Source organism: Phoenix dactylifera, chromosome 1, assembly GCF_051530095.1.
Source record: "Phoenix dactylifera cultivar Ajwa chromosome 1, Ajwa_hap1_PhDact_Kaust_v1.1, whole genome shotgun sequence".
Classification (NCBI taxonomy): Eukaryota; Viridiplantae; Streptophyta; class Magnoliopsida; order Arecales; family Arecaceae; genus Phoenix; species Phoenix dactylifera.
The window spans coordinates 68,858,439-69,001,204 of record NC_143190.1 but is presented as its reverse complement, the minus strand read 5'-3'; the positions used below and the strand labels follow the sequence as shown (position 1 = coordinate 69,001,204).

The following is a 142,766-nucleotide window of genomic DNA, read 5'->3' as shown; positions in this document are numbered from 1 at the left end:
TTTGCTTCAACTTGATCGTTGATGTACATCACATCACAGAAATACAACCAGATGTAAAATAAAAATAAAAATAATTTACATCTCCTTTTAGGAGGCACGCAGGCCTCTCAAAACATCAAATAAGATGCATGCAAGCATCTGAAAAATTACATGACATCGCAGATCACATCGCAGGTCATTACATTTGATACCAAAAGGGGTTGAATCCTATGATCATCACCGTATGCAACAATTATAATTTTCAGATCTGAAACTTAACTGATTATATCATGACATAGGTCGCTGATCATGCTAATCATGATTCTAAACTTTGTAATCCCATTAACAATGCAATTAGAATCATCTTTTTATCACATAAAAATCAGCATGTAAAAATCAGCACCCCTGAAAAATCTGCATGCAGAATTTTTCAGCATGCATGATCATTTAATTTTCAGATCTAATATGCCTTTAGATATTTAATTCTTACCTTAATCTACGAAGCCTAGGCTCTGATACCACTGTTGGGAACCCGCCCATGCCGCTGATATTTCAAAAAATTTTCAGATGGCAGCGGAATCGGCATGCACGGGTTCGACGTTCATCGCATGAACGTTGTTTCGAGACCTTTCGTAATTAGGTAGGAATTAAAACTTTTAAAATTATTAGGAAGATCAAATCTTCACCTTGCGCGGGTAGATGATCACCGCAGATCTGAATTCGTGGTTTTGGAAGAGGGTTCGCCTGAAGCCGTTCAAACGTCCGGCCTCTACGGGTATCCACACGAAGCAGGATCCGATCCAAGCTCTCTATCTCACCGGGGTGCTAGCTCCCTTGCAGAGATAGCTTTGATGGCTGATGTCCTCTCTTTCAATCAACTCTTGATTGCACTTGAGAGGAGGAAGAAGAAGGATGAAGAAGAGGAAGAAGATCAAATCCCTTCGCAGCTTTCTTCTCTTCACACGCGCTGAAGCCAAGGAAGAAGACCAAGAGGAGGGAGACGCCTCCTCTTCTTTTCCCCTTGCTGATGGCGGCTGAACCAAGGAGAGATGGAGAGGGGGTGGCCACGTGATGAAGAGGAGAAAGGGTCATCTAGGGCGCCGGCCCTAGTCCTCCTTTAATAAGGATGAAGGGCTCCTACAAGTTAGGAGCCTTGACAACTTTCCAAGAGGGGGCGCCGGCCCCCTCTCTCTTCATGTCGCACCTAATCAAGTGGAGAGGGGCTGATGCCCCTCTTACTTGGTTAGCCTAATCCTCTTCCAAAGAGGATTAGGTCCCTCTTTCATGGTTTAATCCTAATCTAATTAGGATTGGCCAAATTGGGTTTAATCTATGCTAGTCCTAATCCAATTAGGACTTGAATGAACCATGACTCAATTGAACTCTTCAATCCTAATCCAATTAGGAGTCATGTTGATTCATTAGATTAATAATTAATTTAGACTTAAGGAATCCTAATCTAATTAGGATGTATTTAATTTTAGTCCTAATCCAATTAGGACTCTATTTGAATCCGAAGTCCTAATCTAATTATGATTTCTAGGAATCCTACTCCAAGTAGGAATCCTATTTTAATTCAAAATTCCTAATCTCATTAGGATTGTAGGAATCCTATTCCAAGTAGGAATTCCAATCCTACTCCAACTAGGATTCCCAGCCCTAATCCAATTAGGACTCTAGGAATCCTACCCGAAGTAGGATTTGTGTTTAAGTCTAATTAATTAATTCCCTTTGTTCCTTCTTCAACTTTTATCAATCAAATTGATTTCTTGTGATTCCTAATCACGATTTCAACCATCGGATCGGTCAATACTTCTAGTGTGTGTGACCCCATAGGTTCTATTCTGACTGGTAGTGAGATATATTGTGATCTCTATCACTATATCATTGAAAACTCCTTTCAATGGGTTGGAACGATTCCAACTCAACTCATTAGGGTTTATCGATCATCAAGATAATCCCTATGAGTCCCACCATCCACCAGTGACACCTAGCAGCATGTAGTGGCTACCCAGCAGAATGGAATGATGAACCTCTAGGTGCAGTTAACATGTGATACAGTCCTACTATCGTGGATCCCTACAGGACGGAGGTCATGGACAACTCGTCAAACCCCATCGTCTGTCATATGTCAAGATTTATTCGACTTGAGTTCGATAGTGAAAAACTCTTTCTCCACTTTACTGCCCTGGCCAAGGTCTTAGAACTCAGTCTAACAAATCACATAGGATCACTCCTCTTCTATCAAGGTCGATAGATTCCTTATAGGTGCATACCCTACTCCTACAGTGAACCTACTGCAGCCAATTTACACTGCATGGACCCATATGGCTAGAGACCATGTATGTGTGTAGTCAAACTACAATAACCTCACTGTGAGTAGCCGAAGCACCGCAGGTCAAAGGACCAGTCACACTACTGCAACATCAAGTAAGTCACTGACGAGTGGATAGACATCCAAGTGACTTCTTGTCTTGGTCACGCTCAGTACCCTTGTTCTCTAACAAGCACCTGCACTATCACTTCAGTGTCCCTACACTGTGGACTCAAGTCTCGTCCATCCAGAAGGAAAGTGATCTGTGCACTGATCGGATCAATCACCGTCCTCGTGATGATCCATTGATCAGGAGCATTTAGAAATTAATCACCAATGATACATGGCTTAAATTCTCAACTCTTGAGAATATGTATCATCATCTTATTAATTTCTTGGACGATTCATAGACACATAAACAATATGAATGAAAAGACGCCTTTTATTTATTCAATAATAAATAGTCAAGTACAAAATTATGTCCTTAGAATCAACAATGTGTCAGCCAAATTGGCTTCTAGGGCATACATCTAACATGCACTTGAGTCAGCCTGCTACATTCTAAATAAGGTTCCAAGTAAGTCTGTAAATAAAACACCACATGAGATGTGGACTGGACGTAAGCCAATGCTGTCTCACCTTAGGGTTTGGGGGTGTCCAGCATATGTCAAACGTTTGAAGACAGACAAACTTGAACCCAAGTCTGACAAATGTTTCTTTGTTGGTTATCCTAAAGAAACTAAAGGATATTACTTCAACTTTGCTGAAGAACAAAAGTTATTCGTAAGCAATAGAGCTGTTTTCTTAGAGAAAGAATTCCTTAGTGAAGGAACTAAAAGCTCTAATGTTGAGCTTAGGGAAGTTCAACATGTAGAAGATCCGACACCATCTACTGAACTAGTTGAGTCAGATTTGATTAGATCAGATCCCGAACCCATCTTAGATGCACCATTAAGGCGATCAGGTAGAGTACCACGTCAGCCGGACAGATACTACGGTTTCTTGGTCCAGGACGGGGATCCTGTCGAACTTGATGAAAACAATGAGGATCCGATCACCTATATGGATGCTATGCAGAGGCATGACTCTGATGCATGGCTTGGAGCCATGCAATCCGAAATGGAATCCATGAAGGTCAATGATGTATGGACATTAGTTGACCCACCCAAAGGGATTAAACCCATAGGGTGTAAGTGGATTTTTAAAAGAAAACGGGGCGCAGACGGAAAAGTAGAGACCTATAAAGCCCGTCTGGTTGCCAAGGGATATCGTCAACGTTATGGTATTGACTATGACGAGACGTTTTCTCCTGTGACAATGCTCAAATCCATTCGGATTATGCTTGCGATAGCAGCACACTTAGATTATGAAATCTGGCAGATGGATGTTAAAACCGCTTTTCTAAATGGAGATTTAGAAGAGGAGGTGTATATGATGCAACCTGAAGGTTTTATATCTGCAGATGAGTCTAAGGTGTGCAAGCTTCAAAAATCCATTTATGGATTAAAGCAAGCTTCACGGAGTTGGAACATACGATTTGATAAGGTGATCAAATCATATGGCTTCATTAAGAATGAAGAGGAACCTTGCATTTATAAATGGGCAAATGGTTCAGTTATTATATTTCTTGTTTTGTATGTGGATGACATTCTTTTAATCGGGAATGACATTCCTGCATTACAAGGAATAAAGGTTTGGCTATCATCTCAATTTGCCATGAAGGATTTGGGAGAAGCATCTTACATCCTAGGGATGAAGATCTATAGAGATAGATCTAGAAGATTGCTTGGATTATCCCAATCCACATACATTGATACTATACTGAAAAGGTTCAGTATGATTAATTCCAAGAAAGGCTATCTTCCAATGGGCCATGGAATTAACCTCTCTAAAAGGGATTGTCCGACAACCTCTCAAGAAAGAGAGACTATGGATAGAATTCCATATGCTTCGGCAGTGGGATCTATAATGTATGCCATGACATGTACTAGACCAGACGTGGCATACTCACTAGGAGTAGTGAGTAGATACCAGTCTGATCCAGGTAGCAACCACTGGAAGGTTGTCAAAACCATCCTTAAGTATTTGAGAAATACTAAAGATCAGTGGCTTGTCTACGGTGATTCTGACTTAAAACTTGAGGGATATACCGATTCAAGTTTTCAGTCAGATCAAGATGATAGCAAGAGCGTGTCGGGATATATCTTCACTCTTAAGGGTGGGGCCATCTGCTGGAAGAGTTCCAAGCAGCATACAGTGGCAGATTCTACATGTGAAGCAGAATACATTGCAGCATCTGATGCAGCCAAGGAAGCTGTATGGTTGCGAAAGTTCATCACCGAGCTTGGAGTGACACCCTCCATTGATGGTCCAGTACCTATATTTTGTGACAATACTGGAGCCATAGCTCAAGCAAGAGAACCCAAAGCACATCAGCGGACCAAGCATATTCTACGACGTTATCACCTGGTTCGAGAGATTATAGAACGAGGTTATATTGATCTTCAGAAGATTGATACAAAAGAAAATCTGGCTGACCCATTTACCAAAGTCCTCGGCATCAAAGAGTTCAACGAACACAAGTCGAAGATGGGTATTAGATACTGTGCCGATTGGCTTTAGGCTAAGTGGGAGTTGTTGGGAATTGTATCCTAAATGTCAATCGTCAGCATATTAATGATTGAATATTATAAATAAATTGACAAATTAATAAAGTATTATTTGGCATTATTCATCATTTCATCTTCAAATGAACTCTTATATGATGAAGTCCTTAGGACTTATGTTATGATAAAGGAGGATTTATCTTTGAGTCCTTAAACTTGTTCGCGACCAAATGATATGTTGTTACTAGGACGACAACATTATCGAGATTAGGTCGTTGTGTGACATATACGTTGGTTGTCCTCTTAACCAAGGAGTGTGGAGACACTGGTATGCCATACAGGTGAAGTGTAGGAGTACATTTCACTGAACGTGACCAATTCCGGAACGCTCTACTGTCGAGAGATGTTCCGAGTGGATATGGGTATAAGTTTGGCCCTCTGACCTGAGACCGCAACCTGTGACTAGCAAGCAACTCACTGTACTTTGGTACCGGACTACCTGAATTTCTAATTCAGTGACGGAAGGTCACTGGGTGCAGTCAAGTACTTGCATAGTCAGTTGTGAGTCAAGATGGAATTGACCCCTCCTGCAAACAGGAGATAATGTCTTGTGACTAATTTAGCAAAACCTTGGCCAGGGTAATCTCAGTGAGGAGTCACGGGATATCTAAAGTTAATCACATAATGGATGTACTAATTATAGGGTTGACAGTGAGCTCTAAGTCATCCTGGCATTAAGAGTCAAAGGGATTGAATTATACAGTAACCATAGTTCAGGGTTCCAGAATATTTGCTTCGCATATATTCGGCCTATTCGGACGTCGGGTACCATTGCTAGATGGTCACATCGATTAGTGTAGGAAGTTGTTCCTATACTACCGGCTTAGGTTCGAACCTATGAGGTCACACGCATAGAAGATTCCTGATTGATCAAGAAGGCTGATGAATGATTAAGAATCATTCGGGGTAATTTGGTCAATTCGATTGGCAAATTATCTTATAAAATAATTAAAGTAATTATCGGAGGATTAATTAGTAATTAGATTGCTAATGAACTCAATTGGATTGAGTAATTAGACTAAGGATGAGCCAAATTGAATTAGATTCAATTCTAGGCTCAATCAGGGTTTTTGACCTGATTGGATTAGGTCTGAATCAAGAGGACTTAGGTTGACCAAATTAAATTAGATTAAATTTGTGCTTAATTAGGGATTGACCTAATTGGATTAGGTTCAGCCCATGGTAATTGAATCATTCTAATTGTTAGGATTTAATTAAATTAAATGGGTTTGATCTGAAACTATTCGGATCTTGAAATCCACTTGTCACATATCCATGCATGGCGCCATAAATTGATTTTTAATATGATTAAAAATTAATTTAATTTATTTAATGGTGCCATGGGACACTTGGCAACATCAGGGACCTCTTTCATCATTAGATGGGTCGAAATGGAGAGATAAATTCATAAAAAGAATTGGATAAGATCAAATTCTCTCTCTTCATGACATATGCCATCCTTATCTTTATCTCACTTCTAATTAAGGTTGAATTTCGAATTTAATCACCACAAAATCACCACGTGACCCTCTAATCTGATTAGGGGCATGGGAATTTCGAAATTGAAAGAGGGAAGTGGCAACATGATGAATGGTTTAGATTAGATCAAGCTTCATCATGTAATGGCACATGAACTTGAATTTTGAATTCAAAATTCAAAACCCCACAAAATCCTCCACAAATATGGGATGGTTGGCATGAAGTTAGGTAGGAGAGCAACATTAAAAGGACCTCCATCATCTGGTGGTCGAATTCAAGGAAAAAAGAGAGAAAAAGAAGAAGAAAAAAGGGAAAAGAAAAGAGAGGAACCCTAGTTCATGCATGGAAAAATTCTGCATTCAATCTAGCTGACTTCTTCCTCCTCTAAGTCCATCGCGCCATTAGTGTTAGGGGTCCCTGATAAGAGTCTTTAGATCAGATCTAAGTCCTCTTCAATCCCTTTAAACCTTTCCTCCAAGTTCTTCCAAGAAGGCGGATCAAAAGTTGATAGTGTTTGGAAGATCAAATTTCAGCCTCAAGAAATTCTGCGCAAGCTAGCACTTCCGCAGGATTGGATCTCTTCAGGAACTTCGCGTGGACTTCTCGTAGAGGCCATTCGTGTGCGTGGCTGTGAAGTCGAGGATCAGATCCACAAGTTTCATCCATCATAAAAGGTATTAATCCTACATTAATCTTTTATTATGGTGTCAAGATCTAGGTCTGATTCCCCGAGGTTTTATCCTCTTTTGGGGCTCCTCACGGAGATATCTCCAGAATCCATTCAATGGATATTCGGAGATTAATCGGAATAGAGTTCTTAAGTTTCAGATCTGATAGTTAATCATGCATGAAAGTTTTAGCATAATTGTTTAAACAATTCCGGCATAATCCTATGTGTTCTTAAGGTGCTGATTTCTAGATTTGATCTTGTAAGCATGCATGAATTAAATTGTTTGATTCGATTTTTTCGCTGCGTTTTAAAACTTAAAAAGAACTACGTATGGCTTGATCCCCCTTATGAAGGGGTACGTAGGTAACCCGATCAGGTTCAGCCATGGTTTTAAAAAAAAAAAAAAATCCGCATGCTTAACACCGAAGAACCTAGGATTCACTTTCATCAGCAACACTCCACCGTTCCACCCCCCATTCAGATGGTCGAAGCCGCTCAGTTCGACCAGTTAGCCCAGCAGGTTCGCACCCTCGCGGAGGCAGTGCAGAACCTGCAGGGTGTGATGTCTCGAGCGCCGCAGCGGGCCCAGGAGCCGCTGCTCCCTGAGCGCTCGCCTGTCCTCCTCAACCCGCGCTCCTTCCTCTCCCATGGGGAGGAGCGCCGGCGCGAGGAAGATTCTCGAGCACGGTCCATTCTGCCGGGACCTTCCCATCGGAGCTGCGCGGGGTACGAGAGGCGGGCCCGGGCGCGTTCCCAGACCCCCCAGTCCTCAAGGAACCCGCGCTCCAGTCGGTCCCCCTCTCGGTGCTCCTTGTCTCCCACCCATCGGTCGCGCTCCCTGGACCGGCGGGTGGACGATCTCCACCGACAACTCCAGGTCCTGAAGGGCCACTCCAAAGATCCCTTCGCCGACTTGGAGATCTCCTCCCAGCCGGCGCTTGCCTCGAGGATCCTGCGGACCCCGAATCCGCCGGGGTTTAAAATGCCGGCGATCGAGCCCTATGACGGGGCGGCGGACCCGCGGGATCACGTCGAGAGTTTCAGGACCCTTATGCTCCTCCACGGAGCATCAGATCCTCTCCTCTGCAAGGCCTTCCCGGCGACCCTCCGTGGCCCGGCAAGGGCGTGGTTCGCCGGCTTGGAGGCTAACTCAATCCAGTCCTTCGACCAGTTTACTCGCCTCTTCATCACCCATTTCGCCGTCAGTAGCCGGCGGCGACTGGTCTCCGACTCCCTCTTTGATGTCCGGCAAAACGAGGGAGAAAGCTTGCGGGATTATCTTACCCGCTTCAACAAGGCTACGCTGGAAGTCCGGAACCTGAGCCAGGAAGTGGCTCTTTCAGCCCTGAAGCGTGGCTTCCGAAAGGGCAGACTCACCTTCTCCCTGGACAAACGCCTGCCGCGGAGCTTCCCGGAGCTGTTGTCCCGGGCGAACCAGTATGCGGACGCCGAGGAGGCGGCCGCCCACCGGAGCAAGGAGGCCGCCGAGATCCCTCCAAAGCTCGGAAAGAAAAGGCGAAAAGAGGCACGCCAGAGGAGGAGCCCGATGCCTCAACATCGGCGCAGAAGCCTGTCGCCGGCGAGGAACCACGGCGCCCTACGCCCTCGTTCTCCGCCCCGACGTTTCAACCGGTACACTCCTCTCCTGACTCCCCGGGCCCAGATCCTCATGAAAATCAAGGGGCGGGAGGACCTCCCGGTCCCGAGACAGATGAAGAAGATTCCTGGGAGGAGGCCCTCTCGGGCGTACTGTGAGTACCACCGGGACCACGGCCACGACACCGAAGACTGCTTCCAGCTTCGGGACGAGATCGAGGCTCTCATCCGTCGAGGGCGTCTCGGTCGATATGTGAACGACCGACGTCCCCCCGCAGACCCGCGTCCGGCCGACCCGGCCCCTCAGGAGCCTCGGGAGCAGAATCGACCCGTCGCGGGCGTGATCCACACTATCACTGGGGGCTGCCCCCGGCCCGAGAGGAACGCAGGGGGCTCGACTGAAGCGTCAGGGACAGCCGTCGCGAATAGGCAGAGGGTCGGTAATGTAATCACTTTTTGTGATGAAGATGTAAAGGGGGTTCAGACCCCCCACGAGGACGCCATGGTGATCTCCCTCACTATGGCAAACTATGATGTAAGGCGTGTTCTTGTGGATAGTGGAAGCTCAGCTGATATTTTGTTTTACGAGGCCTTCCAAAAGATGAGCTTGTCCAGACAATTGTTGCACAAAACATCCACCCCCCTCATAGGATTCACTGGTGACGCTATCTCGGCCGAAGGTGTCGTTGAGCTGCCTGTGACTGCGGGCGTTGCACCCGCAGAAGCCATGGTGCGGCTCGGGTTCTTGGTCGTCCGTGTTCCCTCGGCCTACAACGCTATCCTCGGACGACCCGGACTGAACGCCCTTCGCGCGGTGGTCTCTACGTACCACTTGCTCATGCGGTTCCCCACGGCGGCCGGGATTGGAGAGGTCCGAGATGACCAACCGACCGCAAGGCAATGTTTCCTAGCAACTCTCAAAGGGAAGAAGCCCGTAGAAGCCTTAAGCGTCGAGTCCCTCGACGCCAGAGACGAGGTGGCCTTGCGGCACGGGGAGCCGGCCGAGGGTGTGATCGAAGTTCCCCTCGAGGAAGGTCGCCCGGACAGGACGATCCGGGTCGGCGTCAATCTCGACCTGGGAGCTCGGGCCCGGTTGGTGGAATTCCTCCGAGCCAATGTCGATGTGTTTGCCTGGTCGGCGGCCGATGTACCTGGGATCGACCCGGAGGTCATTTCTCACGCCCTCAACGTCGACCCGACCCACCGACCGGTAAAACAGAAGAAGAGACACTGTGCTCCGGATCGGATCCGAGTGGTCGACCAGGAGGTAGACAAACTCTTGGAGGCAGGATTCATAAGGGAGGTCAGCTACCCCGAATGGCTGGCAAATGTCGTACTTGTCCGGAAGGCGAGCGGAAAGTGGAGGATGTGCGTCGACTACACCGACCTGAACAAGGCATGCCCCAAGGATAGCTTTCCGCTTCCGCGGATAGACCAACTGGTCGACGCGACTTCCGGATATCAGCTGCTGTCTTTCATGGACGCCTTCTCCGGCTACAACCAGATAATGATGGCTCCACAGGACGAGGAGAAAACTGCCTTTATAACAGACCGGGGGCTGTACTGTTACAAGGTAATGCCCTTCGGTCTGAAGAATGCTGGCGCCACTTACCAGCGCCTCGTCAACAAAATCTTCAAAGAGCAAATCGGCCGGAACATGGAGGTGTACGTGGACGATATGCTGGTGAAGAGCCGCCATGCAGACCAGCACATCGCGGATCTGGAGGAGACTTTCGCCACCTTGCGGAAGTTTCACATGAAGCTGAACCCAGCGAAGTGCGCCTTTGGCGCTTCGGCCGGGAGGTTCCTCGGTTTCATTGTCAACCAGCGGGGGATCGAAGCCAACCCGGACAAAATCAAGGTCATCCAAGATATGTCCCCTCCGACCAAAGTGAAGGAGGTTCAGGAGCTCGCTGGGAGGGTCGCCGCGCTCGGACGATTTGTGGCAAAATCGGCCGAACGCTGCCAACCTTTCTTCAAGGTGTTGAAACGCCCGAAAGACTTCCTCTGGACGGCCGAATGTCAAGCAGCATTCGACCAGCTCAAGGAATACTTGGCGTCTCCTCCTCTGCTGTCCAAGCCGCAAGAAGGGGAGATGCTCTACCTCTATCTGGCGGTCTCCCCAACCGCAGTCAGTGCGGTACTGGTTCGGGAAGAGGCAAAGCTCCAGAAGCCTGTGTACTACATCAGCCGGGTCCTACGGGATGCCGAGACGCGGTACACGAAGGCTGAAAAGATCGTCTTCACGCTGCTGACCGCGACCAGGAGGCTTCGCCCCTATTTCCAGGCCCATTCTGTCACCCTCTTGACCGATCAACCGCTGCGGCAGATCCTCAGCAATCCAGAGAATGCGGGACGGCTGGTGAAGTGGACAGTAGAACTTGGTGAGTTCGACATCCGCTACCAGCCCCGACCCGCCATCAAGGCCCAGGCGCTCGCGGATTTCCTCGCCGAGTGCACGGTGCGGGAGGCGGAACCTAGGTCGCCGGAAACACCCAGCCTCGACCTCCCGATTTGGACGCTTCACATCGATGGGTCGTCGAACCCCAAAGGTGGAGGGGCCGGGCTGGTCCTTACCGGTCCAGATGGAGTGATAGCCGAGTATGCCTTGAGGTTCGAATTTCCAGTGACCAACAACGAGGCGGAGTACGAGGCCCTAGTCACGGGACTCAAACTCACCAAGGAGCTCGGCATCCGGCGCCTGAAGGTCTTCACCGACTCCCAGCTGGTGGTCGGGCAGGTCCGTGGGGAGTTCGAAGCCCGGAACCCGGCCATGCAGAATTACGTCCGGAAGGTGCAAGCACTCATTCCCGACCTCGGCAGTGTCAACATCCAGCAGGTCCCAAGAAGTGAAAATGCCAGGGCCGACAGGTTGTCCCGCTTAGTGAGCGCAGACGCGCACAACTTGTCGAGGGCGATCTACCTGGAGACCCTGGATGCCCCGAGCATCGGCGAGGCTGGAGCGGTGATGGCGATTGATCCGGAGCCGTCTTGGATGGACCCGCTTGTCGCCTACCTCGCCGAAGGGATCCTCCCTGAAGACGAAGATCAAGCTCGGCGACTTGTTATGAAGTCCGCCCACTACGTACTCTATGAAGGGAGGCTGTATCGGACCTCGTTCACCGCCCCCCTCTTAAAGTGCCTCCGCCCCTCGGAAGCGACCTACGTCCTCGGCGAAGTCCACGAAGGCGTTTGCGGATCACACTTGGGGGCTAGGTCCTTGGCGCACAAGATCATGAGGCAAGGCTATTATTGGCCTACCTTGTTGGAGGACTCAAAGGATCATGTACGGAAATGCGACGCCTGCCAGCGCCACGCCAACGTCCAGAGAGTCCCTTCTGTCCCCTTGGCGCCAATCACTGCACCCTGGCCCTTCGCCCAGTGGGGAATGGATATCCTCGGACCATTCCCCGTCGCTTCAGCTCAGCGGAAATTTTTGATTGTTGCAATCGACTACTTCACCAAGTGGGTGGAGGCAGAGCCGCTGGCCACTATCACGGAGGCGCAAGTCCGGAAGTTCGTGAAGAAGAACATCATTGTCCGATTTGGGGTACCTCGGGTCCTCATCTCGGATAATGGTCGACAGTTCGACAACAAGCATTTTCGTGACTTCTGCGAGGAGTTTGGGATCGAGCATCGGTTCACATCTGTGTCGCATCCCCAAACCAACGGCGAGGCCGAGGTCACAAATCGGACAGTCCTCCAAGGAATCAAAGCGCGAATCGGTCGGACGGGGCAAGCTTGGGTCGAAGAACTTGAGAACGTCCTTTGGGCGTATCGGACTACACATCGGACCCCTACCGGGGAGATGCCTTTCAACCTAACCTATGGCACGGAAGCCGTTGTCCCCGTGGAGCTCGGACTCCCCTCACCTCGGGTGGCCGCGCACCGACCCGAGGCCAATTCGGAGCAACTCCGAGGGAACCTGGATCTCTTGGAAGAAGCAAGGGAAATGGCGCAGGTTCGGATGGCGATGTATCAGCGGAGGGTGGCCCGATATTACAACTCCAAGGTCCGACCGAAGCTTTTCAGAATCGGAGATCTGGTGCTAAGGCGAGCTAAAGCATCTCAACCTGCGGAAGGTGGGAAGCTAGCGCCAAATTGGGAAGGCCCGTATAGGGTTCGCTGGGTAAACCGACCTGGCTCCTACCAGTTGGAGGCCCTAGATGGTCGAGAAATTTCAAGGAGCTGGAATTCCGCTAACCTGCGGATGTATTACCAGTAGAACGACAATGCCAGAAGGACAGTTCGAAAATGTATAACACTTTTCATTTCAATAATTTCTGTTTACAATGGCGTGCTCGTGTGATTACAAGGAATTCCCAGAGGGAAATTAGGGCGTAAAGAAAGTAAAGAAGAGGTGGAGACTCCGAGGAGCTGAAGATCTGGGATCCCGAAACCTCCATCCGAAGCGGCTGCAATCCCGCCGGAAGTGGGTGCTTCCAACCGGAGGCGCCATCGGCGTCTCACGAAGAAGACGAAGAGCCGGCGCGGATGAAGAAGAACTGGACGAAGGAGAAGTCCACACTGCTCCCGCCCAGAGGCGCCATCCACGCCTCACGAAAAAGATGACGAGCCGCCGCAGACGAAGCTCCCGCTGCCTCCAGGGGAACGCCACCTCCAAGGGATATTCCGGTCCTCCCCAGAGTTAGGAGAGAGAAGGAATACAAGGGAGAAGAGCATATGGAGGCGCGGTCCCGGATCAAGCGCCTGGTGCGGAGCTCAATCGGGAGGCCGAACTTCAAGGAGGGGAGACGTGATCCCGGATGAAACGCCTAGAGCGGAGTTCCGCCGGGGAGAACCTCCTTGTTGATCCCAGATGAAACGGCTAGTTGGCGGAAGTCGCGAAGGGCGCGCCTCCCGTTCCTTCGATAGGGGTCTCTCAACCATGCGCCGGAGAGGAGGCCCACGATCCATGGCAACCTGAACAGCTCCGGCTTGGCAGGCTCCATCTCACCTGCACCTATATTTATAGCCAAACTGCGGCCCCCCGGTCGTTCCGCTGCGGGTGGCTCCAATAAATGCGGGCGCATTGAATCCGAAGCCGATCCGGCTCTCGAGGCATATCTTCCCGCGATTTCCTAAGCGTTATTCTCCTTAATCGCATTCTTTGTGCAGGACACTCCGGATGGCCTGTACCCCTAGGTCCACATATCTCCGCTCGCGCCCAGGCTGCATCCGCCTCGAAGAACGCGCGTATCGCGGCCGCTTAACTGACACTCCTCGCAAGCAGCAACTGGCGATCCGATTTCCCAGGTAACCCCTCAATTAGCATTTAATGCCCATCTGGTGTTCCCCAGGCGACGCTTGGAGAGGAGGAGAAACACGATCGCAGCTGGCCATGGAGAAATCCCGTCGGGCGGCAAGCGACAGGCGCACGACCAGCGAGCGGAATTTTCCGAGGCTCGGCCCTCGGATGCCAGGCTAACCCGATGATCATCCCGGGAGCAGACTAGCTTGAAGCCCCGACCGGTCGCCTCGGCTTGCGCCAGCCTTGGCCGACCAACGAGCGGAATTTTCCGAGGCTCGGCCCTCGGATGCCAGGCTAACCCGATGATCATCCCGGGAGCAGACTAGCCTGAAGCCCCGACCGGTCGCCTCGGCTTGCGCCAGCCTTGGCCGACCAACGAGCGGAATTTCCCGAGGCTCGGCCCTCGGATGCCAGGCTAACCCGATGATCATCCCGGGAGCAGACTAGCCTGAAGCCCCGACCGGTCGCCTCGGCTTGCGCCAGCCTTGGCCGACCAACGAGCGGAATTTCCCGAGGCTCGGCCCTCGGATGCCAGGCTAACCCGATGATCATCCCGGGAGCAGACTAGCCTGAAGCCCCGACCGGTCGCCTCGGCTTGCGCCAGCCTTGGCCGACCAACGAGCGAAATTTCCCGAGGCTCGGCCCTCGGATGCCGGGCTAACCCGATGATCATCCCGGGAGCAGACTAGCCTGAAGCCCCGACCGGTCGCCTCGGCTTGCGCCAGCCTTGGCCGACCAACGAGCGGAATTTTCCGAGGCTCGGCCCTCGGATGCCAGGCTAACCCGATGATCATCCCGGGAGCAGACTAGCCTGAAGCCCCGACCGGTCGCCTCGGCTTGCGCTAGCCTTGGCCGACCAACGAGCGGAAGAAGTTCCTGAGGCCTAACCCTCGGATGCCTGGCTTAGCGCCGGAAGAAGTTCCTGAGGCCTAACCCTCGGATGCCTGGCTTAGCGCCGGAAGAAGTTCCTGAGGCCTAACCCTCGGATGCCTGGCTTAGCGCCGGAAGAAGTTCCTGAGGCCTAACCCTCGGATGCCTGGCTTAGCGCCGGAAGAAGTTCCTGAGGCCTAACCCTCGGATGCCTGGCTTAGCGCCGGAAGAAGTTCCTGAGGCCAAACCCTCGGATGCCTGGCTTAGCGCCGGAAGAAGTTCCTGAGGCCTAACCCTCGGATGCCTGGCTTAGCGCCGGAAGAATTTCAAGAGTCGGGAGTCAGCGAGACGCTACCAAGAGTTAAAAAGAAGAAGGACGAAAGTGAAATGAAGAAACTCTATTTGCATTAACTTTCATTGTTTCAGGGCCGAGACCCATACAACTTGGCAAAACGCCAACACACAAAGAAAAGAACGAAAATACAGAAGGTCAGCTTGGAGGAACCCCCGGGTCGGGAACGCCGGCCACGTCCGCAGGGGGTAGGGAGACGGTTGGAGAAGCAGCAGGCAATGGCGCCGGAGGGGAGTCGAGAAGGGAGATCCCACTCAGGTCAATTTCGGGGTACTTAGCCGACACCCTTGCCAGGCCTTCCTCGAAGCCTAAGACAAAGGAGTCGGACCCCGCGTCCGACATGTCACGGACGAACTCGTCAGACTGACGATAGGCCTGTACCGCCTCCGACATATCACGGGTGAACTCGGCGGACTGACGATAAGCCTGTACCGCCTGACGCCCGACCTCCGCACTCTTCTCGGCCAGCGCCGCCTCTGCCCGCTCCATAATCTGAGCCTTCGCCTCCAAGACCTTCGCCACAATCCGGTCGTCCGCCTCGGAGGAGATCCTCAGCAGATCAGCCTGAGCCTCCTTGTGCTTCGCCTCGGCAGCAATGCGAGCAGCCTCAGCCTCCTCCAGGCGCGACTGAAGCTCCTGGTCGCTCGCGCGGGACTTCTCCAAGGCCGACTCCAATTCGCCCAGCTTGGCTTCAAGAGACCGGGTTCGGTTGCGGGCGTTGTCGGCTGACCGCTGGGCCTTCTCCCACCTCTTCCGGTAGTCGGCAGCCTTCCGGGACTGCTTCTCGGCCCGCTCCTCCGCCTTCTTGATCTCGCCCTCGAGACCCGAGGCAACCTTGTGTTGCTCCTGAGCCTCCAACAGTTGCTTCTCGAGGGTGACGAAGCCGAGTGCCCGCTCTTCGGCCACTTGGAGCCTCATCTCGAGGTCCCTGGTCGTCCTCCCCGCCGCAGCCTGACCTCCCTCCTCTACTGCCTTCAGTTGGCTCTCGGCCCTCGCCAGAAGCCTCGCCTGTTCCTCGTAGCACTCCTCCAGGCGGATCATGTACTGGGCGAGCTAAGAGATAGGAAAAACGAGGGCGTCAGGCGGGGATCAACAGAGCCTATAAATGATGAAAGCAACCAAAAGAACACTCACCGACATGAGACAGACGCAGCTGGCAGCCCCAACGTCAGGGACCCTCATCTCCCGGACCTGCCTGCGGTCCTTCTCCAGCAGTACCGTCTCGATGAGGCTTCGGGCGCCGGCGAAAGTGAAGGCCGACCCCGACTTCTCCCCGGAGTCGGACGGTGGTTCCGCAGCCTTACCCTTACCCATCGCTTGGGGAAGAGTCATACTGACCATGCTCGGGGCGGGGACCGCCCCTGGAATTGACAGGGTCCCGCTCGGCCGGGGCCTCGGCGCGTCCCTCCTCGTATCATCCGGAGCCGACCGAGTCAAAGGCTGGGCTGGGGACCGATCACGTCCGACCCGTCCATCTCGGCCGCGCCCGGGTGATGCCTCCGGAGAAATGGTAGTCTCGGCATCGAAGGGCTGATACAGCGTCAACTCCCGGTCCGCGCCCGCGGCGTCCCCCTGATCGGTGGGTCCGGACCCGTCTGTCGGCGTCGGAGTCGCCTGCCGGCGGGACTTCTTCGCCGGTGGGGCCCCGCTCGGAGGAGCTCGTTTCTTCCTCCGGACTGCTTCCAGTAGGGACGTCCTACCAACAGCCGTTGCCTTGTCCGACCGCATGACGTCGTCGATCTCTGCAAAAAGGACGAGGTGGTCGGAGGTTGAGAAACTGAAGGAAAGAACGAGACGAAAGAGGAGAAAAGAGCTAAAAAAGAAATGGTGGCGGGCTCACGGTCAGTGGGGACCGAGCTCAGACCAACGTTCACCAAGGTATCCTCGAAAATAAGGCAAGCCACCGAGGGGAGCCGGCCCTCGGCAACCAACCCCTTCAAGACGGCGACGCCATCGGATTCCTCCCTCGACAACCTCGATAGGCCAATCGGGGACTTCATCGGCGTCTCCCAGGTTGCCCTGATTCCCCAAGAGGGATCTACGTCAATGAAAAAGAAACGCTCCTTCCAGCCGTGAATGGAGGAAGGAGCCTCCTTGACGAGGCCGCACCCTCGCCGCGCCGCAAAGCACCACCACCCTTTGTCCTGGGGGTGGCCGCTCAGGCCGTAGCATTTCCAAAAGACATTCAGGGTGGCGGGAACCTCGTGCATGCGGCAGAGAACCTGGAAGGCCGTCAGGGCGCGCCATGAGTTCGGCACCAGTTGCGTCGGCGCCACTCTTAAACCCCGAAGCACCTGCACAACTAAGTCCGAGGGGGGAAAGCGAAACCCAGCCTGAAGAATGCCCTCATTGATGGCGACCTTCCCTGGAGGAGGATGGGACATCCTCTCCTCAGGCCCCGGGAGCGTAACATTGCAGGCCTCGGGAAGGTGGTATCGAGCCACGAACCTATCTAGGTCTTCAGCGACCAGCTCCGTCTTAATGCGGTCTGCTCTCACTTCGCCCATCCCTAATGGCCAGTGAATCTACGGTCAGGACGGGGTCAAGAAGGGGGAAAGGACCGGAACGACTGGAGTACCCTAATACAAAAGGAGAAAGTATGGAGAGCCTTAAATTGAAGAATGGGGCAACTCACCGGAAGAAAAGGAAGAACGGCTCCGAGAGCGTCAAAGGAGGAGCAAGCGAACAGTCCGACGGCAATGGCGGCAGCGCAAAGGAGAAACTCGAAGATGTTTGTAAAGAGAAAGGCGGACGGAGGAGGGCCCCCGGTTAAATAGGCGGAAAGGTGGGTGACGCCTCGGTGACGCCAGAGGACGCCTGGCTGCCGAAGGGTCGCTCGCGCCCCAAAGGCGAATCGACGCCATTAAGGAGGGATGTCCGCCGAAATCCTCAGACTGCCAGGTCAGCAACAACCGCCGTACGCCATAAAGAAGGCGGGGAGCTCGAAGCGCGCGCGCCTCTCCGAGGGATGGCGGCAATCTCGAAGCATCACTCCCTTCACCCGTTCCCCTTCTGATTTCAGGCTCGGAAGTGGGGGGCTACTGTTACGGGGGAACTTAGCCACCATGCCCCACGTGACCGGCACGCGCGCCCAGGAAGACTACGGCAGCCCCTTGATCCAGCAATCCGACCCCGAGTCGGACATCTTCAGCTCCGCAGCCCGACCCCGAGTCGGCTGCCCCTTGATCCAGCAATCCGACCCCGAGTCGGACATCTTCGGCTCCGCAGCCCGACCCCGAGTCGGCTGCCCCTTGATCCAGCAATCCGACCCCGAGTCGGACATCTTCGTCTCCGCAGCCCGACCCCGAGTCGGACATCTCTCGACAACGACAGGCTATTTTCCAGAGGCACGCTGCGGCCCTCTGCTCCACTACTCCCTGCAACGGTCGTATCCGGCGCTGCTCCACGATCCCCTGTAACAGCCGTACAAAGCGGAGCTCCACTACGCCCTGTCATGGCCGTACCCAGCGCTGCCCCACGACGCCCTGTAACGGCCATGTCAGTGGCAGCTCCATCGTGCTACACGATGACCAACCCCCCAAAAGGGCCCCCCAGCCTGGTATATATGCGGCTGGGGGGAGAAGGGGGAGGGTAAGCAAGAACTTCCAGAGCATTCTCTTACTTGCTACTATTATCTCTCCTTCTCCTCCAATCTCCTCTGACTTGATCGTCGGAGGGCCCCCACTACCCCAGTGGTGGTGCGAGGCTTGCTTGCAGGTTTCCCGGTGGAAAGTGGAGCGCAATCAACACCAACCAAGGCAACCCAAACGGAACCCCGTTCACACCGCTGTGCCAATCGTTCTCGGTTTGGACCACCAGCAACAGTTACCAAAATAAAGGGGGAGTGATATGAATTACTAAATTCATTAATAGAAATAACTTGGACAGGGAGAGCACAACTTGAATATCCTTGAGTGGTTCATGGAAATAGGCTGAATTTTACTAGGAAGTATGCTTTTAAGCACCTAAGGATAATTTGTCCCCTTCATTGTTGATGACAAAAAGGGGGAGTAGATATAATAGAACTTAACTTAATTATGAAATGCAAAAAGGGGGAGTAGAACCAATATGGATATTGGATACATTGGAATGCAAAATACGAAATTCATACTCCAAAGTTGAATTAGAAAAGATAAAATTGAAGAATATTGGCTTTAAGATAATTGCCCTTCTGGAAAAGAAAGGGGGAGTCAAAAAGAACTTAGCCTTCAATTATCTTTAGCATCAATATTTTATTTTAACTTGATTCAAATTCAGTTGATATGCTAAAATTGCTCAAGAGCTATTAAGATCAATTTTATGCATAAGGATAGAACTGAAAATTGACTATTTTGAATTATGCACATTGTATCTAGCTCCAATCAAAACATTAGACTTGTATATCTGATCAAATACTGTGTATATGTTTAAATTTCGAATTTTGCATATACTCAGTGTTTTGTCATCATCAAAAAGGGGGAGATTGTTGATCCCCTAATGGATTTTGATGAATACAAAACACTAGAGTATAATACCATTTATCTTAACAATTTAATTGAGGATTTCATGTGTTTTATTAAGAATATTGTTAAGAAATGTCTAGGCAAGTTCCCATAATTTTTATGGATTTATTGAAGAATTTTTGAGATGAAGAAAACAGATCAGGGACAGCCGAGACGTCTCCTGATGGTCTCAGAGACGTCTCTGGCACAAACAGGAAGAACTGGCACACTTGGAGACGTCCCCGGCACCTGGTGAGGCGTCTCGCAGGGTCGGAGTCGACTCTCTCAGTAGCGGAGTCGACTCTCTCAGTGGCGGCAGAAAGGCCGATTTCAAGTGATATGCGCGAGCCGTCCCCACAGTACGCGGAGTCGTCCCCGCAAGTAAAAAGCTGAGTTTCCGAGTCGTCCCCGATGTAGCGGAGTCGGCTCTCTCAGGGTTTTCCAGAGGATGTCTTTTTCGGAGTTAAGGCAGCTGAGACGTCCCCTGAAAGAGCGGAGTCGACTCTCTCAGAGAATTCCAGAAGACATGTTTTTCGGAGTTATAACAGCGGAGTCGTCCCCAAGGCAGCGGAGTCGTCCCCATGCAAAAAGTGCAAACAAGCCGAGACGTCCCCGTAAAGTACAGAGACGACCCTCTCAGAAAAACAGAAAAATAAGGATTCAAACGGTACAATTCCAGAGTCGTCCCCATAAAGTGCCGAGTCGACCCCAAACAAAGTGAAAAGTAAATTTATACAGCCGAGACGTCTCGCGTTGAAGCGGAGATGTCTCCGGAGCGCCTGGGACGCGACTGACAACTTTTGCAGGTCTGGTTTGAATTTCAAATCTCTTTTACTTTATCTCTAACGGCTATATTTGCTTTTTGGGCTATAAAAGGGACCTCTTAAGTGCTTGTCAATAACTCTCCACCAACCCAAAGCTAGATCATTTAAGAGAGAAGCAAGAGAGAGAGGTTCAAGGAAGTGAGTGCATTCAAGTGAAGAAATCAAGTGCTTTCAAGTTTCCCAAGTGATTTCAAGCTCAACTACTCTCTTCCGCTCGGGATTCAAAGCTCACACTTAAGACTACGCGATCCACATCGGAAGAATCATCATTTCCCACGCTTCCAACGGCAAAAGGATTCTTCCGGGTTTTATTGCTTATCATTGTCATATTTGCTTATTTAGAGCTTTCCAATCTTTTGTAAAACTCTATCAATATTGTGCTTGTTCCAGTCAAGGGACTTGGAACAAGGGAAAGGCGTCCCAAGCCTAAGTGAAATTGGGGGTTATAGGGTTTGTTGTTAGCCCGGTGTAAAACAACGAGTTGGGTAGTGCACTCGCAAAACTACCGGACTGTAATCTTGGATTATAGTGGAAATTCCCAAATGTGCTTTGGGGAGTGGATGTAGGAGCAGTGGAAGCTCCGAACCACTATAAAACCTTGTGTTTGCGATTGACCTTTCTCATTCCTCTTTCTTTACTTTAGTTCATACATTTGTGTGTTTTATTTTTAATTAGGCGAAAAGTTTTAAAACACCCAATTCACCCCCCTCTTGGGTGACCATCTCTGGGCAACACCCTAAGGCCAACGTCTAATTTGATTTTAATTTAATTTGGCTTAGGATATGGATGCAAGGTGGTGATTTTTGGGCTAAGGACAGGTAATGACTTCCTGACCTTATCTTTTTAATGGGTTTTGACCTTAAATTCTTTTATGCAAATGCTTAATACTAAATGCAGCAAATAATCAATGATTTTTTAAAGTTTATGCAATGTCATCAGGTTGTACTGATTAAATGAGCAAATAAATTTTTTTTTATTTTTTATTTTTAATTTTTTTATTTTTTTTATTTTTTTTAGTTTTTTTTGTATAGCAATAACTTGAATGTAAACACAATCCTTATGCGTCAGTCAATCTCTGAATGCCCGTTGAATAAGCTCTGAAGATTACTCCGTGAGGTGTCCCAATAGAGGTATGATAACCTCGGAGGATTGCACCCTATCAATTACTAGCAAAAATAATAATTTTTTAAATTTTTTTTGATTTAATTTTTTTTTCTTTTAAACTTCAAATTTCGAATCTCAGAATTCAAATTTTGAATTTAAAATTTTTTTGAATTTTTGAATTTTGAAATTTTGTTTAATTTTAATTTTTTTTTGAATTTTAAATTTTGAATTTTAAATTTCAGAATTTAATAACTACGAAATTATTAACTAGAAATTATCAAAATAAAGAAAATTAATAAAAATAAAAATAAAAACTTACTACCGGAGTGCGCTCACTCCGGACATCCAAAATTCGATTTGATCTTCGTGATCGTTCTTGCTTCTCGATTTGCCTTCCCGGCAACGGCGCCAAAATTTTGTTCGTCCGATTCATGTTCACCTAAAAATATGCTAAACAGATCATTGTTAGAACCGACAAATAAATTTTAATTTAATTTTACTCTTACCTTTCCTACTCGAAGAATAGCGGTTGTAAGAGGTCGATCCACAGGGAGGCGATTGGAGTTGCATAAAAATTAAAACGTTCACTCGGATTTGAAATTGATTTTTGAATGATAAAAGAAAAACATTATTTTAAGGATGTTGATGGATTCTCTAGTCTGCCGAAGAATGTTTTCTATTTGAAAATAAACAAAGGAAAGAAAAAAATTTGCAATTGAAATTTGATGCAGAGTAGAAGTCGATTTCTAAAGACAGAACATAAATTAAAATCGTCAATCGAACTGCAAAGATTTATTCCAAGGTTATCTTAAAATTAAGAATTCTAGAATGCATATAATAAATTGTAAAATATTAAATTAACACTTAGACATGTATTGCATAAAAAAAAATTAAAAGATTGCATAAAAAAAATAGAAATTAAACTGAACCTAGACCATGGATTGCATGAAAGAAAATTGATTGATTTCATAAAAAGGAATGATTACAAAAAGTAAAAAAAAATTGAAGATGAAGCCTAAAGCTTATTTCTTCTGCAAATTAAAATAAAATAAAATAAAATAAAATTTCATTTTCTCTCCCTTTCTCTCCATTTCTCTCCCACGGTAGAACTCAACATAAGATATAATTTTTTTATTCCTTTCTTCCCCCCAAGAACAAAGCAATGCTCTGTTTTCCTTCTCTTTTCTTTGGACCCGCCGGCCACCACCTCCGCCTTGGGCCAGCCGACTACCCTCCTCTTATAGCCCTTGGAGATGCGTTGGGGACGAGCTGGCAGCACGGTGATTGTGGAGCGCTGGGATTCCGAGAGAATCACGGGCGGAAGGGATGCTGCAAATGGGATCCGCTGGCTGGAGAAGAAACGGAAGGAGGGAGAGGGCGGACGCTGAGGACGTTGATCCAGAAAGGAGGAAACGCGGGATGTTGTCGCGGAAGGAAGGAGGCGCGCGTGGAGGCAGAGGGCGTCAATCCATGGGATTACGGGCTGCATTTAAATGGGCGGAAGAAATGGCTGGAAAATCGCTCGGGATCCTTGGATGCTTGAGCTCACGGGAGAGGCGGACGCTGGGAGGAGGCCTTGATGAAGCGGAAGGAGGGATCTGCGGGATGAATGCTTCACGGATGGAAGCTGGGAGGAGGCGATCACATGCGGACTCGGTTGGATGCCATTCATGGATGCGTGATGCAGGGGCGGGCGTGGGACTGCTGGGAGGAATCTTGGAGGAGGCGGACTCGGACGAGCGCGTGAGCTTCGTGGGATGCTAGGAGGAGCTGATCTGCCGTGGATCCGGGAAGAGTTGGAGGTGTCGTGGACGGCGGGATGGCAGTGGGAGAAGGAAATGAGATCACGGGTCATCTGTTCTGACTAGAGGTCAATTGCAAGTCTTTCAAGTCATGGGTCACCCAGCACCACATAGTTATGATGTGGCCAAATTAGATTTGCCCAAAATTATTTTCCAAAAGCACAAAAGAAATGGACCCGATTCGGATCCGAACCCGACTCGGACCCGACTCGATCTTCAACCGGGTCGGATCTGGGAAGGGATCCTTCTGAAGTCAAATTTGTATTCAATATGCATTTTATCTCTAATTTATGATAATCTGTGTCAAACCCAAATATAATATTAATCTAGTGAATTTATTATTATTGGTTAGCAATAACACTAATTTTAGTGACATGTAGGTCGCACTTTTGTGCTCTCATCATATACCATGCTTTTCTAAGAGTTCAGCAAATGGGCCAGGGTGTTGTCATGTTTCATCATACCTACCATAATATTCACCACCTCTATCAGACCTGACAATTTTTACTTTTCTATCTAATTGTCTTTCAACCTCAGTAATGTATACCTCTAGAATATCCACTGCCTGAGATTTTTCATGCAACAAATAGACATAACTATAATGTGAAAAATCATCAATAAAGGTGATAAAAGACTTCTCTCCACCAAATGATGGAGAGTCAAAAGGCCCACAAATGTCTGTATGGATAATTTCAACAAGTTCTTCACTTCTTGTGGCAACTTTCTTTGTGTGTTTGGTATGCTTTTCCTTAATGCAGTCTACACACATACCGAGATCAGTAAAGTCTAAGTTTGACAAAATCCCATCCTTTACTAATCTCTCTAATCTTTCTTTGGATATATGACCCAATCTTTTATGCCACAAGTTAGAAGATCTTTCATTTATCGGGTTTCATTTAATTCCAATATTACGATGCAAGGTCATAAGAGTTTCAGCAAAGTGATTATCAAGATTTACTTTATATAAGCCATCACACAAGATACCAGAACCAAGGAAGACATTGTCTTTGAAAAGACGCAAACTACCATTCCCAATTTTAAAGAAATATCCTTCACATCAAGTTTAGAAATAGAAAATAAATTTCTAGAAATAGAAGGAACATAAAGAGTCTGAAGCAAATCTAAATGACAACCAGTATTTAAAAACAAACGATAGGTTCCAACAGCTGTTACAGGAACTCTAACCCCATTCCCCAAAACGATAAAACTCTCATTTGGATCTTGCATCTGGGTTGTAAGGAATCCCTGCATCGTATTTGAAACATGAACATTAGAACCTGAGTCAAACCACCAAGTATTAGAAGGAACTTCAGTAAGATTTGATTCAAAACATACATAAGCCAAAGGCTCACCTTTCTTTTCAAACCATGCTTTGTGTTTATGGCAGTCCTTCTGATAGTATCCCAATTTCTTACAAAAATGGCATCTATCTTTGTTTTGTTTCTTCTTATGAATCTCGGTATCATGATGAGGTTCTTTACCCTTGGATGGTTTACTCTTCATGCCTTTTCTTGGCTTCTTCCATTTCTTCTTGGCTCCATGACTTACAAGATTGACAGAATGATGTCCTTGTTGCTTAAGTCTTGTCTCCTCTTGAACAAGCATACTGGTCAATTCATTCACATTCCATTTATCCTTAATAGTGTTATAGTGAATTTGAAATGATCCAAATTGAGGAGGCAAGGAGTTCAAAATAAATTGAACTAAAAAGGATTCATTCACATCCATCCCAAGAGCCTTCAGCTTAGCAGCTATATTTGTCATTTCAAGGATATGCTCATGCATCCCATGAGTACCATCAAATTTTATGGTGGTAAGCTTAGCCATTAACGTCCCAACTAGAGACTTATCAGCAGATCGAAAACGTTCTTCCACAGTTTTCAATAATACTTGAGCACTATCACATTCAGGAAGCGTTGACTTGATATTGTTCGCTATACTCATCCGCATAAACATAATGCTCAATCTATTCGATCTTTCCCAAGTCTTATAAAAAGATCTTTCTTCCGAGCTGCTCAAATCAGTAATGTCAGCCGGTTTCTCAGATTGGAGTGCTAAATCAAGATCCAGAACACCTAAGTGAAACTGGACTTGTTCATTCCACTCTGTGAAATTAGTTCCATTAAAGATCGTAACAGATGAAGCTTGCGAATGAAGCGAAACAGGAATAGATACTGCAATAAGAAAATTAACAATAAGAAAATGCTTACAACATTAACACTTTGAGTTAGCAATAATTATGAATAACATAAACAGTGTTACCATAATACACCTTTGGGTAGTAATTATGAAACACTAAATTACTATTATGGTGATTCCCAATTCATCTAGGAATAATTAATGATATAGGTCCAAAATTCAAATAGGTCTGTTGCCTTTGAGCATCCAATACCTATTAAATTAAGGATACTCATTAATTATCTTAACTCAGCAAATCAATCATTTGAAAGTGGTGTACCTTTGGGCCAATCCATAATATCTCATGATTGAAAAATGTTACGGGGGAACTTAGCCACCATGCCCCACGTGACCGGCACGCGCGCCCAGGAAGACTACGGCTGCCCCTTGATCCAGCAATCCGACCTCGGGTCGGATATCTTCGGCTCCGCAGCCCGACCCCGAGTCGGCTGCCCCTTGATCCAGCAATCCGACCTCGGGTCGGATATCTTCGGCTCCGCAGCCCGACCCCGAGTCGGCTGCCCCTTGATCCAGCAATCCGACCTCGAGTCGGCAATCTCTCGACAACGACAGACTGTTCCTCTGAGGCACGCCGCGGCCCCCTGCTCCACTACTCCCTGCAACGGCCGTATCCGGCGCTGCCCCACGATCCCCTGTAACAGCCATACAAAGCGGAGCTCCACTATGCCCTGCCATGGCTGTACTCAGCGCTGCCCCACGACGCCCTGTAACGGCCATGTCAGTGGCAGCCCCATCGTGCCACACGATGACGAATCCCCGGAAAAACCCCCCAGCCTGATATATATGAGACTGGGGGGGAAGGAGGAAGGCAAGATATATCTTCCAGAGTATCATCTCACCTGCTACCTTCTCCTTCTCCTTCTCCTTCGATCTCCTCTGACTTGATCGTCGGAGGGCCCCCACTACCCCGGTGGTGGTGCGAGGCTTGCTTGCAGGTTTCACGGCGGAGGGCGGAGCGCAACCAAAGCAACTCAAAGGGAACCCCGTTCACACCGCTGTGCCAATCGTTCTCGGTTTGGACCACCAGCAATAGTTGGCGCTAGAGGAAGGGCCCGGATCTCAGAGCGATCGTAATGGCACGGCGAGGTGGTCGTGGAGCTTCCAATGCTTCTGGTCGCGGGGCCTCTCGCGCCTCCGGCCGGGAGGCCGCTGCATCTCCAACACACTCTCAGCAACACTCCACCACCCCACCGCCCATTCAGACGGTCGAAGCCGCCCAGTTCGACCAGCTAGCCCAGCAGGTTCGCACCCTCGCGGAGGCGGTGCAGAATCTGCAGGGTGCGATGTCCCGGGCGCCGCAGCGGGCTCAGGAGCCACTGCTCCCTGAGCGCTCGCCTGTCCTCCTCAACCCGTGCTCCTTCCTCTCCCATGGGGAGGAGCGCCGGCGCGAGGAGGATTCTCGAGCACGGTCTATTCTGCCGGGACCTTCCCATCGGAGCTGCGCGGGGTACGAGAGGCGGGCCCGGGCGCGTTCCCAGACCCCCCAGTCCTCGAGGAACCCGCGCTCCAGTCGGTCCCCCACTCGCCGCTCCTTGTCTCCCACCCACCGGTCGCGCTCCCTGGACCGGCGGGTGGACGATCTCCACCGACAACTCCAGGTCCTGAAGGGCCATTCCAAAGATCCCTTCGCCGACTTAGAGATCTCCTCCCAGCCGGCACTTGCCTCGAGGATCCTGCAAACCCCGAATCCCCCAGGGTTCAAAATGCCGGCGATCGAGCCCTATGACGGGGCGGCAGACCCGCGGGATCACGTCGAGAGTTTCAGGACCCTTATGCTCCTCCACGGAGCATCAGATCCCCTTCTCTGCAAGGCCTTCCCGGCAACCCTCCGTGGCCCGGCGAGGGCGTGGTTCGTCGGGCTGGAGGCTGACTCAATCCGGTCTTTCGACCAGTTCACTCGCCTCTTCATCACTCATTTCGCCGTCAGTAGCCGGCGGCGACTGGTCTCCGACTCCCTCTTTGACGTCCGGCAAAATGAGGGAGAAAGCCTGCGGGATTATCTTACCCGCTTCAACAGGGCTACGCTGGAGGTCCGGAACCTGAGTCAGGAGGTAGCTCTTTCAGCCCTAAAGCGTGGCTTCCGGAAGGGCAGGCTCACCTTCTCCCTGGACAAACGCCTGCCGCGGAGCTTCCCAGAGCTGTTGTCCCGGGTGAACCAGTATGCGGACACCGAGGAGGCGGCCGCCCACCGGAGCAAGGAGGCTGCCGAGATCCCTCCAAAGCTTGAGAAGAAAAGGCGGAAAGAGGCATGCCAGAGGAGGAGCCCGACGCCCCAGCGTCGGCGCAGAAGCCCGTCGCCGGCGAAGAACCACGGCGCCCCACGCCCTCGTTCTCCGCCCCGACGTTTCAACCGGTACACCCCTCTCCTGACTCCCCGGGCCTAGATCCTTATGGAGATCAAGGGGCGGGAGGACCTCCCGGCCCCGAGACAGATACGAAGGATCCCTGAAAAGAGGCCCTCTCGGGCGTACTGTGAGTACCACCGAGACCACGGCCACGACACAGAGGACTGCTTCCAGCTTCGGGACGAGATCGAGGCCCTTATCCATCGGGGGCGTCTCGGTCGATATGTGAGCGACCGACGTCCCCCCGCAGACCCGCGTCCGGCCGACCCGGCTCCTCCGGAGCCTCGGGAGCAGAATCGACCCGTTGCGGGCGTGATCCACACTATCACTGGGGGCTGCTCTCGGCCCGTGAGGAACGCAGGGGGCTCGACGGAAGCGTCAGGGACGGCCGTCGTAAAGAGGCAGAGGGTCGGCAATGTAATCACCTTTTCTGATGAGGATGTAAAGGGGGTTCAGACTCCCCACGATGACGCCATGGTGATCTCCCTCACTATGGCAAACTATGATGTAAGGCGTGTTCTTGTGGATAGTGGAAGCTCAGCTGATATTTTGTTTTACGAGGCCTTCCAAAAGATGAGCTTGTCCAGACAGTTGTTGCACAAAATGTCCACCCCCCTCGTAGGATTCACCGGTGACGCTGTCCCGGCGGAAGGTGTCGTTGAGCTGCCTGTGACTGCGGGCGTCGCACCCGCAGAAGCCACGGTGCGACTCGGGTTCTTGGTCGTCCGTGTTCCCTCGGCCTATAACGCTATCCTCGGGCGACCCGGGCTGAACGCCCTTCGCGCGGTGGTCTCCACGTACCACTTGCTCATGCGGTTCTCCACGGCGGTCGAGATCGGAGAGGTCCGAGGTGACCAACCGACCGCACGGCAATGTTTTCTAGCAACCCTCAAAGGAAAGAAGCCCGTGGAAGCCCTAAGCGTCGAGTCCCTTGATGCCAGAGACGAGGTGGCCTTGCGGCAGGGGGAGCCGGCCGAGGGTGTGGTCGAAGTCCCCCTCGAGGAAGGCCGCCCCGACCGGGCGGTCCGGGTCGGCGCCAATCTCGATCCGGGAGCTCGGGCCCGGTTGGTGGAATTCCTCCGAGCCAATACCGATGTATTTGCCTGGTCGGCGGCCGATGTACCTGGGATCGACCCGGAGGTCATTTCTCACGCCCTCAACGTCGACCCGACCCACCGACCAATAAAGCAGAAGAAGAGACACTGTGCCCCGGATCGGATCCGGGTGGTCGACCAGGAGGTAGACAAGCTCTTGGAGGCAGGATTCATAAGGGAGGTAAGCTACCCCGAGTGGCTGGCAAATGTTGTACTTGTCAGGAAGGCGAGCGGGAAGTGGAGGATGTGCGTCGACTATACCGACCTGAACAAGGCGTGCCCTAAGGATAGCTTTCCGCTTCCGCGAATAGACCAACTGGTCGACGCGACTTCCGGATATTAGCTGCTGTCTTTCATGGACGCCTTCTCCGGTTACAACCAGATAATGATGGCCCCACAGGACGAGGAGAAAACTGCCTTTATAACAGACCGGGGGCTGTACTGCTACAAGGTAATGCCCTTCGGTCTGAAGAATGCTGGCGCCACTTACCAGCGCCTCGTCAACAAAATCTTCAAAGAGCAAATCGGCCGGAACATGGAGGTGTACGTGGACGATATGCTGGTGAAGAGCCGCCATGCAGACCAGCACATCGCGGATTTGGAGGAGACTTTCACCAACTTGCGGAAGTTTCGCATGAAGCTGAACCCAGCGAAGTGCGCCTTCGGCGCTTCGGCCGGAAGGTTCCTCGGTTTCATTGTCAACCAGCGGGGTATCGAAGCCAACCCGGACAAAATCAAGGCCATCCAAGGTATGTCCCCTCCGACCAAAGTAAAGGAGGTTCAGGAGCTCGCTGGAAGGGTCGCCGCGCTTGGACGATTTGTGGCAAAATCGGCCGAACGCTGCCAACCATTCTTCAAGGTGTTAAAACGCCCGAAAGACTTCCTCTGGACGGCCGAATGTCAAGCAGCATTCGACCAGCTCAAGGAATACCTGGCGTCTTCTCCTCTACTGTCCAAGCCGCAAGAAGGGGAGATGCTCTACCTCTATCTGGCGGTCTCCCCAACCGCGGTCAGTGCGGTGCTGGTTCAGAAAGAGGCAAAGCTCCAGAAGCCCGTGTACTACATCAGCCGGATCCTACGGGATGCCGAGACGCGGTATACGAAGGCTGAGAAGATCGCCTTCGCGCTGCTGATCGCGACCAGGAGACTCCGCCCCTATTTCCAGGCCGCATCCGCCTCGAAGAGCGCGCGTATCGCGGCCGCTTAACTGACATTCCTTGCAAGCAGCAACTGGCGATCCGATTTCCCAGGTAACGCCTCAATTAGCATTTAATACCCTTCTGGTGTTCCCCAGGCGACGCTTGGAGAATAGGAGAAACACGATCGTAGCTGGCCACGGAGAAATTCCGTCGAGCGGCAAGCGACAGGCGCGTGACCAACGAGCGGAATTCCCCGAGGCTCGGCCCTCGGATGCCAGGCTAACCCGATGATCATCCCGGGAGCAGACTAGCCTGAAGCCCCGACCGGTCGCCTCGGCTTGCGCCAGCCTTGGCCGACCAACGAGCGGAATTTTCCGAGACTCGGCCCTCGGATGCCAGGCTAACCCGATGATCATCCCAGGAGCAGACTAGCCTGAAGCCCCGACCGGTCGCCTCGGCTTGCGCCAGCCTTGGCCGACCAACGAGCGGAATTTCTCGAGTCTCGGCCCTCGGATGCCAGGCTAACCCGATGATCATCCTGGGAGCAGACTAGCCTGAAGCCCCGACCGGTCGCCTCGGCTTGCGCCAGCCTTGGCCGACCAACGAGCGGAATTTCCCGAGGCTCGGCCCTCGGATGCCAGGCTAACCCGATGATCATCCCGGGAGCAGACTAGCCTGAAGCCCCGACCGGTCGCCTCGGCTTGCGCCAGCCTTGGCCGACCAACGAGCGGAATTCCCCGAGGCTCGGCCCTCGGATGCCAGGCTAACCCGATGATCATCCCGGGAGCAGACTAGCCTGAAGCCCCGACCGGTCGCCTCGGCTTGCGCCAGCCTTGGCCGACCAACGAGCGAAATTCCCCGAGGCTCGGCCCTCGGATGCCAGGCTAACCCGATGATCATCCCGGGAGCAGACTAGCCTGAAGCCCCGACCGGTCACCTCGGCTTGCGCCAGCCTTGGCCGACCAACGAGCGGAATTCCCCGAGGCTCGGCCCTCGGATGCCAGGCTAACCCGATGATCATCCCGGGAGCAGACTAGCCTGAAGCCCCGACCGGTCGCCTCGGCTTGCGCCAGCCTTGGCCGACCAATGAGCGGAATTTCCTGAGGCCTAACCCTCGGATGCCTGGCCTAGCGCCGGAAGAATTTCCTGAGGCCTAGCCCTCGGATGCCTGGCCTAGCGCCGGAAGAATTTCCTGAGGCCTAGCCCTCGGATGCCTGGCCTAGCGCCGGAAGAATTTCCTGAGGCCTAGCCCTCGGATGCCTGGCCTAGCGCCGGAAGAATTTCCTGAGGCCTAGCCCTCGGATGCCTGGCCTAGCGCCGGAAGAATTTCCTGAGGCCTAGCCCTCGGATGCCTGGCCTAGCGCCGGAAGAATTTCCTGAGGCCTAGCCCTCGGATGCCTGGCCTAGCGCCGGAAGAATTTCCTGAGGCCTAACCCTCGGATGCCTGGCCTAGCGCCGGAAGAATTTCCTGAGGCCTAACCCTCGGATGCCTGGCCTAGCGCCGGAGGAACTTCAAGAGTCAAGAGTCGGCGAGGCGCTACCGAGAGTTAAAAAGAGGAAGGATGTCCGCCGAAATCCGCAGACCGCCAGATCAGCGACAACTGCCATACGCCATAAAGAAGGCGGGAAGCTCGGAGCGCGCGCGCCTTTCCGAGGGATGGCGGCAATCTCGAAGCATCACTCCCTTCGCCCGTTCCCCTTCTGGTTCCAGGCTCGGGAGTGGGGAGCTACTGTTACGGGGGAACTTAGCCACCATGCCCCACGTGACCGGCACGCGCGCCCAGGAAGACTACGGCTGCCCCTTGATCCAGCAATCCGACCTCGGGTCGGATATCTTCGGCTCCGCAGCCCGACCCCGAGTCGACTGCCCCTTGATCCAGCAATCCGACCTCGGGTCGGATATCTTCGGCTCCGCAGCCCGACCCCGAGTCGGCTGCCCCTTGATCCAGCAATCCGACCTCGGGTCGGATATCTTCGGCTCCGCAGCCCGACCCCGAGTCGGCTGCCCCTTGATCCAGCAATCCGACCTCGAGTCGGCAATCTCTCGACAACAACAGACTGTTCCTCTGAGGCACGCCGCGGCCCCCTGCTCCACTACTCCCTGCAACGGCCGTATCCGGCACTGCCCCACGATCCCCTGTAACAGCCGTACAAAGCGGAGCTCCACTATGCCCTGCCATGGCTGTACCGAGCGCTGCCCCACGACGCCTTGTAACGGCCATGTCAGTGGCAGCCCCATCGTGCCACACGATGACGAATCCCCGGAAAAACCCCCCAGCCTGATATATATGAGACTGGGGGGGAAGGGGGAAGGCAAGATATATCTTCCAGAGTATCATCTCACCTGCTACCTTCTCCTTCTCCTTCTCCTTCGATCTCCTCCGACTTGATCGTCGGAGGGCCCCCACTACCCCGGTGGTGGTGCGAGGCTTGCTTGCAGGTTTCACGGCGGAGGGCGGAGCGCAACCAAAGCAACTCAAAGGGAACCCCGTTCACACCGCTGTGCCAATCGTTCTCGGTTTGGACCACCAGCAACAAAAAACTATAAGTCATAATTTGCAAAGTCACTATCTTAATATCCGGGATTAGAGTATTTGATGACTTGATGTCTATTAAACATTCTAGTTGGGTTACTTTGGCAACTACCAAACTATTTTATAATATAGACATCAAATTAAAATAATGACATTGCACATAATTAACAATTCATAATATGAAATTAAAATAAAACTTGTATCTAATATTTTACTAATCTACACAATCAGTACATGTGTCATATTATGCTATCAAGTATACTAAAATGTAAAATAAATGACAGAAAATTTTATCACATCACCCTACAAGGACCTCTGCATAAATAATATGTTTTACAGGGACTAAATTAACATATTTTGAGGACCTCTGCATAAATGATATGCTTTACGGGGACTAAATTAAAATATTTTGATTCTTATAGCCCTGGAAGGATGTCAGCATAAATAAAATGTTTCATAGGGGCTTAACAGAAATAATTTCATCTTTTAACAGCCCTCTAAGGACTTCAGTATAAATAAAATATTTGACAGGGACTTAACAAAAACATTTTCTTCTTTTAACAGCCCTGGAAGGACCTAAACATAAATAAAATGTTTCACAGGGATTTAACAGAAACATTTTCTTTCTTTAACAGCCCTGGAAGGACTGTAGGCATAAGTTTAACATTTAATAGGGACTGCATAAAAACAATTCTTCCTTCTAACAGCCCTGGAAGGACTGTCTACATAAATAAACTATTCAGAGGGGCTTAACCAAAAATTTTCCTTTTATTAGTCAAATGAATTTAGGTTCCGAGTTGAAACCTAAAAACCCGAACCCGTTATGCCCTTTTTTTTAAAATGCAGCGGTTTAACAATTACGAGTTTGGGTTGAAACCCAAAACCCAGACCCATTATGCATAAATTAATTGTTTTTTAAATGAGAAGAGGAGATGGGCTGACCCGTCTTCTTTCTCTTTTAGCGGCGGGCTAGGGTTCAACCGAACCCAGCCCGCCTGCCTCCGATCACCGGGCAGCGAGCGCTGCTGCCTCCTTCCGGTGGACTCGCCGCCTGATGGCGAGCCCACCGGCGGTCACACGCCACCAGGGGCAACGCCGGCGGGCTGGGGTTCTGTCGAACCAAACCTGTCGGCCCTTAGGAGCGGCAAGGAGCGGCGATCGGCATTCATGCCGTCTGCCGCCGGATGCAATGCCGGCCGACGGCGACTACCCGGGCGATCGAGCCACCCGCAGGAATCCTCCGCCCGACAACGATCATCCCGTAAGTTTTTCTTCCCCCTTTTTTTTAAACGTGTGGGAGTGAAGTCGTCGGATCCTTTGTTGGCTCTCGATGCCATATGCCGGCCAGATCCGGCATCAGCAGGGTCAAACCCCAAGGGGGGTTGCTTGGTCGGCCGTCACAGGGTCAGACCATCCCAATGCCTTGTCCCTGCGGCCGTGGAGGACTGTCCTTGGCTTGATGGACTGTCAAAAATAGGCCTTTTACCATGATCTAGTTTTACCCTTTACTGTGATCTGGTTATAGAATGAACCAGGCTCTGATACTACATGTAAACATCTGTAAATAAGATCATAAAACAACCATGAAGGGTAGCGTACCTGGATCCATGGATTTTCTGAATGATCAAGCTTCGTTTCTCCCTTTTGGCCACTGTTCAAACACTCGGTGATGGATTCCGATTTTTGTGTTCATGTTATGGGCAGAAGGTGAGACCCCTTCGAATATCCTACCATCAAGGATATTATGCTTCCACTTCTCTAGAAGTCAATTACGGTAGGTAATCATCCTGTAACTGACCACGTTATGGTCATGTGGGTCAAAACCCAACATGTTTGCCATATTGGATCATCATCTCTACTTTTGTCGTATGACCTGGATTTTATTTGCACATAACCATCATGGAGCTCTTTATTTTCAGAAGGCTGAGGAACATGTTTGAGGTAATATCAGCAACCATTAAGTAAGCCATGCACTTTAGAATGAAATTGAACTTTGGGTGGCACAAGCTACTTGCCACTGTTTTCAATTGCATCGCATGCTTCAAGCTTTTCTCCACGCTGAACCTTTCTATGAAAATGAGAACATCAAATCTTTTACTTTCGGCATTCCAAGTGCTTATCCTTGTTAGCCCCACCTTAAATTAACTGATCTTCAGGGAAGCTACACTCAACTTCTCACATGTGCGCTGCTTATCTAATGTCGCAGCCATCTGTTAAAAACATAGTTAGCTAGGTTCTTTGGAGAGAACAATCATTAATAATCATGACTGATATGGCCCAGATTCGATGCCCACTAAGATTGTGGATGTTATTTTGGGCGACCAATGGCTGAGTCGACACATGGTGTGTGCGATCTATGCTAGGGTGAACCTCCAGGCGAATAGCGTGGGTGTTTACAGCTTGACATGATCCCAACGCAGCACATAATGAAAAATATAACGGCTCAGGTTGGTTGATAAGGAAGGGCGTAACCATTTGTCCAAAGATCCCGCAATCCTCTCTTTATATCTAAATCATACTAAGAATCTCTAGGTAAGAAAACTTTCACCATGCTTTTAACTTATGGCTCGTACTCGCAAATCTCTTCTGTTCTACCGAAACTCTGTTTGATTTAAGCATCGGATAATTTTTCGCCGAACATATTTCGACAACTCCTGATTGCTTTTTTTTATTCGCAGGTCGAATCCCATGCGGTGCAGACGAGCTCCATCCAAGCTGACTGATTTCCATCAATGCCAACCTTATGACAACTCCACTCGGTTAGGTTTCCGGGCGGCAACAATGACGAATCCAATATTAACATTTCTCATCAAGTGGATCACCCTTAACGCACCTGTTGTGGGATGGGGTTCCGAACTTTAGTCCCACATTGACTAATCAGCGGAAAGATCTGTGCCTTAAATGGGGGGCTCAATAACCTCTTCTTATTGAGGCGCCTTTTGGGACAAAACCGTGAGGGGTGGAAAGGGTGATTCCACCCGGGACGCCATCAGAGGGTGGACCCCCGGGAGCGGTCGACGATCCCCGATCCCCAGAGCGGATAATACCTCGATGAGGATGCAGTCGCTTTCTCTGCTCGGCTGGTGTGCGGACTGTTGCCGGGGTGAAAACCCCGCAACAGATAGCGCTAGAGGAAGGGACCCGACCACGCACAGACCTTCCTGCTTGGGGGGGCTGTGTTGTGGGATGGGGTTCCGAATTTTAGTCCCACATCGGCTAATCAGCGGAAAGATCTGTGCTTTAAATGGGGGGCTCAATAATCTCTTCTCATCGAGGCGCCTTTTGGGGGCAAAACCGTGAGGGGTGGACAGGGTGGTTCCACCCGGGGCGCCACTAGAGGATGGACCCCCGAGAGCGGTCGACGATCCTCGATTCCTAAAGCAGACAATACCTCGGTGAGGACGCAGTCGCTTTTCCTGCTCGGCTGGTGTGTGGACTGTTGCCGGGGTGAAAACTCCGCAACAGCACCTATTGCTTTAACTATCGTACTTCTGACATCAGAAAGCGTGCGATACTGTAGTCTTTTATATTAGTCACCAAGCTGTAATAATATTATATTAGAACGGTCCCGATAGATTACTGCTCGAATTAATGGAGTGGCTTAAGGTTTGATATATAAGCGGCTAAAGCCGAATTCGATTCGGGAAATCGCGGGAAGGAACCTGACACTAGAGTCAGCAGAGGAAAAGAAGAAGAGATCAGTTGAAGCAGACGAGAGAATATGAGAAAACAGAGCGTCCGTCGCAAGAAATCCTTGTCTTGGAATCCAGCAAAAGCTTTCTCTAGATAAAGCAAAAGCAAACACCCCCTCTCTCCTCTCGCCCGCACCTTGCTTTCTTAAAAAAAATTCCTCCCTTCCAGCAGCCACAACATCAAAAAGAACCACCGAAAGAGACCAGCTCTCCTCTCCTCGCTCTCCTCTCCTCTCTACCAACCAAACCCTACCTCTCGCCTGAGATCGAGATCGAGATCGAGATCGTGATCGAGATGAGAGCATGATGGCCATACCACCATCGCCGACCGTCCGGAAGCTGGTGGTGGAGGTGGAGGACGCCCGGGGCCTCCTCCCGAAGGACGGGCAGGGCACTTCCAGCCCCTACGTGGTGGTGGACTTCGACGGGCAGCGGAAGCGCACCCGGACAGTTCCCCGCGACCTCAATCCCCAGTGGCACGAGCGCCTCGAGTTCGTCGTCGTCGACCCCGCCACCATGGAGGCCGAGGAGCTCGACGTCGAGGTCTACAACGACAAGCGCCTGGGCAACGCCGCAGCCGGCGGCCGCAAGAACCACTTCCTCGGTCGGGTCCGCATCTACGGTACCCAGTTCTGCCGCCAGGGCGAGGAGGGCCTCATCTACTTCCCCCTGGAGAAGCGGAACCTCCTCAGCTGGATCCGCGGCGAGATCGGCCTCAAGATCTACTACTACGACGAGCACCTCGAGGAGAAACAGCCCGAGGAGCAGCCGTCGGCGGAAACCGAGCAGAAAACCCGGGACCCGCCACCCCCAGGGGAGGAGCCCCGAGACCTTCCGGAGGTCCCCGCGCCGACAGAGACCGCCGTGGAGACGCAGTCGCCCCCGCCGCCGCCGGTCTCCGTCGTGGTGGTGGAGGAAGACCCGCCGCCTCCGCCGGCTGCTACCGTGGCACACGTGCAGGTGGGGGTGGTGTCCCCGCCGGCGACGGAAGAGACGATGGAGGTGTACCCGCCGGAGGTGAGGAAGGTGCAGACCTCGCCGTGCGTCCCGATGGGGGGGATGCCAAGGCGATCCAATTCCAGCGGCGGGGATTGCGCGGCCGCCCCGAGGGTCATCTCCGGCCGGTTCGTCTCATCCTGCGACCCGGTCGACCGGTCCCAGTCGTCGTACGACCTGGTGGAGCCGATGCAGTACCTGTTCGTCCGGGTCGTGAAGGCGCGGGGCCTCCGCGAGTGCGCGTGCGAGAGCCCCTATGTGAAAGTCCGCACCGGGTCGCACGCGATGCGGTCCAAGCCGGCGCGGGACGGGTCCGGGAACCCGGAGTGGAACCAGGTCTTCGCTTTGAGCCAGGCCAAGCCTGATTCGACGCTGGAGATCTCGGTCTGGGACGGGGGGCCCCACGAGGGCTTCCTGGGCGGCGTGTGCTTCGACCTCTCGGACGTGCCGGTCCGGGACCAGCCGGACGGGCCGCTCGCCCCGCAGTGGTACCGGCTTGAGGGCGGCGACGACCGGGGCGGCGTCACCGGGGACATCATGGTCGCGGTGTGGATGGGGACCCAAGCCGATGACGCGTTCCCCGAGTCGTGCAACTCGGACGCGCCCTACGTGAGCTACACCCGGTCGAAGGTGTACCAGTCCCCCAAGCTCTGGTACCTGCGGGTCTCCGTCATCGAGGCCCAGGACCTGCGGATCGCCGCGCCGCCCCCCGGCACGCCCTTCGACATACGCGTCAAAATCCAGCTAGGCTTCCAGTCGGCGAGGAGCAGGAGATCGACGGTCAACAGCAGCTCGTCGGTGTTCTCCTGGCCGGAAGACCTGATGTTCGTGGTGTCGGAGCCGCTCGACGACGAGATGATCATACTCGTGGAGGACCGTTCGATCAAGGAGGTGGCCCTCCTGGGCCATGTGATAGTGCCGGTGGGTTCGGTGGAACAGCGATTGGACGAGCGGCAGCTGGTAGCGTCCAAGTGGTACAATCTGGAGGGCGGGCCCAGCGGCTACTGCGGGCGGGTCCACCTGAGGCTCTGCTTGGAGGGAGGGTATCACGTCCTCGACGAGGCCGCGCACGTGTGCAGCGACTTCCGGCCGACGGCCAAGCAGCTGTGGAAGCCCCCGGTAGGGGTGCTGGAGCTTGGGATCCTCGGGGCACGTGGCTTGCTCCCGATGAAGACCAAGGGCGGGGCCAAGGGGTCCACCGACGCCTACTGCGTCGCCAAGTACGGAAAGAAGTGGGTTCGGACCCGGACCATCACGGACAGCTTCGACCCGCGGTGGAACGAGCAGTACACGTGGCAGGTGTACGACCCCTGCACGGTGCTGACCATAGGGGTGTTCGACAACTGGCGGATGTTCGCCGACCTGGTCGGCGACCGGCCGGACTACCGGATCGGAAAAGTCCGGATCCGGGTGTCGACGCTGGAGAGCAACAGGGTATACACGAATTCGTACCCGCTCCTGGTGCTGCTGAGATCGGGCGTGAAGAGGATGGGGGAGGTGCAGGTGGCCGTCCGATTCGCGTGCCCGGCGCTGCTGCCGGACACGTGCGCGATGTACACGCAGCCGATGCTGCCGCGCATGCATTACCTCCGTCCGATCGGGGTGGTGCAGCAGGAGGTGCTGCGGGTGGCGGCGATCAAGATGGTGGCGGGGTGGATGGCTCGGTCGGAGCCGCCGCTGGGGCCGGAGGTGGTGCGCTACATGCTGGACGCGGATGCCCACACGTGGAGCGTGCGGCGGAGCAAGGCCAACTGGTTCCGGATCATGGGGGTGATCGCGTGGGCGGTGGGGCTGGCGCGGTGGGTCGACGACGTCCGGCGGTGGCGCAACCCGGTGACCACGGTGCTGGTGCACGTGCTGTACCTGGTGCTGGTTTGGTACCCGGAGCTGGTAGTGCCCACGGCGTCGCTCTACGTGTTCCTCGTCGGGGCGTGGTACTACCGGTTCCGGCCGCGGACGCCGGCGGGGATGGACATGAGGTTGTCGCAGGCCGACACCGTCGACGCGGATGAGCTGGACGAGGAGTTCGACACGGTGCCGAGCGCGAAGCCGGCGGAGGTGGTGCGGGTGAGGTACGACAGGCTGAGGACTCTGGCGGCGAGGGTGCAGAGGGTGATGGGGGACTTCGCGGCGCAGGGGGAGCGGGTACAGGCCTTGGTAAGCTGGAGGGACCCGAGGGCTACGAGGCTGTTCATCGGGGTGTGCCTGGTGGTGTCGCTGGTGCTGTACGTGGTGCCGCCCAAGATGGTGGCGGTGGCGCTTGGCTTCTACTTCCTCCGCCACCCAATGTTCAGGGACCCCATGCCGCCGGCCAGCCTCAACTTTTTCCGGCGGCTTCCAAGCTTGTCGGATCGGTTGCTGTAGGTTCCAGTTCGCAGCAGGGGAAGTGGGGGAGGATTGTGATCGAGTTCCGTACTGTGGGATGGTAATAAACTGAAGAGTTGTCAACCTAGGAAGGAACGGTATGGTTCGGTTGGGCAAATTGATTTTTTTTTTTTTAAATAAAAATGAGGAAGAGCATGGTAATTGGAGTGTTTTTTGGGGTGAATTTTCTAAGGCTTCCTTTGTGTATTGAAAAGATGATTTGATGAATGATATCGAAAGTATTTCTCTAAACAAGTGTTTACTTTTGAGCTTGGAGTCATTATATCTTGCAGTCGCAGGATTTCTAAATATTTCTAGATACGTAGGCTTCATAAATATTACGTTAATTTTCTAACGGAAATATAAACAAAAAAAAATTGTCCTAAAAGAGTAACCACCGATCACAATTAATATAAACATTTAGAATTATTGCTAGGAAATCGAAGCTATATTTTAGATGGATAGGAAAGAAATTGTGGAACCATAAGTAAGAAAGTATAGTTTAATTATAGGAGCGTGATGTTATAGATAGGGATGGTAATTTATGGTCACATTTGTCAACCCAACTCAAAAATGAACTGCTTTAAGCAATTTGAGTTTGACATAAATGAATTTAGGTTATAAACGAATCTACCTCTCTAAACATATTTATTAAATGAATTAGGTTGAGGTTTAAATTTTAGATTCATTCGATCTATTTTGACATATTTAATAATTAGATCAGATCATAACTTAATCTGTTTAATCTGTTTAAGGCCTATTTAACCCGTTCAAAAGCTGCTTAATTCATTTATGTCTTATCAAACCCAACCTGTTTAATCTATTTAACTCACTTAATTCACTAAAATTTCAGTAATATATTTTAACCCGTTTAATCTAACTTGATTTGTTTAATAAATAGGCTATGCGGATTGGGATGGATTGCTTGTTTAATAAACAGGTTGGATTCGGATCTAAATTTTTGATATGATTAATAAATAGATCGAAATTTCAGATTGATGAATTTTTGACATAGACTCACATCCAACATATCTTACATCCCGGATAGATTGTCGCCCCAAATAATTATAGAGCTTAACTTTTGTCTGTAACAGTTTAGTTACAGTACTGCTGTCTGTGTGGTTATACTTTTCATTCCAGGCAGCCCCCCTTGTGTGATTAAGTGACGAGTGCCTCTGCAATTGATTGCCTTTTCTCTTCAGTTCGGTCACCATCGAGGTGCCTTTTCAGGATTCGTTTCCTTCGTCTATTTGATTCTTTCCTTTGTTGACCGTTGCCACGAAGACGTTGTGGCGGTCGATGCCTTTAGGCTCGTTCGGATGCGTCTGCTGCGTCAGCTCCACCTCCTCGTTAGCTGCCCCGCTCCTTTTGAGTGAGTGGAGTTTCTAAATTTTTTCGCATCCTCCTCCTTTAGAACTGTGAAAAGCTTATTGTAGGAAGTCTTCACTCTTGTCTCTTCATCTCTTTTACCCAGATAGCAGCTTAGAACTTTCTCATTTTGATTCAACTAAAGTTCATTAACAAAAAGTTCTCATCTGAAAATAACTATGACAAACATGTACGAAATCATTTCAGAAGAAGCTTTGAGCAAACGATGGCAGTCCAAAACACAAGATTGGTGTATTATTCTACATCTGAAAGGTACTCCCTAAGAAATAAGCAAAGGAGGAGCGCAAATTCTTCCTAAAAAACGATACTATCACTTTGGTGACCGTTAGCGAAGCACAGGATATCCTAACGTCAATGGTGCAAGCATTTTCTTAAAGATGAAATAAAATTGCGAGTCCGCAAAGCTTGATCTTGAGGTTGGTAAATGGTAATCCTAAGCATCATGAGGCTTCTGAAATGTCGAAGCTGCTAATTCAATCAACTCGCTTAACCGATTGGACATAGGATAAACTATCCGGATTATGAAACCAAGGTCTAAATGAATACCAGAGTAATTCAGATTGCCAGTTGATTAAGAATTTTTTTATCGTAACATTCGTTAAGGAGAAGATGGTTTAGGACAGCAGTGTCCCGTTAAATAATCAAACCAAATGAGCTAGCAGCCTAGATCTCATAGGGTAAAGAATGCATCATTCATCTCAACTAATATCATTCCAACAAGAACAAAGCCGTTGCCATTTTCAAATAATCATATAAAACCTTAGTCAGGCCTGTCACAACACTTGCTTCAGTTTAGACTAGAACATATAGTGGATAAGAGTAATTTACATCTGAATGTGTAGTCCAACCAAAAGAGATTTCTTTTCTGGGTACAATGGGAGGTATCACAGAAAAGAAAGACAAACAAAGCCATCAGCATCCACCAGGAGAGAGCTCATGGGGAAGTGCACGTACGGGTAAGAAAGTCTTGCTCTGATATTCTGATAGCTAACCAATCTGCCCCCATAAGTTTGTGTAGCAAGTAATAAGTTTGTGTATCATGGAAAGAAAGACAACCAGCCATCTGCATCCACCAGGAGAGAGCTCAGGAGGGAGTGTTTGCACGAGTAAGAAAGTCTTGCTTTGATCTTCTGATAGCTGACCAATCTGCCCCAATAAGTTTGTGCAGCAAGGAAGGGGAGAGAGTGATTTTAAGCTCTGTGATGACCTGAAGCAAGCTGGCTCATTGTAAAGGTAGCAGCATTGTTGATCCATTGAATCGACCGTCACAGAGTCCCTTCCATCCAAATGTGATGAAGATGCAGCTTGTGCACATCAGTGACAAGTCCTTCCCATGCCGCCCACAATTCAACCATTGTACAGACTTAGATTGTAGTGCTCTTGAACCAGCTTAGAGAACCTTCCCCTGTCTGATCCCAGATGATGAAGCCGACTCCCGCATCTCTTCCGCTGAGTGAACCATCAAACTTGACCTTAACCACACCATGGGGAGGGGGTACCCACCACACCACAATAGGTGAATTTGTGGGGTTTGTAGAATGAAGCACCCCAGTGCCATGGAACAACAGTAGAGGTCATGAGTGAAGCAGCATTGATGAACAGTAGAGTTATTAAGTCATTACACTGGAAGATCACTTTATTCCTTGCATACCACACAAACCAGCGAGCATGATAAGTCCAGGACTTGGTTGTCTCTGTTAGCTGGTGCTCCACGAGATCCTCCATCATGGCCCCAAGTGTCTGAAAAGCCCAGGAATAGCTTGTTCTGCAGCAAGACAGCTCCGCACTCCTGGAGCCATCTGAGAGTTGACCAGAATATGAGGAATATCCGGCATTCAATCAGTGCAAACATCAGAGCATGAGCTTTGCTTGGTTAGGAGATGCCTCTGAGATAACAAAGTTTTACAAGGAAGGCATCCCCAAGGGACCTTCCGCCAGAGCATTTAACCCTTGGAGCAACAGTTTGCTTCCAGAACCAATTAAATTTAATATTGTTTTGCAGCAGAGGTTGTGGAGATAAAGATCGTAAGCATCCCAAGTACTAATCTTACTTGAGTTACTATCACCCCACGCCAATCTATCAGCCAAGTTGTTCTTAGCAATAGAGATACTCAAAATTCTTTCAACCAACTCACCTGGAAACATGTAGTTAAGCATATGAACATCCCAATCCTGATCAGAACTAATGAATTAAGAAACTAATAAACATCCTGGCAATAGTCAACAATGAGTGGAATTGGTATTTGATTCAGTGGCACCTTAACATGCCACACATCCTCTAATAATTTAATCTGATGGCCGTTACCCAACTACCAATGAAAGGAATCCTGGAGAACCTGAAGCACTGGCACAAATAACCTCCCAGATTGCTGAAGAGTTCCACGACTTTGTATAATCCATCCAGGTCCCAGGGAATCTATATTTAGATGAAACTACCTATCTCCACAGGGATTACGGTACTAGGAACCCACCTTCTGCTTTGAATGCACATACATTATCCCAAGAAGTCAAATGTAGTTTCCTCTGGCTTGTGTCATGTTCCCACAAATTACCTTCGAGAGTTCTTTCAAGAGCCGGAATAACAGCTTGAGGAACAGGGCAGTTTGCACTCGAGTATAAAGGAATGGAGGTAAGTGCCAATTAAGTCGATTATTAACCCTGTCAAGAAGAGAGGAAAAAGCACTAAATTTCAGTCGGAAGTCAAACATAGGAACACATAAATAATGCCATGTACCTATTTCACAGGAATAAGGAGCACATTTTGAATGCTCAATTGAGCAGCTGTTTCAGTTTTATGGCTGAAATGCATATGTGACTTGGAAAGATTCACGTACTGCAAGATCGATTACAATACTGAAGCATAATCCTCTTGAGGGTATGTGCATTACGAACTGTCACTTTGGCTATAAGTAATAGATCACCTGCAAACATTGAGTGAGACACTCAAGGAGCAAGGGATCTAGGTTGGAAAGCAATTAATTGACCATTATCAACTGCTGCCTCTAAAGAACAAGATAACATATCAGAGCATAATATGAACAGGAAAGCGAACATTTGAGTAGATATGAATTCAATAACAATGAGCACAACCATGTAGTCAATCAGCATAAATATGTTGGCAGCAATGAAACCTAGAATGGTATTTTTGTTGTTCTGCTGATTGTTGCATCACTTTCACACTCTATACCAAAAATTTATTCCCAAATAAAGAAGTTATTGTGTGAAATGAATGAGCACCCTGTCAGTTTATCCAGACTAAATCTAAGTTGGAAGAATACAATAAACTATTGAATATTTGACCAGTAGCATGAGCAATAACCATAAAATAACAAGAAGAACAATGAGAAGCATGATATAAAGAAAACATAAATGGACTTAAATTCAGCCCTCTGGAATTTGCTCTGATACATAAAACAGTTCTGTGTCTAGTTCAGAATATTTAGGTATTGGATATTCCGTTTCTATAGTTCTTCAATAGCTCCATAAAGTATTCCATAAATTCATCTAATTATATCTCTTTTATAATTCCTCTACCATGGTGGTGAGGCTTAATTCCCTGAGCTAATGAACCTTCCCAAATTATGTCTTGCTTATTATTTTAGACAATAGTCATATGCAAGGCCTGCTTAGTTTTGCGTAGTTATTTTAACAATTACTTCACCATAGGAGACAGTTGAACTCTTTATATTGTTGCACTTGTGATGATGTGCCACATACACTAATAACAATAGTAATTCATATTCTTGCAATTAAGCAAATGATTTTATGGAACTAATTGAAATTTTTTGTTCAGATTGATCAGGCACTTGGCCGATAGAGTAGTTAGATAACACTATTGAATAGCTCGATTGATTTTAACAAGGCTATAACTAAATAGAATGCTTATCAAAAAACATTAATATTATTTAATTGACTATAAATTTATTATCTTTTAGTAAGTGGTAACTATTCATACAATTGTTTGTCCAAAGGGAATTCTGATGTCTAATCCAAGCTGAAAACTTAGCTTTCACATAGTTTCAATTTCAAGGTCCTAGGTCATATTATTGAAGCAGGTCTCGTGAACTAAACTCAAAGTTGTGTAGGATTAATCGCGGTGAATCACAAACAATTTAATCTGCCACTATCAGGCATTCAGCGCATACCCTGTTAACAAATCTCCAAAATGAATTAAACAATCACCACCTTCTTTCCACATATACATGCTATATCTAGAATTTAACAAGCATATATGCTATAGATTCCACCAAATCAAATGGATGCATGCTATATCTAGAATTTAACAAGCATATAATATAAGATATGCAAGAGATTCCACCGAATCAAATCGATATCTGTCTGGTTTAATTATTACCACCACCAAAATGTTCGAGAATAACTCAATTTCTAACAGCTGCAGCATGGCAGGAACCCCTCGCCGTTAAAAAAATGCACAAACGCGTGACCATCTCGGGCCTTCCAAATTAAATGCATCATCCAAGAAAATGCCTATTGATGGGGGGCAGAATGGATCGTCCTATTCCGGCATGGAGTTACCCAATTCCGACCGAGCAGACCTCGCCCCCGCCAAAATCCAGGCCGAGCTTCGAAGGCCGATTTCAGAAGGACGGCCCCAGAAGGCCGAGCCGACCTCATAAGGACGGCCCCAAAAGGCCGACCTCAGAAGGTTGATCTCGTCATCCACATGCTACGGCCATGCCCTGCAGCAGCCTCACCGCACCATGTTTTGCTTGTTGGCCACACCACGACATATCAATCAGGTACCATATCCAACGCCATACTATTCACAGAAACAGCCTATGCCGTACGCCTCAGCAAGCTCTAGCTGCGCACCATCTGTCTAAAACTCATCTCCTCTCATGATGAGGACAGGCCATACCTCCGCCACCTGGGCATCTCTACGGGGACTATAAATAGCCCCATCAGGTAACATCTAGGGGACTTTTGGGCTGCAAGTCCTTAGGACGACGCTTGCGACGTCGCTCTCCTGTAGAACATCGCCATCACCGAAGCTCCCACCGAGCTTGGTCCCTGAGGATGATAGTGTTATTTTGATGATTAACAAGTAATTATCTAGAGCATGCTATAAGTTAAATTGATACTTCATTTATAAGTTCATTACTCTCAGTACATTTGTTTAAATTGAAAATATATATATATGGTCTTGTTCATTTGGATGAATCTAACCTTGAGAATGCAGCAAAGTGTGGATTGAGTCGACCCATAGGTTGATTGGGTCGACCCCGGCACATCTAGGAATCATCTGGCACACTCCTGCAAAAACAGCACAAATGAACAGTGAGTTGGGTCGACCCAAGGTAAGCATGAGTCGACCCAACCTCCAAAGAACCTCAAAACGCAAAGGAAGAATGCTCTCTGGATTCACTGAGAGGGTCGACCCACACAGTGGTTGAGTCGACCCAAGCTTGAGTCGACCCAAACCCTGAGAGGGTCGACCCAAAGGCAAGACAGAAAGACAGACAGAAAATGGTTCTCTGGAATTACTGAGAGGGTCGACCCAAGAAGAAGTTGAGTCGACCCAAGTGAACTTTGAGTCGACCCAAAGAATGGTTGGGTCGACCCATTGGAAGGAAGGCTGAAATTGAGGTTTCTGTGGTATCAGAGCAAGGTGCTCCAATAGTACTCATTGATCTCACAATCAAGAGTTAAAGATCATGACAACCCAAGTGGGATGTTCTATAGGAGAGGGACAATTAATTGATAGACCTCCACTTTTTAATGGCATAAACTATACATATTGGAAAGCACGCATGTGCATTTTCATTCAAGCATATGACTATGATTTATGGAGTATCATAGTCAATGGACCACACACAAGCACTAATCATGATAAGAAAATGGATCAGCAAAATGCAAAAGCCATGAATGTGCTATTTTCTGCATTAGATGATAGTGAACTTAATTGCATATTTTTTTGCACAACTGCTAAGGAAATATGGAATATGCTTGAAGTTAAATATGAATGCACTAACAAATCTGAAACATCATGTGTAGAAGAAGAGCAGCATCATATTGCAAATACCTCCACTAGCTTCTATTCTTGCACTAGCTTAATTCATTCAAGTAATCTAAGAAAGCATCCACCGCACTCAATTAAGAAAGTCCTTTTTAAAAGCACCAAAATTAGAAGAAACCAATTCACCCCCCCCCCCCTCTTGGATTGTCACCTTGGGCAACAGTCCCCAAGCCGGAAGGGCTTGTTGCACCGCCATTATCCTGAGAGCTCGCGCCGAAGTTTGATGTCCCGAGCACGGGAGAAACCATTTGAGACGGGATTTGCCCCATGCCGAGCTGCAACGGGAGTCTCACCCAAGCTCAACAGAAAAGTCGAGGACTTACAGCGACAGATACAGATGCTTCGAGACCGAGCCCCGAAGCGAGACACCGACCTCGACTTTACAACCGAGTCTCCATTCCCTCAATGAATCGTAGATGAGCCGACCCTCCAGAGGTTTAATGCCACAGATCGTGCCATATGATGGCTCATCCGATCCTCTGGATCATTTGGAGAGCTACAAAGCCCTTATGACACTCCAAGGGGCCACAGACGTCTTCCCAGTGACTCTCCGCAAGGCAGCTCGTCTTTGGGTCTCCGGGTTAAAGTCCAACTTGATTCTCTCCTTCGAGCAGCTGGGCTAGCAGCTCGCCACCTATTTTGCCGCCAGCTGGCGTCAGCGCCGAACCTCAGACTCTCTCTTCGCCATCAAGCAGAAAGAGGGAGAATTCTTAAAAAACTACATCGATCACTTTACCTCGGCCACATAGGAGGTTCGCAATCTCGACCAGTCAATCGCCATATCAGCATTGAAGACTGGAGCTCGGTTCTACAAATTTATCTTCTCTATCGAGAAGAGCTTTCTCATCGACTTTGCTGAAATGTTGGTCCGAGCGTGCAAGTATGCCAAGGCTGAGGAAGCCATGGCCTCTCGGTGGGCGGCAGCCGAACGACCTACCAAGATGCAGAAGAAGCGCCACGAGGAGCGCTCCCAACCAAGCAGCAGATCCCCCCAGTGCGAGGAGAATCCTCCTCAGCCCAAGAGCCCAGCTCGTTAGAGGTCTTTCCTCCAAAAATTCGGGGAATACACTCCCCTCACATTCACCCAAGCCGAGATCCTCATTGAGATTGAGGGCCGGGGCTACCTCCGACCCTCACCAAAAACATAGCCTTCAGAGTTGCAGAAGCACTCGAAGTACTACCGCTTCCATAGAAATTATAGCCATGACACGAAGGATTGCTACCGGCTCCATGATGAGATTGAGGGACTCATCTGCTATAGTTATTTTTCTTACCCTCGCAGAGTGTGATGTAAAAGGGTTTGTGGATAATAAAAGCACTATAGACATCTTATTTCATGATGTCTTCCAATGGTTGTAGGACAACTTGAAAAGATGAGCACCCCTCTGGCCGGCTTCACAGAAGATTCTGTACCAGCAGAAGGGGTTATCAGCCTGCTAATCATAGTTGCGTGCGTGCCCCGAGAAAGTACTGTGAAGCTAAACTTTCTCGTGGGAACTCGAAGCTCGGGAGCCATCAAAATGTCTTCAAGAGGTACGAGACGCCACTTCGGCTTTAAATAATTTCAATATTCAACAAATTTTCAGGTCGGAGAATGCAAAAGCCAACCTACGATCTGAGTGGGGGCATACGATCGCCAACAGACAAGGTCTGTCGCCCCGATCTAAGTAGGGGTGTATGATCGCCAACAGACAAGGTCCGTCACCTACGAGTATCTCCAACATCTTTCCAATCTAAGTTGGGGCGTACGATCGCCAACGGACAAGGTCCGTCGCCTACGAGTATCTCCAACATCGTCCCGATCTGAGTGGAGGTGTCCTACTGAGTCGACCACGAGCTAAAGAAGGCCACTGAAGTCGACCTCGGAGCAGAGTCGCTTAGCTCAGCTTGGACAGCTCGGCCTAAAGCCGTTAGCTCCAACTGCATGAGACGTACACCCTACTCGGCACATACATCTCCATAGACATTTGGCCATATTATAGAACGATCAACAACTGGAATACTTCCTTCGCCCGAGCCGAAAGACAACTCGGACTCGGAAGTCGAAGGGCCAATGATGGGGGGCAAAATTGATCGTCCTACTCCAGCATGGAGTCACCCAATTCCAATCGAGCAGATCTCGCCCTCACCAAAATTCAGTCCGAGCTCAGAAGGCTGACCTCAGAAGGACGGCCCCAAAAGGTCAAGCCGACCTCAGATAGACGGTCCTAGAAGGCCGACCCGACCTTAGAAGGTCGAGCCCAGAAGACCGACCTCAGAAGGCCGAGCCCAAAAGGCTGACCTCAAAAAGCTGATCTCGTCATCCACATGCTGCGACCATGCCCTGTAGCAGCCTCACCGCACCATGCTTTGCTTGCTAGCGATGCCATGACATATCAACTAGGGACCATACCCTGTCATACCTATCAACGCTATACCATTCATAGGAACGGCCTATGCCGTGCGCCTCAAGCAAGCTCTAGCTGCACGCCATCTGTCTAAAACCCATCTCCGCCCATGATGAAGACGGGCCATACTTCCGCCACTTGGGTGCCTCTACGGGGATTATAAATAGCCCCATCAAGTAACACCTAGGAGACTTTTGAGCTAACTAAACTCCACCCTAGCTTGAGCATCGGAGCCTTCACCGGAACCACCGGTGAGGCTTTGTGCAGGTACACCATCGCGCGGAAAGTAGCTCACCTTCTTCGTCAACACTCCGACAACTCCCTCGACTCCCCCGGCGTGGTCACCATCGGGCCAGATTTGAACCACAACACCTATAAAAGCGAGCTAAGCTAGGGTTTCGAAAAACATACAACAACAATCGAAAACATCGATTCCGATCCGAGCTTCGGAAGCTGAAACAACCCAATGCTGCGAAAATGCGGGCACCGGCCCGCCCGAAGCCCGATGGGACGGTCCGGCCAAAGGCCCTCATCGACTTGTCCCATACCACTTGTTGGGGGAAAAATCCCAAGTCATACCGCCGCGGAGGCACTCGGCCAAAGAGCGCCGACCAGAAAGATGCTCGGTCAAAGAGTGCCGACCAAGAAGGCGCTCGACTGAAGGGCGCCGACCAGAGAGAGCGCCGAGAAGAGGCGCTCAACCAAAGGGCACCAACCAGAAGGGCGCTCGGCCAAAGAGCGCCGACCAGAAAGATGCTCGGTCAAAGAGTGCCGACCAGGAAGGCGCTCGACTGAAGGGCGCCGACCGGAGAGAGCGCCAAGAAGAGGCGCCCAACCAAAATAACCAAGTAGGGGTGCTCGGCTAGAAAGAGCCGACCGGAGGACGCCAACCAGAGAAGCGCTCGACTAGAAAGCGCTGACCAGAGACAAAAAGCGCCAAATAGAGGCGCTCGGCTAGAAGGTGCTCGCCCGAAGGGCGCCGACCAGAAGTACTAGGAGTGACCCCGCCACAGGGCGCCCCATTGGGCGACCAGCTCGGCTCGGCACCCCTGCCGAGTCGATTGCCTTGACCAAATGTTCAACTCCCGCCGAACCCTCTAAGGGACCTGGCAACTCCACTATAACCTGCCGCTATCTCCAAGTTATCAAGGCATAAGATCTCCGCAGGTATTCGGCACGACCTGCCATTAATGCATGAGACCCCCTCAAGTCTCCGATGCACTCAGTCATTTAATGAACACGGCTCAAGGCGATCTCCGGATCACTGAACCATCAAAGCGTATGGCTCTCCCTGACCGCCGGTTCACTCGGTAATAAATGCACTTACCATCCACGGACCCCAGGCCCACCACGGCCGACGGTTCAACCACTCCAACAGGTCCGATCGACCGTGACAACTCCCTGGTTCCGGTCTGATTCGGCCTTATTCTCCACTACGCCATTAATGGGCCAAATGGTGCCCAATTATTACAAAAGAGGACAAATTCCCCTGTCACCTCCCAGGTAACACAATATCCCTCTATAAAAAGGAACCTGGGGGAAAGAAAGGGGGGACCGGACCCGGACTCGGACCGGAACAAAAAATAAACAGCACAGATACAATTGAGCACAATATTCTCTTTATCTTCTCCACATATCTCTTTTCTTCGCTCTCTTGCTTGCTCTTTCCACATACTCGCCCCCTCTGACTTAAGCATCGGAGGGCCGGTGCCGAAAAGCCCGGCCACCGGCTTTTTTGCAGGACAGGACAGGACAGGACGCACTCCCTTCTTCGCTCACTCACTCCACAGGAGGACGCAGCCGGCCGGCGCACCGCCGTCCGTCCTTCCGGCAGCGGAGCTCCTCCTCCCCTGGCTTCGCGGCAGCCCCCGGGTCCAATTTCCAGCAACACCACTCATACCTAAAGAGCCCTCCACTGGGAGGGCCGAGCCCGCCGCCGCGATGCCCACCAACATTCTCCTCTTGGCGCGGTTGGAGACGAGCGGGGAACGATGGAGGGGAAAGTGGAAGGACGAAGGAGGTCAGGGAGAATAGGGATGTGGTGGAAGAAGAGCTGCGATAGGTTTAGCCTCGTCGTATGGTGGTCCCGCGTTGGCGAGGAGAGGTTCGAGGATTATGGAGGAGAGAAGGCTATGGACGAGGCCCAAAATCGGAGTCTCATGTGGCGGAGCAGGCTGAGCCCAGGGCACAGCAAACCTAAAACGAAAGATGCATTGTTTTATATTTTTCCAGTTTACTTCTATTTTTGGTTTTTCAACTCGAGACTGTCATGGCACCACGAGGCTTTAACTAACGAAGAAAAATTAAGCATTTTATTTCGTTGCTAAAGTTTCAATGGCCATCTTTATCCGTCAGTTTTTTTATTTTTTGGTACAACGGCTGTCGACAAAAAAAAGGGCAGCATAAAGATGGAGGAACAACTACATAACACGCCTAAAGGATCTCTTTCGAATGCTGAGCAACAAAGGAGGCGACCAGTCTGCGGTTTTGTTTGCCTGTTCGCCTTCCAATACATACGAATGGCCAGAAAGGAGCCACAATCTCTTACCAACCTGCAAATATTATTGAGCAGTAGGTGTCTATCCCCACACCGATCGTCGTCCCGTATCCACTCAATCACCATAGTAGAATCTCCTTCAATGCAAATGCTATCAGCACCTAAAACACGTCTCGCGTAGATGATGCCCTCTCATGTTGTCTTGAGCTCTGCCCCTATGGTTGTTATATCAAAGGTGCGTTGCCCCCCAACTACAATCAGTCTAGAATCATGATCTCTGATCACAAAACTCACACCTCCATTGTTTTTGTTGCTGGAAATTGGACCCGGGGGCCGCCACAGAGCCAGGGGAGGAGGAGCTCCGCCGCAGGGAGGGCGGACGGCGGTGCGCCGGCCGACTGCGTCCTCCTGGAGGGTGAACGAGTGAGGGAGAGTGCGTCCTGTCCTGTCCTGCAAAAAAGCCGGTGGCCGGGCTCCCTGGCGCCGGCCCTCCGATGCTTAAGTCAGAGGGGGCAAATATGTGGAGAGAGCAAGGAAGAGATATGTGGAGAAGATGAAGAGAATATTGTGCTCAATTGTGTCTGTGCTGTTTACTTGTGTTCCGGTCCCCCCCTTCTTTCCTCCCAGGCTCCCTTTTATAGAAGGATTCTATGTTGCCCGGGAGGTGACAGGGAGTTTGTTCTCTTTTGTAATAATTGGGCACGATTTGGCCCATTAATGGCGTAGTGGAAAATAAGGCCGGATCAGACCGGAACCAGGGAGTTGTCACGGTCGATCGGACCTGTTGGAGTGGTTGAACCGCCGGCCGTGGTAGGCCCGGGGTCCATGGATGGTAAGTGCATTTATTACCGAGTGAACCGGCGGTTAGGGAGAGCCATACGCTTTGATGGTTCAGTGATCCGGAGATCGTCTTGAGCCGTGTTCATTAAATGACTGAGTGCATCGGAGACTTGAGGGGGTCTCATGCATTAATGGCAGGTCGTGCCAAATACCTGCGGAGATCTTATGCCTTGATGGCTTGGAGATAGCGGCAGGTTGTAGTGGAGTTGTCAGGTCCCTCAGGGGGTTAGGCAGGAGTTGAACATTTGGTCAAGGCAATCGGCTCGGCAGGGGTGCCGAGCCGAGCTGGTCGCCCAATGGGGCGCCCTGTGGCGGGGTCGCTTCTAATGCTTCTGGTCGGCGCCCTTTGGTCGAGCGCCTTCTAGCCGAGCGCCTTTATTTCGCGCTCTTTCCTCTCTGGTCAGCGCCCTCTAATCGAGCGCTTTTCTAGTCGGCGTCCTCTGGTCGGCTCTTTCTAGCCGAGCATCCCTACTTGGTTGTGTTGGTTGGTCCGAGCGCCTCTTGGCGCTCCGGTCGGCACTCTTGGGTCGAGCATTTTTTCGGATCGGCGCTTTTTGGCCGAGTGCCTCCGTGGCGGTATGACTTGGGGTTTTTCCCCCAACACTACCCCCCAACTTCTGAGTTCCAGTTGGCTACCAGCTGGAGCGCGGGAAGTAGCTTCAGTTGGGCCGTTACGAATTCCGAAAATTTTAATTTATTGCGCATTTTGAATTATCGGACGCTTCGAGATGCCTTTAATAGGCGGCGTCTCTTCTTTCCCGAAAATCCTCATTATTGGGACACCTTTTGAGAGGCGTCCTCGCGCCGTGGGCTCATGATGGGGCCGCACGATCCGATGGGGCGCTTCGGCGTTCGAAGCGTTAGCACTAATTAAATGCGTCGTTCTGTCTTTTGGACCGACACGTGTGGTCATCTTAACGGGGTGCGGCTTTTCTTTTTGCCGATCGGGGCCGTTGGGGAGGTTTATATAAACTCTCCCCTGGCCCTTCGTCCCCTTCCTATTGCCTTCTGCTTCCAACTTTTCTTCCCCCAGCTTTTCACAGTCTGAAGTTCTTTTCTCCGACATCTTCCTCAGGTCCCCCTTTTTCTTTTTAATCTCTCTCTCAATGGGTTCTCTTCCCAGTGAGGTTGTATCTACCATGAGCGTCCTGGAGGTCGAAATGACAGAAGAGTAGTTTTTTCCTCTTCACGGGTTCCGTTTGGAACCCGCCAGGCGTGGGGATCGGGTAACCGATCCTCCGGTAGGCCGGATTGGAGTGTACCTAGAGTCACTCGGGGCCGGTCTCCGATTTCCTCTTCACGGCTTCGTGAATGAGTTGCTGATGGTATGCCGGCTGGTTCCGGCGCAACTCGCTCCGAATGCCTGGAGGACAGTGATCGGTTTCCTGTCACTGTGCTTACTGCACGGGATTCCGACCTCTGTCAACGTTTTCCGGCGACTTTTTATTTTTAAGTCGAATCCGGGAGACGGTGAGTGGCTCTACATCGCCCTTCGGGCGGGTCGGCCACTCTTTCATGGTGCCCCCTCGTCCATTCATGACTGAAAGAAGAAATTCTTCTTCCTAGGTTCTGAACGGTCCTGGGGGTTTGACCCCAGGTGGGGGCCGGCCCAGCTCAGGTCCATCAACAAACCGCCCCGGCTTTCTCCACGTGAGCAGGGGATCATCGACACCATCCGCGGCCTCGGGGACGGCATTTTGCTGAACGGCCTCATATGTGAGGACGCTCTGGTGAACGTGGGCCTGAGCTCGGCACGTCCCCACGGTAAGGATAGTTAGTCTTTTTTTATTTCTTTACTGTTCTAATGTTCTAATCCTGTTCGCCTTTGCAGATATCGCAAAGATGGTGACTAAAAGCGAAGTCCTCTACGCCCGCTTCCAGAAGAGGGCAGCCGAGCTCTCGGGCGAGCCCACCGAGCCGAGGAAGAAGCAGAAGGTCTCGACGACCTCAGCGACCCCGGCAACAGCAGTGGCCGAGGCGGGTCCTTCTCGCCCCGCGCATTCCGAGGCGAGGCCTTCTCGCCCCGCGCACCCCGATGCTGGTCAGAGGGAGGGCGCAGATTCTAGGGGCTCGGGCTCCCGGGGAGCTTCAGCAGTGCTCCCATGCCCGGTGCCCCTGGCACAAGTTCCTGGTCGGCAGGACGCTCCAGTTGCCGACCAGGGGAGGAGTCCTGCGGGTCCCGCCTTAGTCGTGCGGCAGTCAGATCGGCCGCTTGTCCGACCCCAGCCCCCTAGCTCCGAGCCGGGGAGCAGTCAGGGAGCCTCGGGGTCGGCTCCGCCGAGGCCAGCCGATGCTGGCCTTCCGGGCCCATCAGGCTCGGAGGAGCGAGTGCCTCTTGCGCTCACCTAGTCGGTATTCGAGGGCGATTCAGCCCTCGAAAACCCTCGAGTGGCACGCGAAGTATTTCGGGTCGCGCTGCTCCCGGCCGACCGGGCCACGATACAGTCCATGAGCTACAATGCCTTCATGGATGCTACCCGCTGCAACGCCGTCCGGATAAGTAAAATTTTTCATCTGTGTAATTTGTAAAAAAAAAATTTTACTCGCAGCGCCTTATGTTTTTCTTTTCGTCTCTTTTACAGCACTTGCACGAGACGGAAATGCTGATGCACATAGTCCAAGACTACCGGGAGCGGGCCCGGAGGTGCCTGCGCGGTTACGAGGAGGCCCAGGCGAGGTACCTGGCCGCCGAGGCGAGGTACCAGGCCTCCGAGGCCGAACGTCAGGTGCTCCAAGAGAGAATTGGAGCATCCGAGGAAAGAATTCGAGCTCTGACCGCCGAGCTCGATGAGGAGAAGGGCGCGCACACACTAACAAGGTCCGAAGTGCGCGCCGCCGAGGCTCGTTTGGCCGCAGCCGAGCTGGCGTTGGCCTCCCGCGAGCAGGAGGTGGGGAATGCCCGCCTCCGACACTTAGAGCTCGAGCGGAAAATAAAAACCCTCGAGCGGAAGGCCGCATACCATGAGGCTCGGGAGCAAGCCCAGAACGCGGTAAGGCTCTTCCGCGAGTCGGAGGAGTTTCACGACCTCCTAGCGGAGGAGGGCGTGAACGGGCTAATTCAGGGCTTCCGGGACTTCCGCAACCAACTGCGGCGGCTTCTCCCAGATTTCGATGTAAACCTGCTCCAACCGGGAGCAGGGGTCGAGAGGCCGGAGGCGGAGGCAGAAACTCCGGGGGCCGACCAGGGAGGTCCGGCCGAGGCGACCGAAGCCGCCCCCAAAGCCGCCCCTGAGGCTACTCCCATTGCTGCCGAGGCTACTGAAGCCCCGACTGCTGAGCCTACCGCTTCCGATACTGCCGAAGCCGAAGTGGTCGAGCTCGAGCCTTGATGTAATTTTTGTTATTTTGTAAAGTCGGGATGGCCCCCCATACTTGTAAGGGCCGAACCCGAATTTTTGTACTCAGCCGACGGCTTTTTGAAATGAATATACTTTTTTGGAAACTCGTCTGTTATAATCCAAGTTTCTCTGCTCAGATCCATTTTAGGTTTCGAGGATATGGGCTCTAGGGCCTCAGCTTTACCCGCCACAGGGTTTGGTTTTAGGTTTGGCTAGCCGAGCTCCATTGCTCGGTCCTTCGACCAGTGGTATAGCGACACTTATGCTTATACCAAGGGGATTCGGGCTCGGAGAATTTTTCCGAGCCTAGTCCAGAATTCGACCAAGCCCTGGGGCGGCCGCTAGGACAGATTTTTTAGCGTAGTGAACTTCGAATCCGATCCTCGGGTTGCCGGGGCGAACCGGATTCTTTACCAACGAATGGGTCGAATGCTCGTCAGCTCGTGATGGGGATTCAACAGACTGTTTATACCAAGTTTGTTGGTATCGTGAGTGTTTCACGCCGAGGCGACTAAAACATTCTGCTCGGAGTCCACTCTTTGAGGACGTCGGCAGAGAAATCCAAAACAGATAATGTAGAAACATTAAGTAAATGGGTATCTTGTACCGTGTGCGTCCTTGCGCCGAGGCGACTGAAGACGCTCTTCTGCTCGGGGTCCGTTCTTTGAGGACATCGGCAGAGATCCAAGAATAGATAAGATAATATAAAAATATTAAATAAATGGGTACCTTGTACCGTGTGCATCCTTGCGCCGAGGCGACTGAAGACGCTCCTCTGCTCGGGGTCCGTTCTTTGAGGACGTCGGCAGAGATCCAAGAATAGATAAGATAATGTAAAAATATTAAATAAATGGGTACCTTGTACCGTGTGCGTCCTTGCGCCGAGGCGACTGAAGACGCTCCTCTGCTCAGGGTCCGTTCTTTAAGGACGTCGGCAGAGAAATCCGGTGATGGAGAACGAGCCGAGCTTGTTGGTTCAAGCCGGTGGAGAACGAGCCGAGCTCGTCTTGGTCAGTGAAGACCGCATCCCAACGTATCGGGGCATCCCGAAGAATCGGGGCATCTCGACATCCCGAGGCATCCCGGCCGAGGTCGGGATAGGAGAACGAGCCGAGCTCGTTGGCCGATGGAGCACGAGCCGAGCTCGTCGGTGGAAGTCGATGGAGGACGAGCCGAGCTCGTCGGTCACTTAAGACCGTATCTCGACGTCTCGAGCCATCCCGACGTCTCGGGGCATCCTGACCGTGGTCAGGGTAGGAGAACGAGCCGAGCTCGTTGGCCGATGGAGCACGAGCCGAGCTCGTCGGTGGAAGTCGATGGAGAACGAGCCGAGCTCGTCTGGTCAGAGAGGACCGCAACTCATATCTCGACGTTCGAGCATCCCTATAGCCGGGGCATCCCGACGGATCGGGGCATCCCGACGGATCGGGGCATCCCGACGTCTCGGGGCATCCTGACCGTGGTCAGGGTAGGAGAACGAGCCGAGCTCGTTGGTGGAAGTCGATGGAGCACGAGCCGAGCTCGTCGGTGGAAGTCGATGGAGGACGAGCCGAGCTCGTCGGTCACTTAAGACCGTATCTCGACGTCTCGAGCCATCCCGACGGATCGGGGCATCCCGTTGTGGCAGGGCATCCCAATATATTGGGGCATCCTGACGTCTCAGGGCATCCCGACGGATCGGGGCATCCCGACGTCTCGGGGCATCCTGACCGTGGTCAGGGTAGGAGAACGAGCCGAGCTCGTTGGCCGATGGAGCACGAGCCGAGCTCGTCGGTGGAAGTCGATGGAGGGCGAGCCGAGCTCGTCGGTCACTTAAGACCGTATCTCGACGTCTCGAGCCATCCCGACGGATCGGGGCATCCCGTTGTGACAGGGCATCCTGACCGTGGTCAGGGTAGGAGAACGAGCCGAGCTCGTTGGCCGATGGAGAGCGTATCACGAACTCACGAACATCTTCAGGGAATCCTCGTAAGTCCCCCATCATTCCGTGACATCGGGGCATCCCAACCGTGGTCAGGGGAGGAGAAATAAACCTGGGATCATGAGATAACCAGAAAAATCGGTGAGCTTGGAATGAGTATGCAGACCATAAGTTTATTATGAAATGAAATTCATAGAATGAGATTCAATAGTTGAATAATGAGGGACCCCTTGGGGTTCTACTGGTGGTACACGCGGAGATTTTCAGAGCTCCAGCTCCGCGGAATGGGAGTCCCATCTAGAGACTCCAATTTGTAAGTTTCGGGTTGGCGGATGCGCGTGACTCAGTATGGTCCTTCCCAGTTTGGGGCCAGCTTTCCTTGCTCAGTTGGTCGGGAGGCCTTAGCTCTTCTGAGGATAAGGTCCCCTGGTCTGAAAGATTTGACTTTGACCCTGGCGTTGTAGTACTGAGCTGTTTTTTGCTGGTACCTCGCCATACGAACTCGGACGGCCTCCCTCGTTTTCTCGACTAGGTCAAGGTTGCTTCTGAGCTGCAAAGAGTTGGAGCTGGCGTCGTGATGCTCGACTCTCGGAGAAGGAATCCCAATCTCCAGTGGGATGACAGCCTCTGTCCCGTATGTCAGGTTGAAGGGAGTCTCGCCGGTGGGGACGCGGAACGTGGTCCGGTAAGCCCACAGGACATTGTATAGGTCTTCGACCCATTGTCCTTTGGATTTGTCGAGCCTGGCTTTGAGACCCTGCAAGATAGTACGGTTAGTTACCTCGGCTTCTCCGTTTGTCTGAGGGTGCGCGACCGAGGTGAAGCGGTGGTCAATGCCAAGCTCGGAGCAGAATTCTCTGAAGTGAATGTTGTCAAACTGGCGACCGTTGTCAGAGATGAGGATGCGAGGAAGCCCGAATCTACAGATTATGGACTTCCAAACAAAATCCCGCATCTTCTGCTCGGTGATCCGGACAAGGGGCTCGGCTTCCACCCATTTTGTGAAATAGTCGATGGAGACAACCAGGAACTTCCTTTGCCCAGTGGCCAGTGAAAATGGCCCTAGGATGTCAATTCCCCACTGGGCAAAAGGCCAAGGGGAGCTGATTGAAGTTAAGGGAGCCGAGGGCCGGCGTTGGACATTGGCGTTCTTCTGGCACCGGTCACATCTTTGGACAAAGTCCATAGCATTCTTCTGGAGTGTCGGCCAATAATATCCTTGGCGCAGAATTTTATGGGCCAATGCTCGCCCTCTCAGATGATTTCCACAAATCCCTTCATGGACCTCGCGCATGACGTAATCAGCCTCCGTTGGGCGAAGGCATCTGAGGAGGGGAGATGTGAAAGATCTCCGATAGAGCTTTCCCTCGTATAGTATGTACCGGGTGGCGGAGCGCTTTATTCGGCGAGCTTCTTGTTCATCAGTGGGAAGGACTTCATCTTGCAGATAGCTGATGAGCTCGTCCCTCCGGCTCGGCTCGAACTCAGTGCAGAGGGTCTGCTCTGGCTCGTCTGTACTGGGCTTTTGGAGGTACTCCAGTACTGCCTCCTTGGGAAGCTCGCTCATGCGAGAGGACGCCAGCTTTGATAGCTGGTCGGCCCTTCTGAAGATACTTTTGCATGGTCGGGTCTCTGGCTTCAAAGTCGCCCATAATTTGGTTGACGACGAGCTGAGAATCACTGAAAGCCTTCAAGTCCTTTACTCCTAGCTCTTTGGCTAGCTTGAGCCCGGCGACAAGCGCTTCGTACTCCGCCATATTATTGGAAGCAGGAAACTCAAGGCGCAAGGCTTGCTCAGCGACCACCCCCTCCGGGCTGGTGAGGATAAGTCCCGCTCCGCTACCCCCCGAGTTTGAAGAGCCATCGACATGCAGAGTCCATGTCAAACTCGGGGTCAGAACCGTTGGTGGCTCAGGTTCGGGCTCGGCCTCGTCCGGTATGGTGCACTCGACTATAAAGTCTGCGAGCGCTTGTGCTTTGATCGCCGGTCTGGGTCGGTACTCGAGGTCGAATTCCCCGAGCTCGACGGCCCATTTAGTGATCCGGCCCGCACGGTCTGATCTTTGCAGGATTTGCTTGACCGGCTGGTCGGTCAGTACAGCCACTGTATGAGCTTGGAAGTAGGGTCGGAGCCTCCGAGCTGAGATGACCAGAGCATAGACAGTCTTCTCCAGCTTGGAGTATCGGGTCTCGGCGTCCCTCAAGACCCGGCTGGTGTAATATACTGGCTTTTGAAGTTTACCCTCCTCTCGGACCAGAACCGAGCTTACTGCTACAGGGGAGACGGCTAGATATAGATAAAGCAACTCTCCCTGTTGAGGCTTTGTGAGCAGGGGAGGGGAAGCCAGTAGATGCTTGAGCTCCTCAAAAGATTGCTGGCACTCGTCCGACCACAAAAAGTTCTTCGGCTTCTTGAGGGCTGTAAAGAATGGAAGGCAGCGCTCGGCCGAGCGGGAGATGAATCTCCCAAGGGCTGCCACTCGGCCTGTGAGCCGTTGTACCTCCTTGACCGTCCTGGGAGGCGTCATCTCTTGGAGGGCTCGGATCTTTTTGGAGTTGGCCTCGATTCTCCGTTGTGTAATAATGAAGCCGAGGAATTTGCCGGAGGTGACTCCGAATGCACATTTGGCTGGATTGAGCTTCATCTGGTACTTTCGGAGTGTGGAGAAGGCTTCATTGAGGTCGGCTATATGGTCTTGTGCCACCTTGCTTTTCACCAGCATATCATCAACATAGACCTCCATGTTCCGGCCTATCTGGTCTTTGAAGATCCGGCTGACCAGCCTTTGATAAGTTGCCCCAGCATTTTTTAAACCGAACGGCATCACTTTGTAGCAGTAAGTTCCCCCGTCGGTGATGAAGGCTGTCTTTTCCTCATCTTCTGGCGCCATGCGGATCTGGTTATATCCGAAAAAGGCGTCCATAAATGCCAGCAGCTCGTGACCTGAGGTGGAGTCCACGAGCTGGTCGATGCTGGGGAGTGGGAAGCTGTCCTTTGGGCAGGCTTTGTTCAGGTCGGTGTAGTCCATGCACATGCGCCACTTCCCGCTGGCTTTCTTGACGAGGACCACGTTGGCGAGCCATTTCGGGTAGGATATCTCCCGGATGAAGCCAGCTTCAAGGAGCTTGCCGACCTCCTCGGCTGCTGCTCGCTGTCGTTCAGGGGCAGCGCCTCGTTTCTTTTGTCGCACGGGCTTGCTGGTTGGCTTCACTTGGAGCCGGTGGACCATGATCTCCGGGTCTATCCCCGGCATGTCTGCAGGCGACCATGCGAAGACATCCATGTTGTCTTGTAGAAAATTGACGAGGCGACCCCTCTCATGCTCGTTGAGGCCAGAGCCGATCTGCACGGTTAGCCCGGGAGAGATCTCTCGTAAAGGAACTTGAATTAATAACTCACCAGGCTCTACCCGCTCTTTCTGAGGGTTGACCCGTGCCTCCAGAATTTTAGTCGAGGGCTGGTCGGTCGCTGGGACAGGCATCTCGGCTGGTCGCTTTGCCTCGTGGGTCGCCAGGTAGCATCGCCTTGCCACCATTTGATCTCCTCGAACTTCGCCGACTCCCTGGCCGGTGGGGAACCGCATGAGCAAGTGGTGAGTTGAGACCACTGCTCGGAGGGCGTTGAGGCCTGGCCTTCCGAGGATGGCATTGTAGACTGAGGGAAGGCGTATCACGAGGAAGCTCATCCCCACGGTACTTTCACGGGGGGCGAGCCCAGCTGTGACCAGAAGGTCAATCTCGCCCTCTACTGGGACTGAATCCCCAGTAAATCCAACTAACGGAGCATTCATCCTCCGTAGCTATTCTTTGGTCATCCCCATTTTACAATAGGCACCATAATACAAAACATTCGCCGAGCTTCCATTATCGACCAAGATGCGCTTTACATCAAATTTGTTTATGATCATGGAGATGACCATGGTATCATCATGGGGAGTTTCGACTCCCTCTAGATCATCATCTGAAAAGGAGATGGCTTCAGAGACGCGCAGGCGCTTTGAGGAGATTCCTTCCCCTGAAGTTTCTCCAACCGAGGCCCCGCCTTGGATGGTGTTGATGACGCCGGTGATGGGCCTGTTGGCATTTGAACCTTCAGGCCGTGTGGCTCCTTCGGCTGGCTTCTTCTCTTCACGCCGGCCTTGCACAAACCGATCGAGCACCCCTCGGCGGATGAGTGCTTCGATCTCGTTTCGGAGCTGATAACAATCCTCAGTATCATGGCCGTGATCCCGGTGGAAACGGCAATACTTCCGGGAATCACGATGGATTCTGGTATCTTGTTTCGGAGGTGGGAGCCGGATGCGATCCCGACCCTCGATCTCCATGAGGATTTCAGCCCGAGGAGCATTGAGGGGAGTGTATTTTTCATACCTCTCCTCGGGTGCATGGGCCCGCAGTTGGAACTTCGGGCGGAGTGGTGACCTCTGCTGTGGCGGTCCCCTCAACCGGCGTGGACTCTTCGGGCGGGGCGGATTCTTGGCTCGTCGCGGAGACGGGCTTCTGGGCTGGCCGCGCTCCTCGCGGCGTCTCTTCCTGGGGTTCTGCTCGGTCCCGCCCCGCCTAATGGCCACGGCTTCCTCAGCCTTGGCGTACTTCCGCGCCCGGGCGAGCATTTCGGGGAGGTCCGCAGGGAAATTCTTTTCGATCGAGAAGAGGAACTTGTAGGACCGGGCTCCAGTCTTCAGTGCTGACATTGCGATTGACTGGTCAAGCTCCCGGACCTCCCATGTTGCGGCGGTGAACCGGTCCAAATACTCCTTGAAGGATTCTCCCTCCTTTTGTTTGACATCAAGGAGGGAGTCGGATGTCCGCCGCTGGGGCTGGCTGGCGGCAAAATTGCCAGCAAACTGTCTGCCGAGCTGCTCAAAGGAGGAGACAGTATTCGGCTTCAGCCCGGTAAACCACAGTCGGGCTGGTCCTCGGAGTGTCGCCAGAAAAGCCTTGCACATCATGGCCTCCGAGGCTCCTTGTAGGGCCATTAAGACCCGGTAGCTTTCCAGGTGGTCAAGGGGATCAGCCTTGCCGTTGTAAGGCTCCACCTGGGGCATCTTGAACCGTAGCGGAACCGGTTCATCTTCGATCTCCGGGGAGAAGGGTGACTTCGTAGTGAACTCGAAGTCGCCGTCACGTCCTGATTTTCTCCCGTGGAGTGCCTGGATCTGGCGCTCCAGCTTCTCGACCTTCTTGTCGAGTTCGTCATTCTGGAGGATCGCTGCAGCGGTTCGTTCGGGTGCAGGTTGCCCCGGAACCGACTCAGCTTCTGAAGGTTGTGGCCAGCCTCCGTGGCCTCTGACTGGGTGCTCTCTCCAGAGGGAGGCCTGGACTTGAGAGTCCTGACCTCGAAGGGGAAGTCCGCTTGTAGGAGGCTCCGGTTGAACTGGAGCCGGAGGAGGTGATGCCATTGGGATGCCCCTGGGTTGCAGGTTTTGGACAGCGGTGGCCAAGGCCTGCACCTGTTGCACCAGGGCATCAAACTGCTCCGGCCGAACTTGAGGTGCTGACTCGGCCGGAGGTGGTGAGTTTTGGACAGAATGTTCAGGACTGGGTGGAGGACGTCGAGAGGCGTTGGAAGCCCCTTTGCTTCTTAGCTTCATGGCAGCGACTCGGACCCTTCCTCTAGCGCCAACTGTTGCTGGAAATTGGACCCGAGGGCCGCCACGGAGCCAGGGGAGGAGGAGCTCCGCCGCAAGGAGGGCGGACGGCGGTGCGCCGGCCGGCTGCATCCTCCTGGAGGGTGAGCGAGTGAGGGAGAGTGCGTCCTGTCCTGTCCTGCAAAAAAGCCGGTGGCCGGGCTCTCCGGCGCCGGCCCTCCGATGCTTAAGTCAGAGGGGGCAAATATGTGGAGAGAGCAAGGAAGAGATATGTGGAGAAGATGAAGAGAATATTGTGCTCAATTGTGTCTGTGCTGTTTACTTGTGTTCCGGTCCCCCCCTTCTTTCCTCCCAGGCTCCCTTTTATAGAAGGATTCTATGTTGCCCGGGAGGTGACAGGGAGTTTGTTCTCTTTTGTAATAATTGGGCACGATTTGGCCCATTAATGGCGTAGTGGAAAATAAGGCCGGATCAGACCGGAACCAGGGAGTTGTCACGGTCGATCGGACCTGTTGGAGTGGTTGAACCGCCGGCCGTGGTAGGCCCGGGGTCCATGGATGGTAAGTGCATTTATTACCGAGTGAACCGGCGGTCAGGGAGAGCCATACGCTTTGATGGTTCAGTGATCCGGAGATCGTCTTGAGCCGTGTTCATTAAATGACTGAGTGCATCGGAGACTTAAGGGGGTCTCATGCATTAATGGCAGGTCGTGCCAAATACCTGCGGAGATCTTATGCCTTGATGGCTTGGAGATAGCGGGCAGGTTGTAGTGGAGTTGTCAGGTCCCTCAGGGGGTTAGGCAGGAGTTGAACATTTGGTCAAGGCAATCGGCTCGGCAGGAGTGCCGAGCCGAGCTGGTCGCCCAATGGGGCGCCCTGTGGCGGGGTCGCTTCTAATGCTTCTGGTCGGCGCCCTTTGGTCGAGCGCCTTCTAGCCGAGCGCCTTTATTTCGCGCTCTTTCCTCTCTGGTCAGCGCCCTCTAATCGAGCGCTTTTCTGGTCGGCGTCCTCTGATCGGCTTTTTCTAGCCGAGCATCCCTACTTGGTTGTGTTGGTTGGTCCGAGCGCCTCTTGGCGCTCCGGTCGGCACTCTTGGGCCGAGCATCTTTTCGGATCGGCGCTTTTTGGCCGAGCGCCTCCGTGGCGGTATGACTTGGGGTTTTTTCCCCAATAGTTTTCATCTATAGACATACTATCATTGAAGTTCACTTTAAGATAGCCGAAGGATGGAGGCTCCTATGAGACCAAGACAAATATGGGTGCTGCAACAGCAGAATGGGAGATCCAGATGTCCCTAACCATCCCTAATAAGGCTGCCGTGGTAGCCTTGGTAATCTCAGCAACACGAAGAAAAGCTTTATCCACCATAGTTCTGGAGTGGCTTCTATTTTCAGAAAAATAGATATTTCTATCTGTTGCTGGTGGTCCAAACCGAGAACGATTGGCACAGCGGTGTGAACGGGGTTCCCTTGGAGTTGGGTTGATTGCGCTCCACCTTCCACCGGGAAACCTGCAGGCAAGCCTCGCACCACCACTAGGGTAGTGGGGGCCCTCCGACGATCAAGTCAGAGGAGATTGAAGGAGAAGGAGAGATAGTAGTAACGGATAAGAGAATACTCTGGAAAACCTTTGCTTACCCTCCCCCTTCCCCCCCCAGCCCCATATATATCAGGCTGGGGGGTTTTTCCGGGGATTCGTCATCGTGTGGCACGATGGGGCTGCCACTGACATGGCCGTTACAGGGCGTCGTGGGGCAGCGCTGGGTACGGCCCTGGCAGGGCATAGTGGAGCTCCGCTTTGTACGGCTGTTACAGGGGATCGTGGGGCAGCGCCGGATACGGCCGTTGCAGGGAGTAGTGGAGCAGGGGGCCGCGGCGTGCCTCAGAGGAACAGTCTGTTGTTGTCGAGAGATTGCCGACTCGGGGTCGGATGACTGGATCAGGGGGCAGCCGACTCGGGGTCGGGCTGCGGAGCCGAAGATATCCGACTCGGGGTCGGATTGCTGGATCAAGGGGCAGCCGACTCGGGGTCGGGCTGCGGAGCCGAAGATATCCGACTCGGGGTCGGATTGCTGGATCAAGGGGCAGCCGACTCGGGGTCGGGCTGCGGAGCCGAAGATATCCGACTCGGGGTCGGATTGCTAGATCAAGGGACTGCCGTAGTCTTCCTGGGCGCGCGTGCCGGTCACGTGGGGCATGGTGGCTAAATTCCCCCGTAACAGTAGCCCCCCACTTCCGAGCCTGGAACCAGGAGGGGAACGGGTGAAGGGAGTGATGCTTCGAGATTGCCGCCATCCCTCGGAAAGGCGCGCGCGCTTCGAGCTCCCCGCCTCCTTTATGGCGTATAGCGGTTGTCGCTGATCTGGCAGTCTGCGGATTTCGGCGGACATCCTTTCTTAATGGCGTCGATTCGCCTTTGGGGCGCGAGCGATCCTTCGGCAGCCAGGCGTCCTCTGGCGTCACCGAGGCGTCACCCGCCCTTCCGCCTATTTAACCGGGGGCCCTCCCCCGTCCGCTTTTCTCTTCGCAGGCATCTTCGAGTTTCTCCCTTGCGCTGCTGTCGTTGCCGTCGGACTGTTTGCTCGCTCCTCCTTTGATGCCCTCGGAGCCGTTCTTCCTTCCCTTCCGGTGAGTTGCCCCATTCTTCAATTTAGGGCTCTCCATACTTTCTCCTTCCGTATTAGTGTACTTCAGTCGTTCCGGTCCTTTCCCCCTTCTTGGCCCCGTCCTGACCGTAGATCCACTGGCCTTTAGGTATGGACGAAGTAAGAGCGGACCGAAAAGCAGTCCCGGAAGGCTGCCGACTTCCGAGAGAGGTGGGAGAAGGCCCAGCGGTCAGCCGACAACGCCCGCAACCGAACCCGGTCTCTTGAAGCCAAGCTGGGCGAATTGGAGTCGGTCTTGGAGGAGTCCCGCGCGAGCGACCAGGAGCTTCATTCGCGCCTGGAGGAGGCTGAGGCTGCTCGCATTGCTGCCGAGGCGAAGCACAAGGAGGCTCGGGCTGATCTGCTGAGGGTCTCCTCCGAGGCGGACGACCGGATTGTGGCGAAGGTCATGGAGGCAAAAGCTCAGATTACAGAGCGAGCAGAGGCGGCGCTGGCCGAGAAGAGCGCGGAAATCGGGCGTCTGGCGGTACAGGCCTATCGTCAGTCCGCCGAGTTCATCCGTGACATGTCGGAGGCGGTACAGGCCTATCGTCAGTCCGATGAGTTCGTCCGTGACATGTCGGACGCGGGGTCCGACTCCTTTGTCTTAGGCTTCGATGAAGGCTTGGCAAGGGTGTCGGCTAAATACCCCGGGATTGACCTGAGTGGGGTCTCCCTCCTCGACTCCCCTCCGGCGCCATTGCCTGCTGATTTTCCAACCGCTCCCTACACCTTGCGGACGTGCCCGGCGTTCCCGACCCAGGGGTTCCTCCAAGCTGACCCTCTGTACCTTTCTTTGTCCTTTTCTTTGTATGTTGGCGTTTTGCCAAGTTGTATGGGTCTCGGCCCTGAAACAATGAAAGTTAATGCAAATAGAGTGTTTCTTCATTCCACTTTCGTCCTTCCTCTTTTTAACTCTTGGTAGCGTCTCGCCGACTCCTAACTCTTGAAGTTCTTCCGGCGCTAGGCCAGGCATCCGAGGGTTAGGCCTCAGGAAATTCTTCTGGCACTAGGCCAGGCATCCGAGGGTTAGGCCTCAGGAAATTCTTCCGGCGCTAGGCCAGGCATCCGAGGGTTAGGCCTCAGGAAATTCTTCCGGCACCAGGCCAGGCATCCGGGGGTTAGGCCTCAGGAAATTCTTCCGGCGCTAGGCCAGGCATCCGAGGGTTAGGCCTCAGGAAATTCTTCCGGCGCTAGGCCAGGCATCCGAGGGTTAGGCCTCAGGAAATTCTTCCGGCGCTAGGCCAGGCATCCGAGGGTTAGGCCTCAGGAAATTCTTCCGGCGCTAGGCCAGGCATCCGAGGGTTAGGCCTCAGGAAATTCCTCCGGCGCTAGGCCAGGCATCCGAGGGCTAGGCCTCAGGAAATTCTTCCGGCGCTAGGCCAGGCATCCGAGAGTTAGGCCTCAGGAAATTCTTCCGGCGCTAGGCCAGGCATCCGAGGGTTAGGCCTCAGGAAATTCCTCCGGCGCTAGGCCAGGCATCCGAGGGCTAGGCCTCAGGAAATTCTTCCGGCGCTAGGCCAGGCATCCGAGGGTTAGGCCTCAGGAAATTCTTCCGGCGCCAGGCCAGGCATCCGAGGGTTAGGCCTCAGAAAATTCTTCCGGCGCTAGGCCAGGCATCCGAGGGTTAGGCCTCAGGAAATTCTCCCGGCACCAGGCCAGGCATCCGAGGGTTAGGCCTCAGGAAATTCTTCCGGCGCTAGGCCAGGCATCCGAGGGTTAGGCCTCAGGAAATTCCTCCGGCGCTAGGCCAGGCATCCGAGGGCCAGGCCTCAGGAAATTCTTCCGGCGCTAGGCCAGGCATCCGAGGGTTAGGCCTCAGGAAATTCTTCCGGCGCTAGGCCAGGCATCCGAGGGTTAGGCCTCAGAAAATTCTTCCGGCGCTAGGCCAGGCATCCGAGGGTTAGGCCTCAGGAAATTCCGCTCGTTAGTCAGCCAAGGCTGGCGCAAGCCGAGGCGACCGGTCGGGGCTTCAGGCTAGTCTGCTCCCGGGATGATCATCGGGTTAGCCTGGCATCCGAGGGCCGAGCCTCGGGAGATTCCGCTCGTTGGTCGGCCAAGGCTGGCGCAAGCCGAGGCGACCGGTCGGGGCTTCAGGCTAGTCTGCTCCCGGGATGATCATCGGGTTAGCCTGGCATCCGAGGGCCGAGCCTCGGGGAATTCCGCTCGTTGGTCGGCCAAGGCTGGCGCAAGCCGAGGCGACCGGTCGGGGCTTCAGGCTAGTCTGCTCCCGAGATGATCATCGGGTTAACCTGGCATCCGAGGGCCGAGCCTCGGGAGATTCCGCTCGTTGGTCGGCCAAGGCTGGCGCAAGCCGAGGCGACCGGTCGGGGCTTCAGGCTAGTCTGCTCCTGGGATGATCATCGGGTTAGCCTGACATCCGAGGGCCGAGCCTCGGAAGATTCCGCTCGTTGGTCGGCCAAGGCTGGCGCAAGCCGAGGCGACCGGTCGGGGCTTCAGGCTAGTCTGCTCCCGGGATGATCATCGGGTTAGCCTGGCATCCGAGGGCCGAGCCTCGGGGAATTCCGCTCGTTGGTCGGCCAAGGCTGGCGCAAGCCGAGGCGACCGGTCGGGGCTTCAGGCTAGTCTGCTCCCGTGATGATCATCGGGTTAGCCTGGCATCCGAGGGCCGAGCCTCGGGGAATTCCGCTCGTTGGTCGGCCAAGGCTGGCGCAAGCCGAGGCGACCGGTCGGGGCTTCAGGCTAGTCCTGGCATCCGAGGGCCGAGCCTCGGAGAATTCCGCTCGTTGGTCGGCCAAGGCTGGCGCAAGCCGAGGCGACCGGTCGGGGCTTCAGGCTAGTCTGCTCCCGGGATGATCATCGGGTTAGCCTGGCATCCGAGGGCCGAGCCTCGGGAGATTCCGCTCGTTGGTCGGCCAAGGCTGGCGCAAGCCGAGGCGACCGGTCGGGGCTTCAGGCTAGTCTGCTCCCGGGATGATCATCGGATTAGCCTGGCATCCGAGGGCCGAGCCTCGGGGAATTCCGCTCGTTGGTCGGCCAAGGCTGGCGCAAGCCGAGGCGACCGGTCGGGGCTTCAGGCTAGTCTGCTCCCGGGATGATCATCGGGTTAGCCTGGCATTCGAGGGCCGAGCCTCAGAGAATTCCGCTCGTTGGTCACGCGCCTGTCGCTTGCCGCTCGACGAGATTTCTCCGTGGCCAGCTACGATCGTGTTTCTCCTCTTCTCCAAGCGTCGCCTGGGAAACACCAGAAGGGTATTAAATGCTAATTGAGGCGTTACCTGGGAAATCGGATCGCCAGTTGCTGCTTGCAAGGAGTGTCAGTTAAGCGGCCGCGATACGCGCGTTCTTCGAGGCGGATGCGGCCTGGGCGCGAGCGGAGATACGTGGGCCGTGGTCTCGGTGGTACTCACAGTACGCCCGGGAGGGCCTCTTTCCAGGGATCCTTCGTATCTGTCTCGGGGCCGGGAGGTCCTCCCGCCCCTTGATCTCCATAAGGATCTGGGCCCGGGGAGTCAGGAGAGGGGTGTACCGGTTGAAACGTCGGGGCGGAGAACGAGGGCGTGGGGCGCCGTGGTTCTTCGCCGGCGACGGGCTTCTGCGCCGACGCTGGGGCGTCGGGCTCCTCCTCTGGCGTGCCTCTTTCCGCCTTTTCTTCCCAAGCTTTTGTGGGATCTCGGCGGCCTCCTTGCTCCGGTGGGCGGCCGCCTCCTCGGCGTCCGCATACTGGTTCGCCCGGGACAACAGCTCTGGGAAGCTCCGCGGCAGGCGTTTGTCCAGGGAGAAGGTGAGTCTGCCCTTCCGGAAGCCACGCTTCAGGGCTGAAAGAGCTACCTCCTGACTCAGGTTCCGGACCTCCAGCGTAGCCCTGTTGAAGCGGGTAAGATAATCCCGCAGGCTTTCTCCCTCGTTTTGCCGGACATCAAAGAGGGAGTCGGAGACCAGTCGCCGCCGGCTACTGACGGCAAAATGAGTGATGAAGAGGCGAGTGAACTGGTCGAAGGACCGGATTGAGTCAGCCTCCAGCCCGGCGAACCATGCCCTCGCCGGGCCACGGAGGGTTGCCGGGAAAGCCTTGCAGAGAAGGGGATCTGATGCTCCGTGGAGGAGCATAAGGGTCCTGAAACTCTCGACGTGATCCCGCGGGTCCGCCGCCCCGTCATAGGGCTCGATCGCCGGCATTTTGAACCCCGGCGGATTCGGGGTCCGCAGGATCCTCGAGGCGAGCGCCGGCTGGGAGGAGATCTCTAAGTCGGCGAAGGGATCTTTGGAATGGCCCTTCAGGACCTGGAGTTGTCGGTGGAGATCGTCCACCCGCCGGTCCAGGGAACGCGACCGGTGGGTGGGAGACAAGGAGCGGCGAGAGGGGGATCGACTGGAGCGCGGGTTCCTCGAGGACTGGGGGGTCTGGGAACGCGCCCGGGCCCGCCTCTCGTACCCCGCGCAGCTCCGGTGGGAAGGTCCCGGCAGAATGGAGCGTGCTCGAGAATCCTCCTCGCGTCGGCGCTCCTCCCCATGGGAGAGGAAGGAACGCGAGTTGAGGAGGACAGGCGAACGCTCAGGCAGCGGCGGTTCCTGAGCCTGCTGCGGCGCCCGGGACATCGCACCCTGCAGATTCTGCACCGCCTCCGCGAGGGTGCGAACCTGCCGGATTAGCTGGTCGAACTGGGCGGCTTCGACCATCTGAATGGGCGGTGGGGCGGTGGAGTGTTGCTGAGAGCGTGTTGGGGATGCAGCGGCCTCCCGGCCAGTGGCGCGAGAGGCCCCGCGACCGGAAGCATTGGAAGCTCCACGACCACCTCGCCGTGCCATTACGATCGCTCTGAGATCTGGCCCTTCCTCTAGCGCCAACTGTTGCTGGTGGTCCAAACCGAGAACGATTGGCACAGCGGTGTGAACGGGGTTCCCTTGGAGTTGGGTTGATTGCGCTCCACCTTCCACCGGAAAACCTGCAGGCAAGCCTCGCACCACCACTGGGGTAGTGGGGGCCCTCCGACGATCAAGTCAGAGGAGATTGAAGGAGAAGGAGAGATAGTAGTAACGGATAAGAGAATACTCTGGAAAACCTTTGCTTACCCTCCCCCTTCCCCCCCCAGCCCCATATATATCAGGCTGGGGGGTTTTTCCGGGGATTCGTCATCGTGTGGCACGATGGGGCTGCCACTGACATGGCCGTTACAGGGCGTCGTGGGGCAGCGCTGGGTACGGCCCTGGCAGGGCATAGTGGAGCTCCGCTTTGTACGGCTGTTACAGGGGATCGTGGGGCAGCGCCGGATACGGCCGTTGCAGGGAGTAGTGGAGCAGGGGGCCGCGGCGTGCCTCAGAGGAACAGTCTGTTGTTGTCGAGAGATTGCCGACTCGGGGTCGGATGACTGGATCAGGGGGCAGCCGACTCGGGGTCGGGCTGCGGAGCCGAAGATATCCGACTCGGGGTTGGATTGCTGGATCAAGGGGCAGCCGACTCGGGGTCGGGCTGCGGAGCCGAAGATATCCGACTCGGGGTCGGATTGCTGGATCAAGGGGCAGCCGACTCGGGGTCGGGCTGCGGAGCCGAAGATATCCGACTCGGGGTCGGATTGCTGGATCAAGGGACTGCCGTAGTCTTCCTGGGCGCGCGTGCCGGTCACGTGGGGCATGGTGGCTAAATTTCCCCGTAACACTATCCAACCAGGTATGCGCCATAGCTTTTGATGGTTGATATCGTGTCGGGAATTATACATAATCAATGTCTATCTGCAATGTCAAATCTACTGTATTAAAAGTAATATAAAGATTTCCTCTCTTTTTCTTTTTCGAATGACAGCTCAAAGCTACCAGATAAAATATATCAGTAACTAGAATGTTACAGACTAGCATGCGACTCTAAGCATGAAGATAGCTCCAATAAAACAAAAGGGATATAATGCACAACTGTCACATTCACATCATTTCAATGCTACTATCAGTTTTTTAGAGTGCCCGATAGCACAAATAGATTGACTGGCGCAAAACTAAGTCTATGGTGGCTGCAATGTCATATCTACTGCTCATTAAAAGTGTGAGAATCCGTGCGGACGTGTGTTTAGTCCCATATCGATTATTCGCTGGGTAGATCTTGGATACTTATACAAAATCAAGGAACATAAATAATACCTTCTGACTAGCTATTTTGGGTGAGGTCCTGAGTTGTTATAAATGGTATCAGAGCGGACCCGGCCCATAACCTATGTGGACTAAAAGACACTGCAATTTGGATCCATTGAGGCTGACCACGGGCCAATCGTGGTATTTGTGATTAGATTTGAATAGATTTGAACCTTTAGCCTGACGAGAATGTCAGAGCTTGAACAGAAAGAGTATGTGAGGACTCGTGCGGGCGTGTATTTAGTCCCACATCGGTTATTTGCTGGATAGATTTTGAGTAATTATACAGGATCAAGAAACCCAAATAATATCTTCCGGCTAGCCATTTTGGGCGAGGTCCGAATTGTTACAAAGAGGAGGACCGTTTTTTTCAGTTGTCATTACAGTTCATTAGATGATATTGATATATATTTATGTCATCTCTACATTATAATCAAATTTTTAGCAAGTTAGATTATATGAGTAGCTTGAACTAGTCACCAAATCTGCACCTCACACCTTTGCACATGATAAAACAATTTATTTTTCCAACAGGGACGACCTGGCCAAAATTAAGTTTCAACCGATCTACTTACTTAGGTAATCGGCATCTTCGTAAGATATAAATTAAAGATAGCTATTTTGCTAAACAAAATTAAAAATATAGGTTACTTTTTAAATTCTTTTTAATATAGAGGTTTTCTCTGCTATCGACTGTTGAATGGTATAGAGCCATTGAGAGTTTCCAGCCGAGCTGGAGCAATGTAAGCGGCAGTAAACAGGACGTGGGACCACAGTAACTCGTAACACAAAAAACAAGGAGAGTTGCAGGTTGAAGAGAGGAAAGAAGCAGCATGACGATCATTATATCTACCCCTCTGATAAGCATTTACTATTCCCCCTAGCAGTGGATGAAATGTCTCCTGTAGTCTCTCTAACTATCATAAGATAAATATGATAGTTTTCAATAGCTTAGAGATCAACAAGATTGATGTCAATAACTAAACAAAAAGAACCATTCTATCTCAGAGATATCAAAGCAACCAGAAAAGGTTCTCTGTGCTAGAATCTACTGGTTCCTGCTTTTGGAGGATTATCAGGGCTCATTATCCCTACAAGGTGTTCAAGATCTTGGGCATTTTAATTATGTTTTCCGAAGGGAAAATTGGCGATAGTACCAACTTGAAAGGACTGCAGCTGGGATGAACGAGAAACTCTCTTCATGGTTCTACAAATGAAATCATCAATTCAACGCGCCAATATTTCCAAAATAGCCAACCATACTTCTCCATTCACGGCAATATAGCTGATGACAGCATGATGCATGATTAATACATCTTTAGTATTCAACACTGTTGTAGAGTTTTGATCATTGGGAAGAACAATTTTCGCGACATTTCTAAGTACTCCCATTTACCATTACACATTATCCTTCAAAAGAGAACTAGTTCTTCCTGTTGGTGGGGACATCATATACATGTTATGGCATGAAAGAGACACCGCAAGGGCTGCATTGTATGCTCATCTGATGATAGCTCTTCACATCATTCTACATTGCTTTATATGGTTTGTGCCTCTAAATCTATCTAAACCCAGACGGAGCAGCTTGCGGACCAGCTCCCCTTCGCATGGCTTTTGATTGTGCCAGCATCTCATCATAGTTCTGGTTGAGATCATAGTCAGCAAGAGTAACTTCAGAGGAAAGCTTAAGGCATTATTTGAAAAAACTTACCCGTTTCTCAAATGCAGCATCACGTGAATCTATAATCTTATCTGCAATTCCATAGGCAATGGCTTCTTGTGCTTGGAAATACTTTGGACGCTGAATATCTTTTGCAATCTCTTCCTTGGGCTTACCAATCCCTTTAGCTAACAATTCAATATAGTAGTCGGTGTTTGCATCAAGTTCTTTTGCCTAGAAGAAGTCGCAATTAATGAGAAATCAGTAAACATAAATAGGTAGATGGATAAATGCAGAGAGAGGCATGCAGATCACCTTGATCCACATATCAATGACAGCTCCACTAGATTTGTTGACCTTAGGCAGATACAGTTTAGCTGCAATACAGCAATACATGTAGTAAGTTTTTTTTATGCATAAAACAAGCACATAAAAAAAATAGTTAGTAACATACTGGAGGCATTTGGCTGCAGAGCACGGTAGCCCTTGGCACCCAGAGATAAGAGCATTGCTGCCTGACCATATGCCATGCCACAATTCACTGTATAAACTTTGGATTTGCAATACTGTCGCAAAACAAAAACTTTGAAGTCAGTTGATGATTATGTAATTTTTGGTAGAGTAGTTGATGATTATCTAATTATCGGTTGCCCCGCTTAGCACTATCCTGGTTCTGTCCCTAACTTCAAGATTGTTACAAGAGTTCCTGACTGCGTTATGCCTATGTATGTATTATTTTATCAGGGAAGATATAACTGATTATCAGCTTCACCACCTGGTTCTGCTCGAGATCCTGAGAAAACTTACTAACCAACCCTTGATGAAGATCAAAGACTCACCCTACAATGGAGGAATACAGATAGGAGATATAGAGAGTGCAAATTCATATGTAGATGCACCCTATTTGACATTCTCATCTTCCATGTTTGCACAAAATATTTTTCCTCGGTCTAATAAGGTAAGTATACTCATCCATCAAATAGCAGTAGTTAATTCCTAATTTTCAAAAAAAAAAAACACTGCCCAACTGTACCAGTTGAAACCAAGGTCATACATCACATAATTAGTGTCAGATATGCCAGTCGATGTATTCAAGTTTCTTTAGATTGGTAAGCAAAGAAGGCACCCAGCTACCAAACACAGTACATAAATATCTTTGGGAAATTGGAAAAACTATCAGTGACATTGCCTAACCTATGAATAAACACAATAAAGAGAAACACTGTAACAATAACTAAAGCCAACCTAAAAATAGCTGTACATGGATTATTAAATGAAAGTGCAGACAGAGATATTTTAAGTACTATGAAATTTAAACGCAAATTATAAAAAAGATTGGCTTACAATAGCATGTGTCACTTGTACATCATAAATTTACTGACTTTTAAGATGAGTCAAGCCATATAAATCTGAATTGGTTGAAAAACTTACACCTATAGTATCAGCAATGGCATATGCCTCTGTTTCAGATCCAACATTCTCCATCTTCTCATTCTGGAAGATGATATGGTAACATGAATCAGTATATATAACAACAGTGTCTAAGGTTGTCTCCCGACAGAGTATCCTGCATAAACAGTGTTGTTCCCAAAAAACAATGGAACTATTATTGATTAATCTTTCAATTTCAATGGTTAAAACCTGCAGTTACCTGTGTCCCAGGTGAGTTTATGTATAGGTATATAGGTTTAGAGGGACTATCATAATCCAACCACATAAACTGAGCAACAAGAAGCTCAGTCACTGCTGGAACTATCTGCGAACAAAAGGAAGCAGGAAATATAAGTGTACATTAAAAACAATATATGAACTTTGCATGTGAAATAGGATATATCAACTTAAAAGATAATGTCTTACAGGCATTCCAAGGTACACAATTCGAGCATCTAATAGCAAAGATGGTAAATCCGGAGGGGCAGTTCTTGGCCTTCCATATCCTCGGGCCCCTCCACGATACATACTTACACTCATACTGTACTTTGATGCACCCTCTTTCATGCCTGTTAGGCTATACATTCCTCCATTGTCAAGGTAATTTCTGGCAGATGAAACGCTTTCCTGTCATTGCATACAAAAGCATGAGATTGCCATTCATTTTATATTTGTTGCTTAACAGAAATTTTGTCTCAAATAGAATGAACTTAAATTTTATGAATTTTTTCCTACCTCAGTAACTTTTTCTGCTTGCCTCCTAACAGGGTTGTCTTCAGTCATGAACATGTCCATCTGCGAAGCACTAAGGCCATACAGGTATCTAGGAGCATTTTTATAATTGTCCATTACTGTAAAAGAGAAAATAAGAGATTTTTTAACACATCTCAAAATTTTACCATACATTTTTTTTACTTGCTGAGTGTCTGCAAGCTCCAGTTCACTGAATTAACAAATCTGATTGGAAATATGTTTTGAACCATGTGAGCAAAATACACCAATATACGAAGATTATGCCATACAAGACACAAGACAAACAAATATGTAGACGAGATACTAGAGAATATCCCTTGATAATGCACGGTTGTTTACATGAGAATTTGTCTTGAAGCCCTAAAACAAATGAAGTAATATTAAGCTTCATCATCATCATAGTCAGTTCCACTAGCTACAGACCAAGTATCATCAGTTAGCCTATGTTACCACAACTTGGGCACTGAAAATCTGTAAGTGTGTCATAATTAACCTCCATTCTTCTGCAGAAAGAGAACATATGATATGGAGATGACACTTTCCACTAGATCTTTTTGACACAAGGCACATTGCCTAGGCTGGATCTAGAACTTCTTGATTCATACTTTCTTAGCTTAATATGTAGTTACTCCTGATGGGCAGCATATAATCTTCTACATACAATAGAAATAGTATTTTCTCCTTGTTGTTAAACAGATTTTTCTATTATAAATTAAGCCAGTTTACGAGAACTTAAAAACAGAAAACACCATTCTCGCTCCACCCCAGCTTATTTGTTCTTTCTGCCAGCATTGATCTTCATTCCATCTACTTTTCTTTTATAATTACACTTTAGTTAATTTACTTGGCACCTGACTTAATACAGTCAGTTTTAGGTCATTTAAACCATTGTGCAATAAAATGGACTAGTGATAGTGAAGTAACACTAGGTGATGACCACAACTTCAGGGATGCATGAAAATTCTAAGTAATGAATTTTTAAAATTTATTTTCCAAATGTGTACTTGGACTAGTTACAGGCTGCAAGATTTCTATCACTATGCAGGGTTTATAACCCTAGGTTAATTGGTTGAAAGACTCGACTAACTTGTTCAGATAGCAAACCGCTTACCTTGTATTACCTAAGACTAAGAAGAGAAGGTCAGTGAGGGAGTGAGTCCCACATATCCATATCCTTTTTTCCTAAAGAGAACCAGTATCCATACTGTTTCTCTCACATTAGCCTAGTAAACTTTTATTAAGTATTTAATGCATCAGCACCCAAACTAGCATGTCATTTTCAGCAAAAAAAATTCCTAAATTTCATAGTACGTATGAAATGGAATAATAGATATATTTTAGGTTGTTGATAATATTTAATTATTAGACTTTAACATTTCTAAAGTATTTTTAAGTATTTTTCCACAAAAAAGTGTAGGAAGCCCGAGGCCTACCCGAAGGCTGAAGCTTGAGTAAGGGCCTGCCTTGGGCCCGAGCCTAACTAAATTGAGTTGACCTTTGGACAAAGCCCAAGTCGAGCCCGGCCTATGAACATGTGTACTAGGGGAGATATTGGTTAGTGTGTAAGGGACACATCGGACAGCAAGGCAGTGACAAAGATCCCCATGGCTGATTGGAACCCAAGATATTGTTTTGTTTGAATGGAAGAGAATTAGAGGAGATATATTTTCCTATGAGTTGAGAAAAAGATTTTATGCTTTTGGGAAGAGATGAGTGAGAGCTTTGGGAGAAAAGAAAGAGTAGTTTAGTGAGGGGAAGGGGGTTGGCAAACCTTTATTGAGTCTTAAATACATTAGACAACCCTTTTTCCAAATTTCCCACTAGGTATGTGCTAGTGCACCAGAAAACCGACAGAAAATAAACATGCAAATTCAAAGATATTGCTGTCATGAGCATAATACAAAATCCTAACTTACTAATCTGTACATTTATTTGCCAGATCTCTCTAGAATTGGTTCCTCATCATGATCTCTAGCCATTGCGCAATATAAGACCTAGGTATTTAATTATTGATTCCTCCACTTTGCACACAAAGATATATTTCCCCAAAACTATTTTATGCAAGGTCTGACGAACCGGCCGGTTCGGCCTGTAACCGGTACACCGGAGCAGTAGAAACCGGTCCAGCTTGTAACCGGTATGCCGAAGCAGTGAAAATTGGTACGGGCCGGTTCTGTGCCGGAGACGAAGAAGACAAAGAGAAGGAGAGAGAGCGCGGAGAAGAGAAGGAGGGAGGAGACCCACAGAGGGGCGGCGGAGGCTAAGGGGGGGAACCCGCGGGGGCGCAGCGAAGGCCGCGGCTTTTTAATTTAGATATTTTAAGGGAAGTCGGCAATGCCCGCGGGTTCCCCCCCCCCAGGGCCTCCACCGCCCCTCCGCGGCTCTCCAATGGCGGCCACGGGTCTCCTTCCTCCCTCTCTTTCCCGCGCTCTCTCTCCTTTTCTTCTTCTTCTCCGACTCTGGCGAGAAAGAGCTGGCCGGTTCGTACTGGCCAATTCCGAAACGAGCCGAAACCGTACTAGTCTGATAGGCGACCGATATGCCTACCACTCGGTACGGCGAACCTTGATTTTATGCATGTCTATCCTAGTCCCAAATAGAGAAACCATGTCAGGGAAGGGGGTTAGCACAACTTTATTGAGTCTTAAATATATCAGCTTACCCTTCTTCCAAATTTCCCACTAGGTATCTGCCAGCGCACCAGAAAACCAACAGAAAATAAACATCCCAATTCAAAGATATTGCTTTCAAGAGCATAATACAAAATTCCTATCTTGCTAATCAATACACTTTTTGCCAAACCTCTCTAGAATTAGTTCCTCATCATGACCTCCACCCGGTGCACAATACAAGACCTAGGTATTCAATAATCAATTTCTCCACTTTGCACACAAAGAGATATGTTCCCCCAAACTATTCTCCACATGTCCATCCTAGTCCCAAATAGAGAAGCCAATGTCACATTTCACCTTCAATTCCTTAGCCCTAAAAACCATTATACATAGGTAAGAAATTGACATTCGTTAGCTTCCCCAATTTTTTTTCTTAACAGGAATGTTGTTTGGTGCCCCAGAGGAGGAACTGACACTTCACCTCCCCCAAACCTCGAACCACTTATAAGATCTTCCACTTCTACCCTTCTGTAGAGCCTCCATGAACAATGATTTCCAATCCTTGCAATATGCTTATCCTTCTTATCGCCCCGCGACTCATGGGCACCAAATAACAATTATAGGTGCTGAATTCATCTTAATCCTAGATTAATGACAAGTTCAAACCAAGCAAAGAAGTAGAAACCAAATTATTTACAAATGACAAGAAAGAAGTACCAAATGGCAGCTTGAGTAAAAGAAAAGGACTGTCACCACAAATATCAGAGCAGATTATTCGATGCAAAAGATAAATAATAAGAGATGGCACAATATGGCCACCAACTCGCTCGACCTAAGTACCAAAATCAAGTACCAGCGCCACAAGAAACAACGTGGATTTCAAAACCAGAAAAGAAAAGTAACAAAGGCAGTGGCTTTCGTCAAAAATCGGAATAAGAGACCTAGATGGAACCTAAGATTAAAAAGAAAGAACATGGGAAACGAGATGAATCATATACTATAAAGCAACAGAAGGATCGAAAATGGGGGGTAGTAGTTGACGAGGCGCTCACATCCGTCTTTGAGATTTTCCTCCCGAAACTGTTTGGGGATGTGGTCGTACCTCCACTCGCATCTCCAACTTGCCCTTCTTCGCGAAGGAGGAGCGATGGAAGAGGGGACTGAGAACACCAGCCTTGAGGAGGGCGCGAAGGAGCTCGATCCATGCCCTAGTTCGCGATTCCTTCTGGCGGCGGCGGAGGAGTAGAGGTCGTCGAGCGGAGAAGAGAGGACGGAAGCTGAGACGCACGGGGAGCGCAGAGCGAGCGCCATGGATGGATCGCCTCTCGACCACACGAAGACGTCGGACAGCGAATGGATTCGTCGAAGATCGGAACTCTGGAGCGGAAAGAAAGGACACCCTGGGGCCGCGACATCGTGCTATTCTATCCGCCTCGAACTGAAGTCGGCAATTAACTAGCCGAAATTACTGAATAATTTCACGAATACGTCAAAACAAATAACTTTACATGTAAGCCCATAGTTAAGACGCAATTACTAGGGGTTTACATATAACCTCGTATAAACGTCAATATTACTTACAAGTCCAATAGCCCAGATGAAGCAAACCAACGCTGAAGAAAGCTGTTCGCTGTTTGAAATGGAGATAGCTTTAGCGGCTCGCATAGCTTTTGCCATCTCCGACCCTGTTCGCCTCACAAAAACTTTCTCCCTTCTATTATCTTGGATTTAAAAAATAAAAAACAAAAAAATCTCACGCCTCGGCTCTCTTCTTCTTCTTCTTCCCACCCTTCGTCGGATGTTCTCGATCTACTCCTCCCCTCGGTTCTCTCTGCCTCTCGGGAGATGGAGGAGCGGGAGACTCCGAACGGCTCTCCAACCCGTTCCAAGGATCCACGTCGCTCCGCGGGCCATCCCATTCTCCATGAACGAAAACTCGGTTCCGGCACCCAAAAACCCTGTCTCTTTCTTATCCAAATCTTGCATAGATTTCCTTTTGTGTTTCAAGAACTCGGCAGCTATGAGCTTCCTCTGCTGATGGTCCTTTATTTTTGGCAGCTCGATTACGATCCTTCGAGGGAGCTCCTAGGTCTCGATGTCGACCCGCAAGGAAAGTCTGCACTCCTTCCTTCCTTTCAATCTCTTATTCTTATAACTCCTCTAATGTCTTTGGTGTTATATGAAAATATTTAAATGCTGTGTTCTTTATAATCTTGCTTATTTGAAACTTACGCTGTCCTGATTCTTTAACAGTCATCCAGTGCTCTTGTCACTAAATAATGCCAAATTTGTAGAGTTGGTGAGCGGAGAAAGGACTATTGAAAGTTCAACAACTCAGTTGTGAGGATCTGTAAAGGCATATATTAGTACCACATCAATTATGCATTGGCTATCCTTTTTGGGTGAGATCCTGGGCCATTACAAATGGTTTTAGAGCAAATCCAAACCATAGCCCATGTAGATTATGTGACATTGCAACATGAGCTAATTTGGGCTAATCATGAGCTGATTGTGCTGTTTGTGATTGGATTTATGGTACTTTTGATTGGATTTGAATAGATTTGGACTCTTAGTCTGATAAGTACGCCAGGCTTAAATGGAGAGAGTATGTGAGAACTCGTGTTGGTGTGTTCTTAGTCCCATTGGGTATTTATATAGGCCAATAAATTTAAATAATATCTTTCGGCTAACCTTTTTGGGTGAGGACTTGGATCATTACATCAGTAATGATCTACTTTCTGGTGTTCTTTTATTAGAATTTTGCAATTGTCCTACAACTTGATGGCATGCAAGTTGGAGAATATTAGCATCTTAGATGGTAAACCAAATATATCCATTTTTTCCACTACTAGATATGTTGCGTCATTTTTTCAGAAAGCTAGAATATTCAAAACTTGGCTCAAATTTACAAGGAGCTGAATTAGGATGTTAAAGAGTTTTCAGTGACCAGACTTTGCAAGGCATGAAATTTATAATATACTGGTTTTGTAAACTAATTTTTGTTTCCTAGTATGAGATACTTTATTGCTGATGATCATTAATTTGTTGTCAGGAATGCTAATCCTGATGCACCAAAATTAAGGTCTTGGTTTGGTCCAAATGGCCAATACATCAGGGAGCTACCTTGTCCAAGTTGCAGGGGCAGGGGTTATACACCCTGTGCTGAGTGTGGAATTGAGAGATCGAGATCTGACTGTTCCCAGTGTAATGGGAAGGTATGTAATTTCTAGCACTTCTTTTAAGTATTATGACCAATATTATGTTGTAACATGTCAGTTTTTGCACATTTGTTCACATAGTGCAGATTTGTATGAACGACCTGAATGCCTTAGACTAGCTTCTACCTGCTATGTATTGCTAGGAGTAATCCAATGAAGAACTATCGACATGGTTTATTAAGCTAGGAAGGATTTCAAAAATTCCATGCTTAAGGAATAAAGATTTTGAGGGGAGAACAATTAACACTCTGATGGGCATAGATAAATGACACTTTACAATTTAGGCGACCTATATAGGTGGATCTTATCTTTTATAGGATCCAATGACTATGCCTTGCCCAGAAAGCTGGTAATAGGCAGATGATTTCTGGTTTGAGTCTACGTTTATGCTTATAATTATTTCAAAGTCTCTTGCACAAGGATGGAGATTGCTAGTATGGAAGACTTAATATTGAATCTGATCAACTTTCTTATGTAGTGACAAGTGACTGTCTCCTTTCTAACCAACAGACAGATCTTCCTAGTGCCTTGGTATCTTAAACTAGGATAATATCTTGTTCTCGTACTGTTCTGTGTAATGTAGCATAAAGCTAGGTTATTGACATTTATTCTTTTGTTTGATATTTGCTGATCTTCGTATCTATGCATTCTTCGGTAATTAATTTTTTGATGATTATATTGTAATAGCTGCATAATCCTTACAAAGCAAATAATACTAAATTACAAGTCGTACATACTAACCATACCATCGATGACCACAGGGTATTAGAACTTGTTGGCAGTGCTTGGGAGATTGTGTAATATGGGAAGAGTCAATTGATGAGCGACTATGGGAGAAAGCTCGATCTAGGTAAATCTGACATTACAAAAAGTTGTATTTTCCACCTTGCAATGTGTATATCTATTTTTATCATCTTAATAAGCTTATGTTACTGATTCCATATATTTTTCCCTGCATAAATGTTACATCTGGTACATTTATGCTTACAAATTGCATTTGATATGAGTTTCCCAATTGTCATGAATCTGAAGCAGCATAATTTTATCCTACCAATCATGCTTTCTCAAGGCAACCACATTTTTTTTAGATATTGGAATATTTGTCAGACCTAATCAATGACTTAAAAGCTGAACTTGTAAGACAAACTTAATTTTGGGTAGTTCAGTTATAATCTGTTTTGCTTCTATAGATCAGTTGATTTTTACATCAGCAGTTTGTACAATCAATTGACTATTTCATGAGCAAAACATTGGTTTTCTTCATATCTTGATAAAAGAAGAAGAGGTGTGTGACTTTCAAAAAGAGGATGAGTTGAAAACAAAGGATTTGTGAAGGTACTTTCAAAAAAAAGAATTTGTTGAATACTATGGTTTTATGGATGGATCCCAATTTGTCCTCTATAGAAGGTTCCTTCATTGTGCTTATATCTGTCCAAGCTTTCCATGTAGGTTCATCCTAGCAACTTTTTTGCTACCATGCTCTTCTATTGCCCAACATTTTTTAATACTTGACATTGTCCGTCTCATTATTTTCTTTTAATTCTTCCTTCCTTGAGTCTAATTACCATGTATTGACTCAATACAAATGTATTTTATAGTGGTTAGTGAAGCAGAATTGCGCTTCATCCATTCCACTACCAACTGTATTGGTTAGGTACTTATTCCACTCTAAGTCATTTTAGACTGCATCCAAGACCGAATGCATGTCTTCCGGTACAAAAAGAATACCTACATATGAGCTGTAAGAGATGAAAGAGAAACACTCTTATGGAATTTATTTTGCTTTTATGTCATATTTTTGCATATATTAATGAACAATGCAACCAACTGTGTTTGATTCTAACTTCTGAGGGCTGTTAGCATGCTTATCTCCCATTTAGATTATGTTTGCAGCTCTCCTCTAAAGGTGAAGGAAGATGATGAAGTTGACAATCTGGATATAAAGGTTGATGTTTCAAGAAAATCAAAACGTGTATACCAGTCACCATCTCCTGAAGTTAGCTTAAAGATCAGCAGATCACTGAGAGTCAGTTTCTCTTTCTTCTGTTTACTAAATAATCATATTCCAGCCCCCTTGAAACTTTAGAAATTAGTTCCCATCTTTCATTAGTTATACTACTTGCTTTCCGTGCATTCCTGTATCTTCTTATGAAGAGGAGAAAAAGACAAAGCCTCTTGAACGCATGATTATATTCTTTTTTGGCCAGAAGCTTGCAACTTTATGTGAAAAAATGATGAAACCTGTACACCTGGACACTTTAAAGTGGTAATTGGTCTGATCATCAAGTTTATGTTTTATTTAATCATGCAAGAGTGTTATATATATTTTCATGTCATGAGGTATTATATGCTTGATGATGTTTGAGAAGCAGTAAAAATTTCATGAACATCAAAATAGGAAGCAAACAACAGGAACTTTCATGTTCTCACCAAGAAAGGAGAACTCAAAGTTAGCTGAACCGTTGTTTGGCCATAATACTCTATGTTGTACTATCCGCTGTGGTTCTGTTCTCTGTCCTAGCTATCCGAGATTCCCAGTGCATTCTGTGTTCACATTAGTCTGCTCATATTTAAACATATGAATGCATGTTTTACAGTAGTTTGCATGTGGCAGTCAAATCAATTATATCAGTTTGCACCTGACTCCCGTCATGCACCATCTCTCTCACCACTCCGAAATACACATATACATGAGCTATATAGGTGTAGATTACTGTAAAAAGATTATTTTAGGTGTTTCATGGTATTTTGAATTTTTTTTAAAAAAAAATGTAGTTGCAAGTTCTAAGTGTTACTTAACAACAGCTTATTTTGGCAGGCTAATTAGACCTATTGCTTACTGTTATTTAAATGCAGAGTCTCAATGCCAGAACGGGATTGTTTAGTAAGCGTATGAAGATTATACACAGAGATCCTATGCTACATGCTCAGAGAGTAGCTGCAATCAAGGTAACAACCGTTGCTATTTTTAAAACTCGAGTCTGTTATATTGACATGGCAGAGGCTGGCACTGATTACCCATATATTTTGAACAATTCATAGATATTAATTCGTACGTACATTTTAATTCTTTTATAAAGAAAGCAAAAGGGACTGCTGAAGCAAGGTTTCAGGCTTCTGAAGCTATGAAAGCTTTTTTTCGTGATCCAGAGAATCGCATTAAGAGAAGCATAGCCATGAAAGGTCAGTTGACTCACTTTTGCTAAAAAAAGGGATTGCATACTAGGGACAAGCTTTTGGTCCACAGTTGTGGTGACCAAACATAGGATTAAGCAACAAAATGTGTTGCAATATTATCTGATTCTTTAGAGTTGAGTTCATTTACCCAGTACTAACTAGATTATCTTCTCGATTTACATGATATTTGATGCACAGTGTTGGTGGCAATGGGCCATTTTTGGTTTGAGTTGCATCAGATTTCTATATCGAGTAGCCTCAAACTGATCCATCGGTGGGTTGGTTTTGGTTGGCACCTTGGTTGACATACACTCGATATAAACATACTAAACAGCAACAGCAGCTCACGCCACAAGAGTCACTCTTTTGCAACCATCACCAAGAATTGCATGAGAGCTATGGAGGAGCAATGGCAAGTGTGTTCCATCCATAAGGGTTGTTTTTAGGTTTAAGAATAGAAAGGGAGATGTGCTTGAGTATATTACGAAGTGATAGGGTGGAAGTGGAAGGGAAACAGGGAGTAGAGGTGGAATGTGGTCCAGAGGGCATGATTTATGGTTTTGCATGTTGGCTCCAAAAGTGCCATTGCAAAGTTTTTAGACGACATCCATATTGCCAAGTAAGAGTAACTTTATGAAGAATATAGTTGGATCAAATCCTGTGTGCTGTGGGAGTCTGTGGAAGATATCTTCAACTATGATTAGATAGTTCTCACTTCATGCCTGTCTACTATGATTAGATAGTTATTCTGCTGTATGAATTTAACATTTTGTAGTAAAGATGCTTTCCTCCGCTTTACAGGAGTGAAATTTTATTGCCGCAACTGTGGGGAGGAAGGACACAGAGGACATTACTGTCCAACACTCAGGCAAAACTCAGGTAAGTTGCAGTTCCGATGTCGCTTATGTGGGGAAAAGGGACACAACCGTCGGACGTGTGGAAAATCCAAACTAGCAAGAGAACCAAAGAGTAGAAACCAGAGAATCTCCCGTCGGTGCACATTATGTGGCCAACACGGCCATAATCGTGGAACATGTCCTAAATCGACCGAAACAGAAGCAGCCGTTTCAAACACCCAAGAAGGCACACAGGTTTCTTCTAGTAAAAGAACATATATTTGTAGTTTCTGTTTAGAAAGGGGGCATAATAAAAGAACATGTCCTACGAGAGATTCTATTTGAGACATGATTATTTGTAATTTTGCAGTTTGAAATGACTTTTGGCATGCCATGGTCTGCTCACCATGAAAAAGCTTTGAGATATGTGTGTGTGTGTGTGTGTGTATATATATATATAGAGAGAGAGAGAGGAATTTTCCCATTGATTTTCAGTATTCATCCTATTTAATAGTCCTTACAATTTTTTTCTAACTTTTATTTCTGTAAGCTCCATTCTAGTGAGCCATTGTACAGTGCTTGAGGAAAGACTTGGTAGTTATACAAATGATGGATGCAAAATATTTTCCCCTCACTGAAAAAGTTATTTCAACATCAGTTGTGTACAAAAATTGACTTGTAGGAGCAAGCAATTCAGCATTTGCTGTGAAATCAATTTTTTTTGCTTAAATTGTTATGGTATCATCTATGTTAACCCATGAGCTGGGCAAATGAGTACATAGAGTAAGCAAAGTGATTTCACTGAGATATTGCCACAACACTTAAAAACAAATTCTCCTTGCTAGATATTATCTCTTGAACCAGTTCAACAAGATGATCAAATATCATTAAACTAATTGGGAAAAAAATTATTGCTTCTTCAAATACTCTCTATCTTCTCAGGTTTCCAACACCTACAATTATCAGCAAGCCGCATACAATCACTCGGCACTGGCCAGCTGAGTTCTGAGCAATTTTGCAGCAGCCACCATGTTGGTCAGAGCTGGTATAACCTCCGAGTACTTCCTGGTCTTAAGACCACAATCTGGATTAACCCAGAGTGCATTCTTCTCCAGGACGGCCAACATCTTGTTGATGCGGTTGCCTATGTCTTCGGCAGATGGGATCCGCGGGGAATGGATGTCATAAACCCCAGGACCAATCCCTGCATGGTATCTCACCCCTTCCCTAAAGACTGAAAGGAGTTTATCAGCAGATCTTGAGTTCTCAATTGTGACCACATCGGCGTCCATGTCAATGATTGAGTGAATTATGTTGTTGAAGTTGGAATAGCACATATGTGTATGGATCTGCAGACCATAAAGACAAGTAGTTCGATAAATAATATCATAAACCACCCTTATAAATAATAAAATAGCACATATGTGTATGGATCTGCACGCCATAAAGACAAGTATTTCAATAAATAATATCATAAACCATCCTTTAAATAAACAAGATTAAAAGTATGATGACTTCTTTATGGTAATATATATGGAGACATTCTAAAAAAAAAATTTAAATATCACACATTATTTTATTTAACTTGAATTTGTGGAAAGGATACCATAAAGGTGTTGAGAGCATTGGAATCAGATTTCAACCCTAACAACATAATTAAAATGACGTAGAGTATCCTGATGCACCCTGGCAAATTAAGACGTAAACTTGGGAATACACGAGGGGAGCGTATCTGTAAATTTGGAAATGGATATAAATCAAGTAGATATCGTGAGAATAAATGAAAGAATAGAATAAATCATCAAGCATTGCAGCAATGGCTGTTGTAGGCAGCATATAAAAGAAATAGTTTGTGAAGCCTGTAGACAACTTAAATTTTTCCCTTTTGGGGCAAGATTATGTGTCAATAAGATGTAGATAAACTGCTTGTGGGTTCACGACCATACCTGAGTTGTATCCTGCACACCACAGCTTGTTATTCTGAAGGCATGCACAGCCCACTCAAGATAGAAGGCTTGCTCTGATTTGCATAGAGGTAGACCCTCTCGAAGAGCAGCTTCATCAATCTGGATCACCTGTTCATACATCACAGATTTTAATAAGTTCATATAAATTCTTTTAACCTTTCCAGATTCAAATGTTTACCTGATTTCCTGAGCTGAAATGTTAAAGAACTTTCTAAGTGAGAACATAATAGAACTAATAGACAAACACTATGCAGTGAGGATAATAAATAAAGCATTACTAATTCAAAAAACCAGTCGTAACATATAAATTAAAGATAAGCCTGCAGATAAAACGAGAAGATACAGAACAAAACAAAAACTGACCTAAAAACTACAACTTTCAAAGGAAAAAGCAGAGGGCCAGGTTGAGCAGATGCCTATAAAAGAGCAACCTCATCATGCCAATAACTATGCTTCTACAGGCTCATTAAAAGATATTCAGGCAATACAAATCATGTAATGCACGATAGGTGATTTCTTCTGGGAACTTATGGCTAAAATGCTTTGAGTTAATACATACTTTTGTTTTTGACATAATAAAGTTCATACAGCTGAAATCTCTCTTCTAGTGATTTCCTTATTAAGTTTATATGAATTACATAATTCATGCATTTAATCATGACATAATGTTCGATGTTTTCATGATTCAATCTGCAAATGCCCTTCCAGGAAAAAAAAAGAATTACAAAGACGAGCACTATGTTTTTGGTGAAATTTTAATTAATTATATCCTAGATTTTCTCAAAATTGCAGCTTTAGATTACCTGGGAATTATTTGCAACCAAAATTTCATATGTAAATTTAGAAACTAGAAAGATAACCATGGAACTTTTAAATCCCTGATTATACTTTAGAGGAAATATATTTCCTACGTAACCAACAATGTGTTATATGAAAATCCCTCTCCCAACTTGACATCAAACCTGAGTAATAACATTATACTCACTGGAATACCGGCTGCTTCCAAATCTTCAACTTCATTTTTTATTGCCAAGGCAATCTGATAGCATGTCTCAAACCTGATGGAAACTATGAGATTCATTGGTCAAAAGGAAAAAAATGATGGAGAAACTCAGAACAAGAGGAATTTCCAAAAGGAACTAACCTCGGTTGATCATTCCTAACAAAGGACCAGCTGAGTATTGTGACCGGCCCAGTTAACATTCCTTTGATTGGACGAGTGGTCATGCTCTGTGCAGCTGTAGACCAAAAAACAGTCATAGGTTTGGGCCGGCTTACATCTCCGTAGATGATTGGTGGTTTGACACAGCGTGAACCATATGATTGAACCCAGCCATTGACAGTGAAGGCAAATCCCTTCAGCTGTTCCCCGAAGTACTCCACCATGTCATTTCGCTGGAAGTTATGAATGGAAATAATATGGGTGGTCAATCTGTGATTGAATTTTAGAAACAAAAGAAAAATAAATCAAAAAAAAAAGATGAGAATGCAATCTTTTGTAATTTATGAAACACGCATACCTCAGGTTCTCCATGAACAAGAACATCTATATCAAGTTCTTCTTGCAACCGAACAACCTTACTGATTTCTTCTTTGATGGCCTTGACATACTCTGCCTCAGATATCCTGCCAATATACGCAGATTGCAGGGTCATAAAAATCAATAAGTAATAGACCATCATTAATATGGTTCACAAACTTGTAAGAAGTGATAGATGATCCTCTTGAGGGTGCAGATAGCAAATTTTGCTAGAGGGAACATTTTGCAATTAGGATTTTCTGACCACAAAAATGGAGTCCAGTGAACATAGGCCTTCAGACATCAAGACTAGAGAAAGCGAAGAGTGTAAAATAGTGTCAGGATGAGGGTTCTTGTTAACCAATTACATACCCTATAACACCTACTTTTTCAACATGCCAAGATTATAGATATTCATTTAGTAAAGCACAATAAAACTAGAACTACATTGCATATGACTGATATCCTTACTTGCTCTCTTTGTATTCCCGGCGAATTCTCCTGAGGTACCTAGTTTGTGGAAAGGATCCAATAGTAGTTGTTGGAAGAATAGGAAGGTTCAGTTTCTTCTGCTGTGCATCAAGCCTGGAGGTCACTGGGGTGGCACGTCGGTGGTCAGAACCCCTCAAAGCAGATGCCTAAGATGTACAAGATTACAACAACAAAACTAGAGCACAATAATATAAAAGAAAGAAGAAAAGGAAAAAGATTTTTCCAGTACTTACTGCTTCCTGAACAGCCTTATCATTGACTCTAGGAGATGACTTCCTAGATGCTTGTGCAGCAGCATTTGCAGAAAAGAATGCCTGTAAACAAATACGTCAAATGAATCATGAACAAGGACTATTAGTAACAGAAGAAGGCAGAGAAGATAAATCCACCTCATTCTTTTCACCCCTCAATGCTTTTGCTAACTCATTTACTTCAACTATTTTCTGTGCAGCAAAGGCTAGCCAAGACTTGATTTCACCGTCCAGCTTTGTTTCATTAACCAAGTCAACAGGAGTGTGCAGAAGCGAACAGGAAGTAGAAACAACAAGTTTGTCTGCAAGCAAGAAGAAAGATGATCATCTCGATAACAAGAATGATCCCATCTTGAAAAAAACTAATGAGGAAATTATACTCAAAATGATTGATAGCATCAGAGTTACATTAGCTCTTCAGCTAATTCTTGCAGAAACAAGTCTTTTGGCATGAAAACAAAATTATATTCCCATTCAGATATAGAGGCAATCTTACTAGACCTTGAAATACAATTAAAAAGATATAAAACTATATAGAAGATTATTTTCCATATAAACAAGGAAGAAATAACCTTTGCCAACAATGCCCTCAAGGGTCTTCAGGGTTCTCAGAGATGCTGACAGATCATTAGCCCAAATATTGCGGCCATCAACAACTCCGGCAAAGAGATACTTATCAGAAGGAAAGCTCAGATCCTGGATCAGTTCAAGAGTCTTCTCTCCATGCACCAGATCGAACCCAATAGCTGAGACTCCCCTCAATCCTGTGACAACCCTACAAGCAGTTCAATATAGCAGGTCAAATAATGGTAGGCCAAAGCACTAAGTGAAACACATTTGTGGGGCTGAAGATTTTTTTTTTTAAAAAAGGACCCTGGATGTGGGGCTGAAAACAGATTGAATACGAATCAAATATTGGTATATCCATATTTTTTTAGAGAATATGGATATTAAACTGATACCAAAATTAGTATTCATATTTGTTTTAAATAGATATAGATACAAGTCAAGATATTAGTTATACTCATATTTTTAATATCTGAATATGGATATAAGTCAGATATTATTCAGATATAAATCAGATTTTAAGTAGAACTAAATAATAGAAACTAACATAAGTGGCACAATTATAAAAGACGGGAACAAAATCCATTATCAAGATTACATATGATGCACAATAACTAGGCAATGGTCTCAGAAGAGTTAATTTGCACGGATACAAATTTGACCAAGTCTCTGGATCACTAATCCAACCATATGTATATTAAAATATATTAAAAAATAAAAATTATTTAAATAGTAGATAATATAAAAAATATTAAAGATTTTCTACATTAAATACCAGTTTTCCTCTTTAATTGCAACATAAATAAAAAAATCATGAATTATCTATATTTTAAAGAACTTATAAGAAAAAATATATACAAATATAGGAATATGTTGAAGTTGTTGATATTTTTAGATATCTGAAATAAAAGGTTTTGAAAATATCATAAAGAATAAAATGAAGTTATTCATTTTTCATTTTTATCAAAAGGAAAAGGATTGAAATTTTCATGAAAAGAATTAGTTATTGAAATATGAAATATCAAGTGAATAAGTTTTGGATAAGTATAATAAACCATGATTATATAACAAAACCGAATGTTGTCCTGGTAGCTGAGTGGCAACTATTTAGTTGAGATGTCACGAGCGGGTGGTATGTAAATGTTTTTTCCCTGATATAGGTGGTTTTTAGATTTTTTTTACTGGATATCCAGATCCAATATCAAGCAAATTCATAATCATGCATCATGACCCAATTGGATACAAGTATTTCTATTTGAATCCAATCCCAATCGAATACAGAAAAAGATACAGTTGGATAATACTGACCTATTTTCAGCCCTAATGAAAGATGTATGACACATTAACTTCTCTATGGGATTTGTCCCATAAAACAGTCTACCATGTGGATTTTAGACTTTTCTACCGGATATCCAGACCTGGATCCTATCCAGCAAAATATATAAGCATGTATTGGGATCCATATCCAGATTTGATATCCAACAAAATCCATAAGCATGTATCGGAATCTGTATCAGGATCCAATCAGATATAAAGATTTCTATCCGAATACAATCCGAAATGGATATGGAAATGGATATGGTAGGATAATATCTGACCCATTTTCAGTCCTACCTGTATGCATCAGCAGGGACATCAGCAAAGTAGGTTTCAACAAGAACATTCAAACCATGTAGTGACTCTTCAAGCTGCGTGTAAGCATCTGTAAATGCTTTAAGCTGATCAGAGTCTAAATCCAGCACAAGCGTCGGCTCATCAAGCTGCACCCAGGTAGCCCCAGCAGCTTTCAACTCTGATACAACTTCCCTTTCCAAGACATAGAAAAAAGAAGATAAAAAATTTAGACAAGCACTGGAGCTAATAAAAATTAGCAACAAATACCTGCACAAGAACCTACTTGTAAACTGGAATAATTTTCTGGAGCAATGAAAGAAGGGAAAATGGTTTCTCAATGCCCTCTGCTAGCTTTGACAGTAGCAAGTAGGAAACTGGACCAACGAGTACCGGGATAGTCTCAATACCAAGCTGTATAGTGAGAACAGAACATCAGCAACATCTACTGCACAAGGGTTGGATAGACAGATAAGCAGTAGATTTAAAGGCCTAATAAATAGAGAAAGTTCTGGTCTCATATTCAGTACCTCTTTGGCCTCTTTGTATTCATTAACTGCCTTATGGGAAGCACATGAGAACTTAAGGTCTGGTCCCAGTTCAGGTACTATGTAATGACTGCATTTGAACCAGTATTTTACTAAACATCATTTGCTTATTTGCAAACCATGCATCCGACAGGTAATCAGTCTTAGCAGGTTTAAGTTTATTTTTTTAGCTAAACTGAGAGAAATCGTGCATTATTGAAGAAGAACAATTGTATCTCCTCAGACAGCTTTAGAATTATGGGATGATAAGACCAGATTACTTACTAATTTGTATCAAACCATTTGGTCATTTCCATAGCAGGTAGAGTGGCATCACCCCTGGCCATAGAGAAATAAACATCAAATCCTATCTCACCTCCAGTCCATCCATATCTGTGAGGTACTGCACCAAGCATGACAGTCGTATCTAAGATGTGATCATAGTATGAAAAGGTATTGGAGGGAATGAACTTGGTTCCTGCATCAGCCATTTGTTTCCAGATGGACATGCGCAAATCCTTGGCAACCTTTTCCAGATCCTCAGCACTGCTCCTTCCATCCCAAAAAGACTCTAAAGCAAATTTAAGCTCTCTCTTTGGACCAATGCGGGGATAGCCGACAATATGTGAAGCCACAGCTCTAACACGGCCTATTTGAATGAAACTAGAAGCAAGCTTATATAGTTAGAAAAAAATTATAAATGATATACTCAGAAGTACTTTAGATAACTGTGTAACATCCAGTAATACTGCTAAGCCAGCTTTTCCCTCCGGAAAGAACAGTGAATTGGTTAAGATTTTTTTTTTTGGAAAAAAAAGACATATCTATATGGATTAACAAGTAAACGCTCTCTGAAACATATAGATACATCACCAAGGAAAACATCAATTAATATTTTGATCAGAAGTTGCTTATTATACATTATTACATTGAAGATAATAACACCAGCAGGGCAGGAGGAAAACTGTAAGCATGGATTCAAGCATCTGGTGACAGAGCATCAAAATTCATCAAAAATAAAATAAAATCCAACATGATAGCAAATCAGAAATCATGAAACACAAGGCATCAGCAACCTTGATATTAACAAAAAATAGGGCATCATAACTGCACAAAAAAAAACCTACAGTTAGCCATATAAGAAAGCATATCGCCAAACCGGCAAAACACAGTTCTGAACTACAAACTAGAGCTAACAATTATAGATTGTCAAACCACAAGCCTTCTAGGTGAACAAAATGTGTTGACGAATCTAAAACCTAGTTTACTCGCATGAAACCTTATAGATTACCAAAAAGTGATGAGAGGTGCAATAGAAATGATCGAAGACAAGTTTCTCCACAAGAATCAAATTTGTGGCTTTGAACTCTCGGGACGATGATAGAAAGCGGAAGAACAGCGCATCCGATCGACTGAAGCAAAAAGCGCGAAGTGCGAAGGGAGTATCTTACCTCGGGCGGCGGAGGCGGCGGGAAAGATTAAGAAGGGAGGGGAAAGCGGGGGACGAGGAGGAGGAGGAGGAGCCAGGGAGCAGAACGGAGGAGAGAAGCGAGGGTTTGTATATCGTAGGGACCGACAGCATTGTTTCTCTCTCTTTCTTTCGTTCGTAGATCCTTTTGTCGGTACTCGGTAGGTCAAGATTTGGTCCGTGAGGTTGACGCGACTTCCTGCGATTTTATATACACCGAGGTCCCTATACGAACCTAGTTCTTGAACTGTCGGTTGTCCACTGCAACCCTAACCCTAACTGCTCTCTATATTGGATCCCTCCCTCCATCTTTCTTTCATCCGAGCTTCAATTTTTGGCATCAAAATCTTATCTTTCCGGTTTTCATCTATGGTTCTTGCCACGGTGAGCCTTCCTCCAGGTCTTCTTGGATGCCGTTTAGCCGTTGAAGGATAAAGCTTTTTTGTCTTCCTCTTCTTCCTGTTTTCTCTTTTCTCCTCCAAAGATTTGACCTTTTTCCTTTCCTCATTCACCTTATTTTGCTGGGATTTCCAATGTCCCTGATCTTTTTTTTTCCACAAAAAAAAAAAATCTCCTTTTATGATATGTTTCTGTCACTTAATCAGGGGATTTTATGCTTGGTGTGTTTTTTTTTATGCAAATACAGTTGTTAGACTTTGCAAGTATCACGACAACGGTAATAAATGTCTTTTTTTAACAAGTGGTTATCAGGGCAAGATGAGAAGGAACTCATGATGTTCAGGTATGACATGTTTGCTGATAGATACTTTTTTTTTTTTGGCTTTGTAAATTTTGAATAAAAGAAGCAGTTTTGATTTATTTATATCTTCAGCAAGTTTTTATGTATTGGAGTAATATTTTGTGCATTTTTTTTCATGGCAAATCCAATGTGGGTCACTCCATTAAATATTTTCCTTTTTATCAAATAATTGAACTGTGGATACATCTTTAGGGATTTCATATGTGGGGGTTTGCTAGCACATATATACACGCATACATATATATAGACATACTAATGTTTCCTTTGTATATTGGGACTAATTAACTCTTCCAAGCTGGATTTCTTTTAAATTTGTATCCTTATCTTGTAATAAAATTGAATGAGTCTACCTTCTTACTTTTGTATGCACCAGTAGTAAATTTTTTGGGTAGAGTATGCACTAGTAGTTGAAATTAATTTTATTATGCTTATTGTTTAGCCTTCATACCAGCTGCATTTAGAACCTTGTGTAATCATTGGTTATCCATGGTATCTCCTTACACCTTCCCACTTCTTGGGGAACAAAGCTGAGCCATTTATGAGCATCCAACAAAACATTATTATCTTGTTCAGGATGGTCACCGACATTTCTGCAATTTTCCATCCTTTTTTTGTTTTACAATCTATCCTATTAATTGAATCTGTTCCATGAGTATGGGCAAGAACTTGTCTTTACATGTTTGTAAGCAGTGCATCTACAGATTCTACACCTTTCTCAAAAATTGTCCTTTCTTTTTGGAGCTTGATGGCAATATATGCTGAATTTAGCATGCAAGAACTAGTTATACTTCAGAATCACCCTTGTCGTGAATCTGACGATGTGGTTGCGTTCATTCCATTTCTTCAAACCATCTGTTCTGATGCATCTGAAAGTCACAGAAGAGAGCCACACAGAAAATAAGTTCTTCCCTGAGTTTCAAACAAGCCTTTTAACTTACAGATTGATGGTGACGATAATCTTTAAGGAAGTAAAGGTACGAAAACCTTTTTCATAACTTTCTTTACTGGAGCAATATCTGGCATTTCTATATATCCTGACACTGCAAGGCCGGGATCCAGCTGGGAAACAAGCCCATATTGGGGGTTCAGGCTTTAACTTGGTTGGCTAACTGGGGAGTTAGAAAAAGATGGCTTAGTGCTCCTTTTGAACAAACTAGCTTATGTCTGTGCTTTGACTAAACCTATGGAACCTGTTTGGCGAAGGGATTTCAACTAACTTAAGTCATCCTGGAGTGTCTATATGCGAACATTTATTTATTTATGATTTATTTTTGGCAGCACCAGAGCCCAAATTTAGCTAGGTGTTTTCCTTACTACTCTGTCAGAACAAGTCTACTTCAGTGATCCAAATAATAAACTATTATTGATTTTGAGCTCAGATCCATCCGCACAGTGATACCAATATTATCCTAGTATCCAAACATTAGGTACCATGTAAGCATATAATACATATCCAGGAGGATACATTCTTAAAGTACTCCTGGGTCTTATTCATATCGCTTGCTAGCACAAAGGAAAGAAACATTGTGCCAAGCAATTGGAAAGTGCGAGATGATTGTATGTATGATACAAGACAAAATCACCTCGCATAATTTTCAGATCTCTCTCTCTCTCCCTGTCTCTTCCTCCATTAGTCTCTCTCTCACTCTATCCCTCAAGGTCTTCCTTTTAGGCTATTGCAGTAAGGCCATACTCACTACACCATTCCATATTGACTGCTCACTCTGATCATAGTAAGAAACACTCTCCTGTAGCTCAATTCTTCGTCCGTTGTCACCATCTGGGGAGTAACCATATGGCATATCAGCAATTCCTTCATAAAGGATCCCCTGGTATTCAATGTCAGCTCCCATCTGTTGTTTCCAATCCTTCATTTCCTCCTCAAGCTCTTCAGTGAGTGCCCTAGAATTCTTCTCCATAAGTTGCCTAAACATTGAGGACTTCAGTAGGAGGCTTAGAGCAGTAGGGGAAGACTTGCTGCTTGAGCTACTGCCAGGAAACTCATGATGTACAAACTCTTCCTTACATGATGAGATCACATTCTCTGCGACCAAGGGGCTGCAGTGCGAGAGTGTTTCAGATTCGGCTGATGAAAAGAGGTTGGTGGGTGGTTGCACTGCATGAGCTTCACCATTGACATGTTGCTCTTGGGTAATTTTCAAGGCATTGGTGGCCCCTGGCCTTAGCCATCTGATGTATGTACTCAGGTCAAAATTGGTCACAGCATTGATCCCTCTATACTCAATTGCTGCAATGTCATATGCACGAGCTGCTTCCTCTTGCGTACCTGCAACAATTATAGTACTTTCATATGTTTTTATTTGGAGGTCAAGAGGTAGTAGTACATGAGAGTTGTTGAAGTTGCGGTGCTTACTGTAAGTGCCAAGATAGAGGTACTTGTTTCCGAAAACCCTTCCAATCCTTGCTTCCCACCTTCCATTGTGATGGTGCCTGCAATTTTTCCATTTTGTTTGGTTGTTAAAATTTCTTATTAATGAGCTTCAGCTTGAAAAGAATAGATATACTCTGTTCATGAATTTGTACCTTGCAACTCCCCGGTATTTGGACAAACCTCGTGAAAAACCACTACTATGCCTGTTATCGAACCAAATAATGCAAGGTAAAGGAGCAAAATTCTGACAATTTAAGGGCTTTGTAAGTTTCTAGAGCTCACAAAAAGAGCAGGATCTTAATACCTTCTTATTGAGGCCAGATACTCTTCTTTAGTCACATTCTGCATTATTTGTATCTCATTTTCATAGTCAGAAACCTGAAATCATTTTCCCTTCCGTTAAAATCTTGGAATAGAAACACATATTTTTATATTTATTTTATGTATCCACAAGCATACAGGAGATGAAGAAGCATGAACTTTTAGCTGTTCATCAGGAAACATGAATTTTTCCACATAGGTAATATGTTAAACTTTTTGATTGGTACAATCTGTCTAAAATAACTATCAAAAGACTTTGTAAGCAGAAGACAGACAGGAAAATAACAGGTGGATTGGGTTTTCTTTGGAATTAACTTGACAAGCATATGAAAATGAAAGCAATGAAGCAATGAACCATTACAATATTGCATATTGAGTACAGTGTTGCAAAGTCCTCTAGATCAAGTGATCCATCAATTATGTTTCATGAAGTCAACGGAACTAGCAAAGCTTTGATTTGTGAACTTGATGTAAAGATAATTGTCATATTAATTCTTTATAACCAGGAACAAGAGTTAATAAGTTGTGTTATATGTTGAGAATTGCCACGACTCACAGCATGAACATCATTCCAAAACTTTCCAATTTTTCTAAGGAAAAAAAGAAAATAAACTGGAGACTACTTATCAAATGCCTACATTGATGTTCTATATCATAATTCCACAAAATATTTCATGTGATTCAGTTAGATGTCCTAAATTAAATTCCAGTAATGAATCTGAAATGTTTCCCAATTGTCAGTAATCATTTTAAGATGATACCCTTGCCTCCATAGTATCTTGTAGTAAGCTCGATGTTGATTTTCTATTGGTCTCTGTGTTCATGTGCATGTGAATGTTTATATGTTTCATATATAGAATACAAATAGAGATGAAAATATCATGTGAGTCTCCTAAGGTAATAGTTTCTAAAAGCCAAATAACTTAAAACTGTAGTTATCAGCTGCTATGCATAATCCAAATGCCAAAGTATTGAAATGGTCATGGTGTCATATAGGGTATGATTAATAACCCCAAATTTGGAATTTGTTATCTGTTAGGATTAGTGTTAGATACATCAGGCCCTATGTCGGCCAAATATATAATTCAGTTGAAAAAGTTTGCGCACATCATCAACTGATATGTCTGCCAAATATAAGAACTGCTTCAAGTGATTGTTTGATCAATTTTTTCCTCCTGGTCTTCTATTAAGTAAAATTATGTGCTTCATATTCCCTCAAATGAAACTATGTTGTTTATGACGATCCCAAATTTACTTCCTTTCCTTCTATTTTTTTGACGGAAAAGATGAGATTGGGAATCCAATCCACTTATTCCATAAAGAAAAATCATCCAACTTACTCAAGATCCTGATGTAGTCAAAGCTTTAGCAATTAAGATGGGAGGAAGTTTTTCATGGATGACATACCGGGAAGTTTGTGATGGTGGTAGGCCCCCAGTACTTGAGTGCAGCAAGGTCATAAGCTCTTGCTGCTGCTTCTTCCTCATCATAAGCTCCAAGGTAAACTGTTTGAATCAACATAATTTTCGGGAACAAATGATTTAAATACATGTAAGGCTTGCTAAAGAAACAAGGTAAAAGACACAGAAAGGGACATATAAAAAATCTTGCCTTGTTTTCCCTTCTTCCTCTGTGTGGTATTCCATGACCCTTTGTCCCACAAATGGGCTTCAAAACGGCCTGTCCATCTGTGCCTGCATGATCGCTTGCTGTTGGTTAAAGAATGGCAAGGAATAAAAGAATGCAAATAAGTTGTCACACATGAATTTATTTTGCTCTCGAATTTTGAAATTGGTGCTTGAACCTTAAGACAATGTTGGCTCTTGATATATGTTATTGCTCTCATGCCTCTAGGCTATTTTGTATGCAAGGACTGATTTACAGACATATGAGTTATAATTACTGCAGACTTATTATTTGACTATCAACCATACCTGCTAACCCCGCGAAACCTTGAACTTCTTTTAACAGTGCTGCTGGTAGCAGGCTGATCAATGATCTCCCCATTGGCATCAGCTGCAATGGCCGGCGACGCAGGCTCTCGCCTCCTCCTCTTGATGCGCTTGACCGTCGGACTGCTGTCCTGTGGATGGGTTGCCATGGCAGTTAGTTGCCTTCCGCTGCTGTTAACCTCACTTTTCACCAACATCACATCCATGCCTTCCCTTCCTACCTCTGCAAGGTGGTGCAAGATGAATGGGCAAGCCTTAAGCTTTGGAGACTTCACAAGGACTAGTCACAAATGCATGCGTGTTTATATATGCAAGTCTGTGGCTCGTGGTTTTGTTCTGTTGTGTGATTAATGAGACAGAGGCGACGATGATTTCAGGACCATTCCAGGCCAAAACCCAGTTGTCCTAACTCTGCCTGCCAGCCCAAGCACCACAAGGTGTGCTTTTTATCCTCTTGAGCAAGGTCAAAAACTGAATGAAACCGGTTCGATATGTTCATCTTTGGTTGGCCATTCATCTCCATGTCCATTTGCCCTTGAGTGGTTTTTTCCATTTGGTCTGCTGGGTTTGTAGATTCCTCTTGGATTGAGAAAAGAAAAGACTGATAACAAGGGCATTGATATGGATTTATGTCTCTTCATTTTAGACATTGGAGTGTTGAGTGACTTCTAGACTAAAATTGTTGTATTATCTTCCTCACTTCTCCTAAATATATCCTCTTTAGTCTGAGAATTTATGCTGTTACCTATTTGATCCCTATGTATCAGTGGAAAATGGTGAATACAGCATAAATGGTATTGGCCTTTTTTTTTTCTTTTTTAAAGCTTGGGGATGGTGTGCACTGTGTACTGCTACCATGCCTAGGACGATCTTGGTTACTTTGTTGCGGTTGGAGAAAGCATTCGTTGATTATGTGGTCTCAGGCAAAAGAATGATTGATCTTTTGTGCGAAAGGGTGGTTGATCTTTTTTCACGATATCAACTACTGAATCGTGTCATAGAACTCGAGGCACTCTAATATTTGGCTTGCATAGATTTCGAAGCAGTTATTGCATGATCCAACAGTTGACGTAACAGAAGTAGGTGAACCATTCTTTTGCATCAAAGATGCAACCTGCACCCTGATCGTGTGAGCCCCTCGAGATTTTTAACAAACATCACTGTCCTTGTATCCTTCCTTTTCTCAGAGTAAAAAAAAAAAAAAAATCCATTTGTCTAGTTCCTTATGTCTCTAATGCCAAACTCCGTTAACAATTTTATGTACTTAAATTTTAGAAGATGGATGAGAAGGTGAAGTAGAGACGGCTCTGCCGAGCTATAAGAGAAGACGATAATTAGATTAATCCAAGCTAAAACTGGCTATCACGGCAGCGCAAGACAAGAAGTGGAGAGAGCTGTGAAGCGTGAGCCATGGGCTGTAAATTGTCTCGTGGGATGGAGGCGGAGTTGAGCTTGCTTGGAGCCGAGGCAGGACCCCAAGGGTAGGCACATGTAACGACGAAGGTGATCCCTTGGCCAATTCGCCCATCTAACTCTTGTAGGAGGTTTGAGGAATGGGACCTCCTTGTAGTGGCAGGTCAATTTTCTCCGCGAAAGTTGTGTGATTTTGTTTCTGGTCGATGTTTCCAATAGATTCCATCCTGCGTGGTACGCCTAGGAGAGACACGAATTACTTCTTTCTTTTTTTTTTAATACAACAGATGATTTATACATTTTTAGTATGAATACATCTAAAAAAATCAAAAAATAAAAAGTCTCAAATCGCTCTACATAACTCTCTCTTACTAATTCAAAAAGTTCCTCCAGAGTGATCAGCTACATACGAGGCTACTCAGTTCGGAGCTTCATTGGCCTTTCTGTAGATATACTTGGCTTGGAAGACAACGTCTCCATCTACTATGGCCCAAACAATGAATTTATTGTACGATACATCATACCGGGCAGGTCAGTGTACTTCGCCAGTTTTGATCGAATGCTTGGTGCGCTGTCATATGGAAAAGGCTACAAAGTATAGAAAAAAAATGTGCCTTCTTGTTCTTTAAGCCCCATAACCTACCCTCTTGCGACGAGGACCATTTTATTTGATGTGTCGATGGAATTATTGGTTAGACCAGATCTACCAGTTTAGCAGTACACTAATCCAACCATAAAGAAACATGCTTGTATTACTCCCTTTCCTTCTGTTTCATTTTTTGTCAGTGTTCCTTTTTCCTTCCTATGTGTATTCCTTCTTGGTTAGACTGGTTTACCGCTGAGCTGGTAGACCTGATCCAACCAATAATTTTTTGTTGTATAGGGATGTTTGACTTAGCCACATGCATAAGACTAGTATTGTTTTTTCTTTTTTACCTCTACTTTTACAATTTTTTCCTCATTTTATTTCCTCGGACCTTGCATAACATGCACAAACAGGAGAGGGAGGCATACATGAATTCTTCTGGTTTTTTATTTTTTTCAGATTAATGTTTCTCTGACTTATTCTTTATAAATGAACTAATCCAAAAATATTCAATTTTTATCAAAATATAAATCCAAAAATACTTGTGAATTATGCACAAGTAATTCAGGTAATCTTTATATGCTGTTACTTAATGATGCCAAGTTCCTTATGCCATCATTTGCTATTCGTCCCTCTCACGTAACTGTTTTTGGGTAAATAAATATATAAATATTACAATATGTTAAATTTTTAGTTTTGCTGTATTTATTTTTTAACTTTAGCTATTGAAATGATTTCCAAACTTTTGATGAATTTATCAGACTTTTATTTTTGAAATTCCATATCTTTACATCCATTTTTGCACTCACAACTATCATTAGGATACAGTCTTTGGAGAGAATAACTGGATTCATGAGTCTGCGGTCCTTGACCACTAATAAGTGAAGAAGAGTGGGGATGGTAAAAATGTGGCCTTTTTTTTTTTACTGCAAACGGATTTTCATACAATACGTGTACGAATACATCTAATAAAGTCAAAAAACACTAACTCGCGGAGTGTCAACGGCAGCTCCCCCTCCTCCGCCCAAAAGGTGTACCCGGAATGATGAGCCGCAAAGGCAGCCACCCAATCGGCCGCCCCATTGGCTTCTCTAAATACATGTTTGGCCTGGACGGCTAGCCCATCCATCTTCGTCATCCCTATATCCCGAACCAAGGGGTGGTCTGTGCTCTCAACCCCTCAGCCCCTCCTGGATCCATCCGATGACTGTGGCTGAATCGCCCTCCAGGATAATCGAGCTGGCCTACAACATCTGCCTTGCATGTCGAAAACCCGCCCAAGCAGTTCGCAGCTCTGTCCCGGGGACCGATGTGCCGAACAACTGGCAGCCACTTGCTGCCACTACTCTGGAGTGCGGGTCCCGCACCACCCCGTGCGCCTCCATCCAGTACCGATCTAACAAAGTTGACCTTGAGGAAACTCGGGGATGGGGGTTTTCAGGTGAAAAACACCATATGAGGAGCTACCTGAGGAGAAAGGGAACCCCAGGTGTCCCGAGCTGTCAAAGGTCCATCTGAAGAAGGCCTGATTTCCAATGCCTGTACTCAAGCGAACTCCGCAACAAACCTCGGTGACACCCTGCGCTCGCCGAAGGTGTGGGCATTCCTTGCCAGCTAGATCTGATGTGCTGTGCAAGTCACTCTGATAGCCTCCCGACATGTCTGAGAGCGGGCCAACTACTGCCGTATCATCTGTAAAAACGAAAGCCTCCCACACCAGGCCTCCTGCGGGATCCCTGCCCATTGCCATGCTGACCTTACCTACGTACACTAGAGGAGCACGTGGTCCACCGACTCCTTAGCACTGCATGTCCCGCACTCCGCTGGGATCCCCCAACCACACCTGCTCAGCACTGCTCTTGTTGGAAAGCGGTCCCACTGATAAGTGCTTAATAATCTATAATTTAGTTATCTTTCCATAGCACTTATCAATGTTTTTAAACTGATAAATATATATTTTACCATAAAATTAAATAAACATTGAAATGAATTTAAAATATGGTAAGAGGTAAATAATTCTTTTCTCAAAACAGACTCTAAACTTGTCTCTCTCCTGGTTATAATCTTTTATGAAAACATATAAGGAGGAGATTGTATTGACCCGGTTTAGTAACCTGATGGGATTGTAATCAAGCTAAGGGAATAATTAAATGGGTTTTGGTCCTGATTCGATCGAAAGTTATAATTAATTATGTATGGGACAAGGGTTTGATTAACCCTTTTTATTAGGTCACGGTCCAGTTTTTAGTCTTGTCTGGTCGAGTTCGATCTGAAGCAGCTTAGCAAGAATTAAATTTAAAAGACATTGGGCTCGAGAACAAGTTCAAGCAACTCAATGATCATGATCCACCGCAAATCCAAAGCCAATTTCTAACCAACTCGTTACCTGCCTTCATATAAAATTCATAATAATAATAATAATAACTAAATATTCACTATTCACTGTTCATATGAACAGTGTCCAGTTAAAACACTGTTCATATGAACAGTGTTAAAATAAAAATAAAAAATAAAAAAACAAAAAATAAAATGCCGAAAACACTGTTCATATGAACAGTGTTCGTGAAAACACTGTTCATGTGAACAGTGTTAGAGAAAAAAATAAATAATACATAATAATTAAATAAATAAATAATAAAAAATAAAAAAATTGGGAATTCACTATTTATCTTCTCCTTCCCAGCGTTGCAACAGGAGACCTCTTCCCATCTAGCCGGTAATCCAGCAACCTCCCACGCCCGCCCACCGTCCGCGGCGACGATCCCGTGACCAGCATCTCCGCCTCGTCTTCCGCCTGTGACGCAGCCCGCAGCCGAGATCCGGCCCCTTCGCCATCACCGCGTGCGGCGTCTTCTCCTCCAAGATCAGCGAACCAGCCGCGTCGAAATCCCAGCATCGTCGCCCATTCTTCCGCCCGTGGCGCATCTGGAGCGACTAGATCCCCCGCCACTTCATCAGTCGGCACCTCCCTCCGCCATCACCGACCAGATCCCGCGGCCCCTCTTCCTCCTCTCCCACGATCTACATCCCGACACCACGCCCCAGAATCAGCCGCCGTGATTCCTTCTTCCCTCTCTCCGCGTGCGCCGGACGGCTATAAAAGGAGGGAGGGGGCGTTCGATGGAAGGGAGAGCTTGGTGGAGGAAAGAAACAGAGGATACTCTATTTCGGTGAAGAAGAAGAAGAAGAAAGCCGAGAGAAAGAAAAAAAAAAGAAGAGAGAGGGGGGGAAGAGAATAGTTGTGATATTTTGGGAATAATGGGAGGTGATCAATTTCATTTGAAGATGGGAGGTCATCCGGAAGCCATGCTCAGCTAAACATCTAATCTAGGGCTGGATGAAGCCCTAGCAATGTATCAGGGCATTGTAGTTCTTATTTTCTTTATTATTTTGGAGCTTGTTTAAATTATTATCTTCAATGAAATATCTTTTTATGATGTTTAAACTTTGAGCATGCCATTTACTATTCATGTTTGCTAAAGTAGTTTAAGATGATCCATGCCTAGGAAGATGAGGTGTGCTGCATCCTAGATTAGCATACTTAGGTAGACACTTCATGCTACACCGAAGATGAATCTTCCTAACACTATGTATGCTTGTATTTTAAAAGGCTTGTAGCCAAAATTGCATGCCTCTCCAAAAGATAAAAATTAAGAACACAATCCTTGATGCAATGCTATGTGGTGGATTCCAAACCCTAGATCTATTTACTTTGATAAAATTTCAATTCGTACTCATAGATTAATTTAGTTAAATCAAGTTAGCAAATCCTTCTTCTTGATTTGTTTTTAAAAGAAAAATAACTTATTCTCCAATCCCTGTGGACCGACACCCGTAATCACTATCCTACAGGATACGTGCTATTGCGTGGTTTATTTTTGAAATTGAAAAGAACCGATCAATTTTTGGCGCCGTTGCCGGGGATTGCTAGCATAGTTATTTTTCTTATTAAAAAAATATTTAAAAATTAAAAAAAAATTTCTTTAAAAAAAATTACTTTTCTTATCTTCTTTTTCTCTCTTACTAATTTTTATTTTTTTATATATTATTTGATCAGAAATCGAGGAAAAAAATCTGGGATGATCAAAAGAAGAACTGCCAGAAAAGAAATGCCGTAGAGGTTTGCAAAAAAAAAAAAAATTAAATTGCTGGGGAAATTCCCTTTGGTAACCTCTAAACTTTTCTTATTTAAATTAATTATTGATTTGAAATTTTGTGGTGATTGTTTGATTTTAATTATAGCAAAATTGTGAATGCATGCTTGATACACATACACAAATCAATTTGCACATAGTAAGGGCAATCACCCCAACAAGATAAGAGCCGGATTTCATCACCGGACTCTTGCCCAACTTAGGTGAACTCAATCTCACATAGTGTCATCTTTAATTAAAATCAATTAGACGTTGGCCCCTAGGGACATTCGAGCTCAATAGGACGAAGATCACCGAAGGTTGCACCAATTTCGCTCTGTGGCTTAGTTGATATCTAGGCAAGCTTTGTCCCTATAAGGGAGACAGTTCATCTGTTCGAGGCAAGTGGATTTTAAGTGGGACCTTTGCGAACGCATCGTGACCCCTCCACTTACCTGGGAGCTTACCTGGTCAACTCGGTTCATTAGACCGGATTGGAGGCTTAGGTGCCCTCTTCAAACCAGTTAGGAGCTGTCTAGTGCTTTTAGGACAAAGACTAGGATTGATATGCTTTTCTCTTTTATTGCATGCTTGATTGATCGAGTACTAGTGTATGCACGGTAGTCGTTCTAGAGTACAAAACCTATTACCTTTTGACCCTGAAATAGAACGAACCCTTAGGAACATTCGAGCTAAGATCAGAACATTAGAATCATCCCCACCTCTTAAGATGGCTGAAGAACAACCCAAACTCTTGAGGGAGTACTTTACTCCCACTATTTACACTTCCCCATCTTGCATTCGATTACCTGAGGTAGCAGCTGTACAATATGAAATAAAGTCTAGTGTGATCCAAATGCTCCCATCTTTTTATGGGCTCACCAACGAAGACCCATACAAACATTTAGATGAATTTCTTGAGATTTGCACCACTGTCAAGATTCAGAACTTCACTGATGATGCCCTGAAACTTAGGTTATTCCCTTTCTTCCTTAAAGATAGAGCCAAACAATGGCTGAATTCTTTAGAAGCTAACTCAATTCGTTCTTGGGATCAAATGCAACAAGAATTTCTTAAAAAATACTTTCCCATAGGAAGAACGAACCAGTTTAGACGTGCCATTACAAGCTTCTCCCAAACCGAGGGAGAAGAATTTCATGAAACTTGGGAGAGATTTCGGGACCTAATCCGTAAATGCCCTCATCATCAAATACCTAAGTGGCAGCTAGTGCAATATTTTTATGATGGTTTGACTGAACGAAACCGTCAGATGATCGATGCTGCATGCGGGGGGACTTTCATGCTTCGAAATGAGCATGAAGCATGGCAACTATTTGAAAATCTTAATGAAAACTCCCTCCACCATGCTTCATGTTCTCGTCAAGCATCCCCGAATTTTCAAAGAAAAGGGGCCATTTGTGAAATAAGTCATTCTACGGACCTGTCTAGCAAGGTAGATGCATTGTCCCATAAGATTGACCAACTAATGATAGGAGGACATGTCGTTAGCTCTTCCCAAGCACAAGTGTGTGCTATCTGTTCTAGCCCATCGCATCCTATTCATGAGTGCCCCTCAGCACCCCAATATCCCGAACTCGTGCAAGAACACATCAATGCTGCCCAAACACAGCCCAGACCGGGTAATGATCCATTTTCCAATACATATAATCCGGGATGGCGGAATCATCCAAATTTTTCTTGGAGGCAGCAAGCTTCTAATACCTCCCAACCCTTCTCCCAAAATTTTCAAAACCCTCAGAATTTTCATCCCTACCGTCCCTCAACTCAATTTCAGCACCCTCCTCCTCCAACCCAAAGAAATACAGCCTTTGAGGAGAAGGTGTTGACTGCCCTTCAAGGTGTGGAGGCAAACACACAACTATTGCACTCTCACACGCAATCAATTGCTAAGCTAGAATCCCAAATGGGTCAACTAGCTAATGCATTAAACAAGCGAGAGGAAGGTAAGCTTCCAAGTCAACCAATGAGTAATCCTAGGGGACAATATGTGGCTCAAGAAACTCGACTAAATCATGAGCAAGCCAATGCTTTGACTACCCTAAGGAGTGGACGTATAATAGATAATAAGGTTGGGGAGGGTAACAATAAGGAAGGTGAAGAAGAGGAACAGACCATATCACATGAAAATCCAAAACCTTCTTCAACTAGTTCACCATCTGCTACAACCCACATTCCAAAGGCTCCATTCCCTGAAGCACTTAATGCACCCTCTCCATTTGGCAAAAAGGGAACTTCACTAGAAGAGATGATGGAGGTCTTCAAACAAGTTAAAATCAACCTCCCACTCCTTGATGCCATCAAACAAGTTCCCTCCTATGCCAAATTTCTCAAAGACCTTTGCACCCAAAAGCGGAAATCTAGGACACATGTGCCTAAAAAGGTCCTACTTACTGAACAGGTAAGTTCGATTCTCCAACACAACACCCCTCCAAAATTCAAAGATCCTGGCGCTCCCACTATTTCCTGTGTCATAGGAGATAACTCCATTGATCGAGCACTTTTAGATCTAGGGGCAAGTGTGAATCTTCTACCCTATTCAGTCTATGAAAAATTTGGGTTAGGTGAATTAAAACCTACCTCGGTGTCCTTACAATTGGCTGATCGATCTGTGAAGATACCACGGGGGATGATTGAAGATGTTCTTGTCAAGGTAGACAAATTCTATTTTCCAGTAGATTTTATCGTTCTTGATATGGAACATGTGCCCAACATAAAAAAACAAATTCCTGTGATTCTTGGTCGTCCCTTTTTAGCTACAGCCAATGCCTGTATTAACTGTAGAACTGGAGCAATGGATATATCATTTGGGAACATGAAAATTAAGTTGAATGTATTTCATGACGCTGACCAACATGTGAGGGAAGACGAGTGTTGCCTAATTGACGAAATGGATGATCTTGTAGAGAATGCCCTTCCCTACATCTTAGCAAATGATCCCTTAGAGGCATGTTTGGCCCATTTTGACATTGACAACTTTGATATAGACAAGGCCGTAGAAGAAGTTAACATCTTACTCGATAATCAATCTCCCATGAGTTCCCTTCCTTGGAAGATCCGACCTGAACCTCTTCCCCCCATTGCTAGCACACCACTTTGTCCTTCCATTGATTCACCACCTAAACTTGAGTTAAAGCCACTTCCAACAAATCTTAAGTATGCCTTTTTAGGACCAGAAGATAGCCTCCCTGTAATTATCGCAGCCAACTTATCTACTGAACAGGAGGGTAAACTTTTGAGGGTGCTAGAAGAAAATAAACATGCCATAGGATGGTCTGTAGCCGATTTGAAAGGGGTTGACCTCTCTGTTTGCATACATCGAATTCATCTCGAAGATGATGCAAAGCCCACCCGAGAAGTGCAAAGAAGACTCAATCCTAACATGAAGGAGGTAGTCAAGAAAGAAGTGGTGAAGTTATTAGATGCCGGAATCATTTATCCAATTTCTGATAGTAAGTGGGTTAGTCCAACACAAGTGGTACCCAAGAAATCAGGTATCACTGTGATTGAGAATACGGAAGGAGAATTAATACAAACACGCACAACCACGGGTTGGCGCGTGTGCATTGACTATAGAAAACTTAATTCAATGACTAGGAAGGACCATTTCCCTCTACCTTTCATAGATCAAATTTTGGAACGGTTGGCTGGTCAAGGTTTCTACTGCTTCTTAGATGGTTATTCTGGATATAACTAAGTACCTGTCTACCCGGACGATCAAGAGAAGACCACCTTTACTTGTCCATTTGGGACATTTGCATATAGGAGGATGCCTTTTGGACTATGTAATGCACCCGCAACTTTTCAACGATGCATGATGGCCATCTTTTCAGATATGGTGGAAAACTTTCTAGAAGTGTTCATTGATGATTTCTCAGTTTTTGGCCTATCTTTTGATGATTGTCTAGACAATTTGACCTTAGTTTTGAAAAGATGTAAGGAGACCAACCTAGTACTAAGTTGGGAAAAGAGCCATTTTATGGTTCAAGAAGGCATAGTTTTAGGACACGTCGTGTCCAAGAGGGGCATTGAAGTAGATAAAGCCAAAGTCGATCTTATTTCCAATCTTCCTCCACCAAAAACTGTGAAACAAATCCGATCATTCCTTGGCCATGCTGGTTTCTACCGTCGCTTTATTCAAGATTTCAGTAAGATTTCCAAACCCTTGTGCAATCTTCTTGCCAAGGACACTCCCTTTGTCTTTGATAAAACATGCGAGGAGGCATTTGAAAATCTTCGCTCGAAATTGACCACTGCACCTATCATACGGCCCCCTAATTGGACCCTTCCATTTGAACTAATGTGTGATGCATCCGACTATGCTATTGGGGCAGTCTTAGGGCAACGGCTAGATAAAGTACCTCATGTCATTTACTATGCTAGTAAAGCACTCTCAGATGCACAATTAAACTACACCACCACTGAGAAAGAATTGCTAGCGGTAGTATTCGCACTAGACAAGTTTCGATCTTACTTATTAGGATCCAAGGTTACCGTATTCACTGATCATGCTGCCCTTCGACACCTTCTTGCAAAGAAGGATACCAAACCCCGTCTGATTCGATGGATTCTTTTACTACAAGAATTTGACCTAGAAATTCGTGACAAGAAAGGAACTACAAATGTCGTAGCGGACCACTTATCTAGGATTCTTCTTGAGCCCTCTTGTAAAAATACCTCACCCTTACACGATTCTTTTCTAGATGAACAATTATTTGAGGTACAAAGAATAAAAACGCCATGGTTTGCAAACATAGTGAATTACCTTGCCATAGGACGAATTCCTGATGATTGGTCAACTCAAGATAAGAACCGATTCTTTTCACAAGTAAAGTTCTATTATTGGGATGATCCTGATTTATTCAAGTATTGTCCCGATCAAGTCATCCGTCGATGTGTCCCTGAATGTGAATTTCAAAGTATTCTTTCATTCTGCCATTCACAAGCTTGTGGGGGACATTTTGGGGGTAGAAAAACTGCAGCAAAAGTTTTACAGAGTGGATTTTATTGGCCCACTCTTTTCAAAGATGCCCATAACTTTTGCCAAACTTGTGAACGGTGCCAACGGATGGGTACCATCTCCCGTAGAGATATGATGCCTCTCAATCCTATTTTAATTGTAGAAATATTTGATGTCTGGGGAATTGACTTTATGGGCTCTTTCCCACCATCCTTTGGTTTCGAATATATTCTTGTAGGGGTTGATTATGTTTCAAAATGGGTAGAAGCTGTCGCCACTAAAACTAATGACCACAAGGTTGTGATTAAATTTTTACATGAAAACATCTTTTGTCGTTTTGGCACACCCCGAGCCATCATTAGTGATGGGGGATCTCATTTTTGCAACCGGTCTTTCGAGGCTTTGGCTCGCAAATATAACATCACCCACAAAGTTGCTACCCCATATCATCCCCAAACGAGTGGACAAGTCGAGGTGTCCAATAGGGAGTTAAAACACATCTTAGAGAAAACGGTACGTCCCGATAGGAAAGATTGGTCTTAAAGGATAAATGATGCACTCTGGGCCTATCGTACTACCTACAAAACTCCTATTGGCATGTCTCCATACCGATTAGTTTTTGGAAAAGCTTGTCACTTACCGGTAGAACTTGAACATAGAGCTTTCTGGGCTATCAAAAAGTTTAACTTAGATATGGCAGTAGCTGGTCCTCACCGAAAACTCCAACTAAGTGAACTTGAAGAATTGCGCAATGAGGCTTATGAAAATCCTAAAATTTATAAAGCAAGGACTAAGGCTTTTCATGATAAAAATATTAACCGTAAGTCCTTCAAACCTGGTCAAAAGGTTTGGCTGTTCAATTCAAAGTTGCGACTCTTCCCGGGTAAACTTCGCTCTAGGTGGGATGGACCATTCGTTGTGAAAAAAGTTTTTCCTTATGGTGCAGTAGAGATCCAACACCTCAATGGTGGACATGTTTTAAAAGTCAATGGTCAAAGGTTAAAACCTTATGTAGACTGTGTTGCCGACGGGCAATTGATCGAATCTCTTAATTTAACGAACCCTGTTTATCAAAATAATTAAGGACCCACTGTGTCTGGCTGAAGACAATAAACTTAGCGCTTGTTGGGAGGCAACCCAATTCTCTTAGATTATTTCTTAACATTGAGGACAATGTTAGGTTTAGGTTTGGGGGTATTCATCTTGATTTTCATCCAAAAAAAAAAAGTTAAAAAAAAATAATAAAAAAAATCATCTTTTAAAAAAAAATTAAAAATATTTTTTTTAAAAAAAATGTGTTTATTTTCATAATAAAAAAAATTATTAAAAAAAAAAAGTTTTGTTAAAAAAAAACCTAATTTATATACATTTATGCGAGAATGATAAACACACAAGGTATATAAAATCTAAAAGCCCAATGACTAGTGGGAAGTAATGCAAATTTAAGTTCTTTTTATTAAGTCTCTCTTAGGGAGTTGTAAGCTAATTAATACTTTGGAATTTCACTACACACTGGCCGACCCTTCTAAGGTCTAGGCTCGACATTATGTTAATAATATAGTAGCAACCTTGGACCCTGATGAATCATACTTATCTAATCCAATATAAAGAAAAAAAAATCAATAAAAATAGATTTAGTCAGGAACATCGAAAAGGGCTACCTATTGTCAAAGGTCAAGTGGGCTTGTGATGAGGACTCCGAGCATAAGTCCGTAGGGGAGTCTTGATGCCCGACACCTTATGCCAACTGGTGTGAGAGTTGTCGACTGATTGCTCGTTACACGGAGAAATCACCACAAGAGTAAAAGTGCACAATTTATATATCTTTCTTAAAAGAAAAAGAAAAAAAAAAAGGAAAAAAAATGCTGTATTGACCGAAAAGACAATAGTGTGAAAGCCGTCGTTGTAAAAATTCGAGTAAACTGGAATATTACAGATAAAGCCCGTGAGGTACTAAAGTAAACATCCACAACTCTCGAAATCCTACAGATAAGATGATTTTGAATCAGTGAGTAGGTTCCTTCGACCAATCCTTGGAAACTACTGGTATTAGCAATATTTTGGAGATCCGAACTCTTAGCTTGGGTACGGTCCAGATTTCACCGAGCACTCTAGTATAAATAAGTCTTACAACTCCCTAAAAGGAAACTTAATGACTTTAACTTAGATTGCATACTAACCTAGAATTTGGGCTGTTTAGTAAATAAAACCGTGTGTGCTTTGAAATTTTCGTCATTTATGTATCTTAAATTAAATTTTAATTAAAAAAAAGAGAGAGTTTTTGAAATTCTTTACTAGTATGCATTTGGAATTCGATTTTCACTTCATAGATCAATCGATCTAAAATAAAATAAAAAAAAATGATTTACTGAAGTTTGTGGGTATCTTCACTGAAAATCCTCACGAGACTATAACTCGTCCACTAGGGTAACCTAGGGGTTTAAAGCCTTGTTGCATATGGTAAATGCAATCGCGATGCCTGCGAAAGTGAGTTAGAGTTTTTCTTTTCTAATTTTATTTTGCTCGAGGACTAGCAAAACATAGGTTTGGGGGTGTGATAAGTGCTTAATAATCTATAATTTAGTTATCTTTCCATAGCACTTATCAATATTTTTAAACTGATAAATATATATTTTACCATAAAATTAAATAAACATTGAAATGAATTTAAAATATGGTAAGAGGTAAATAATTCTTTTCTCAAAACAGACTCTAAACTTGTCTCTCTCCTGGTTATAATCTTTCATGAAAACATATAAGGAGGAGATTGTGTTGACCCGGTTTAGTAACCTGATGGGATTGTAATCAAGCTAAGGGTATAATTAAATGGGTTTTGGTCCTGATTCGATCGAAAGTTATAATTAATTATGTATGGGGCAAAGGTTTGATTAACCCTTTTTATTAGGTCACGGTCCGGTTTTTAGTCTTGTCTGGTCGAGTTCGATCTGAAGCAGCTTAGCAAGAATTAAATTTAAAAGACATTGGGCTCGAGAACAAGTTCAAGCAACTCAACGATCATGACCCACCGCAAATCCAAAGCCAATTTCTAACCAACTCGTTACCTGCCTTCATATAAAATTCATAATAATAATAATAATAACTAAATATTCACTATTCACTGTTCATATGAACAGTGTCCAGTTAAAACACTGTTCATATGAACAGTGTTAAAATAAAAATAAAAAATAAAAAAACAAAAAATAAAATGCCGAAAACACTGTTCATATGAACAGTGTTCGTGAAAACACTGTTCATGTGAACAGTGTTAGAGAAAAAAATAAATAATACATAATAATTAAATAAATAAATAATAAAAAATAAAAAAATTGGGAATTCACTGTTTATCTTCTCCTTCCCAGCGTTGCAACAGGAGACCTCTTCCCATCTAGCCGGTAATCCAGCAACCTCCCACGCCCGCCCACCGTCCGCGGCGACGATCCCGTGACCAGCATCTCCGCCTCGTCTTCCGCCTGTGACGCAGCCCGCAGCCGAGATCCGGCCCCTTCGCCATCACCGCGTGCGGCGTCTTCTCCTCCAAGATCAGCGAACCAGCCGCATCGAAATCCCAGCATCGTCGCCCATTCTTCCGCCCGTGACGCATCCGGAGCGACCAGATCCCCCGCCACTTCATCAGTCAGCACCTCCCTCCGCCATCACCGACCAGATCCCGCGGCCCCTCTTCCTCCTCTCCCGCGATCTGCATCCCGACACCACGCCCCGGAATCAGCCGCCGTGATTCCTTCTTCCCTCTCTCCGCGTGCGCCGGACGGCTATAAAAGGAGGGAGGGGGCGTTCGATGGAAGGGAGAGCTTGGTGGAGGAAAGAAACAGAGGATACTCTGTTTCGGTGAAGAAGAAGAAGAAGAAAGCCGAGAGAAAGAAAAAAAAAGAAGAGAGAGGGGGGGAAAGAGAATAGTTGTGATATTTTGGGAATAATGGAAGGTGATCAATTTCATTTGAAGATGGGAGGTCATCCGGAAGCCATGCTCGGCTAAACATCTAATCTAGGGCTGGATGAAGCCCTAGCAATGTATCAGGGCATTGTAGTTCTTATTTTCTTTATTATTTTGGAGCTTGTTTAAATTATTATCTTCAATGAAATATCTTTTTATGATGTTTAAACTTTGAGCATGCCATTTACTATTCATGTTTGCTAAAGTAGTCTAAGATGATCCATGCCTAGGAAGATGAGGTGTGCTGCATCCTAGATTAGCATACTTAGGTAGACACTTCATGCTACACCGAAGATGGATCTTCCTAACACTATGTATGCTTTTATTTTAAAAGGCTTGTAGCCAAAATTGCATGCCTCTCCAAAAGATAAAAATTAAGAACACAATCCTTGATGCAATGCTATGTGGTGGATTCCAAACCCTAGATCTATTTACTTTGATAAAATTTCAATTCGTACTCATAGATTAATTTAGTTAAATCAAGTTAGCAAATCCTTCTTCTTGATTTGTTTTTAAAAGAAAAATAACTTATTCTCCAATCCCTGTGGACCGACACCCGTAATCACTATCCTACAGGATACGTGCTATTGCGTGGTTTATTTTTAAAATTGAAAATAACCGATCACCCACGCCACCTTCCATAAGAAGAGTGCCGCCCTTAGGTGAAGCCCCAACCTCCAGATCCAAGTGCAGTCCTGCCCCGGCTCATGCTCCTGCTAGATAACACGAGAAAGGTCTCTCAGTCTGATATTGGACCGACAAGAGGTGCCCCAAACCCTGACATCTGGCCCCCCACATCCTGGTACCGGAAGAGACCAGATCCTCTCAGCTAGGTGTCCTCCGAACAACTGTCGTAGTCTGGCATTGTTGTCCAATTCCTGTTTACCTAAAAATACTTTAAACAGATCGTTGTTAGAACCGACAAACAAAGTTTAATTTAATTATACTCTTACCTTTTCTACTTGAAGAATAGTGGTTGTAAGAGGTCGATCCATAGGGAGGCGGTTGGAGTTGCATAAAAATCAAAACGTTCACTCGGATTCAAAATCAATTTTTGAATAACAAAAGAAAAACATTACGTCGGGATGTTGAATGATTCTCTAGTCTACCAGAGAATGTTTTCTATTTGAAAATAACGAAAAGATAGATACTTAGAATCGAAGAGCATTTATAAATTTAATGAAATATTTAACTATTCAAAGAAAAATTTTGGCATGGATGAAAACAATGCTTAAGAAGATTGAAGCCTGGAACATAGATTGCATGAAAGAAAATTTCATATATTGCATGAAAGAAAAATTAAAAGATTGCATAAAAAAGCAGAAATTAAACTGAACCTAGAACAAGGATTGCATGAAAGAGCATTGATTGATTTTATAAAAAAAAAACTGATTACAAAAATAAAGATGGAGATTGAAAACCTGATGCTTCTTCTCTTTTGCAAATAAAAATAAAATAAAAATAAGAAAATTACATTTTCTCTCCCTTTCTCTCCCACGGTGGAACTCTCTCTTCTTTTTTTTTATTTTTTTCTTTCCAAGAACAGGGCATCCCCTGTTCTTGGTTTCTCCTCCCCCTTGCCCAGCTGAGAGCTCCTTCCTCTCTTTTGAACCAGCCGAGAGCCCCTTTCTCTCCCTCTTTCTCCTCCTCTTATAGATCCCCACCAGAGATCAGCCAGCGATGGATCTGATTTCGTGTGGAGAGGAGGAAGAACGCCTGCGTGATCGTTGGGGCGGAATGCACGGGATCGGCTTGATCGATGGAGCTGGCTGATGAGAGCACAAAAGTGCGACCTACATGTCACCTAAATTAGTATTATTGCTAACCGATAATGATAAATTCACTGGATTAATATTATATTTGGGTTTGGCACAGATTTTCATAAATTAGAGATAAAATGCACATTAAGTATAAATTTGACTAAAAAAGGATCCCTTCCCAGATCTGACCCGGTTGAAGATCGGGACAGGTCCGAGTCGGGTTTGGGTCCGAATCGGGTCCATTTCTTTTGTGCTTTTTGAAAATAATTTTGGGCAAATCTAAATTTGCCATAAGGTGCTGGGTGACCCATGACTTGAAAGAATTGCACTTGACCTCCAGCCAGAATAGATGACCCAAAATTTCATATCATACTATATGACTAATTGGATGGAACTTGATGTCTCCCATATCCTCCCAGCCGTCCGCACGCATCACAAAGCTCCCGGCTCCTCCCTCCTTCCGCGTTCAAGATCCACCGCATCCGTGACACACCTCTGCACCCACGGATCCATGTCCTTCCCGTGGTCCCGTTCTTCAACGCCTCAGCCCGCCAGCCAGCCACACCTTCCGCTCCTTCCCAGCAACCAAAGAAGGAAGTCCTTCCGCGTGCCAGCCACCGTGCCAGCAACGCCCGGAATCCCATCATCCCGAAATCCCAGCACCCGAAGAAGGAAGCCCCAGCCGTGATCCAATCTCCGGCGATCCCGCACCGCGTTCCCACCTTCCGTTTCAGCTCCCAGCATCTTTCCTCTTCCGCTTTCAATCTCCTCCACGGATCATTCCAAGATCGCTCCTCCTCCGCCTCGCAGCCGTCTATCTCACCGCATCCAGCTCCTCCCAGCAGCCGTCCACGAAGCTTCCGCCCGTGATCAGCGATCCAGCCTGCTCCCAGCGCCCGGATCTCATCCGTGATCGACTCCTCCCCGCGTCCTCACCGCGTCTGCCATCTCCCTTCCGCATCAGGCGTCCGTCCGCGGCTATAAGAAGAGAAGGAGAAAGAGGGATTGGGGGAGTGCTCGGTTGGGGGTTGAGGCCAAGAACCAGAGAAGGAGGAAGTGCTCGATTGGGGGTGGAGGCCAAGAGAGAAGAGGGTTCGGTTGGGGGAAAGAAGAAAGAAAACAGAGCTTGCTCTGTTTTCGGGAAAGAAAAGAAAAAAAAAAAAAGAAAAAAAAAAGAAGGAAGGGAGGAGTATTCTATTAGTTTAGTTTGAGTTTAGTTCTTTTTAATTCATGAGAGCAATGTATTTTTTTGTTTTAGTTGTACTTTAGTTGAAAGTTTTTTTTTGAGAAGTATATTTTGAGTTTGAAAGCATATTGTTCTTATTTTTAGTTTCATTTTAGGTTTTGTTTTGAGTTTTAATTTTTGAGAGTTCATTCGGGTAGAAAGTTATATTTATTCTGCAATTTTAATTTCTGTTCTGCAATCCATTAAATCCTCTTTCATGCAATCTATATTTCAGTCTGCAATTTTCCTAACACTGTTTTCATCCATTTTAATTTATGTCAAAACTTTAATACATGAATGCTCTTTGAATCTGACTACCTGTCTTGTAGTTAATTTCAATTAGAAAACATTCTCTGGTAGTCCAGGGAATCATTCAACATCTCCAACGTAAGGTTTTTTCTTTCGTTATTCAAAAAAATCGATTTCGAATCCAAGTGAATGTTTTTATTTTTAAGCAACTCCAATCGCCTCCCTGTGGATCGACCTCTTACAACCACTATTCTTCGAGTAGAACAGGTAAGAGTAGAATTAAATTTAAACTTTGTTCGTCGGTTCTAACAACGATCTGTCTAGCGTATTTTTAGGTAGACAGGAAAGGACGAACACTGGCCGCGGGATTGCTTGGAAGAAGACGTGAATCCGGCGTGGAGGATGGCTTGGATCATGCACTAGAGTGGGTCCTTGATTGCAGACGCTGGTGAATGCGGACGGGAGAAGAGGCGGAGGTGGGTTCATCCGGGATTTGGGAATCTCGAATCCGGAAGAGACGCGGACGGACGGAATCACCAGAAGCTTTATGGACGTCGGAATGGAAGCGGGAGGCTGGGAGGAGGACGTGGATTCGCTCTGGAAGCTTGGATGCTGGGGATCTCGAATCCGGAAGAGGATGGCTCCGGTTCCTTGACGATGCATCGCAGGATCACTGGAGGAGGCTGGATCACAAGAAAGAGGGAACATGGACTTCCTTCTTGTGCTACGGGATGATGTTGGAATGGAATCGCTCGGGATGAGGCTGGAGCCTACTTTGACGCGAAAGAGGCGGACGGGCGCAGGAGCTGATCTGGGAGGTGATCCATGGAAGATGGACGGCCGTGATGCACTGCGGGAAGAAGAAGAAGAACAGTGAATAGAGTATATTTTTCGTAACACTGTTCATATGAACCGTGATTTCAGCATCAATAGTAACTTCAGGAATGAATAGTATCTTCAGCTATTCTTCATGGAATTGGTGGTTAAAAAGTTCTTTTTCTTTGTGATGAAGTGAGAGTGGGAATCTCTATTCCGGGAGAGTGCGGGTGCAAATCCGGAGAGGAGGGAACGCGAGGATCACTGGGAGATCGCATGCGGGCTCGGATGTTTGAGTGCGAATGTGCTCGATCCGATCATGGCAGGATTAGGCCCGCGCGGTTTGAGGCCATGATGCATCTCTCTAATCCCTACCAAATGCGCATTTAAACTTTAATTTATACTAACCTGTGCCAAACAAAAATATAATATTAACTTAGTGATTTTATCGTTATATGTTAGCAGTAATACTAATTTAAGCAGCGTGTAGATCGCACTTTTATGCTCTCATCACACCCCCCAACTAGCTTATTGCTAGTCTCCAGCAATTAACGAGCAAACGATAAAATGAGGACACAAAAGATGTAGTTTAACCCATAACTTTTTATTGAAGCTAAGTACATAAAACTGAGATACATACCCACTTTCGTAGAGCATCACGACTGCACTTAGCACGCGCAACAAGCCTTTAAACCCCTAGGTTACCCTAGTGGACAAGTGTTGTCTCGTGAGGGTTTGCAGTGAAGTTACCCACAAACTTCATCAGTCAGAGATTTCCAATGTTTAACTCAAAATTTGAACAAGTATTATTGTATGAACCTAGAATTGCAAGGACAATAAAGACTTATTGCTATTATATTTAAGCAGACTCTAACTCAAGTTCCATTACACCCCATCTATCTGCTAACAAGTCAAGAATGGAGTGAGGTGCAAGATAGTATTATATAAATGAGTGGCTTTCACTTACTTCCAACGTGATCACTCTAATTTTCAAGACTTTCTAGAGTTAAATGGTAATGAATACCCAAAATTTAACTTTTAATCCGACTGAATGCTAAGAAGAATGACTTGTGCAATAAATAACTTTTAATCAGCTTTCTAGCTGACCCGTGTAGCGAGTGTTAAGCCAATGACTCCCGATCTAGATGGCTCAGGGCACTAGGTGTAAAGACATCCTAACAGACTTAATAACTCAAGTCAACTAGGCTCCAAGACCGAATTAGTCATTCAGAGTTTAATCTAAGTCATCTTCACCTTTTTACCTGAACTCTCGCTGCTTGCCAGGCAAGAGGCCCAGTTACTCAGTGAGAAGACTTAAGATAAACCCCTTTTTTTATTTTATTTTATTTTATATTTATTTATTTATTTATTTATTTATTTAGGGTGTTCATCACACATCTAACTTTAAATTATCTAGAAGATTAAAAGTATTCATATTAGTTACAAGTTTACATACCCCACTATTCATGTGTTTATGTGTAGGTGCTAAATCATTTTCTATCATGTTAGCAGAAGATAGATGGGATGAAAACTCAAGCTAGAACTGCTATCATATTTCTTAACTCAAAGCTATTGTCAAAGCAATTCCTAGCCAAAAAGATTAGATTTTGAGTTAAAAATTTGAAATTCCCCCTTTTTTTTAAATCTTTCTAGGCAAAAAAATCAAAAATATTCTCACCCCCATACCTAAATCTAACATTGTCCTCAATGTTAAAGAAAATTTAAAGCAGTAATAGAACAGAGGAGAAGTTACCGGATATGGGTAGGTAAATTAATAATTGGGACAAAAATCCCTAAACCTGCATGTTAGTAATTATTATTATTATTATTATTATTATTATTATTATTATTATTATTTTTTTATAATATTATTATTATTAGTAATTTTTTTATGTCTTCAGCCAGACAAAATGTAAATTCATTTTTTTTCAACCATTATCTAAGAATGGTTTTGGAAAAGTCCGAGGAAGAACAGTCAGCCGATGATGATCTATGCTCATAAGAAAAACAGAATTAGGGAGCGCATGCTCGACCCCTTCCTCGGAATGGGCAAGGTAAGCCTCTAAAGAGTCCTTACTATAAGTTTGTAAGAAAGTCTCATGAACCAGACTTTCAATCATGTCAACTTCATTGATTTCTTCATCGTTTGGTGGTTGTTTACTTATTTTGAAGACATTAAGCTCGACTTTCATGTTGCCAAAAGATAACTTGAGCATGCCATTTCGACAATTTATCACAGCATTTGCTGTCTGTGTGTATTATAGGTGTGTGACTGTCAGGATGTATTACAGGTTCGGTCTCAAGGATAACGAAGTCCACAGGATAGTAAAACTCGTTTACCTTCACTATTACATCCTCTACAATCCCCTTGAGATACTTCACCGTCCTATCTGCTAAGGAAAGGATAATATTTGTGGGCTTTAATTCCTCCAAACCTAACTTTTAGTACACATAGTAGGGAAGTAAGTTCACACTGGCTCCTAAATCTAATAGGGCTCTCTGGATGATCGTCTCTCCTATTTTTATTTCAATGATGGGGCAACCAGGGTCTTTGAATTTCGGGGCAATATGTTGTTAAATGAGAGATGAGGCTTGTGTAGCCATAATAGCTTGCCTAGGAATACTGGTTTTTCTTTTGACCGTGGTGAGGCCTTTCAAGAATTTTGTATAGGAGAGAATTTGTCGTATGGCATCGAGAAAATGTATAGTTATTTGAACAGTTTTAAAGACTTCCATTATTTCATCAAAGTTAGATTGTTTCTTGGAGTCCTGAAGTCTACTGGAAAAGGAAACCTTAGGTTTGTATGTTTCTATGGGTTCTTCCTTTTTGTCCTGTTCTTGACCCCTCTTTTGAATAGGGTTCTTATTGGATTCATTCTTATTTTCTTTTAAGTATTCAGAAAGTTGGACTTTATTGTCCACTTGCTTGCCAGACTTTAAAGTGGTAATTGTCTGGACTTCATAGGTCAGATTTTCATTAGAATCGATTTGATACTGACCTCTCTGACCTTGATTTTGTTGTCTACTAAGGTTAGGCACTGGTTGACTAGGTAGTTCACCTTTCTTCCTTCCCCTAGAGAGTTTGCTATTTGGCTCAGACTAACATCAAGTTTTGCAATTACTTGCGTATGGAATTGGTTAGTCTGGGCTTAGCCTGTATTGGTCTGTTGTTGTTGTTTGATAAAATCTTGTTGTTTTTTCATCATATTAGCCATCATGGTTTCTAATGGTGAAAGTTGCTGTGGGATAGGGGCATTATAAGAAAGTACAGATGGAACCAAAGGTTGGTTCATTTGTGATGGACCTATCCTGGGGAAGTTGTTCTGAAAACCTGGTAGACCACCTTGATGCTGAATAGGTTCATTTTGCTTGTATGAGAAATTTGGGTGGAACCTATTATCAGGGTGGTAAACTGGGCTAAACGAGTTAGGAGTGGACTTCTTAAAAGCACTATATGAATTTAGAGCATTTGCTTGCTCGGCCTTTACGGTGGACAGATTAGGGCAGCACTCCACTAGATGCTCAGGACTGTTACACAAGATACACAAACTATGTGGCTCGTGTTCCACTTTCATGATGGGATTTGACTCTTTGTATGAACTCGAACTAGTGGAAATAGTGAAAGCATCAAACTTTTTACTTAAGTTGTTCACTCCAGTCACCAGATTGGACATGATATTTTTGAGATCTAGGTCTGCTTTTATTTCATAATTATCTGGTTTTCTAGATCCGAACTCATCTCTATTTACTTCCTCACCATAGCTACTCCAATTTTGGGCGTTCTCGGCTAAGTCAACAAGAAATTCATAGGCTTGATCCGGGGTTTGGTTCATGAACCTACCCTTGTGCATGGACTCGATCATGTTTCTATGTGCTGGAAGTAGTCCTTTATAAAAGAAGTGGACCAGATCAGCCTTATCAAGCCCATGGTGTGGGCATTTGACTAACAAGTCATAGAATCGTTCCCAAGTTTGGAAAAATTGCTCTTCAGATTTTCCTCTGAAAGTTCTTATGGCATCCTTAATTTTTTCTGTTTTAATCATGGGATAAAATTTTGCCATGAACTTCTTAGATAGTTATTCCCATATTGTGATGGAATTTGGGGCCAGAGAATATAGCCATGCCGCGGCTCAATCCTCTAAGGTCATTGGGAATAATCTCAATTTTACACTTTCTTCATCTAAATTTTGATTTTTGAAAGTTTTACAAATTGTCATGAATTTATTTAGATGAATGTAGGGTTGTTCACTTTCAAACCCATGAAATTTGGATAGCATATTTATTGTCGCAGCCCGAATTTCAAATTGGGCCATGATGCATCTCTCTAATCCCTACCAAATGTGCATTTAAACTTTAATTTATACTAACCTGTGCCAAACAAAAATATAATATTAACTTAGTGATTTTATCGTTATATGTTACTAGTAATACTAATTTAAGCAGCGTGTAGATCGCACTTTTATACTCTCATCAGGCATCATCCCATGCTGACTCTTCCGGGGCAAGAAGATCGAAAACCCGCAACCCCTCCACTACCTCAGTGTTGACCATGGTCGGCCAGCACCTGAGTGGAACGGTATCCACCTATGGATCCGCAGTCACATCAATACTCCGCCCATTGCCTATCAGCTACCTAGTGTTTGCCGACATCGTCGGCAAGTACCTCCCAATCTCGCGCCACATGAAGGAGACTCAATGCCCACTCCATGCCCCCTTTGAGCCCTCTCGACCGTATCTGGCTGTCATCATCTGACTCTACAGCCCGTGTGGCTCTAACAGGAACCAAGCTGCATGCCGAGCGATGAAAACCTCGCACCGCTCTAGTAGGGACTGCACCCCGAGACTACCCTCACTGGTAGGCCGGCAGACCTGCTCCCAAGCCACCAAATGCACCCCGCGGCCTCTGCCGTGTGACCCCTACAAGAAGCACCGAAACAGTCGCTCAATCCTCAGCAAGGTCGTCTTCGGAACCACAGTATTGGCCATGAGGTATACTGGCATGGATCCCAACACCGATCTAATCAATGTCAATCTCCCTATCATAGACAGGGAGGCCGCTCTCCATCCCTCCAACCTGCTCTGTACCCGCTGCACCAGACTAGAGTACTCTGCCACCCGTAGTCTGTGGCCTGTGATGGGAACTCCCAGGTAGGTCAATGTCTCCTCCTACTCAGGTATCTGCAGAATCCCTTGAATCTCCTGTCTGACCCTGCTCAGGTGGCCTATTTGGTGAAAGATGTAGGATGGGAATGTGAATTGAGGGTCTTGTGTGTTAATCCCGTGAGTTCGGATAGCCATTAATCCTGTGTGTTAATCCAGATACATGAATCATGTTAATCCCGTGTGTTAATCCTGTGAGCTGGAAAATAGAACGACAAGAGAAAACTTTAGATTTGGAAACTTAAAACTAAAGTTAAAGGAATAACTAGAAAACCTTGCAGCTCCCCTTTGTGCTGAGAATTTTCAGTCACCTCTAATTTTCATAGGATCTCGACAGAAGAACACCGACGTTCATGATTTTGAGCTTTGTTGAAAACATAATAGGTAAATGATCCTTGGCTTGCATCATAATTTGATCCAGGAGGATCACAATGTGGACAATTTTGGGCACCACAGAAAGGATTAGATGGGATATAGAAGTGAGATCCATTACATTGGAAAGTTGAATCTCATGCTATAACTTGGCCATATGATATTTAATTGATATAATCTTTATTTTTTTAAAAAAAAATTGATTAGTTTTTTGAATTCTACGACATGCCAAAGCCGAATTTCATTGTTCAGGTCTTCAAACAGATTGATCAAACTAAAACTCTCATTTTCAAGAAAGATTTGACCAAACATATTTCTTAATCTAAAAAGAACTAGTTAGAGCAACTGAAAACAATGTTGATGTAGAAGTCAAGGTCTATCTCATATATAATTTTGGCTTTTTAATGTTTATTTCACTAATTATGTATGTTTTGGAAAAGATGCATCTTATTTGAACTGGAAAGAAATTTTACATAGATTGTGTAAGGACGGACCTTACAAATATAATAGGGTCTATATATTTTAGCTTATGGGGGATCAATAAAAGAAAAGAGGAGTTGGATTCTACTTTTATCAATCTTACTGCTATTGCTAAGAGTTAAACGAGTTCAAAAATTATTTTCTTCTTCCTGATCGAATCATAATTATTAATAACAAACTCTAGAAATTTTGTAGGCTACTAGGACATTAAATTTTATGCTTTCCTCTGTAGCAAGCATGACCTAGACCTAGATCTTTTCTATATGGAGGTCTAGCAAGAAAAAATAACGCATATTTTTTGAATATCCAATATATATTTGTTTAGAATACTGCTTGTCTCATACTTAAATTCAAGAAAAAAAATCATGAAAAGATCCCTAGATATATCTTTAAAACAGAAAAAACAAAACTTTTTTTTCCTTGTAAAATCAATACTTAATGGATGTTTTATGCAAAATCCGCTACACCTCATTTGGGTCGATCTGGGCTAGCGGGCCCACAACTGCTGGTCCAATCTCTGACCACTATGTATTTTGGGCCAATGTTTGTAAAGCAAGTAAAGCAAAGCCCATGAAATAATTTTGCCCAACCGGCTTAAATATTGGCCCAGCCCAATGTTTCACTCCAGCTAAGATATTGACGGTTCCTTACCACGTATTTCGGTCCGACCGAATCCCTTCTTGTCCCAATGTTCTTGGTCGCTCTTCTTGATTTCTAGGGTTTCCGCTCTTCCGATCTTCCCTCCCTTCTTCTTTCTCTCTCTGGATCTCTCAAATTCCTTTCGATCTCGTCGCGGATCTTGGTAGTCGAATCGAAGATGTACGGATTCGAAGCCCTAACATTCAACATCCATGGCGGGTACCTGGAGGCGATCGTCCGGGGCCATAGGTCTGGCCTGCTCACCGTCGCCGACTACAACAATCTCTGCCAGTGCGAAACCCTGGACGACATCAAGATGCACCTTTCCGCCACCGAGTACGGCCCCTACCTCCAGAATGGTGAGCTGCATCTCCTTATCCCATCCGATTGAGATTGGCTTCCATTTTCCTCGCAAGATCTCTCTCTTCATTCTGCCTCCTTGTTTTGCGGTGATCTATTTGATTATTAAAAATTTAAAACAGTAATGGATCGAGGAAAGATTTCTTGAAAGCATGATCTCATGTTTATATTGTAAATATTACGGTTGAAGAAGAATAAGCAGGTCTAGATTTCATTGTGATCCACAAGATTGATGGTCGTATGTGGAATACTGAGACCAAAAGCCCCAAGTATGCTTACAATGAGCCAATTGCATGAGAAAAATTTGCGCTTCTTAGTATTTCTATGTCGATTTCTTATATGCAAATTACACATTCTTGTTTTCTTTTGGTATTGTAACTTGATTATTTGAGACGAATCCTTTTTGCTAATTGTAGAGCCTTCTCCGTTACATACAACTACAATTGTCGAGAAGTCCACTCTGAAACTGGTTGACGAGTACAAACATATGTTATGCCAAGCGACGGAGCCATTGTCAACTTTTTTGGAGTACATAACGTATGTATTATCGTATCCATCTTTTCGGCAGATTCTTCAATGTGATTTTTTATCTAAAATTCAGGTTGCAAGACAGATTTTTTTGGGTTGCAATGGAAAACTTATTCATCTATTGTTGCTTATAGGTATGGTCACATGATAGACAATGTTGTTCTTATTGTCACTGGGACCTTGCATGAGAGAGATGTTCAGGAGTTATTAGAAAAATGCCATCCTTTGGGTATGTTTGACAGGTATTTATTTGCAGTACTGCTAAGTCTTGCTTTTGTTGGTTCAACCATCTATGAGGGTATCTCAGGTCTCACGTCTTGCTTTTCGTCTGCAGCATTGCAACCCTCGCTGTTGCTCAAAACATGCGTGAGCTATACAGATTAGTTCTTGTTGATACACCATTGGCTCCATACTTCTCAGAATGCATCACATCTGAGGTATTAATTTGGTGGCCAAATTCTAAGTTATGCATGAGATACTCAACATGAGTTTTTGTAAAATCAAAAAATTGATTTAACATAATTTGGAAGGCACAATTTTTGTTAGTTTCCTTATTTTGCCAACTTCAATATTATAGTCATATCTGATTTGCAATTTCTTGTAGGACTTGGATGACATGAATATTGAAATTATGAGGAACACGCTTTACAAAGCTTACCTCGAGGATTTTTATAAATTCTGCCAGGTAAAGAATAATCAATCATCTATTTAGTAGTCTATTTCTCTCGAGCTTTTACACATGTCAATTTCATTTTCTTCTGATGATGTTATAAAATAGAAACTAGGTGGGGCAACTGCTGAGATAATGTCTGATCTCCTTGCTTTTGAAGCTGATAGAAGAGCTGTCAATATCACCATAAACAGGTGGGTCCAGCAATATAGTGCATCTATTTGAAGGAGCTTCTGTACGTCTTTGGGCATGCAGTGTTATTAATATATATTCTTTCCTCATATGTTACCTACTTGACAGTCAGTAATTTTCTGCATGGCTTCTTCTAAATGTTTGCTCGCATTACTCTGAATCTGGTTAAAAAGCATCTCATAATTGCATCATACTATTGATATTGCTAATTTATTTATTTATTTTTTGCTGTACAGTATTGGAACTGAGTTGACTAGAGATGATCGGCGGAGGCTTTATTCTAATTTTGGTTTGTTGTGAGTATCTACAGAACCTTTTATCACTGGGCTAGGTCTAAATGATTCTTAGCAACATTTGCTTGATAGGTAACAACTTCGTGCTTTGTAGGTATCCCTATGGTCATGAAGAACTTGCAGTCTGTGAGGACATTGACCAGGTAAGATTCTGGGACAGATTTCCATTGAGAATTTGTAAGGTGGTAATATCAATTTTATGTGTAGTTGTACATAGTATCTTGAATAATCCAAAGAAATTGCTCATCCATTTACCTATGTAGTGTTCTTGATGACTTCGTCTATCTCTAGAATGTTGCTACTATTGGTTGGTACTTTAAAATTTTTTTATGCATCTTCCATAACTGTATACTTTGCAGTGTATTTTGCATTACAAATTAGTCCAAGCTGAATAATAGTGAGTAGTGACAATGCAATTGGCATTCTCTTTAAGTGTGCATCTTCAGTGGTATATGTACATCGCCGAATTGGAAATCTCAGCAGTTTCATGTTGCTTTGAAGCCAAGAAACAAGCAGAAAGTTTTCATTTTTCATGTTGACAATTGGATGTTTGTATGTATCTTGTTCTGTATGTATGCCGCTACTTTTCTTGAGTAAAAGAAATATGCCCTATGCCGAGCGCTTCCCCCTTTAAGTGATAGGGTGGTGTGGTATTCCACAGGAGAGGTTGATGTGGCCACATGATGTGTGATGGGCATACATCAAGATTTGGCTTCCTTTGGCTGCTCTGCTGTCATGAGGAGCAGCTAGAGCAATGGGATTGGCCAACACTCCACTTTTTTCTTTTATCATCCTTTTGTCCCTTCAATTTTCCTGTATGTTTCGGTCTCATAGTTTGTTTTTTGCATGCCCCAACCAATTTCAACTAAAGACTTCTCAGATCGGTGTTCCATAATAGAGGGACTTGAGAGTAGATATAAGTATCCTTGCATATGCTTTTATTTTTGTGCTTTTCACTTTTGACCGACAAGATATCAATGTTTGATCACCATGTTTCAGCCAAAATGATGACCTTGTCTGCTCTATTTTCTATATTTAATTCTTCACTGTGCTTTGTTGACCTCCATACAATAATTTGGATTATTTTTTTTGTTCTGCGAGGTCTATAAAAGGATGATATTGATGAATGTTACCATGTCCCTTTTCATGTCAACAACTTTTACAGGTTCGTGCTGTTATGGAGAAATATCCTCCGTATCAGTCAATTTTTGCCAAAATGTCTTATGGTGAAAGCCAGATGCTGGACAAGGCATTTTATGAAGAGGAAGTTAAAAGGCTTTGCCTAGCTTTTGAACAGCAGGTACATTCTTCAGACTTTACATTTATAGCTTTGTGTCCTCATATGTTGAAACTCTTGGAATTGCTTGGGTCATTGCATAGGTCAGATATGCTCTAATAGACTTATTCATGTACCTTTTGCTTCTATAATTGGCAAGTCTCTAGATTGTGCACGAAGTTTCGTTTTGTTGTTTTTAGCTCTCTTTTTAGTACTTCTATGGAATTATAGTGACAATGCTGTGCTGTTCTCCTGAAACACATCACTTTGATATATTTCCGCTTTCTCTTATTGATTGATCTTAGTTTTAGTCATATCCAACCACCATAGTAGCTATATCCATTATCCTTAGGCCCTGTTTGGCAGAGCTGTTGGCAGTAGAGCTTTCGGAAGTATAGCTTTTTGATATAGAGCTTTTATAAAAAGCTATTTGTTATTTGGTAACTATATTTCTAAAGTGTTGTGAAACTTTAATATGTGTTTAGCAAACAAACGTGAAAGTATATTTGGTATGACAAAATAACCACAAAGGACATTGCATAGTATTATACAACAGAGCATAATAAAATATAATATGTATTAATCCATAAATATGATATAGTATAATATTATTGTAATGTAATATAATATTATTCTAATGTAGTTAATATAATATTGTATACTATAGCATAATAATATAATATAATTTGATATTATATAACATGACATATCAATGTATTATGATATAATGTAATATAATATTATATTTATAGTATAATACAATATTTTGATAAAAAATATTATAATTATTATCATTATATATTAATATTTTATCAATATAATATTTTTAGGAACTAATTTTTAGAAGAAAATACAAAGGCACACAATCATACTTGCAAAAGTAAGATTTTACGATTCCTTTCTTTTCAATGCTTTCCTTATTCAAAACGATGGATAATTAACTGGAGAAAAGAAATGATACCTTGATCACGTGGCAAGGGAGAGCCAAGGCCGATTAGGGTTTCTTGTTTGTTGGCCCTCTTGCAGATTTCTTTCTTTGTGCATTATGATATAAAGGGACACTTCCTGTAATTATATGATTCTATCATGGGTATTTTGGTCTTAAAAAAATTATAAATCTAAAACGGCTTTCCGACGCATGCTAAAAGTACTTATTCGAAGAAACTCCATTTTGGAGTTTCTCTACGTTTTCAGTTTTCTGGCAAAGCTAAAACAGCTTTTCGATTTTTTTATCAAACACCCCTATTCTATTCAAAGGTACTTTTGGAATGTCAGAAAGTGCTTTCTGGCCAACCGAAAGCTTTGCCAAACAGGGCCTTATTGCTTATATTTGACTCAGTAAATTTATCCTGCTTGACTATCCTTTTCTACAGAGGGAAAATTTCTTGCGTAGAGTTGATCACTATTCTTTTTCACAATAATTGTTTTGGGCGTTTTATATTGCCATTTGTGCATATATATGGTTACATTATTAAGGCCATTATTATGGGTGCATAACTGTGCCATGTCATATTCCTGTCATTTCCACTTACAATTTGCAAGTTTCTAAAATATTTGCATTATCCTAAAGGGTTGAAATGAAGCTGCCTTCAGAACAAACATTGGCATGCTTTAGATTCAGTTTGGTTTCTATTTACCATATTTGTTCAGATATTTTTTTGGCTGCCGCTATTTTGTTCTGAAGGGGTTTGAAGAGTTTACCTTCAGATTCAGGGGACGTGCATGCATTGATTTCAGTTTGTAGGGCAAGTATATTATAGTCTCTTATTACAATATCGCAGCAGACTACCACACCTGCTTTGTAATCTTCTCAGAATCTTAAACCTGCACCCAGCACATACTGAAAGGATATTTAAATATCCGCTTCCTGCACCTACACCTGCTCCCAGCTCTGAGGAGTAGAATAATGTTATAGATGCTATTAGGCCCCACCGGGTAGCATCTTTGGAACCTATTGCTATTAACTTGGTTAAGTAATTTGTAGACCTGTTAGCGCAGTTCCTCTGATCATTTCGAGGATTCATCCTTCATGTCCCCTTTTGAGGACTTTATCAGTCTGTTTTAATGGCTTGCATGCAGGCCAGCGGGATTATTGTCCTCCAGTATGCAAACACTACTAAATTCTCAGGATTTCTGGAATTCTGCCTGTGCTATTCTTACAAAATATTCCCATGGCTTATATATGTTTCTAGAATTTAAGCCGTTCTTCTTAGCTACTCTAGCTCTAGCAGGGACATACATGTTTTAACCATTTTTTCATCACGATGCAGTTTCACTTTGCTGTGTTCTTCGCATACATGAGACTGAGGGAGCAGGAGATAAGGAACCTGATGTGGATCTCTGAGTGCGTGGCACAGAATCAGAGGTCCCGGATTCATGACAGTGTGGTCTACATGTTCTGAATTTTCCCTGTTCGGTTCAAACTTCCAAGATCAATTAGGGACGCAGCTGTTCATCCTGTGATTTGGCTGTAAATCTATTCTGACTGTTGACTGTTGCAAGTCAACAGGATCGTATATCTTTTATCATGGCATGACCAAAATCATATGTAAACCATTCGTTTTAGGGGAAAGATGCTGAATTTTGTAAGCAGCTAAATCGCCGTGTCGCTAATAATGGTCCAAGATCGGGTCCTCCGAGTGTGGATGGGCAGACGTTTGTTTATTTGAAAATGATGCTGATTCATGCTTTTGTGCATCTTATGTTGCAATTTTTTCAAGTCATTTACAGCTAAAGAAGCCATGGGAGATGAACCTGGAAATGCCTCTTTGGACAACATCAAAGAGATGCTTTTCCCCACTTAACAAGTTGTTTTCGCCGCCCTGAGTGCCAAAGTTCTTTCCACCCTAGTTACCTTCTAGTTCACGTAGAAATCCTCTTGCCTCGCTGAAACTAGACATTCCCGGGATATATCATACTATGACAAGATGACCTCAGGAGTCGAACTTACGGTGACGTAGCGACGAGGGCAAGCTCTGACGTCAGGAAAAAAAAAAAAAAAAGATTCTGACGAGCCCCTTCAGGGCGGCCACTAAATCCACTAAATCTTCTGTTTTTCTACCTGGTACCGATGGCTGCATCTGTTGCTGGTCCACCCTGAGGGACCGCATTCCCATCCCTCAGTTGAAAATAACACAGATCACCTGCCCTTTTGGATAATGTTACAATCTTTTTTTCTTTTTTTTTTTGGTTCTAGAGTTTAAAAAGCATAGGAAGGGCCTCATAGCATATTTGTGTTGAGTTGCCGTACAAGTAGGAAACAAGTCCAGAGTCCAGAGTTGCCAGAGATTTGTTCTGAAATCCTAGTTCCATCAAGGTTGAGGGGAGGTTCCAGGTGAATTGTATCAAGGGCTAACCTGTTCAATAGCCCATTACCTACCAGGCCTCCTAAAGGAAGACATAAATAGAGAAACTCTGTCTATTTATCTTCAAATGATCTTTTTCTTCTTCCTATTCTTGTAGCACTCTCGGCAGGCGAGCACGGTAAAAGAAAGACGGGAGAAAACCTAAATAGTGCTGCTCTTGGTTAAGTGGGGCTGATATTTTTTTAAAGAAAGGAAAAATAGAGAGGAAAAAGTCTTTTTACTTTGTTTCACGCCACCAGCCAGAAAAATATCCTCGCATAACTTCTTTCTAGCTATAAACGAAGCTCTTGGCACGGCCCATCCGTTATGGGCTATTTTTTTGCCCCATAACGGCTATTTGTGGCTTTTTACCCATTTTGCCCCTCCCAACAGCCATAAAACGACTAATTTGAGGGGTATTTTGGGAAAAAAATTTGGAGTCCTATAAATACCCCTTTCCTCCCTCATTCTCACCATACCAAACCAACTCTTCTCTCCTTCTCTACTACTACTATTTCTCTCTTCTAGCAATATTTAGCAAGTGCTCTAGGCTTTTAGCAATTTAATTTTTAGTTTGCATTTAGTAAGTGTTCAAGTGCTACATAAGAGGAGGTTCTTGTTAAGAAGTTAGAAGTACAAGAGAAAGAGAAGGTTACTCCTTGTTGAGAGCACAAGAGGAAGCTCACAAATCTCGGCTCTACCTCTGGTCCTCTACTCAATTCCTTCTTATGGTTAGTTTTTATTTTTTGCATTCATCAATTTAGATATGTCATCTTATGATGAAAGTCATTTTGGCATTCCTCCTATTTCTGAGGGAGAAGAAAGTAATCCCCAACCCCATGTTCCTAGTTCCTCTAGAACCAGCGAACCGAGTGAAGATCAAACCTCTTCTCGTAAGAGGACTAGTGCTGTATGGAATGAATTTGATAGAATTATGGTTGATGGAGTCTGCAAAGCAAAATGTAAAAAATATGCCAAACTTTATAGTTGTAGTAGTAGTGGGGGAACAGGCTATTTAAAAAGATATCAAGAGAGTCATAGGATGTATGATTCTCGTCTTCAAAGTACTCTTAATAAACAAGGGGGATCACTTGTAGGTAATTTTGCATATAATCATGAAAATCAAATAAAATCACTTGTAAAATGGATAGTTAAGGATGAATTACCTTTTAGTTTATTTGAATCTTTTAATTTTGAAGAATATGTTCAATTAAACCTACAACCTACTTACAAAAGAACTAGTAGGCGTACATTTAGAAGAGTAGCTATGACTAACTTTTTAGCAATGAGACAAAGTTTAATTGAAACACTCTCTACTTTAAATGTAAAAGTTTCATTAACTTCTGATATTTGGTCAGCATCTGTAGGTAGTAATTGTTTTATTGCTATTACTGCTCATTATATGATAATGATTGGCAATTAAATAAACGTATTCTTGCTTTTCGTGCTTTTGATTTTCCACATTCTGGGCAACAAATTTCAAATGCCATTTATCAAACTGCATGTTCATATAATTTTAATGATAAAATTATGTCTATTACTTTTGATAATGCATCTAATAATAATTCTGCTGTTACATTATTAAAGAACTCATTGCATCCCATGTTAAATGAAAATTTATTGCATTTAGATGTGCATGTCATATCTTAAATCTTTCTGTTCAAGCTGGCATAGGCATGATTTAAGATGTCATTTCAAAAATTAGAAATGCAGTTTCTTTTATTCATGCTTCAAGATCAAGACTTCAAGAATTTAAGGAACTATGTATAAATCATGGTAAACGTTTTAAAAAATTTAAACTTGATGTAATTACTCGTTGGAACTCAACATATAGCATGATACATGATGCATACCCATATAAAAACTTATTAAGTGCATATATTAATGATCGTGGATTATGCTTTACATTGACTGAAATTGATTGGAATAAAGGAAAAATTTTGAAAAATTTTTTGGTTAGTTTTTATAATGCTACTAATGTTCTTTCTGGTATTTATTATCCAACTTCATATTCATTTTTACAACAAGCATATATGATTAGTCAAAAATTTGCAGAACATAGATATGATGATGTTTTAATGCCTATTATTGAACAAATGGAATCTAAATGGAATGAGTATTGGGACAAGATATGTCCTATGCATAACTTAGCTGCTGTATTTGATCCAAGAGTTAAATTGAATGACATACTAATTTTACTTGATGCATATTGTGAAAATATGTTTTAAGATCCTGAACCTGCTAAAATTGAGGTAACACAACTTCTTTATGATATTTATGCTATATGTGATGAAAAAATTCGTGGATTTAAATTCTCCGTACACAGCTCTATTTCTTCTTCTAGTAGTTCTCGTTCATCATCCATTTTTTCATTCATTGCACAGAGAAAACACACACATGCTTCAAGTTCATCTTCATCTTCTTCATCTTTAAGTAGTGAACTAGAATTTTATTTACGAAATGATCTTCAGTCTGCATATAATGAAAATCAAATAGAGAGTCTAGATGTATTATCTTGGTGGAAGAGTGTTAAAAATCAATATTCTGTTATGTCTGCCATTGCACGCGATATTTTAGCTGTGCCGATGTCCACAGTAGCATCGGAATCCGCTTTTAGTGCAGGTCGGCGTGTTCTTGACGAAAAGAGAAGTAGGATAACTGACGAAACGGTTGAGATGCTTCTCTGCTTCAAAGATTGGTTAGATGCTAAGGCGAAACTTCAAAATAAAGGTGGACATGATACAACATCCTCTGATGATGATGATAGAAACACTACTGAATAGTGAATACTGATGATTAGTAAGATTTTGATCATTTATTTTTATTTCTTAATTTTTTATAATTGTACATTTTTATTTTTTTAATTGTTAAAGTGAGTCATCTCTATTTTTTCTCTTTTCTTATTGTATTCTGGAGGTCAGACCAAACTTCCCTTCATGTACCATTTTGATTTAAATTTTATTTCCATTTATTTTAAGGGGGACGAGCCATGCCTGGCCCGGTCCAGGCCCTTGTGGGCCGTGCCGGGCCCAGTTCAGGCCCTTATGGCCCGTTCCGGGCTGGCCCGCAGGCCGTGCCGTGCTTGGCCCACGAATCGTGCCAGCCCAGGCCCTTATAGGCCATGCCAGGCTCGGCCCGCGGGCCAGAAATCCTTAACCCAGCCCGACCCTCTTTTATGAACCATGCCTAACACAGCCCGTTACTGTAGCAAGCGGGCCGTGCCGGGCCATGGGCGGCCCGGCCCAATGCCCAACTCTACCAGCAAACATAAATGCCGCCTTTTGGAATGATGGACACTATAATATGGACCGAGAAGTACATCTCATAAAGTTTAAAGGCCATTTGTTCTCTATGATTACACATCCATCGTTAATTTTTTTTACATGAAAGTGTGTCCATGGATGGTAAGAAGCATCCCATAATCCAGTATCCACTTCATTAAAGCACAAAATAAGATACTCTTGCAAGGTAATGCACTAGAGCAAGTGTAACTTGACGATACGAGTACATTAGCTTTATAGAAATTATAAAATAGACCCACCAAGATGGATAAATTTTGATATCTGAAACACTACCCTAACGTGTAAATTAATGGGGTGATCCGCTGTCCGCTTTTCTCTCATGTCAAATTGCCTACTCGCTAAGCAAGAGCAATTGAAATGCCAAAAAGGTGGACACAATCACCTGTGTCCCTGCATGCATGAGGCCATTTTTGGCGAACTTGTTGCTCTCATAAGCTATTTCATCTCATATTCGCTGAAAACGAACCTCACGTAAGGACTTTAATAACTTCGTGTGATCGTGACTTTTTTGACGTCTCGACCTCTTCAAAAAGAAAGCTAGCATCTAAATCATCCCGAACCATACCAGTGTCCTTTTTTTTTTTTCTTTCAAAAGCGTGAGATGGTTATGTCATCTGAATTACCAGGTAGGGAAACGAGAAGGGAACAAATCCTGGCTTCATGAGCACTTTGTTTGATACGCAGCTGATTTTTAGGACACTGTTACCTTTCTGTCACTTGCCCTGCCCATATAGCAAGAAGGGTTAGTTGGATTTTGTGTCATTTAATCAATCAAGAATACACGAGCCAACCCACTGTTTTTTTTTTTTTTTTTGGTCAAAAACCCACTGTTTTTGATGCCCACCCATAGTTTGGTTTTGTATCGCACCCCTCGATTTGTGGGAACATGCAGGCTACGGGGCTGAAAGTTATTTTTCCTTAGTCTAAATTAATTAGCCAATAGGTTGCATAAACAGCCATCAAATGCCCGTACTATGTTTTCTCCATGTTTCCAACCTTTTTGTCTTACCTTTTCTTGTTCTCATCCTTATAGCCTCTTTTAAATGCGCTCCACTGGTTAGCAGGCAGCAACTGGGCTATCCTTTTTTGTTTCTTTTTGAGAAAAACTAGGTTACCTTTGCCAACTTTCTCAGATACAATACTTGTACTGTGTGGACGCTCTCATGACTCCAGGAAATTTCCAGCTCTACTGTACTGGCTACTGTGATCCTGAAGAATTTAAAGGTTGCTCCTTCTGACAGTTCCACAGTTGGCATCCAAAGTTTTACAAAACAATGTGCTGCTTACTGCGTTCTCGCATATACAGCTTATATAGGAGTCCATTTGCATCCAGTTATGTGCCACAAAGGATTATGAAAAGATTCTGACGTGGAGACCGAGAATTCTGAACTTTTTTTTTTCTTTTTCTTTGTAATATGAGAGGACAAAGGCCTAAACAAATAAGAAGAATACAACCAAATAAACCTGCATGAACAAGTAACAGCAACCAAACTTGACTGGGAAACGAAAATGTGGATGTCTTTTTTCCCATAGAAGTTGCAAGGATCTGCTTGTATATATACCTTGCAAGCATGAGTAGATTTGTGCGATGAGTACTTTTATGGATCAATCACTCAATTTACCGGCTTTCTATGGATGAGTGACCTTGAGAATGAATTGTGTGAAACCTATATATGTGCATGCTTTCTGTTTTGGTTGGGATGGTGTTTTTTGCCCGTAAATGCACTCAAAAAAGTTCATAGGTTCTTTTTTTTTTCTGAAGGTAAAAAAGTTTATGAGTTCACAACAGTTGATTCGGCAACTCTACAATAAACCTATGCACTAGTGCATTTTGCAGTACAAACTTGTGAGCTACACCAATTTTTCCTTGTCAACTTGGGTTGTATCTTATGCACGAAAGAAGGACTCACCTTCCTTCGATTTCGAACGAATCCACCATTGGATCGTGTAAGCTGCTTTGAGATTTATGCAAGTGAATGAACGAATGAGCTCGGAATGCTTTAAGATATGTGTAGGGCTAATGGTTGATGTCGTGAAAGAAGACCTATCATTCTTGAGCGCAAAAGATGCAACACGAACCCGAGAATATTTATGTGCACTTGGAGCCATATGAATCATTACATTAAAAATTGTCTTTGCATTTGCTGCTCTAAGAAAGCTGGGCTGCATCCAAAGTTCAAAGCGAGGATAGGAGCATGGAGCCTTGACGTATGGCTCAAGCTTCCCCTCAAAGACTAAGGGCACATCTTAATCGACCCCTTTCTCGGACCATGACTTTCGACAATTAATGCTGCATTTTTTTTTAAGCTAATCACCATTAAAGGGCAGTTGTTTACCCTATAATTCAAGTAAACAATCTGGATGATAATGATTCCTGACCTATTTCTCAATGAACAGATCTGATTTAATTAATATGACAAACAGGCCGTAGGAGGTCTCAGTTTCCTACTTAATCTGCAACCACCTTGCGTCCATATATACGATTGGGTCAAACCTTACCATTTTATTTTTACAACCTTACTACCTTAGTTGATTTGGTGGATTAATATTGTCAAAAGGTAGAGTTGCCAGGTCATGCATGCAAGCTTTTCATGGTTTTCGCTCGGGGGTACCTTTTAAACAACGGTATGGTCCTCCCTTCTAGACTTTATGACACAGGAAGCAACCAGATAAACTTTCTGACATCATCTTAACTGGTCTAGCATGGCACATGAGATCAAGTAAAAAGTTATGTATGGTTCTTAAGCTCGCATCTTAAGTGGACCAAATCTATCATGAATCTAGAATGAAATAAAACCACCTAATAATTTTATCTTAGGCTGAAATAAATATATTTAGGACGATGCCATTCTTAATTCACAATGATCTGGTCCGCATAATAATTTATATAGATGAGGTCGACCGGCAAAAGTATCGTCTTATAGATTGCATCACTCTTCTACTTTATTTTGCAAGATAACGTTAGACTTGCAAGCCTGACATTTACCGAATTAGTTTATTGAGCAAAACTTCTTCGTGCCATGAACATTCTAGTGCGTCGACGTTTTAGCCATGCACCCTGTCTCCCCCGCCATGCAACGTCCTTTGTTATTTGTTTTTGCTCTCGTTCTCAAAAAAATTATATTCTAGATCGTGTGCACCATATAATCGGATACATCATGCATCAATCACAACCATCCATTTTTTTTAGCGATGTATCGTGATGAGGCTTGCTGCAGCTACGTGGTGCAGCAGGATATAATTTCTCCTCGTTCTCTCTTCTAGTTTTAGGCTCTCCTTGGGACAGGCGTCTAAGGTGAAAGGTAGAACAAGTGGATGAACGAATGAGCTCGGGATGCTTTGAGATATGTGTGGGGCTAATGGTCGATGTGGTGAAAGAAGACCTATCATTCTTGAGCACAAAAGATGCAACACGAACCCGAGAATATTTTGTCTTTGCATTTGCTGCTCTAAGAAAGATGGGCATCCAAAGTTCAAAGCAAGGATAGGAGCATGGAGCCTTGGCATAGGGCTCACCTTCCTCCATAAAAAGAGGATAACGACTTCTCTATTATTAATGAGGAACGTAGAGGAGTCTCCTATCTCATCTCTATCTTTTTCTTCTTCTTTTTTCTCTCTCTCTCTCGTGCTCAGCCCGCAGCCGCCACCTCTCGTTTCGACTACACCTCGTTATGGCGAGGTTTGACGGGAGGGCATCCTCGGCACGCATGCGCGCCCACGCTCTTTGCGTGCATGCTCTGGAAAATTCTACCGGCTAATCTCTGCTTTTGTGCTGTCACCGCACACAGTTTTTTTTTTTTTATAGCACTCGGAAACGATTGTACGAATGACATAAATTTTTTCCTTAAAATAAAATTTTTGAACTCTCCCTTTACTTACGACGTATTCTTCTCCATCGTCTCATTAAATATTGTTAAAATTTTTAGAGAAGAAAAAAAAAAATCTGCATGTTATATTATACAGGAGCAGCCTTTATGTAAACTATGAGCTTGACGAAGTTTGGTAAGGCTGACTAAGTTTGGCACAATTAATCATAAATCAATTAAGATGAAATTTAATAAGGCCGACTAAGTTTGACACAATCAATCAATTAATGGATTCTAACTTCTCTCCTCAAACTCAAGGTGATAAAGTAGACACCAACTTGAGTTTAAAAACAAGAGGATCGAAAGATGCCAGGAGAATGAGCTTTGGTGAAGACGTCCGCAAGTTGATTAGCCGTGGAAAATATATCACGAATGTACCAAAAAACTGACATACTAGATCAAGAGTACGAGTAGGAGTTGCTGGAGTTTGGATCGAGACTGCGCCTACCAATTTTACCAACCAAGCTTCTGACGGTACGGTTTGATGCACTGTTGTTGGAGTTTGGAGCGAGATCGAGCTTGCCAAGTTTGCTCGCCCAACTTCTGATGGTACGGTTTGACACGCTGCTGCTAGGGTTTGGAGCGAGACCGCGCCTGCCAAATTTATTTGCCAAGCTTCTAATGGTATGGTTTGACGCGCTGCTGGTGGTATTTTTGTAAGTAAAAAAATACTGTAGCCTTGAGGATTCAAGTGGGCGGCGGTGTCATCTTCCAATTGAAAGTCAAACAAAAATTAATGAAAAAATAACAAAAAATTAATTAAAGAGAAAAGGAGAAAAAAAAGAAAGCTAGAATGTTATCAGGATCTCGATGAAAAAAGGGAGACTTTGAAAGCCGTCGAGGCCGAAGCCTCGGCAACTTTATTTCCAAACGAGGCAAAAGAAACAGAGGATCTGCGAGCAACGAGGACGACTAAAGAAAAGCGGAAGAGAGGACGACAACATATTACGTGATCGGTGGCTCTGATATCATATTAAAAAATTTGGAGAATAGAGGAAAATAAGAAAATTATATTTCTGCATGTTTGTTATAATATACAGGAGCAGCCTTTATATAGACTAGGACGCTGACGAAGTTTGGTAAGAGTGACTAAGTTTGGTACAATCAATCACAAGTCAATCAATGTGAAGTTTAGTAAAGCTGACTAAATTTGACACAGTCAATCAATCAATGGATTCTAACAAATATTATGGTATCAAGTATGGCTAAATTCAACTACAAATCATATATTTTAGATTTTTATTATATTGAGTTGAAATAATAAATATTTTTATAGTTGTGTTTATATAATCTTAAAAATTTTATTTGGATGATTGAGACATTGACATGCCTGTCTACATTATATGCATTATATATTGTGGGCTGATGTATTAAGATAGTTCATAGGAAGCTTCGTCATTATAAACACTATTATTTTTTTTATAGTACATTTTTGTTTTTTTAGTCTAATCAACATCATGGCAAGCAACGCAAATCAATTTGGCACCTGATTCTTCTGACTCATACGAGAATTTATGTTACCAAATTCATTAGTATTGGTGATAATAGTGTGTCCAAAATATTACACGACAAATGAACCATAATAATTTGGTCTTTTCCCAGCTACTTAGGGTTATATACAATGTATAGTCTTTGTTTTGCTAAGCGATGGTGATGGATACAAGAGGGCTAGGGTACTATATTTATGTCATGTGATGCCTACTGTAGTGAGATAAGAAACATGCCATGGATCATTGGCTCACCATCCCTCCCATATATTCAATAATATATGTCTATTCGAACAGTAAGGTGGCAAGTGTGTCACCATTAGAGTTTGGATTTTAGACTTTCCCTCCAACTTAAGCTCATAGGAGAGCGGTGCCAATATAATGGAGCTAATAATTTCTGACTCAGATTTCTAAGCATTGCCAAATCTAATTAGCTATTAGTTTGTTGGAGTACTTGTTTTGCAACATATGTGACATGCTTTTATAACATTTAGAATGACATTTTTCAGATATTCAAATGTTATTTCTATTTAAGATTCCCTTTGCTGCTATTCCAAGAGAAATCGTATTTGAATTTGTTTTGTAGTTTGGCATTTTCCTTATGACTATATATGTTGATCTAATATCAAACCTCTATTCTTTTACATCTGACTTGGGGCTAGCGTTTGAAAGCAATCTAATAAAATAAAACTCTATAAGAAATCGTTTGTATCTACATAATCATATTCCTTGCTACTCTATGTATTTATATTACATATGTGTGCAATAAGAATATACAAATTGAACATTTGTGAGATAGAGCCATAAAGGTGGATTTCACATAGCCTGCTGTTACACTTCTCTTAAATTTATATTACAAGAATCTAGTATTGTTGAGATTTTGTATATGAAGTTGGAACATGTGCTCTTTAAACAGCCTTTTTGTATTAGTTAATATATTTTTTGCTCAAATAATATTGTTTAAAGATAGAGCTAATATGAACATACCAATTAATTATATTCATGCAATCGTGCAGCCAATGAGGTATATCTAACCATTTTCTTGTTGAGATTGTGACCACCCATCAAATACTCAGTAATCTTCAGTTGCATGTATTCAGGTAATAATCAATGTGAAAATCCTAATTATCTATGATGTTATTTCACATAAATTTAAAACTATAATTTATAAATTCATTAAATAAAGACAATAAATTTAAGTTACATAGGAAGAAATAAAATTAGAGGATTGGATAAAAAAACTAGTGGAAGAAAAGTAAAAATCTTTTAAAATTAAATATTCTACTTTGTTAGTACTAATAATTTGGGATAACTTATTAAAAGAATTCTTAAATATTCTATACATAACACCAACAGCCAAGGGAGGCCATGCTCAAACTTTTGTTAAAAGAAATACAACTTATTTGACTATACATGCTCCTTCACCTTTTACTGTAGAAAGAGTGAATAGAGAATGCTGATCAATCGATCAAAAGTAATTTTTTTATTGATTTATATAAATAAAACATATCAAACATATTACTGATTGATGAAATCAAAATTTAAATTATTAAGAGAATTCTTACATATTGACCAATATCCAAGTCGGGCCATGTTTAAACGTCTTTCTTAAAATGCAACTTATTTGACTGCTAGTAGTCATATATATGCATGTGCTTTGCACTTTGAGAATTTTAGTTTTTATAGAAATGTCAAT

The 142,766-nt window shown here is 45.6% G+C and overlaps 6 protein-coding genes, 1 long non-coding RNA gene and 1 other non-coding gene across 10 annotated transcripts; 4 read left to right on the top strand and 4 right to left on the bottom strand.

Moving 5' to 3' along the window:
- Positions 1-36,440: 36,440 nt before the first annotated feature.
- On the top strand, positions 36,441-40,003 carry QKY (C2 calcium/lipid-binding plant phosphoribosyltransferase family protein). The gene has a single exon (XM_008780259.6). It carries the CDS (start codon positions 36,695-36,697, stop codon positions 39,749-39,751), a length of 3,057 nt encoding a protein of 1,018 aa, XP_008778481.3. The 5' UTR covers positions 36,441-36,694; the 3' UTR covers positions 39,752-40,003.
- A 33,713-nt stretch (positions 40,004-73,716) lies between these two features.
- Positions 73,717-80,369, bottom strand: CLPR1 (CLP protease proteolytic subunit 1). The gene is made up of 9 exons (XM_008777489.5): positions 79,984-80,369; positions 76,302-76,417; positions 75,993-76,193; positions 75,787-75,891; positions 75,567-75,629; positions 74,590-74,701; positions 74,451-74,512; positions 74,187-74,369; positions 73,717-74,117 (listed from the first exon to the last, which is right to left on the bottom strand). The coding sequence occupies exons 1-9, from the start codon at positions 80,240-80,242 to the stop codon at positions 74,037-74,039; spliced, it is 1,182 nt and encodes a 393-aa protein (XP_008775711.3). The 5' UTR covers positions 80,243-80,369; the 3' UTR covers positions 73,717-74,036.
- A 216-nt stretch (positions 80,370-80,585) lies between these two features.
- On the top strand, positions 80,586-86,650 carry LOC103696007 (zinc knuckle (CCHC-type) family protein). Of its 2 annotated transcripts, none has more exons than XM_008777487.6 (8): positions 80,586-80,870; positions 80,990-81,045; positions 81,984-82,146; positions 82,911-82,999; positions 84,043-84,175; positions 85,006-85,098; positions 85,230-85,332; positions 86,128-86,650. In XM_008777487.6, the coding sequence occupies exons 1-8, from the start codon at positions 80,730-80,732 to the stop codon at positions 86,505-86,507; spliced, it is 1,158 nt and encodes a 385-aa protein (XP_008775709.3). In that variant the 5' UTR covers positions 80,586-80,729; the 3' UTR covers positions 86,508-86,650. The 2 variants fall into 2 exon arrangements, with proteins under 2 accessions (XP_008775709.3, XP_008775708.3); XM_008777486.6 differs by having other exon boundaries at positions 80,586-80,891.
- A 333-nt stretch (positions 86,651-86,983) lies between these two features.
- Positions 86,984-95,052, bottom strand: LOC103696006 (5-methyltetrahydropteroyltriglutamate--homocysteine methyltransferase 1-like). Of its 2 annotated transcripts, XM_089926919.1 has the most exons (15): positions 94,548-95,052; positions 93,382-93,759; positions 93,100-93,187; positions 92,856-92,983; positions 92,573-92,764; positions 90,964-91,166; positions 90,530-90,693; positions 90,374-90,454; positions 90,120-90,286; positions 89,650-89,755; positions 89,274-89,524; positions 89,115-89,187; positions 88,109-88,237; positions 87,769-87,894; positions 86,984-87,511 (listed from the first exon to the last, which is right to left on the bottom strand). In XM_089926919.1, exons 1-15 carry the CDS (start codon positions 94,676-94,678, stop codon positions 87,143-87,145), a joined length of 2,586 nt encoding a protein of 861 aa, XP_089783045.1. In that variant the 5' UTR covers positions 94,679-95,052; the 3' UTR covers positions 86,984-87,142. The 2 variants fall into 2 exon arrangements, with proteins under 2 accessions (XP_089783045.1, XP_089783046.1); XM_089926920.1 differs by lacking the exon at positions 87,769-87,894.
- On the top strand, positions 94,808-100,146 carry LOC149768844 (uncharacterized). Its single transcript, XR_016398190.1, has 3 exons — positions 94,808-94,948; positions 95,211-95,306; positions 100,009-100,146. It is a non-coding gene; the product is annotated as an uncharacterized LOC149768844 (long non-coding RNA).
- Positions 96,998-99,883, bottom strand: LOC103696009 (AP2-like ethylene-responsive transcription factor At1g16060). The gene is made up of 6 exons (XM_088712501.2): positions 99,649-99,883; positions 99,445-99,542; positions 98,021-98,094; positions 97,869-97,919; positions 97,699-97,775; positions 96,998-97,611 (listed from the first exon to the last, which is right to left on the bottom strand). The coding sequence occupies exons 1-6, from the start codon at positions 99,881-99,883 to the stop codon at positions 96,998-97,000; spliced, it is 1,149 nt and encodes a 382-aa protein (XP_088568627.2).
- Positions 100,147-107,227: 7,081 nt separating the features above from the next.
- LOC148715516 (small nucleolar RNA R71) lies at positions 107,228-107,333 on the bottom strand. The gene has a single exon (XR_015974222.1). It is a non-coding gene; the product is annotated as a small nucleolar RNA R71 (small nucleolar RNA).
- Positions 107,334-125,737: 18,404 nt separating this feature from the next.
- On the top strand, positions 125,738-131,768 carry LOC103696005 (V-type proton ATPase subunit d2). The gene is made up of 10 exons (XM_008777484.6): positions 125,738-126,111; positions 126,529-126,649; positions 126,775-126,882; positions 126,975-127,077; positions 127,245-127,325; positions 127,419-127,504; positions 127,739-127,798; positions 127,890-127,938; positions 128,961-129,095; positions 131,342-131,768. Exons 1-10 carry the CDS (start codon positions 125,931-125,933, stop codon positions 131,471-131,473), a joined length of 1,056 nt encoding a protein of 351 aa, XP_008775706.3. The 5' UTR covers positions 125,738-125,930; the 3' UTR covers positions 131,474-131,768.
- The last annotated feature ends 10,998 nt before the right edge of the window (positions 131,769-142,766 follow it).

What these genes read in the sequence shown, in the direction of transcription:
- QKY (XM_008780259.6), top strand. Translation starts at nt 36,695, where the DNA reads ATGATGGCCATACCACCATCGCCGACCGTCCGGAAGCTGGTGGTGGAG.
- CLPR1 (XM_008777489.5), bottom strand. Translation starts at nt 80,242, where the DNA reads ATGGCGCTCGCTCTGCGCTCCCCGTGCGTCTCAGCTTCCGTCCTCTCT. An exon ending in CCATTGCTGATACTATAGGT is followed by an intron (nt 74,702 to 75,566) that starts GTAAGTTTTTCA and finishes GTTTTGCGACAG; the next exon opens with TATTGCAAATCCAAAGTTTA. An exon ending in ATGCTGCATTTGAGAAACGG is followed by an intron (nt 74,118 to 74,186) that starts GTAAGTTTTTTC and finishes GATCTCAACCAG; the next exon opens with AACTATGATGAGATGCTGGC.
- LOC103696007 (XM_008777486.6), top strand. Translation starts at nt 80,730, where the DNA reads ATGTTCTCGATCTACTCCTCCCCTCGGTTCTCTCTGCCTCTCGGGAGA. An exon ending in TTCCGGCACCCAAAAACCCT is followed by an intron (nt 80,892 to 80,989) that starts GTCTCTTTCTTA and finishes TATTTTTGGCAG; the next exon opens with CTCGATTACGATCCTTCGAG. An exon ending in AGAGAGTAGCTGCAATCAAG is followed by an intron (nt 85,099 to 85,229) that starts GTAACAACCGTT and finishes TCTTTTATAAAG; the next exon opens with AAAGCAAAAGGGACTGCTGA.
- LOC103696006 (XM_089926919.1), bottom strand. Translation starts at nt 94,678, where the DNA reads ATGCTGTCGGTCCCTACGATATACAAACCCTCGCTTCTCTCCTCCGTT. An exon ending in AAATGGTTTGATACAAATTA is followed by an intron (nt 93,188 to 93,381) that starts GTAAGTAATCTG and finishes GTTCAAATGCAG; the next exon opens with TCATTACATAGTACCTGAAC. An exon ending in GTGTGCAGGATACAACTCAG is followed by an intron (nt 87,895 to 88,108) that starts GTATGGTCGTGA and finishes CCAAATTTACAG; the next exon opens with ATACGCTCCCCTCGTGTATT.
- LOC103696009 (XM_088712501.2), bottom strand. Translation starts at nt 99,883, where the DNA reads ATGAGAGCAATAACATATATCAAGAGCCAACATTGTCTTAAGGTTCAA. An exon ending in CCACCATCACAAACTTCCCG is followed by an intron (nt 98,095 to 99,444) that starts GTATGTCATCCA and finishes AAATGATTTCAG; the next exon opens with GTTTCTGACTATGAAAATGA. An exon ending in CCTCTATCTTGGCACTTACA is followed by an intron (nt 97,612 to 97,698) that starts GTAAGCACCGCA and finishes TAATTGTTGCAG; the next exon opens with GTACGCAAGAGGAAGCAGCT.
- LOC103696005 (XM_008777484.6), top strand. Translation starts at nt 125,931, where the DNA reads ATGTACGGATTCGAAGCCCTAACATTCAACATCCATGGCGGGTACCTG. An exon ending in CCTTTGGGTATGTTTGACAG is followed by an intron (nt 126,883 to 126,974) that starts GTATTTATTTGC and finishes TTTCGTCTGCAG; the next exon opens with CATTGCAACCCTCGCTGTTG. An exon ending in CAGAATGCATCACATCTGAG is followed by an intron (nt 127,078 to 127,244) that starts GTATTAATTTGG and finishes AATTTCTTGTAG; the next exon opens with GACTTGGATGACATGAATAT.